Genomic DNA, 144,179 nt, shown 5'->3' on the forward strand with positions numbered 1-144,179 from the left:
GAGCGAGCGAGCGGGGGGCGGGGGGGGAAGAGAGAGAATGTTAAAGAAAGAAAGCAAAGGTGAAAAGAAGAAAAAATATAGAAGTTCTTTTAGAGGAAAAAGAATCAAAGCTTTTCATTTATTAAGCTAAAAAATGGAATAAGGAAAAAGTCAAATACGGTGAGGTTTTAATCTTACATTAACCGAATCGTTTTTATTGGCTCTCTCTCCCACCTATCTCTAAAAGACATAGCCCACAAATGTAATAGAAATAAATCAAACCAATGGATTATCAGCACTAATAGTCCCCACGACCCTCATGAAACCTTAATGAAGACAGATCTTTGTCTTATCGAGGCAATCATGAATGGAACTTATCATAACAGAAATTAAGAGCGAGACCCATTTATTATTCCGCAGAATCCAAGGCTACATTTCCATATAAAGTAATGGCAGAGTGTATTATTCAACTATTGCTGACTTCTATTCGGCTCCTGCATAAAAAAAAAAAACGGGAAGATTTATGGCGTGCTGTATTTTGAGATAGCGTTGACCGGGGTAATATTCATGCCTCCCTTGTTCTTACCTCTTAACACCTCTGCTCACGTAGACAAGCGCATAGCAGCTCTGAAACTGGCAGCTGGATGGGGAAAGATGGAGACAGGCCAAGTAGAAGAACTACCCCTTGTAAAAAGGGGGCAATGGTTGACCACCATTGCTGTTTAGGGTAGTAAACTTTTACGGGATGTACTTTGGGATGGCCCAGATGTGGGGGAAACCTTACGAGGGGTCGGCCACAACAGTATATTTGCATACAGTATATCGTAGTACGTCCGTTTCAGAAAACACACAAACCGTGTCGACAAAGCGTTCGAGTTGGTTGGTAACCGATGCAATCTTTCAGCCTGTTCCTGGTTGTGTCAACATCGTTTGTTTGTCGTTTATAGATCTGTTTGACCTTTGACCTATTTCTTTACCGATGTGACTTCTTCTTCAGATGATGATGATGATGAAGTCACAAAAGAGTGATATGAAACCGCCAAAAAGGCAAGCACTTGGTTGTGTGTGTGGAAATGTCATCACTGTAAATTCTCCCCCAGCCAGGAAATAGGAACAGGGGGGGTAAAAGAAAGAAAGCCAAAAGGCCATTAAAACCCATGATCATTCATTTCCTCACACTGCTCTAATCCATCTATCCCGGGGAACGGTGCTGTTCTCATCCTCCCAAGGCTACCAATCTATTCCCTCACCTGTCCCCGTGCATTAGAATGAACTAAGCTCAGACAGTGGAGACACACTCTCTCTGTGTCTGTTCAAAAAACAGAGTCTCTGCATGAATATCATTTATATTATGTGAGAGAGAGAGAGAGAGAGGAGTATAGCTACGACAAGACTTTGTCGATGGCAATTTGTTTCCGTTGGGTGAGCGAAGGTATACATACCGATGTAGTTTCCAGGAAAGCTTGTCTGATAGAATTTGGATTCGTGTGGATCTGGTGCCGTGCACTTACTCAGGGAAATATTGCTGAGAGAGTCAAACAACTCATTTCTCTCACACTGTAGTGGATTTTTTCCCTCTCTGTGTTTTTTTGTTCCAGCTTTGGGTTGTTCTTCAGAAAAAAAAGCTATTGGAATAATCAGGGGGGATGTGTGTTTCGTCGATGGCTGTGTTCAAAGCTCTGCTCTTCACGAGCAAGTGGAATCTTCTCTCTCTCTCTCTCTCTCTCTCTGTGTTGTGACTTGTGTCCCGGCCCATTATTTCTGGGGGGGGGGGGTTGGAAGGATTAGGGGGACGGGGACGGGGAGGGGGGACGGGGGGGCTTTAAACATGCAGCCTATCATTCTCTGCCTCACCACTCGTGAAAAGCCCAGAGAATAAAAGATCCGCCGCCACAACCAAGGTCTAATTCCCCATCATCTGAGATCTCCCAAGGTTAGCCAAATCGTTGCACTGTTAAACCAAGACATAAAAAAACACTCCCCCCTGGCCAGACAAGGCGAGAATGGTCTTCAACTAATCTCTCGCCACAAAGTAGTCCCACTAAACATCCAAGTGAATATTTATAGGCCGTTAATAACATATATATAAACCTCTTGTGTCACCGACCGGGAGGACGGATGAGTTCTTGGAGGAATTATAGTCGAGGCATTAATATCTGAACTCCGGAACTCTCCGACAGTCAGCTCAGGCCCCTCGTCCTCCCAACGGGTAGACGAATGGGCCGGAAGCGCCTGCGGGAATCATGTGCAGGTAAGGATACCGTTGCCAGGGAGCTGCAGACGGAGGGGTCTGTGATCTGAGGCCCTTCCAAAAAGCCAGGGAACATAATTGGTGTAATCGTGTGATGAATTGGAGCAATTTAGCTCCTTATCTGCAAGCTTCAGCAGTCTTCTTTATAGGTATTGTAAAAAAAGTATCTCAGTTCATGCGCATCTTCATATAATCAAGTGGGGTAGAGAGAGAGGAACCCTGCAAATGTTAAATATGTACAATTGGGCAAGTAATTAGATTAATAAGGTCTAAATGAATGCCGGGGCAGGAGTGAAACCGAAAGAATCCCTCATCCATTGAGAGACCTAAGCGAAACACATTATCTGTTCGGGGGTCTAAATGGGGCCTGAAAAGTTTTTACGCTGCAATTCCTCTGCTCTTGTTCTCGCCCATCACACTTCAAATCCCATGTTCTTTCCACCCCTCCTTCTTCCCTCATCCCTCCTTTTCTCATCTCTCTGGGTGTCTGACTTCTTAAGTGAGAAATGTTCAGCAGCCCACAATTATGAACTTATGAAGTTCTGTGTTAAAAAAAGAAGAAGAAAATCCCTTCGGAATACCCGCACTGACGCACTCATCTTTGTTCTTTTAGTGAAGTAGTTTCATAGGATGTTTTTTTCCTCAATGGTTCTCCGAATTCCTGTGGAAAACCTTTATAAACCTTTATATTATGCATGGGCCAAACACGTTGGACGCTCACAGATGTTGGAGAGTAGATAAAATAGGTCTGGATGCCTGGGATCTCATTTCGTGCGTCAGAGTTCTCCCGGCGTCAACATTTCCAAGGTGGATTTCATTTCAAGTGCTGGGGAGCGTTTGAACAAACACTGAACTTCTTCACTTCAACCTCATGCACATTCATGTTAGCTCCCCTGTGCAGCACTTGTTTAAAAAATGAACAGTGTTCCCCACCCCTCCCCCCTTCTGATCGATCAGATTTGAACTCTCTTTCCCTGTAAATGATTCATGGAGGCAGTCGATGGTCTGGATCCTCCTGACACCTGTAGAGCTGAGAACGGTGGCGAGGCTTCTATAGACACACTGTAGACATGTTAGAAGTTTTTTTTTTACACTAGTGTAAATATACAGTATGCTAGCTCTCCACTGCTAACTTTGTCTCTATCAGCCAAGAAATGTATGTAACACACAAACACAAGGATGAATGTTCCTGGTTTTGGTCTATTATAGGTTATACCTGTAATGTGTTTTAATCAGGGTCTTTGGGAAACACATTTTGATGGTAATAACAGTGACATAGTTGCACCAGAGACAGGGGAATAAGGTGAATCGGTGAATCCGTGGTCTTGTCTTTTGAAGTCCCATTTCCATAAACTAAATCATGGGGTCCATTGTTACAACAACTCCTCACAAGCCTGGTCTCTTTATCCTGTAAGCGTAGAATGTGTACTATTTGGCACGTGAAGCTAGTAGGCATTAGAAACATGAAAGCACTGTAGAAGTGAGGCCCTCAGGGCTCCCAGATTTCCCTGAGAATGCAAAACAATACAGCGGGAGAAAAAAAAGGATTGCATCATCAAAGGCACCTCATACTTCAGCTGGTTTTTTGACCTGACATGGATTAATTACAGCGGCACACAATTTACACCCTGCCGGAGCCCTCGCGGAGAATGAAAAAAAATGCTTGAAATGTGAGCTCGGTGACAGGGCGTTAGAATGCTGAATTGCTTTGTGCTGTGTGTGCCCCATCCCACAGTCCCTTTCTTTATGACTCCACTCGGAGGAGAACTTCCAGGCCTTAAAGTGACAAAAACGGTTCTTACTTACCGCCGACCGGCCACCGATGTTTTATGAACTTCAGGGGAACTTGTTTCCTTTTTGGCGGGGGGATTCAGCTCTATGTTCTATGCTATAGGATGGCTAACTGCCTGATGTCTGCGTGTTTGTAGGATTTCTCTATTGTTCATTTGTTCTGCTATGTATATATATAGTAAATATTAGATGTTCCTGTCTCATGAACCGTGGTCCACTAAATCTAAGACTACAATTCCCTTGATGCCTAGCCACTAGGTGACATTTTTGACACAGTGTGTTGTTGTGCGTCGGCTAAATCAAGTGATGTTGTTTGAACCCTTTATACCACTGCATTCACTTGTCTGCTTTATGCCTGACGAAGGTCTATGACCGAAAGTTTGCAATACTGTAAACGAAGGTTTTTTTTGCACAGTGTTTGAGTGTGAGGATGCTGTTATTTTGCACTCTATGGATTCAGCATGTACAATTCAATGATATTCCCCTAGAAATTACAGCACAGTCTCTTATGTCGCTCAATCGCATTTCAAACACCTTCCTTTGGGATCTTCATGATTCAGACAGAACAGAATCTTCATGACAGAACAGCCTAATTCCACATAACCAGACAGGAGGTTTACTGCAGTAAGTGTTTGAGGTGTGCCCGCACACATTGGGCAGAGCCCCCATCAGTCAGCCAGGCGTTAGCCAGCACCTATGCCCACCTCCCCTTGGGGGGGGGGTCAGCCTGCCACTGCCAAGGTGTCAGGAACAACTGGCACAGCGGGGCACTCGCAGTCCTGCGCCCAGACCCAGAGTGTGTGCGCCTTTGTCTGCTACAGTGAATAGGACAGATGAGGGGGGGGGACGGAGCAATTAACACCCCCTATATTTAGAACTCACGACCCCCCATGCACAAACGGGGCCAGCTGATGTTTCGTCACCATGTTTTGTTGCTTTATTTTGAAGACAGGACAGGAGGACATATTTTTTTAAAAACACAATAAACCTGACGTGGCAGGGCGGGGGGGACGACGACGACGACGACACAAGGCTGTGCTCATCAGGCGTACAGAACACACGTCAGGGGGGCCAACAGGGCCGAGGACAATAGCTGTTGTCGCTCAGCACAACCAAGTTAACTGGATGGTGGTGGGCGGGATGGAGAGAGCGGGGGAGCCATCTTGTGATCTCTAAGTGACCGGCAGATCAATGCTCTCTAAAAAGGCAGAGCCAGAGGTCAGGTGGCTCGGAGGTGGCTCTGGGATTCACTCTGACAGGGACGGTAAGGAGGGCATGGGGACGAGAGACCAGCCACCTTTATGCACCACCGCGTTCAATACAGACTCAATACGCACACAAGCAGACTCAATACACACAAGCAGACTCAATACACACAAGCAGACTCAATACACACAAGCAGACTCAATACACACAAGCAGACTCAATACACACACAAGTAGACTCAATACATACAGCGCAGGGACTTTTAAACTAACTTTTAACTTTTAAAGTTAATAAAGTGCAAAATAACAGCATCCGCACACTCAAACACTGTGCAATTGGTTATTGCGAGCTTTCTTGAAGAAGGTCTATGACCGAAAGCTCGCAGTAAACAAGTTTTTTTTGCACAGTGTTTGAGTGTGCGGATGCTGTTATTTCGCACTCTATTGATACTCTTCAGTTCCAGCACCTCAGCAAAGTCTGATCACAGATGAGTGGTGGTATTTTCACAACCTTTAAAGTTAAGCCAGTTTTTTTTAAAAACTGTTTTCAGAACTGACATGACTAATGTAACATATTTTTTACCACAAGGATTCTACAATATATTTATTTTTTAGTTAACCCTAGTAACTCAGGAAACCTCTGATTAGAGCTATGGTAATGGTGGCCCACTAGGTCATTTTGGCGAGCCAGGTTTGGCAACTACAAACAATTTATCCTAAACAACTCTTGTCTTTCCATTCTCAGTTTCCACCAGGCAGCCACCTCCAGCCTCCAACCTCCTTGAGTGACTTCTGTTGGCCCTACCACTGAGGCGGTGATATATTGGTCTGGACACCTGCTCTGAACTCCACAGGTACTGAGTGGCACACTTGGCAAGCGCCAACGAGCCGACAACTCGAACCCTCTAACCACAGTCCCCACATAGCACCTTCAAATACCCCCTCCATCAATTACAGAAATGTTTAGCATTTAGTCCTACTTATCCTCCTGTTCCTCTTCTTCATCATATACCTCCTTCTTCTCCTCCTCTTCCTCTTCATGGCAGTCTCAATGTCAAACAGCCTCACTCACATGCACACGAACAAATTATAGATTATTGTGAGGGGGGTGTTGTTGCTGGGATGGAGTGATGGGGGCAAAGGAATAAACAAGATCCCCACAAAATTGATGAGTGAGGGAGTTCCCGCTGTGCATTCAAATTGGCGCGCGCGGTTTGACAGGCCAACCGCCAAGCCCATCTGTAGGATTAAGGGGCTCCGAGATTGCTGTTTATTTGCGTCCACATGTTTATAGGATATCTTCTCTCTCCTGTCCTACGTATTTCATCCTCTCATCGACAGATGTAACGCCTCTGTCAGGAAGTATAGACCAAAAAAACTCTATTTTTTTCATCTTTTCCTCATCATTTTGCCCCGGAACAGGGAAAGGGAATTGCGGATTATGCGTGTTTGCCAGAGAGTCGATTGCGAAGTTAGTCAAAGCTAATGGTTGGGAGGAATGTTTTGACCTTTTCCTCCTTTTTCTTTTCTTTTTTTTATCCCAAAATGTTATTCTGATAAATATACACAGGCTGGATTAGCAACATCAGCTTATATACATGGCTTTTGCGACTTTCTCTTTCTCTTTTTCTACTATTTCTACTTCACTATGATGCATTGCTTTTCCTGGTGTAGGCCTAGGTAAATCCAAATTGAATGCCATCACGGTGTATGTATGAGCAGCCATACATGAATCAATATTGTGTCCTGTTTATTATTATCATCAGCTTTTGACCGGCTTTGTGTGTCTTCAGGGATCCGGCTACGGATATGTAATGATTTGTTAGAACGTCGTAGATGGTAGAAGAATGTACGCGGTTGTTTTTTCCGCATCTCGAATACTTTGAGCCCACACCTGGATCTGATTTGTATATCGTTGTTCTCAACAGCTTGTGTGTATATCCTCCAGCTGAAAACGGTGCCGCCACAAAGACTCATTAACACCCCCACGCACATCCCCTATGAATATTGAGAGACACTGAACAGAAAAGAAAAATGACCACAATGCTCTAGCTATTCCCCCAGAGAGATCTGCCTTCCTACACATATGGATGGAGCTATTACTTTTTATCATCAGAAATAGTAATAGCCAAGGATAGAACCCCTTGACTACAGGGGGGGCTAACCTGAGAGAAGTGAGGGAGAATCCATACCCTGCTTAGCCAAGCAGTTTTTACCTCCCTGTAAACCGAGGGCTGCACTAAGACTCAGCTTATAGCCCAGAAATGGGAAGATATGGAAGCTGTTTTTTAACTGTGGTTAGAGGGGACTAAGATAAGACAACAACTTCACATTTGTGTGCAAGACACAACTGTTAGGGAGTGGAAGAGAGAAAAGAGAATACGAATGAGGTAGATATACAGCCTGTATTCCGTATCTGTTGTGTGTGTGTATATAATACATAAGTTATTAGTTCGGTAGGAGGATCTGGACAATTTGTCTGGCTTACAAACTTAAATGACTTGAGAATGAATTACCGACCTGAAGGTCGTGTGTTGGGTCTATTTACATTGGGTCTTAAAGGTTGGAGCGTGTCGTTTTAGGCATCGCTGGCCTCACTGGCCTCACCAAAAATGATCATAGCATTATGCTATGTTTTCTAAAAGCAGCGAGCATGTGCATTATCCTTGTGAACAAACAAAACGCAAAACAGGTATGTAAAGGCCAGCGCTTTGTTTGGACCAACAAACAGCGCACTTCACTGAATGTTCTTCATCATGTGATGTCATTCCATGGTCGCTACCGATTTATTATGGCCGTTTAGCACTATTTGAAAGCTCAAATCGACATACTGGAACTATATGGGAAAGCCATTATGCGGGCCATATGCAGGCCACAAAACAACACCTTGCCCCCCTTAATTTAGACACTTTTGTGGATCTGAATGGATGGTGAGGTGTGAGCAAGATACACCTCTCTCCTGATAGGCTGGGAATTGTTTTCACTTTTGCACACCATCCAATCACCATCCTCTCATTGTTTTTGGACAAGGCTACTTTTTCTCAGCAGCTTCCTAGCATCGGCTTTGCTATATATGGTGCATATGGCAATATAAAACACAGCTCTTGTCAAGCCACGTGTGGAGCAATCGCCTGATACATACATTGAGGGTCACGCGTTGTTCCTTTATAATGGGTCAGCGATTAGAGCACCTGCCATGAAGGCCCAATACATTGATGAATGGTGCTCTGCATTTTTATCTGCTAAAGTTAAGGGTGTAAGTGTACATCCCTTGCTTGCTTTCTTTCTTAGCGAGCGGTCTGTTTTCTTCCTTCTTCTATTTATTATCATTCAGCTGTTTGGTTATGACACAGGGTTCACGACCGCTCCAATTCACCTCTCCATATCAGTCGCTTCCGTCAGTCATATCCCGGTAATGTATTCCGAGGAGAGGGAGAAAATGGGAGCGGGGAACGGGGGAAAAAAGCCTGTATCCCATCTGATTACGAGCCCTTCTCTGACGATTTTCGAGTGCAATAGACGTCTGGAGTGCTTCAAAGGGCATTCTCCATCTCTCCTATGATTAATCAGAATGGGCGATCGCGTGGACGCAAAAAGTCACAGCAGATGCCTGGATGACAACTCTCATAGCCCAGAGTATTTATTCACTCTTGTTTGCATGCAGGGCGACGCTCTAGCCCTTTTCTATGGGCAAGAGAATGGCTGATATATTAATAGGAGAGCATAACTGCCAGAGCTAATTTCTACCAAACTCCAAATGCGGCGAAGGCTTTCCTGGATCACTGCCCTTCCAGGTTTATCTGAGCTGAAATGTTTTTAAGCTTTGCTTGCTGCCTAAAATTACAGGCTGGTACTCATTGTTAAAATTACACTGTAAGAGACGGTGGGGTGAGGAAAATGTATGCAACTCGAGCAAGACAAGGAAAAGTACCATGTCTAACTTTTAAAAGCAGAATCAGGAAGGACGATAGCCGGAAAAACAAAGGCCTGGTAGATTAGCACTGACAGAGAAATGAGCCGCTTTGAGGACAACTTCGTGCTGATTCTCCCAGTATGTGACGTTAGATCCGTAAGGTTCTATCTCCATTTTTGGACAAAATTTAGTTTTTTACATAATCTGATCCATTAGGTGTTTATTAATGCCTGTGTGGTGTTCTTTTTAAAATGTAGACATTGTTTAGTTAGTAATTAATAAAATACAAAGATTTGACGCTCAATATCTCTGAACTACCCTAAACGGAGATGGAACCTTACAATTCTAAGCTCACGAGTAGTCACAAGCAGTAAAGCAACCGGTTCAGGAGAGAGGAGAGATAGAGAGAGAGAGGGATATAGACGGAGGGAAAGAGAGACAGAGACAGAGTGAATGAAAGAAAGAAAGAAGGGGTGGAAAATGAAGTAAATATATATTCAAAAATAGCCTCTCAGCATGGTGGGAAGAGATTTGAAGATATTATCCTCAAAGGCTGCGTGTGCTTTGAGTGAGGCTGGGAGAAGGGAAGGCTGTCTGTGGTGAAATATGAAAGCCCCATACTCGGTGACAGCCCATGGCTTTTCCTGATACTGCTAACACCGGCCGACTGGAGTGATCCATGGCCGCTTTGTGGAGCCTTCTGATATAAATGCTGAGGGCTAGATGTTGAAGATCCCCGGTTCCCCCCTCTGCCTTGCCATCCCTCGCCATCGCCTTGCCTCGCCTGACGCACAGGGGGAATTTGTTATGTTCTCTCTCCTCGCCTCGGAAATATCAGGATAGAGGGGGGGGGGCGACTTGGCTTTAGTCGTCCTTGTGCCTTTTCAATTTGACAAGTCACGCGGCCTTGGGGACATTCGACTCTATTTTCAAATTGACCGTTTTTGTAATCAGTATTCTAAAAGAGAGAGAGAGGGAATCAAATAAAGATGGTCCTCTGCCGTTGTTCTGAAGGTGGGGGGGGGGGTGGAGCTGGGCGATGATAATACAGACAGACATTGTCTGAGGAATACAATGCGGCTACAATGAAGCTAGGAGGGAGGGGAATTGACCTCTATTCTTAAAAAGGAAAAATATAAAAAAGGGAAAGAGAGAGAGAGAGAGAGCATCTACGTATTTTCCCAGCAAATAAAAACACAAAACACACACACACACACACACACACACCCTCCAGTTTGAGAGATGTTGGCCACCTCTCCATGAACCTGAAGCCGGGGGAGAAAGTGAGCTGGCAGCTACAAAAACCTCCCAGGAAAAAAGAGGCATCCTTTGTCCGTTTTTTGACGCAAATGTGGCCGCATACATCACCGGCCCGCAAGGTCAGGCTAGTCGGCGTGGCGGGGCCTGCGAGGGCCCCAGCCTGGGAGGCGTCGCGCTCTGTCACGCTGCCTTGCTTCGGCCTCATCACACGCTGACATTTCCACAAGATGGCTCTCCTGAATTATGCGGCCCGACGGAAGGGCAAAAAAAAAAAAGCTCATTTTCTGGGTGTCTGCCTCACACCTGAAGCCACCACTTGTTTTCATCATCGGCCTTGCGCCGATTATGCAAAACGGCACACAGGGTACAATCAACGTTTTTTCCCGTTGCCCCCTCTCTCTCTCTTCCTCGCTACGGCCCCTCTCTTTGGGGCGGAACGACACTGTGTCACCTCGACGCCTCACCCCCCCCCCCTTTCCTGAATTAATCCCAATTTGCCCATCAATCGAGGAGGAGGCCGAGGGAGGAGGCGAGGAGCGCGGGGTAATTGACATTCTCAGGTGCATGCGTTTTGTGTTTAGGTAATGCTTTGGGGGCGAGCGTGGTGTGTTACGCTCGAGGACGACGCCGGGGTTAGTTTGCATACAGTCGAGGCTTTAGCAGGTGAGGAGAGAGGTTGCTCAGTGGTCTGTAGCCCCCCGTGGCATTTTCACGGAGGACATTTTAGGTAAAGATCGTTTCAGTTGTCAAAGAGCGGCCGGCTTCGTGTGGCGGCAGCTTGAGGTCGTTTGTTCGGAGCATTGATTCCACTGTGACCCCCATCTCTCTCCTTTAGCTATCGAGCCATTCCCAAATGCCCCCTTTAGACTGGCCACATCACACTTTGGGGGTGGGGGGGGGGGGGGGGGTAGGTGGGGGGGGGGCGAATGGCGAATACAATAGGACAATGGGACATCACTATATGAAATAGGCAGTGTGTCGTCGGTTGGTCGTTTACCTTCGAGGTCGTCTCAATGAGAGGAAGTCCATTTTGTATATTGGGATTACAAGAGTGTGGCGTTGTTGGAGTTTATCAACATGAGAGTATGCCTGGGATTGACCCTAAACCGTCTCGGGGGGATATAGGGCTCGCGTACCCACGGAATACCCTTCCCTAAATGCTTCCCTAGGCAGATCTCATCTCCCGTCTTTTAGTATGTCAAGGAAGGGGGGGGGCTATGAATCACGATTACTGCATCTACATGGTACCTACCTACCAGCAGGGCTTTTTTCATTAGAGTAAAAGGGCTCTGAGGTAAGGCAAGCCCACAAGGGGTCACCGAGTGTGGGGTTGGGAGAGTGTGTGTGTGTGTGTGTGTGGGGGGGCGGGGGGGGTGGAGGGAAGGGGGTTGTCAGGGATTTGGGTTGAGGGGGGGGGGGGGTTAATTACAATAACAATGGGGGCAGCCCAAAAAAATCTGCCTGGCCGAGCTTCTCCCATTTGTTTCAATAAGGTAAATTGATTCCGATGTCCTCTGGTGCCATTTGCATCGCATCCATTAAAGTGTGCCTTTCTTCCCCCTCGTTCCCCCCCCCCGCCCCTCCACTCACTCCACGTGCAGAGGGCAGGACAACATCAATGATGACACATTGATCTATTCTTGGGGGGGGGGGGGGGGGGATGCGTGAGAACACACACACGTGCACATTACATACACACACATGATAGTGCATATGCATGCACACAGTGTGCCTGCATGCCTGCACATACATACTAACATACTACACAACACACACAAACACACACGCCTTTGCACTGGTATTATGGAAACACACACACACTACACACACAAACACCTTTGCACTGATATTATGGAAACACACACACACACACTACACACTACTACACACACAAACACCTTTGCACTGATATTATGGAAACACACACACACACACACACACACACACACACACACACACAGCGGCATGAAATGAAGGAACAACATCATTGTTCACACAAGCCCCACCTCACGGTCTTGTGATTTTAATGTGCGTGAGCTCTCATCAGCATTCCAAAGCCCTTGCGATACGATAGGATAGGATAGGAGGACCAACAGTGACAAGTCAGTGAGGTGTGCCCCCATGTGGCCACTAGAGGGCCCTAGGCCGTTTGGGTCCAGGCAGGTGATTAATAAAAACACTGGTCCACTCACTGGCCTCCAGGGGGCTCGGCCTTCAGAGGACGAGAGGAAGTGCTGATACCACAGATGGGACTTCCTGGGGGCGTGGCCATGTTGCTAACCTAACATCCTCACCCTCGGTTTTACCTGTGCTGCTCAACACTGGTCCTAGTCAAGCCTGCGAGCGCTTGTAGTGTGTTGTCTGTCTGATGACGTCATTCTGGTTGTGTTTGATTGTGATATATTGTCTGTCTGATGATGGTGATTCTGGTTGTGTCTGGTTGTCTGGTTGTGTATGAAATGATGATTGTGATGTGTGTCTGTCTGATAACGGTCATTCTGGTTGTGTACTGTATGATTGTACTGTATTGTCTGTTTGATCATGGTCATTCTCTGTCATTTTCGACAATCTTGATAATGGTCATTCTCATTGTGTATTATTGCACCGTCTGATCATTTGGTCCGCATGTCGGCAAAATGTATTCACATTTTTCGAGTCCGATCATTACATCGGATCCCGACATGAGGACCAAAGCATTAGAACGTGTCACATATGTATCGCTGAACATCTGCTCCTACCACCCCATGTCGTCCCACCAACCAAAGACGGCCACACACACCAACCAGGAAACGCTCTGTAGTTTCCACCCTGTTTCCCGCTGACCATGTGACACGACTGATTCATCACCGTCCTTGGGTGACGCGTCCTCATTTCCGCGTTGTTGAAAATCAATGACACGTCACTAGTCAACTAACACAGCTTGTTGTGTTCTAGTTAACTAGGTAGCAGTGGGGATTACTCACCCAATCCATTGCCTTGCAGTATTTTGGTTTGACTAGCAAGTTCCATGTTTCGAAAGAAAAGACCGAACATTTTGATTGGTTGCTGACCAAATGCGGAACCAAATGATCAGACTGTGTCCCGTGTGTGTATGACTGCACAACCCAATACGTCTCACTGAACATCTGTTCGTACCACCCCATGTCGTCGTCCCCCATGTCGTCCCACCAACCAAAGACTGCCACCACATCCACCAACCAGGAAACGCTCCCGTTCCCGCTGACCATGTGACACGACTGATTCATCACGGCGACACACGGCCGTCCTTGGGTGACGCGTCCTCCGCTGCCCTTCTCTCACGGGCCCGCCCGCCCGCCCGCCCTCCGCCGCTTAACCAGCCTCCGACAGAGAGGCCCCCAACCAGGGTGGGCATCCATCTCGTCTTACTCACTGCGGTTAGACCCCCCCCCCCTCGGAATGACACACACACACATTCTCACACACACACTCGCATACACCTGTCATCAGTCACAGTCAGGGGAAGATAGAGGCGGGCCGTCACAGGAATGAGTGACGACTGGGTTTCTTACCTGAGGCTCTGCATGACAATGGCCCGCTTGTCGCGATAGAGAGGCAAACTTCTCCTCCTCTCCTCCTTTCAGCCCCACATAGAAAACTCTCTCCTCCACAATGTCTCTCAATGACAGCCGTACTGGAATATTGTCACTCTCAGCCAATGACAAGGCTCTGCTTGAGGAGAAGTCAATTCTGCAAAACACCGGGCTCACATATGCATTATGCATTTAATTGGGCTAGCTGGAACTACTGTTTCACGCTGCATAGACCCTACCTAAACCTCCTTTTAGTAGATCTGTAAGGGTCAGATAGGCATTTTTACACCTATCCAATCCTCTCAGATCGACAGATCTGCTAAGAAGTTGATTTGGGATTGAGAAAAAAGTATCCGGTAGTCTATTTAGATTTATAGGCTGAAGGCTGAAGATGCGTTCTAGCCATAGTATGGCCATACTTAACACTAGAACAGCTGTGCCTTTTTTACCTACTATAAGAGCCGCCTCGGGTAGTCTTACAATGTAAAGTCTTTACAATGCTAAGCTGCTATTTACACACAACGACCACTAGTTGGCCGCCTTGTAAATTAGCCTTCTACACAGAAAAACTGCAAAATAGCTTTATACTAGCTTATCCTGATGACATTTAGAAAATGTAAGGATACTGGTTGGTAGAACACACTTATCTGGGAAAAGTCATGAAAGGAGGCTCCTGACATTTGATTGAGTGCAAAGATATATAAGAAAATTGCTGTTTTAGTGTTAAACTGCAAGGAAAATGCATTTCAAATCTTTCTTTCTCCCAACATAAGTGCACTGGCGGCATGACATTTTGTGTCAGAATAAAGCGGATGAGGAGGGAATGATGTTTCTGTGCATCACTGTGTAAAAAAAAAAGCTCTTCACTAAACAAAAGGGGGCTGAAATAACAATTGCCTTTCTAATCTGCCCATTATTGATGTTACAGGGTGGGGTGGGCACTCTTACCAGCTCCCATAAGATGACAGTTGTCTCAGAGTGGACCATTGTTCAATTTTAAATGGAAACTGGAAAAACATACGTTCCAGAGCAAATTGGCTACCCAAGGTATAGCCTCTCTGTCTCAATGGTATGACGCTTGCACAAATCCAGTTAAATCCCCTTTAATTGCCACCCTATTCTGTTCAATTCAAAATGCTTGTGTACAATATGAAAACATGGAATGAGTTTGGAGAAGTGGGGGGGCCTTTTGTGTAAGTGACTCCAGGGGGGCGGCGATGTTCTCTTCCTTCTCTACGTCTCCTCTCCCTGTGATGTTGTTTGACGGCCAAGAAACTTTGATTTACCTTCATAGCCCCCCCCTACACACACACACACACATACACACACTCACACAAACACTGACTCACATGCACACACTGCAAACAAACAACCACACACACACACACACACACACACACACACACACACACACACACACACACACAAACACTGACACCCATGCACACACTGTAAACAGTCCAAGAGATTTATAACACTAAAAGAGCCCCAAAAAGCAGCAAACGTATAGACCATTTGTGAGCAGCCTTGAACTTCGTCTGATCTGCTATTTATTACCGGCGGTATCGCTTGGAAAAACAAAAACACCCACACCCAAAACACCTGAAGGGCCTTATCCCTCCTGTTGCTGAGTTCAACGCTGTCTGGCTGGGGAAATCCGACACATTTTCTCTTGCAAAAACAATCTGACAATACCTTCATGCAATTAAAAATGCAGGCTTATTTTCCGGGAGTATGAATGCTTAATTTAGTAAAATCAGAAGGTAATTATTACACTTACCCAGCCCCCCTTTTGAACGTTTGTATTGCATCTGAGAACATTGTTTGCACAACAATCGAGTCGTGGTTACGGGAGCCAAAGGATAACGATTATGTTAATCCAACACAACAGAGCAAAGCCCTTTCTCACGTCGCGGAATTTCGCCCTAAACTTGTGACCTTATTAACCTCCCTAATCCTACACTGTATGCCCACGATAAGGGACTTACACCCACCGACACCCCCCCCGCCCCCACTCCCCCGCTGTCCCCACCACCATCACTTTAATGCACCTGTTCTCTTACCTGGAGGTACAATGGGCCCAAGTCATCAAACACAATTACCCAGGACCCAAAGATCAATAACCAAAAACGGGGGGGGACGGCGGGCGGCATTCGCAAGGGCTCAAAAAAGTGAGAGTAGTGTATGAGCAGGTTCTGATTGGTATTAAGTGGTGAGATTAAAAAGCCATCTCATAGGTCAGGTCAGCGATGTTCATTTGAATGCATTACCAGGCCTGGGCTAGATAATTCTCTCATTAGCGCCACTCAAACCCTGAGTGACAACGTGGGTGAGAAGGAGCATGTCGTACAACACTTAGAGTTAATTAGTCCAAGCACACTGTTGCTCCCCACCCTGGGCGCTCGCTCGCCTGCGAGAGGACCGAGAGCACCTCCATTTATTTAACACGGATCCCATTTTTGGCACGAGGCTACAGAGGAGGGCGGTCGACCACGGTGATGCTTTGGACGCAAGGCTTTTGCAAAAAAAAAGAGGTGTTTAAGAAAAGATCTTCTTTCATGTTGTTAGCCTCGTAGCATAATCGCCTAAGTCGTGCTTCACTTGTTGGTCAGCCGAGCCATCTTTGTATGTAGTGTCAAAAATGTCAAAGAGATGACTTGGGCAGATAGTGATTTAGACATTCTGATAGGCTGATGGCATCATAGGCAATAATGCACAGCAGTGAATCAGCAGTGTTAGGAGAGTAGAGTTAGGCAGATATCTCAATTTGGCTCCAAATATGACGTAGGCAATTATACTATGAGGCTAACGATATGGGTCCTGAAAAGTTATCTTACTCCGGAATACTCCTGCACAAGTTAACCTAATCGTTCCCCCCCCCCAAAATATGTTTTATCATGTTTTTTGGTAAAAAGCAGTCGTGTTTTCTGTTGTCGTGGTTCCGTTGTGGATGTAATAGAACAAGATTCGACGGTGTGTTGCAGATTGCATTCCTCTTCTTCTTTTGTAGACACGTTCGATGTTTGCATACCAACACAGCAGGAGCGTCTATATACACTGTGTCTCTCTCTGCTTGGCGTCAGGCCTAGTATCACCAGGAGATATTCATTTTTAATTTTTAAGCTGGTGCAAGTATTCCTGTGTGACACACACACACACACACACACAGACACACACACATACACACACACACACACACACACACACACACATACACACACACACATACACACACACACACACACACACACACACACACACACAGACACACAGACACACACACACACACATACACACACACACACATACACACACGCACACACACACACACACACTCTTTCTCTCTCCCACTGTTCTCGACATGAGAGATGGCACTTGGCTCATTGGACACCTCACACACACACAGGGGGTCTCTCTGCCACCCCCACTGGGCCTACCACTCCACACACACACACCCCTGAATACCAATCTCAACAGTCCTCGGCCCACTGTGCACACTGCACACACAGAAGTGCTGAATATTCGACAAGTGTTACATTTTTTAAAGGGGGTCTATGAAACCCCCCGATCATGAAGAACCGCCACAAAAACATGGGGGAATATCGGCTTCGACGATAGTCAGCGAGGTCATTTTTTCAGTAACTGGACCAAAAAAAAGAAAAACGTTGAATAGCTCGTTCATTTTTTTCCCTCCGTTTTCTGTGCCTTTGTTCCCTTTGCGGTCCCTCCTAATTCTAGTTCCTGTCTTCAAGGCCCCCGAGCTTCATCCCCTCAATCTGTCTCTTCCTCCGTGTTTGACAGCATAGTATTGAGAGTGTCCAAAGCGCTTTATAAACCCTCATGTCACGCTTCTTACGACACTAACAAAAGTACCGGCGGAAACTCCAACGAGAGCGAGAGTAATGCCACGCCGAAGCATTTATGTTTAATGTGCAGCACACTCGGGCTCAGAATGGGGATGTGCGCAATGGCTTCCAGCTGAAAGAAGATGAGAATATCGGGTTGTGATGATGGGGAGAAGGAGAGAGAGAGAGAAAAAAAGAGAAAACATTTCTTCTACTTCTTCTCCCAGTGTTTCGCATTAATATGAATTCCCACTGAAATGTCTGGCAAAGTAGGTCAATGGGATTTAGAAAGTTTTTTCTCTTTTCTTTTTGCTCTCTTGTCAATGGAGAATAAGCAATGCGATTAGAAGGGGGGGAAAGGAGATGAGCTCTGTAAGGAGAGAGAGACAGAGAGGGAGAGACGGGGTCTTTAGGCCTCTTCTCTATCCTTTTCTAGCTGGGAGAGGAAGAGACAGTCAAAAGTAGAGGAGAGGAAGCAGGAAGACATGGTTAGATACATTAAAACCATCAGCAGGACTACACAAGGACCCGAAAGGGGATCGGTAACTGCTCCCCCTGAGACATCTACTACCCCCCGGCACTGTGTCTCCTGAGACACCTGCTTCCCCCTATACTGTGTGTATACCGTGTCTCCCAAAATGTCTACTTCCCCCCCTCTTGTACTGTTTCTCCAGTGTCAAAAAAAGAAAAGAAAAAAGATATCTTTCTTTCTTCTTCTATCACGACGACTGCCAATGGCCCCTGGCCTGAGCTAGATTACTCTTCCTGCTACGACTGGTGGATTGATGATTCACTTGCTTAGTCAAATGTATCGATTATGAGTCGCTTTGGAATAAGGCGTCTGCTAAATGGCAAAAATGTAAATGTAACATATTTTTATCTTGATATTAAAGAAACTTTTTCATTAGAAGGTTCCTCCCAGTAACATGCATGAGGCTAATCAATAAATAGTAAGGGTAATTATTAGTCAAAAGTCAGGGCCTCTGTACCTATAAGCAGTATGTCAAGACATAAGCTCAGGATTGTTTATAATTTATTATGGCGATAGTTAATTAGCAGCTAAATTATTCCGTTAATTTATATTAAGTAAATGAGTTCCCTGGTCGTTTAATATTTTATCTTTTATTTATAGGGCCTGTAAAATATATAACAAGTTAAGTTTGGTCAAATATGAATGTGCCTCCCTGACTAATTTGCTAAAAAAAATTGGTCTGCACAAATCTCCCATTGGCGAATGTGATTGAATGTTACAATTAAACATACTAATTCATTGTCAGAAGCAACATATTTGCAGCTTAATTGGAAGCCCGTTTAGAAACGGCTTCCTTGTCCACGTCCTCCACCACAGCCTTATCAGAATAAATTCCCCCCAGAATGATTTCAAGTTGAATATTCGTGGTCGGCTATTAAACAGACTGTTACAGTGAATTATTGAAATGTTCATTCATGTTTCTGCATTCCAACCTGATAGGCACACATATATTCCTTGACTCCCACTAAAGGCCAATCTTGCTCTTCACTTGTTAGGCGCAGAGTAATTTCTTCTTTTTTGGGGGGGGGAATAATCATGCAATCTATCTATTCACTGGCTGTTCTTTCAACCATGTTGTTTCAGCTAATCACAGGCAAAGATGAAATCCATCAATAATGAGAGACAGTTTTTGGAATTATTCACCCAGTCTTGAGTGGAATTTCACCCCCCCCCCCCCCCCCCCCCCGCTCCCCATATCTTTGAAACATGAGAAGTAAGTTATGCTCTGAATTTACTCTCAGATCTCCTTGAGATAGAAACATTTGACTTAAGACCTTCAGTATGAAGGCATATTCATAGTCTCAGATCTCCTCTGCCAATCAACTTGTCATCCCTTCTGCCCGCCTAACTACTATGGGGTCTAGAGCCTTCAGCCGCTCTGCTCCCCGCCTCTGGAACTCTCTGCCACCCAACTTACGCGATACTGACTGTTATGAAGGCCCACAGTTTAGAGCCAGTTTAGTTTCCCCAAATCAGCCCCTGTTATTTCCTTTATTATTTTCTATACTATTCCTGTACGTTTCATGAAGGTGTATGTATTGTTACTGTAATGTTTATGTATATGTTTAATGACGTGGTATATCCGGGGTGTGTCCGTGACCCGGATGCTAGGTTCGGTGGTGTATATATAGCGACGGAAGTGCTCTGTGCGTCAGTGTGACGAGAATCAGAGTGATGAGAGGAACGAGAGTGAGAAGAAGCAGAGAAAACCGAGAAGTCGATCTAAGATGGCGGAGTCAGTAAAACGCACACCGTGCTGAAGCTGAAGACCCGAAAAGTGATTATTGAGTTCACAACTGTGATAGCCCGTTTAGCTGTGTCCCCGTTAGCCAGCCTTGCCAGCAGCCGGCTGCTGACGTTGGACCAAGCGAGACCCAAGCTGGACAGAGCCGTCGCCTCCACGAGTGGATTGCGACCGACCGCTGACTCCCCCGGAGCTTACCGTGGACCCCGGACCTGAGCCCTTCACACCTCGTCGTGGACTCCGAAGAAGCCCCTTTCCCTTCGAGTTGCTACGTCACCCCCCCCCCCTTTGTCTGCTGCCTTCCTCGAAGCACATGCGAGCTCCAACCAGGCCTCAACGCGCTCCTTGCAGTCCGGGACTATAAGCCTTTTCCAGGCTAGGTACTGTGAGTGAGTGATTGAGTGTGTGTGTGGCCGGCGGGGAGGGAGTATATATATGGGGATGTATATATCAGTTGTGTAAATAAATGTGTTTGTTCATATGGGATACCGTTGCTGTGTGTTTAGTCGTCTGTTAGCTGATGTTAATGCTAATGCTAATGCTAATGCTAATGCTAATGCTAACGATAGTACTGCTAGTCTAAAGGGTTGCTGGCGCCCCCTGCCTGTATCCTCCTACACTGCCTATTTAGCTCAGAGTTAGTTAGATAACCAGCCCTTCCTAAATTCTACAGTCCTTTTAGCTACTCCCTGGTTACAATTGGTCCTTCGAGCCGGATAGGTTGTGTAGTGATAGCATGGCTGAGCGCAGCCAACCAGACAAGACAGTTACCCCCCCTTCTCCGCCCCCTGAGCCAGAGCCACGACCACAGAGAGTCCCGCGGTTGCCTCCGAGGTTACAGGAGTATGAGCTTGAGCTCGAAAGCTCACTGAGTGGTAGTGAGGAGCGCACTCCACGGGATACAGTGGTCGGAGAGGCCGAGGTGTCCGCCGGCGCGTGGGTGGCTAGCAACGAGACAGCCATCAAAGAGCACCAGCCTGCGGATGAGATGGCAGAACAGCAGGGTTTTGCCGTAGAAACGGAAGAGCAGGAAGGAGAGGCCCGGTCCGACAGCGCCTGCGGGCGGAAGAGGGAGGGCCTCAGCCTTAACGATCTGCCTCCCAGTACGGCGCGCCCGAGACCTAGCTCTTGCCGTTCAGTGGCTTCCTCCCGGTCCAGGGTTTCCGTGGGCAGTTCTGCCTCTGGGGCGGATAGCATGCACTCCAGAGGGAGTAGTGCCGCGCTGTCAGAATGTATGCGCCAACAGGCCGAGATGGCGTTAGAGCGGGAACGCCTCCAGTTCGAGCGTGAACGCCTCCAGCGCCAGGAGGCGCTAGAACGTGAACGCCTCCAGATGGAAGGAGCGGAACGTGCGGCGGAGAGACAGCGCCAGGAGGCGTTAGAGAGGGAACGCATCCAGTTCGAGCGCGAGCGCCTCCAGATGGAGGGGGCGGAACGCGCGGCGGAGAGGCAGATGGAGGGGGCGGAACGCGCGGCGGAGAGGCAGCGCCAGGAGGCGCTAGAACGTGAACGCCTCCAGATGGAGCGCGACCGCCTCCAGATGGCGAGAGAGCAACTGCACGCGGAGAAGATGGAGGAAGTGATGCAGACCATGCGCGACGTGTGCATCAGCAGAGCTCCGTCGGCCCGTAGCTCCAGAGCATCATCCGCACGGCCCTCTCGAGTGCCATCTCCTGAACCCCCCGCCGATGGCTCCATGACCCCCGCCATGACTGTCCAACTACAGGCCCAGCTGACCACCTGGAAGGAAGAGGACCAGGGACCCGACCGCTACGCGGCCCAGAGGGAGCCAGCGTCGCTGCCCGGGAGGGGAGCCATTCCCCAAGAGCGTAGCACACCCCTAGGTCCTCCAGTGAACCAACATGCATGCAGGCCGGACACCCAGACCGTCACTCCAGCCCCGATCATCCACTACAGGATGTTTCCCCAGGTGGAGGGACCCAAGTTCCCCTTCTTCAAGGACGAGGACAGGAGCCAGTATGTGGAACTACGCATCTGCCTAGACACGCTCTTGGACGACTCCTGCTCAGAGTCCTACAAATATGCGATTCTCCTTCAGCATGTGAGGAACCCCAGAGCCCACAACATGGTTCTGGCCCATGCCTCCGCACCGACACCTTACACCCGAGCGCTCGCCGACTTGGATGCCCGCTACGGTCGTCCCTGGAACCACGCCCTTGCTGAACTGCAAGCCCTCGAACAGCAGGCCCCCATCAAGGATGAACGGGCGCTGGATGACTTCGCGCTCCGCGTGCACACCTTGGTTGGAATGCTGAAGACGCAGGGCCCAGCTGGCGCCAGCGAGATCAACAGCACCTCCAACGTAGAGCGGCTGCTCCGCAAGATCCCACGCTTCCGGCAGGAGAGGTTCCGGCGACAGCAGCGCGTTCGTAACCCCGAGAAATTGGGTCTGAGCATGGCTGCCTTCGCGGAGTTCCTACTGGAGGAAGTGCATGACACCAACGTAGACGCCATGGGTTACGCTGAGCCGAAGAAGGAGAGGGAGAAGGGAGACCGCTGGGACAGGCCGAGCTCGAACAGAGGACGCCCAGTAGGAGTGCTGCACACGGAGGGGGAGCCTCGGAGAGAGAGGAAAGCCCGACCTGAGGGAAAGGATTCCTCTCAACCCCCTCAAAAGGGAAGGAGAGGTCCACCGCCATGTCCGTACTGCACCAGCGAGCACTGGTTCAATGAGTGCAGTGACTTCAACAACCTGAGTACCGAGGCCAAGCAGAGGTGGCTCGAGGAGAACAAGAGGTGCTGGAACTGTGGGCGCGACCATCTGGCTAAGAACTGCACCTTGAGGAGAAAGTGCAACCGCTGTGAGGAGGTCCACCTCAACATCCTACACGAGGTCTCCCTCGCCAGGTCCACGGAGGGCACCAGAAGCCCTAGGTCCGGTCGCGCACCGGAAGAGGAAACCCCTGTCTACTACCTAGACCCAACCCAGAGCAGCGGCTCCAAGGTCCTACTGAAGGTGGTGAAGGTCCGACTTCACCACAACAACGCTGTGTACGACACGTACGCCGTTCTAGACGACGGGTCGGAACGGACCATCCTCCTCCAGGAGGCAGTGCGCCAGTTGGGGCTCCACGGGACTGAGGAGAAGCTGACTCTGCGCACGATACGTCGCGACCTTAAAGAGGTCACCGGGGCGAGAATCAACTTCTCTATCTCCCCGGCGGGGCGGCCGTCGGATAGATATCGGCTTCAGAATGTCTTCACCGCAGACCAGCTAGCGCTCTCCCGCTACGACTACCCCCTGGAGAGATTACGCGCAAGATATTCCCACCTACGGCGAGTAGACCTACATCCGATAGAAGGAGCGGAGCCAACCCTTCTCATCGGCTCGGACAACGCTGCACTGATCGTGTCGCTCCGTCCTCCGCTGAGAGGACCACGAGGCTGCCCGATGGCTGTTAAGACTGCGCTTGGGTGGGCCCTCCAAGGCGCTACCGAGTGGAGAGATAGAGACGGGAGAGCTACGTCATCCCTCCATGTCCGCACCGAAGAAGTGCAGACCATCAACTGCCTTCACACCAGTGTGGACTCCATGAATGCGGCGCTACTAGACAACGTCCAGAAGCTGTGGACGCTAGACGTTGCGCCCTACAAGAATGAGAAGCTCTACGTACGGTCCAAGGAGGACGTCTACGCCCTAGACCTCCTTAAAGCAAAGACAGTGCGTATCGAAGTCCAGGGCGTGAAGAGATACGTCACACCACTACTCCGAAGAGAACCCATGCCAGAGTTTCGAGTATCCCCTCGAACCGTCCTACAGTGTCTGACCAGCACTGAGAAGCGTATGAGGAAGGACGAGGTCCTTGCTGCTTCTTACCGAACGGAGATGAAGAAACTGACGGAGTCCGGTCTGGTGAAGAAGCTTGAGCCAGCCGAGGCGAACCAGAGTGCCGAGTCTTGGTACCTCCCGCACCACAATGTTCACCACAACGGGAAGAACCGAGTGGTCTTCAACTGTAGCTACCAGGTGGGGAAGCTCAACCTCAACCACTATCTTCTCCCTGGTCCAACCTTGACCCCAGCCCTCTTGGGAGTTCTGGTGCGCTTCCGTCAGCAGCCGATCGCAGTCAGTGGTGACATTAAGCGAATGTTTCACCAGGTCAGGATGTTGGAGGAAGACAAGCCACTCATGAGGTTTCTCTGGAGAGAGGACCCGAGCGACCCCGACCCCTCTATCTACCAGTGGGAGGTGCTACCATTCGGGACAACCTGCAGCCCCTGTTGCGCTACCTATGCGCTACAGACTCACGCCGCGCAGGAGACGGCACCTCCTGGAGTGTTTGACGCCGTCCATAAGAGCTTTTACGTGGACAACTGCCTCCACAGTTCGAAGACAGCCACGGAAGCCCGTCAGCTAGTCCAGGACCTGCGTGCTCATCTCCAGGAGGGTGGATTTGAGATCTGCCAGTGGGCCAGCAACGACCCGGAGGTCATCAGAGACCTCCCGAAGGAGGCCACCTCGACCAGCAGCGAGGCTTGGGTCTCTCACTCACCAGACGAGGCTCAGGAGATGACGCTCGGACTTATCTGGCAGTTCCAGACCGACACTCTACGCTATCGCAATAAGCCTGCCAAGCCCCAACGCGTCACGATGAGAACGATATACAGCACTCTAGCGAGCCAGTACGACCCACTGGGATATATCGCTCCCTTCACGACGATGGCCAAGGTGCTTGTCCGGGAGCTGTGGGCCCAAGAACGAGGATGGGACGATCCTCTGCCTCGTCACCTAGAAGAGAAGTGGAAGGCCTGGGAGCAGGAACTTCCCACTCTCCAGCACATCAAGCTGCAGCGGAGCTACTTCCCTCCCTCCACGGACCTAGAGAGGAGTGTCATCACGCTACATGTATTCTGCGACGCCTCGGAGATGGCGTACGGGTCCGTGGCATACGTCAGAGCGGCAGAGCTTGGAGGTGAAGTCCACGTCTCGTTTGTCCTGGCACGTTCCCGAGTGGCGCCGAAGAAGCAACAGTCCATCCCAAGACTGGAGCTGTGTGCTGCCCTGAACGGCGCGCAACTGGGAAGGTTCCTGCTCGACGAGCTCCAGCTACCTCTGATGAGCGTCACCATGTGGTCAGACTCCACTACCGTCCTCCAGTGGTTGAAGTCCAGCTCATGTCGGTATAAGGTGTTCGTGGGCACCCGAGTCGCAGAGATTCTGGAGTTGACTGAGGTGAACTGCTGGCGTTATGTAGACACCAAGAGGAACCCTGCTGACGTCATCACGAGAGGGGCAACTCTCCAGGATCTGGCTGAGCCCCACCTGTATCACACGGGACCAGACTTCCTACAGGAGCGGGAGTCAGAGTGGCCAGCCACGCCGGCGTTAGCCGAAGACAGAGAGGACAAAGAGCTGCGTAAGACGTTGTTCTGCGGAGTCACCCAGGTCGTAGACCCTGAGACTACTCCAGGAGAGGAGTGTGAGACGCTCGAAGAGCTGCAGAAGAGGATGTTCTGCTCCAAGGCCGGTCTACCCCTAGATACTACGCTCAGCGCCGAAGATTACACCGCGGCGGAGCTCCTGGTGCTGCAGAGTGCCCAACAGGATGCCTTCTCCCGAGAGCGGGAGTGTCTCGAGAAAGGGAAGCCGATCCCCTCGGACAGTAGACTCCGCGGCTTAGCTCCAGAGCTCGACGGTGTTCTCATTCGCGTGGGTGGCAGACTGCGCCGCGCTCAAGATCTAGACCTAGACACGAAGCATCCCATCGTGCTTCCCACTAAGCATCAGGTCACCAGATTGGTCATCAAGCACCATGATGACAAAGTGCAGCACGCGGGTGGAGAGCGTGTCTTCGCGGAGGTACGACGGAGATTCTGGATACTCCATGGACGGGAGGCGGTACGGAGGTATCAAAGGTCCTGCTCGGACTGCCAGAGGTGGCGAGCCACGCCGCCGCAGCCCATGATGTCCGATCTGCCCGAGGACCGGCTGCGACTGAGACAGGCTCCGTTCCACTCTACTGGGGTCGACTGTTTCGGGCCACTCCTAGTCCGAAACCGGCGAGCCTCCGAAAAGCGGTGGGGCATCATCTACACGTGCCTGACGACGAGAGCAATGCACCTGGAAGTTCTGCACCAGCTCACAAGCGACAGCTTCCTCATGTCCTTCAAGAGGTTCACCTCCAGGCGAGGGACCCCTAAGACCCTCCGGTCGGACAGAGGCACCAACTTCGTCGGTGGTGAGGCCGAGCTGAGGGCGAGCTACGCTGCGATGACTGAGGAGGCCCGTGACAGACTCGCCTCCCAGCAAGTGAAGTTTGAGTTCAACCCCCCAAATGCTCCACACTTCGGGGGAGCCTGGGAGCGGGAGATTCGCTCAGTAAAGAACGTCCTACGTACCATTCTCGGACAGAAGGTGCCTATCGATGAGGTGCTCCAGACTGTACTAGCAGAGATTGAGGGCATCTTGAACTCCCGGCCCCTAGGCTATACCTCCAGTGATGTAGCAGATCTGGATCCCATTACGCCCAACTTCTTGCTGATGGGGCGGCGAGACTCTGCACTGCCTCAGGTAGTCTACGACCCTGCAGAGCTCACCGGAAGAAGATGGTGGAGGCACAGCCAGGTGCTCGCGGACCAGTTTTGGAGGCAGTTCATACTGCACTACCTGCCGACCCTGCAAGTCAGGCAGAAGTGGACGAGGGAGAGAGACAACTTGTCCGAAGGTGCCGTGGTACTGGTGATCGACCAGTCCCTTCCACGCGCCGCCTGGCAGACAGGCAGAGTGACCAAGGTCCTGCCGGGTCCGGATGGAAGGGTGCGGACGGCCATCGTGGACGTTGGTGGTCGCACTTACACCCGACCTGTGGCACGCCTGATTGAGCTCCCTCAAATTACGAAGGACACTATCACCTCCTACCTCACGCTGCTAGAGCAGCCTAGCCAGTGTGCCTTCCCTAGTTAAATGAAACCGAGGGTTTCATGGGGCGGCTGTTATGAAGGCCCACAGTTTAGAGCCAGTTTAGTTTCCCCAAATCAGCCCCTGTTATTTCCTTTATTATTTTCTATACTATTCCTGTACGTTTCATGAAGGTGTATGTATTGTTACTGTAATGTTTATGTATATGTTTAATGACGTGGTATATCCGGGGTGTGTCCGTGACCCGGATGCTAGGTTCGGTGGTGTATATATAGCGACGGAAGTGCTCTGTGCGTCAGTGTGACGAGAATCAGAGTGATGAGAGGAACGAGAGTGAGAAGAAGCAGAGAAAACCGAGAAGTCGATCTAAGATGGCGGAGTCAGTAAAACGCACACCGTGCTGAAGCTGAAGACCCGAAAAGTGATTATTGAGTTCACAACTGTGATAGCCCGTTTAGCTGTGTCCCCGTTAGCCAGCCTTGCCAGCAGCCGGCTGCTGACGTTGGACCAAGCGAGACCCAAGCTGGACAGAGCCGTCGCCTCCACGAGTGGATTGCGACCGACCGCTGACTCCCCCGGAGCTTACCGTGGACCCCGGACCTGAGCCCTTCACACCTCGTCGTGGACTCCGAAGAAGCCCCTTTCCCTTCGAGTTGCTACGTCACCCCCCCCCCCTTTGTCTGCTGCCTTCCTCGAAGCACATGCGAGCTCCAACCAGGCCTCAACGCGCTCCTTGCAGTCCGGGACTATAAGCCTTTTCCAGGCTAGGTACTGTGAGTGAGTGATTGAGTGTGTGTGTGGCCGGCGGGGAGGGAGTATATATATGGGGATGTATATATCAGTTGTGTAAATAAATGTGTTTGTTCATATGGGATACCGTTGCTGTGTGTTTAGTCGTCTGTTAGCTGATGTTAATGCTAATGCTAATGCTAATGCTAATGCTAACGATAGTACTGCTAGTCTAAAGGGTTGCTGGCGCCCCCTGCCTGTATCCTCCTACACTGCCTATTTAGCTCAGAGTTAGTTAGATAACCAGCCCTTCCTAAATTCTACAGTCCTTTTAGCTACTCCCTGGTTACACTGACACTCTCAACACTTTCAAATCCTGTCTTAAAACACACCTTTTCACAATGGCTTACTTGGTTTGATCTCATGTATTTTGTTTGTTGTTATATCTGATTTTGCTGTTTTTATCTCATTTTGCTTTTTGATTTTAAGGTGTCCTTGAGAGCCTTGAAAGGCGCCCATAAATAACATTTATTATTATTATTATTATTATTATTATTATATTGAATTCAATCGAATGTTAGTTTATCAGGGTGTTAAATGGGTGCAATCCCAGTTGTTCATCCAGAAGTGGAACGTGTCTAGTTGTATATAATAATTCCATGGACATCATTGTTTATTCCTGTTATTATAACTGTGTTTGTTTGTAGTTTGGCTGCCATGACTCAAAGCATTCAAGAGGCGTGAGAGGTGTGAGAGGTGTGAGAGGTTGTAAAAACGTGCATGCGTTTAAAACAATCTGTAGAGAAATATTCACACTGCCTGCAGAGACATTATTGATGGTAGGACAATCGGTTGTGATTCATCATAAGACAAAAGAGAGATTCATTCAGCTTGACTTAGATGGAAGAGTGGCTGCAACAGCATTTTTCACATCTGTTGAAAACAATCTGCATAGCCAACTGGATGTGATGACACAAAATGCTTATTAATGCAAACAAAGTCACATCATGTACAATATAAATGATACGTTCTATCGTGTCTGCGCACAAATATTAATTTTAAAAATCCAAGATAGAACACTATGATAAATTAGCATATCAAGTGAGAAGGTTGCATTGTTGTGACGCTACACCTATTATCAATAATATATACAAGCATTATTTTATTTAGCAAAAAGCTGAAGTTCAGTTTAATACCACACGGTGGCAGTGTAGACCTACAAAAGCGGCTACCCAAAACAACAACCCAAGTTTGTCAAACGAAAAAATTCAGATAACTATAACAACACATTCCTTTTTCACAAAATAACTAAACATGAACAACGTTCTTATTGTTCAAGTGTTCAAACTGTCTCCCATACCATTCCCACCGTGATAAAACGTATCCATTCTAGGCATGTCCAATAAACTACCCTCAGCTATGAAGGTTTGACAATTTATTGTTCCAACAGTCCATATACACTAAGCCAACACTAACCACAGTATGGTGGTTTGCACAGTGAGTGCACAGTGAGTGCAAACACAGGGCTTGAGGGAGGTGTTTCACCTTGTTTTCTTGGTCCTTTCTCAAAGTCCAGTTTGCTCAACTGCTATGGCATACAAATGCAATCAGTCTTCTCTGATGACATCGAAATGACATCTGTTGAGCTAGGATTCTACTTGTGGTTGTTGAAGTGTGTTTTTCCATGTTTACAGTCCTGTAATGTGGTTTTTTCATTGAATTACAGAGATATGACAAACGCAGAAGTTTACTACAGGACTACACTTTGGGTATGCTGTTAACCCGTTGTTGTTGATAAAGGTGGATCAGATAGCATTGACAAACACAAAGGATGCTCCAGTGGGGGTCATCCCTATGTTCCCACAGCCTAATTGTCCCACATTTCTAATATTTCATAGGTGGGCTAGGGATAGGGTTAGGGTCAGTGTTAGGGTTAGGACTAGGGTTAGGGTCAGTGTTAGGGTTAGGACTAGGGTTAGGGTCAGTGTTGGGGTTAGGGTCAGTGTTGGGGTTAGGGTCAGTGTTGGGGTTAGGTCTAGGGTCAAGGTTAGGGTTAGTTAGATTACTTAGAAATGTGGGAACATCGGGCTGTTGGAACATCGGGCTGTGGGAACATAGCCACGTCCAGTGCAGACGCAGATTGTCCTCCTGTTTCGCGTTCAGTTGATCACACGACGATGATCAGAAACGGGTGGAGGTTTGGGGTCTCTTGGGTTAATCCTGAGCCATCACTTCCACTTGTATTGATGCTGCCGTCACTCACATAGGAGCCACCATATAACTCACATCAATTATTAGGGCTGCTTTTTCTTCTTCTTCTGGCCCCGTTTCATACAGAGGAAATGACATCATAGATCATACCTCTGGGCGATTTGATCCATTAAGAGTGTCAGACGATACCCATACCTCAGCTCACAAAGGGTGAATCCTTTTACACTAAAGACACGTCTGACTAATGCGTTGCCCTTCTCTCACACAGCTTAACTCGATAGGCCACACAACAGGAGCGTGTGTCAGTGTCGATATTCTGAGCCAAAGTGGAGGGAACCATGACTACATTATCGAGAGACTTCATGATAAGGACTGCAGACTGTAATGTGGGTTGTTGTGGTTTTGTTGTATTGGGAGTGAAAGACAAATGTGCAGCTTAAGATCCTTATTGCCTATGATTCTTCATAATGAAAACTATGAAGGTTTAACAACAGAATATACTAGCATCCCAATTACCCCTGTGTATTATCTCTGTTGGTTAATACCATGCCAGCGTTCCATACTAGACTATATGGCTCCTCTCTCTACTCTATGTAGGATGTATTCTTAGTCTAACATCCTGCTCTCACTCACCCTAAACCCTCCGCAAGCCACAAAGGCCGGCATTGTGGATTCTGTTTCAGCATGAGGGCTGTGGATCTCAATCCCTCATCTGATTCTGATCTGAGCCATATAGGGGCCGTGCTGGTTGAGATATGCACGCGCACACACACACACACACACACACACACACACACACACACACAAAGATACACACACAAAGGTATGCACGCACGCACGCACGCACGCACACACACACACACACACACACACAAAGGAAGACACATACACACGCACACAAAGATACGCACACACACACACATACACACAAAGATACACAAATACACACACACAAAGATACACACACACAAAGATACACATACACACACACAAAGATACACACATACACACACACAGATGAAGACACACACACACAACGATACACACACACACACACACACACACACAAAGATACACAGATACACACACACAAAGGAAGACACACACACACACACACACAAAGGAAGACACATATATACACACACACACCTCTGTGCATTGGCAACAGCAGCTTGGTCTGGATGGCTGACAGCTGGCTTGATACTTGTGTAGGGAATTCTCGGCCTCTCCACAAACTCTTTGTACAGATTGACTGGGAATTGGGCAGGATAGAATGCTAATTTCCATTCAGTTCAATAAACGTCACACTCTCTGGACAGGTCCTTGCCTTCTCTGCCAAACCCAGGGAATAATCAGTGTCTTGTGAGGCAGAATGAGATTAGCTCTGTTTTACAAACCATTTCAGGGTCGAAGAAGAAAAAAATGTCTGTAGGAACATAACTGTATTGAATTTTGAATTGGATTTTACAGCCAATTAGGCCACAACATAACACAAAGAGAGAACAAGTTATTAGCTGATTTGTCTAGATCTTCCCATCGGCTGCTTAGCCATCTGAACCCATCTGGGGTCAGTGTTTAGAGATGATCCTGGCGTATTCCCTTCCAGATCGGTAAGCGGTCCTCGTTCGCTCCGGTCGAGACATGTCCACGTGGAACAGGCCGAACCGCACGCTGAACCCGTCGGCCCACTCAAAGTTGTCCAGGAGGGACCAGGCGAAGTAGCCTCGCACGTCCACCCCGTCCTCCGCGATGGCTAGAAAAGAAACAAGTTAAGCTGTGTTTTTATAACAGACTGTATGTGACCAAGCTGGCTGTGATTCTGTGCACAACGAGAGGGAGGCTGTGGCGCAGGAGGTAGGTTCGAGCCCCGGCTGGCCACATGTCGAAGTGTCCTTGGGCAAGACACCGAACCCCAAATTGCTCCCAGTGAGCAATGCATGGTAGCTTGCCGCCATTGGTGTGTGAATGTGTGAATGGGTGAATGAGAGGCCGTTGCCACAGCTAGATTTGAGAGATGTCATATTGCTCATTAGATAAGATACATGTGATGTGTGTGTGTCATAATTACTGGGCTATATTGTGACTACAATTAATGTTTTGATAGTGATACGTTACTATGGTTTTAATAAACTGAATGAACTAACTGGTCAAATATACACAGTATACTGTAAAAAAAAAACTAGCAACCATAATATCAAGAGATTGTTCTGTCAGTTGTGACATAGTACCAGGGTGATGTGGACGTACCCCGAGCCACTTCCTGAATGGTGTCTTGGTAGAACCCACAGCGCTGGACATCCTCCATGTCCACGGGCCCCACCTGGGAGAAGCCATTCTCTGTGATGTAGACTGCAGGGTTGTTGAACGTGTACTGGGTAGACGGAGGACAGCCCGCTGTTATCAAACATTTACATTTACATTTTTGCCATTTAGCAGACGCCTTATTCCAAAGCGACTTACAATCGATACATTTGACTAAGCAAGTGAATCATCAATTCTCCAGTCGTAGCAGGAAGAGTAATCTAGCTCAGGCCAGGGGCCATTGGCAGTCGTCGTGATAGAATAAAACAAATATATATATAAAGTTTTATTTATATAGCCTAGACACTGGAGAAACAGTACAAGGGAGGCAGTAGAAGTCTTAGGAGACACAGCATAAGGGAAAAGCAGGTGTCTTAGGAAACACAGTGCTGGGGGGTAGTGGATGTCTCAGGAGGAGCAGTTAAGAGATGGGTCTTCAGTCTCCGACGGAAGACAAACAGGACATCATAACCCACTAGTGTCTGTCAAAGCAACGCCCTCGCTTCCTGGCGCCTGTTACTCTAACAGCACGCAACTCAAGTTAATGGGCTGTGACAACTTCCAACAGCGGGAAAATTGCTCTCTCTCAAAACAGTTGTCACCCCCCAAAAAATTGCTTTATTCAATGTGACAACTCTAATGGAACATCTGTCTGTTTACATTGTGGGGGGAAGAAAAAACAGAAGATTAACACAACAAAATCAATTGCAAGCAATTTAACTATTTGAACTGTGTTGTTTTCCTTTTCTCTGTTGAGGTCTATTTGATTTCATGTCAGTGGATTAAAATTCATGAATAGAAAAAAAAAAAGCCAAAATGGACATTCTCTATTCAATAACAACTCATGCTCTGTACTGACTCAAATTCAGTGTCCAACGGTGTCCAACCCAGTCCCCCTATTACATTTATGTATTTTTTTTTATTTATATATTTTTTTTGTGTAATTTGGGGCAGTCCCACTCATATTTTCCTCTTCTTTTTTATTTTTATTTTTTTATTTTATTTTATCCCTTTTTCACCCAATTTGGTATCCAATTGAACCCAACCTAGCATCCAATTATCCCCTGCCTATTGCGTAGGATCCGCCGCACGACCCCGTGGCCGGCAGCCCCAGAGGAGATCGCCAGGCAGACTAGCTGACTGGCTCCTCGAGCCCAGCACCGTTATTCCGGCACCCCGGGGGCGCTGTTGCGCGACGGATCCTTGTCCGGAAATAGTCCTATACCGCCCTCTGGAGCGGCCGCTCAATATGCCGCTCCCTGTGTGCCTCGGCCATATCCGGGTCTGGCGAGACCGGGATTCGATCCCAGTCCCCGGTGGGCAGCTTGCACTAGTGGCTAGTGCTTAGACCGCTACGCCACCGCGGGGCATATTTTTCTTTTTAATGACAGATACAGTAGAGATTATGACAGGAAGGATGGGTGAGAGAGAGAAGGGATGACATGCAGGATGTCCGCGGCTGGAATCGAACCGGGAGCCCTGCGGTACATGGTCAGCGCTTAACCCGCTACGCCACCTAAGCGCCCCTACCTTTATGTATTTCAACAGCTTCCTCAAGCCTTCAGGAACCACGGCCAGCCAGGACACCCCGCACACGGGCCAGGACGGGTCCACCACCCCCTCCGCGTCCTCGTCACTCTTCAAACTCAGCCTCGTCTCTGGGCAGCGGTTCCCCCCTGGCTTGACTCTGCGGGACGTGTAATAGTTGAGCGCGAAGAAGTCCGCCGTGCCCAATACGCTCGGCTCGTCTTCGGAAAACCTGGGTAGCCTCGGGCCCTGTCGGTACCCGAGGTCTTTACTCCGCTCCTCGATATTGGATCTCATGACAGCCGGGTAGTCTCCGGTCACGAACACGGGCCAGGCGAACCACCCTAAGGTAAAGGCGAGGTATCGCTCGGTAGCAGCCGTATCCTCGGAGCTGGCTGGGTCCCACGGTTCGGCCCAATCGCTATTGATCGCCAAAGACACCGCACCTCCCTGTGTCGACCTGTAGAGGTCATCGTAGCTATGCCAGGCCAGGGCGTGGGCGCGCAGCATGTTGTGGCCCACCAGATAGGCGGCCACCCCCGGCTCCTTCAGCCCAGGCGCGTGGACTCCGTCCTCGTGGCCTAGTTTGGCACACACGTACGGCTCGTTCAAGGTGATCCACAACTTGACGCGGTCCCCGAAGGTTAGGAAGCAGAACCGGGCGTAGTCGTCAAAGACGGCAGCCATCTCGGACGATTTCCACCCTCCCTGGTCCTGCAGAGCTTGCGGCAGGTCGAAGTGGTAGAGGGTAACCATGGGAGACACATTACACGCCAGCAGGTCATTGATGACTTGGTTGTAATACTGTACACCTGTGGGGCAGAGGTAAAGGATTGAGTACTGTACTGAGTACTATATAATAATAATAATAATAATAATAATAATAATAATAATAATAATAATAATATGTTTTATTTGTATAGCACTTTTCCTGCAAACGTTGCAGCTCAACGTGCTTTATATTATATAAGGCAATGCACAACACACGGTTCCAACTGGGTCCAGACTGTTTAATAGAGTTTGTGGTTCTTAGAAACTTTAAATACAACAGGGAGGGCCTCTACATTAGCAAGAGTTATGCTTAGCTAGTGTCTCCTTGTGACCTGGCCAGGAAAAAAACAACTCTGGAATGAATACATCCTGTGCCAAGTATAACACACAGCCATCATCATAAAATAATGTGCAGTCCATTGAGTCAGAAAAGGCCATGTATAGTAGTAGATGAGTCCAAATGAGTAGGGCCTATGGAGGATTACCCTTTTGATTTACATGGTCTGTTTTCCCATCAGGCAGAAGGCGAGACCAGGACAGAGAGAGGCGGTAGTGGGTCAGGCCTAGCTGCTGGATACACTTCAGATCCTCCTTCCAAAGCCGGTAGCTGTTACAGGTGATGTCTCCGCTCTGCTCCCCAAACACTCTACTGCTGCCTTTCTCATGACAGAAGGTGTCCCAGATGCTCGGTCCTCTGTCGTCCTCATTCCAGCCCCCTGCAAGAAATGCATGAATGAATGAATGAATGAATGAATGAATGAATGAATGAATGAATGAATGAATGAATGAATGAATGCCATGAAGCTGCATTGATTGTTCTTTCCATGAAGAATAGTAGACATGTCGTGAGCTTAGAATTATAAGGTTATATCTCCGTTTAGAATGATAAGGTTCTATCTCCGTTTAGAATGATAAGGTTCTATCTCCGTTTAGAATGATAAGGTTCTATCTCCGTTTAGGGCAGTTCAGAGATATTGAGCGTCAAAGTTTTTACATTCCATTATGTTCTGTGAGATGGAACCTTTGTATTTTATTAATTACTAACTAAAAAATGTCAACATTTTAAAACTAACACCACACAGGCATTAATAAACACCTAATAGATCAGAGTATGTAAAAAAACTCAATTTAGTTAGAGAGATAGAACCTCATAATTCTAACGTCACGATATGTGCACATTTTAACATACGTTTTGAATAAGTCACATGTATTAGAATACATTGGTATGCAGTAAATAGGCCCATGTAACATTTGTGTTGAGATAAAGCAGCAGTTAAGTTAGTGAGGGAGGGAGGGAGAACACAGGTTTTCCACCTGAAAGAGGTCAATCAAGGCAGAGTACAGCTTATAAGAGTGATGAATTATTGTTGTCCAAAAGTGAATTAAAACACTTTCACATTCATATTTGGTAAATAATAACAGGTTATTTACATACCCTCTATTTGATAAGCGGCACTTGCCGCTCCCCATGCAAAATTATTCGGGAACATTCTTCATTGTCTGTTGTGGCACACAACTAATTTGGAGTATGTATTTAATTGTATTGGCAGTCAAAACATGCACAGAGGTTTTCTATGAAGCACGTTGACACAGCCTGCCTCGCGGGTAGACGCACTTTCCCTGCGCAGCTTGTCATCAGAAGAGCGCATTGAGGAACTTCATCGCGCGCGTCATTATTGGCGCTGCGCAAAATCGTAAATCGTACAATAAATCCCTAGTAGATTGACGGCGATGATATGTTTATGTTTCATACATCTGCGCAGTTATGGAGTTAATCTTGAGCCAAATTAAATCAAAAGCAAAGAAATATTTTGTGAGAAAAAAAATCCACTTTGTAAGCAAAAACATAGATCCGTAAGCAAAAACATAGATTTGCAAAAAAAAAAATATTTTATTTTTTTGTCAACTCCAAAACATTTGTTTACAAAGCTCAACTTTCTTTTGCTAAATTAAAATATTTCTTTGCTTTGCTTTGGCTCAAGATTAACTCCATACGCAGTGGGCTATTTATAACTCAAGAAAATCTTCCAAGTCCCCAGTGAGCAAATAGGACTCACTAATGGTCTCACTAATCAAAAATGCTATCATGAGTTATCATTATAACCAGGGGTGCACATAACTGGTGCGCCAGTGCGCATGCGTCGCCAAAATGCATTCTGCGCGGCAGATCAGCGGCATGAACGCGCTCTTGCGCACCAACAGCTGGAAGCGCTGGGAGAGGAATTTACTTCCTCAAAATCCAACTGCTGACTGCTGCATCACTGCAAGCCCCACTAAGTAACTATTTGCCGTCCCCTCAGCCGAAGGCCCGACGAGTAATGCATCACAACAGTCGACCGACGACGACCACGGCGACTCCCCTCACGAAAACATTCGGAAAGTATCGTAACTCGTACTTTCATTCTGCGTATCGCGTATCGCACGGTTATCACGGTTATCACGCCGCACGTGAAAATTCAGTCCCGAACGACTCGTCGCTAAAAGGAAAAACAACACCACTTCACGTTTCTTTTCTCTGAAGCTTTCAGACGTTTGTTTTACAGCTGTTTTTCATCATCGCACCTCGACCCCTGACCCAGGATATGGTTGGGAATTCTATTAGAAAAAAAAGACTTTGTTGCACAATCAAAATAATGAGCTATTTAAAGTGATAGCCTACAACATCCTCTACCATGGTTGAAATTGAGGACAGTATTAACAGCAGTCAATACAGCAGTGATGATGATGATTACGCTTGTAGCATAAATAAATGCTTAGGCTGTAACTTTTTGTTGAAAAGTTGATTTCAGTGTTTACAGAACAGAGCAGTGCTTAAAGAGATGTCAGTTGATTTCATTGTGTTTAAAGAACAGACATTCAGTTAGTGCTTAAAGAGATGTCAGTTGATTTCATTGTGTTTAAAGAACAGACATTCAGTTAGTGCTTAAAGAGATGTCAGTTGATTTCATTGTGTTTAAAGGAGTCTGACAGACTTTCATGCTTAAAGAGCAGTCATTTGATTTTGCATTTGTTTCTTTTGTTTTGCACACAATCATTTGTTCGTTCATCTTTATTTATGAACAAATGTCGTTTTGCTAATATAAGTTATCCATGTATCCCTTTTTCATCCATCCTGTGGGACGGGTCGTGACTCGCGAGCTCGGGGAGCACCAAGCAGCATCCCTAGGTGCTCCTCTGAGCACTGGCCCCAAAAAGTTATGTGCACCCCTGATTATAACCCATTTTTCACTTTGAAGCAATAACGCATGGCCTAAATGTATGTAATAACTTACCATACCTGTACAAATCTATACATAGTATGCCTACACGTTTTGTAAACAACAATATACCACATTATTATTATTATATAACCACCATCTTATATATACCACCATATTCTTATTTCTTTGCTTATAATCAAGCCACACTTAGTATTGAATACTTATTCTCCTTGTAGGCCTACATAGACATACATAGACTTCTTGTTGAGATACTTTGCTACTTGCAGCACTGGGTTGGCATGAGCATTTCCTAGTTATGTGACTATGCTCTCTCCATACAGATCACAATATTCAAATGACACAATGCAAACTAACAGACATTCTTAGACCAATAGCGAATGACAATATTAATAGTTTATTGGGGCAATATTAATTAACCCTGCATCTGGGGAACATCATCATTCATTTCATATAAAGTCCTTCTTTGTATCCTATTATTTGGCAGCATTATTCATTTGGCCTATGCTATTTTGAACACGCTTCAAAAGAAACGCCAGAGGCCATCCAAAACAACTGCTCTTATCATTAGGCTAACCTTTACTGTGTGCATAAAGCTCCTTGTTTTGACTAGGAGCGGAGGTCCATGACAATGGCTGCCCTATGTCTGCAGAAAGTCCCCTTTCAGTGGATGTCAAAGCTCTTAGAGCCTGAAAACAAATCAAGACTAATGGAAGTAAAAGCTGCCATGGCTCCGAGGGATGAGGTTTCCTGTGATCACAGTGAGGTTAGGGAGTTAGACTCTTAGCCTGGTCTCTCCACAACTGACCTGATCATAAAATATGCAAATCCATGGGCAGCTTTTGGCAACTACCTGATGAAATGTACTTCCTTAAGCCTCTCTAGACAACCTTACAGGAACATTGTACAAGATGTGAGCATATCACCCCCATTCTGGCCCACTTAAACTGGCTTCCTGTACGGTTCATGGTTCAGTTCAAGATCCCCCTCCTGATCACATTTAAAGCCCTCCATGGCATTACTTGTTGGCTATTACTTGCTGTCTTTTATGCTGTATGGCATGCTATCAAATGTACTGTGAAGCACTTTGTGACTGCTGTCTTGAGAAGTGCTATACAAATGAAGTAAAGTAAAGTATGTTGTGCTGCTTGTAGGGTGCAGACCCACCCGACTCCTGCTTTTTATGGCTGTTGCCCATTGCTAGCTAGCCTGAACTTGTATGAGGTAAAAAAATCTAATAATGCTTTGTGTGAAGGCACCCACAAACAGGAGAGACACAAGGCTGAATTGGGGCCTATTGGTGGCCATTGAATGGCATCTTTGTGTTGCATACAAGAACAATATGTATGCTTTGAAGGAAAAAAACGAAGCATTTTTGCCAAGAAAGCTCAATGGACAGTAGGCCTAGGCTATACTGCACACAATCATTTTAGTATATTCCATTATATAGGTATTCATAACTGAATAACTGGTCTACTGTAATGAAGTGCACAATTTAGCTTTATTTTTCTTGTTTTTCAGGTTTCCACCTTATTACAGTCGGGTAAGATGGGGTGAGTTGTCCCCCTACAACTCACCTATAATAGCTTCATATGAATACCAAATTAAAGTAAATGTGTATGTTGGTTTGTTAAGTGTTTGTTAAGTGTGTATGTTTCTATGTAAAGTTGTATGACTGTGTACAATTCAATGTAGGCCTATTGTCTTTAAATGTGTTAGTAGGCTATGTTGAAAGAAAGGTTGGTTTGAAAAAAAGAAAAAAGGGTGTAGGCTATGTTTTTTAAAGTTTTTTTTTTACATACCCAATAACAAGATATACAACAAAATTAAATACCATTTATTGTAGTGGGTTGGACGTCTTTACCCCCATTTTACAGTGCCCTAATATAAATAAACCATGTATAATAAATACTATATATTAATAATAATAATAATAATTATTATTTATTATAATAAATATATATAAACCATGGTGAACCTGGGCAGAAAGGTGGGGGCCTCCAGGAGAGAGGCGGGGGGAGAGGGAGCCATGACGTCAGGGGAGGGAAATGCAACATGGAGCCCGAGGCAGCGAGACTGTGGCAGCAGAGATCTGCTCAATGGAAGAAAAGATCCAGTGAATAGGCGACTTCCCTGGGACAGGAACACTGGCGATTGAACAGGAACAACATGTATGGATATCGGCTATCTGGGAAGCAACTTACTTCATGTCACATCGGGAGGATTTGATCATAAGACAGTTAGTTAGACAGCGAATACTACGTGCTTTCGTTTTTTCCAAAGAGTTTCCAATGCAATGGTTTTCCTTTTTGCATAGTAACATTAACAACAGCAATCGATGGGCTGCTTAAAAAAAGTGCATTTTTTATTTATGCATCAAAAGTTATATTAGCAGGCCCCTGGCCCAAGAAAGACTATAGGCCTTAGCTGTATTGTGTTTTAACCTACGTTGCTCTTATGATCAATAGAGAAGAAAGTTTGCAAGCTTTGAACAGATTTCCTGGAAGTTAGGTGAATGTTCTCTGCGGCTGAGTGCAGCTGTCTGTGTGGTGGAGGATTCTCACTCGGATGCATCGCGCTGTTGGCAACAAAGAAAAATTATACTTTCAATAGTTCCAGTTTCCTACCAGGATCCGTTTGTTACTCTTACACGTGGATAAGTTGTGTGTTTTGAAGATCACAATGAAGGCAATGAAGATCACATGAAAATAAATGGAATAATAACACATCGTGTCGTTGACTCGTTTTGGGGGGAGACAAAGAAGGATGTTCAGACCCACGAACGGAGGATTGATTGACGCCGAATGCATAAAGCGTAAAAACCCGTGCAAGGATATGGAGGGGGAAGGGGGAAAGATACCGGCAACATGACTCAAACTAGGCGGATTTTCTGAGCGACATTTGGGGGGTTTGGGGTCTTTTTGGGGGTCTTTCCATTTTTTCCCCGTTTTATTTTTTTTGCAAAAGGGCATTTATAGATAATAAAATCGCAAAGCCTTGCGCGCTACTTGGTATTATAAGGGCCGTATTATTTTCTTTTGATCCTCATGCTGCAGTACAGTACAGTGATTTTTCTTGACATATTTTTCTTGATATAGAAAAATATGTAATATATATTTTTCTTGATATTTCTTGACACATCTTTTGAAGATGAGGGCGCGCGCGGTGGATTTGTTGCGACTGTTTCTGTTCGTGGTGCCTCTCCGAGCCTCTCAGACCCCCGGGGTCTCGTCCGGTGATGACCGGTGTAAGTCCTATGATGAACGGTCCAAGAGCGCCGGGAAGAGCAGCCTCCCGCCGGGGGCCACGGCCGACAGGAAGGTGGTCTGCAGTAACATGGAGCTCCATCAGGTGTTGCCCCCGGACTCCTTCCCCAACAGGACAGTCACTCTGTGAGTATGAATATGGATATTGGATATTCTTATGCACCAATCGTGACGTTAGAATTATACGGTTCTATTATCTCCATTTTTGTCAAAATTGAGTTTTTTTTACATAATCTGATCCATTAGGTGTTTATTAATGCCTGTGTGGTGTTATTTTTAAAATGTTGACATTTTTGAGTTAGTAATTCATAAAATACAAAGGTTCCATGATCTCACAAAACATAATGGAATGTAAAAACTTTGACGCTCAATATCTCTGAACTGCCCTAAACGGAGATAGAACCTTATCATTCTAAGCTCACGCAATAACGATGTTGAACACACCGTTTATAGCACCCTAAATAGCTGGAGTCAGTGAATAGTGAATACAATGTGTTATTAGTACATATAGGATGGGCCTTTTTGGATGCATACTCATTATTCAGTCCAACATGTATGTCATGTACCTCTGTTTCTACTCCTATGAGTATTGGTCCCACTTGGTGTGGCCCCCTATTATACCTGCCCAACTTGGTAAACTAGCCTACTGTATTACTGCAACTGCTTTGTAATTGCATGTCATTGAACAGTGTTAGGTCTGTTCAGTGGATAGGGCTTATTCCTTATCTTATGTAACCCATAGCCTAACCCCCTATCTCAAATCCATATACCATGCATGCAGTTACCATGACTGTGAAAACATATTGAAATGCCATGTTAGGGAAGAAACCGCAGCAGTATGACACACAGGTGGACAACCTGAAGTCACAACCTTCAGAACTCAACCGATTAGGACTAGTATGATAGTTCAGTAGTTAAGGCCACTGGTTGGGGCGGCTGTGGCTCAGGAGGTAGAGCTGGTGTCTCATGATCGCAAGGTCGGTGGTTCCATCCCCGGCTCCTCCTGTCCGCGTGTCGAGGTGTCCTTGGGCAAGACACTGACTGAATCCCAAATTGCTCCCGACGAGCGGTCCAGCGCCTTGCATGGTAGCTTGCCACCATTGGTGTGTGAGTGAGAGGCCATTGTAAAGCGTGTTGGAATAAGGCGCTATATAAATGCAGTTCATTTACCATGGCATTTACCATAAAGCTGATCAGCTAGAAGTTATTCTGCTGACATCAGCCACCCAACTGTAGGCTACATTACTGATTCAATATTAATATGTATGTTTGTAGCAAATGATTTGCATCAAGCATGAAGAGGTCACTCACTACCCTACTTGTAGTCCTTTACACCCCTCCCATGTCAGCAACGTACCCTATTGGCAGTGTACATGAAACCCCTGTACAACAGATGCCATGTCTTTCTAACTATTATGGTCGTCTATGCATAAGGCATGCAGCTAAAATGTCAGTGACAAAAATACCTGTTCACATTTGTGTGAATAGTCTGTGTGTCAAAGGCTAAGCTATTGTTGAACTCATCTGTGTGGTTGGTTAGTCATTGTTTTTGTGTCTCTGCATTTTCATAACATCTAGTATGCCGTGCCTCCTGTTTATGTAATGCAACCTCATTGTTGCATACCATTAAACCACCACGTTGAACATACAGACCCCCCCCCTTTGTAGAATTCAGAAAGGGCAGTCTAGGACAATTCCTTCCACGGATATGAAGTGTTTGTTTGAATTGAATTATTAGTTTGAAATTGCAGTTTTTTGTGACTATGTTTACTAAAAGGCTGATTTTCTCTTCTTTCTTTCTTTCTTTTTTATGCATTTTCTTCTTTTCCACAACTTTTTCCATGTGATGGTGTGTCTTTCAAGGGGCCATGTCAAGCATGTCTAAAAGGCTTATTGGTGTAGTTGTCTCTCTTCGTGTGGCCCCAGGCCCGAAAAGAGAGATGGGGGGGGGGGGGGGGGGAATACAAGGAATACCGGGTTGAACAGTGGTGGGTGGCCACTGAAAACCTTGACATGGTCTGAATTTAGGTGTTGACACGTCGTTGTGGATAGCTAACGGAATGTTCTCTACCAGTGAACACACAAAACATAGTAGCCTACTATCCATCGACCTTGAAACCCCATAATTCTATTTGCTCATTTGCAATTTCTTGTTCGAATGTTCTATTTTATTACGTTGTTGGTTCCACCAAGCAAGCTGACTGCTTGAAGACGACATAGGAGGCTATTATTGTGTTGTCTGACTGACAGTGATTGATTGGAGAAACATTTTCCTCATGTCTGGAGCGTTAAGCCAACTCAGCCCAACTTCGCCATGATTCACGCAAATGAAAGATGGCCACCACACAAGAACAAGAGGGGTAATTAGACTGCAGTGCACACAAGTACAAAGTTCTCAGGCATTCCTATGCGTTCCCCCGTAAAACCTCCCTGGGGTTTTTCGTCGGTCTTTAGTCAACAGCTTTTAGAATAATGGTGGTAGGGGGGCTACAAGGGTCTCCTTCAACTGGAACTCACCGCAACTATGTCCAGATTTAAGGCGGCAATGAAACAGTGCTCTCCTTTGACTGCTGTGATTGAGAGGTGTTAACTTAAGGCCTTGTAAACTCTACAGCCCTTCCTGGAGGTGCAACGGTTCAGAGGGCTGGTTTTTATGACGATCTCATTGTCCTGCAGAGGGGTTGATCGTCTGGACACAGTTGGCCTGGACTGGCCCGATCCCAGGCGGGGTTCCCGCTGTTCTGCTCAACCTTCCCTGACCCTGAAAATCAATCACTCTCCCCTCCTGCCTGGACACCGTAGATTCCACCCTGACTCTTCCTCTCGCCCCGTGAGGGCAGCAAGTTCACTCTGCTCCCCTGACCCTGGAGCTCAGGTTGGGAGTAGAGAGAAAGTGTTGAGAAGTAGGCACTGTGTTCATAGTGTAAGCCGAGGGAATATGAACTTATCTTTAGAAACATTTGGATAGCGTTTGGTTTCTTAAGAAAAAAAAAGTACCAGGTAAATGGATTGAAATTGAAAAGCAGAAAAAGCCAGGAGATATATGCTGTTTTTAAACTTGTTTACTTGATATATTGTTACTGTAAGGTCACATTCAGGACTTTGACACGCCTGCTTGCAGACTAATTAAAGACCATGCTAAATGCAGTGGTACAAGTTAGGTGTGATTAGAGACCCATTAATCATCATCTTTCTCTCTCTTTGGCCAACACACTTCCTGTTAAATGGAGTGAGCCATACATCAACATTTTCATCAAATTCCTCCTTTGAGCAACACTGAAAGAAGCATAAAGAAGTGTTCTTACTTTTTAAAGGGTTTATGAAGCAGTTTAGTGGCCATGTTATTTATTTAGATATAATAAACAGTTAGAACTCATTGGTTGTGTTTGACAGTAGGGAGTGTGTGGATGCACTGTTGTTAATGCTTTATAAAATGCATTAACAAATGCGCTTAATGCGCACACTGACTTATTAACCCTTTATATAAAGGTATCCTTAATTAATAGTGTTATAATAGCCAAATAACATTTGCTTGAACGCTTGCTTGAATGTTATAACATTTTCTCGAGCCAACATTTGGTTGGTTTGAAAGGCAAGGCTCTAGCACTCAACTTGAGGAAAGTATTTAGTGGCCCTGTCGTGGAATTCCACCAGTTGCCTAGCATGGTTGTTCCTAAGTGAAGGCTGTTGAATGCCTCTCTGTGGAGAAAGGATGAGGGATGCATTCCCAGCATTTGCACTCTCCAACTGATACTGCGGGCCAAAGTAATCCGAGAGGAAATGACACAAATGTGTTTACAACCGACTTGTTCTCTCGTGTTGGTTAGGATTTGTACAAAAATCATGGACTTGCATATGTAGCCTTTGGGCTGATTTCAGGTATGTGTTTGTTGTGTCAATGCTCGTGTGTGTGTGTGTGTGTGTCTGTGTGTGTGTGTGTGTGTCTGTGTGTGTCTGTGTCTGTGTGTGTTTGTGTGTGTGTGTGTGTCTGTGTCTGTGTCTGTGTCTGTGTCTGTGTCTGTGTCTGTGTCTGTGTCTGTGTGTGTCTGTGTCTGTGTGTGTGTGTGTGTGCCTGTTCTTGTCTCTGCCTTTATAAAGACAGCCATTCTGGAGAGCTAGTCATATACTGTCGTTGGCTGCTCTTGGTGTACCCTCACAGAGCTCATATTTCTAAGAGACTTGTTGAGTGTCAATGGGATCCTTTCCCAGAAGCACCTGGGCTGGACTCTGTGGCTGAGCACACCTGGTGCCCACTGCCGCTAAGGAGTGTGGGATTGGAAGTGTCAGGACGAGGCAGGTTTTTCTCCCGCCACAGGAACGGGCATGTCTAGTCTGATGACCCAGTCGAGGGCGGTAAACTGACAGTTCACAGCAGAAGGGAGTCATTGGGGGGAAGGTCAAATCTAGTACTGTACGTGGCTGGTTTCATGATGACCTAAACTAGTGAAAATACCACCGCTCATCCGTGTTCAGACTTTGCTGAGGTGCTGGAACTGAAGAGTATCAGTAGAGTGTAGAATAACAGCATCCTCACACTCAAACACTGTGCAAAAAAAAACATAGTTTATTGCGAGCTTTCGGTCATAGACCTTCTTCAGGCATAAAGCAGACGAGTGAATGCAGTGGTCGAAAGGGTTCAAACAACATCACTTGATTTAGCCAACGCACAACACCTGTGTCAAAGATTTCACCTAGTGGCTAGGCAGGCATCAAGGGAATTGTCGTCTGATGACGTGAACTGCACTGGCTGCCTTTAGAACAGGCCTCTCTCATTTAGAATCTCAGTACCTCTGAAGCTCTGAACCAGACAATCACAGTGATGAGGGTTAAACAGACAGACGAAACAGACTCGTTGATTAGTTCAATTAGGCTATATGCACATTGCACACTACATCCCCTCAGCATCAGCTGTGATGTTTCTGTGCCAATGACTGCGAGCTGAATGTACTCTGTCTTAATAATACAATAATAATTGTTTTATTGTCATGCAATCAACTTGTCAGTCAATTGTTGGAATCTGGTATTTTATGCTCTTGGCAAGGGGTCCGCCGTAGACGGCGACCATGGAGCAATTAGGTGGTTCAGTGCCTTGCTCAAGGACACTTCGACTACGCGGCCAGCCGGGGTCCGAACTGCCGACCTTGCGACCGTTAGACGCCGGCTCTACCTCCTGAGCCACAGCCCCCGCCCCTGTCTTAAACGTGTCAAAAGGTAGAGCCCTCCCCTGCGTGCAGCGTTCGATCGGTTGGGTTCCTCCCGCATGAAAAGGCAAAGTTGGTAGTGCTTGTGTAACTAGTACCCAGGAGTATGCTTTCATGTCCTTGAGCTGGGAAGGGTTTGTTTTTGCTTTTCAGGCAAGCCTTTGGGGGTAAAGCAACGGTCCTGTGTTTTCCTTTGCTGTTGTGTGATGTTTACAGAGAAAACCAAATCCCAAAGGCGAGGCAGTGATGATGGCTGAGCGTTCAGAGCTAGTCTGTTCAGTCGATCGTTACACAGACCTGTTGAGCATTTGCTTTGCCATACTGTACTAGCCTAAGTTAAGTCAAGTTCAATCACAGCTAGGCTGCTCATTTCCTGTGTTTTTTTAATGTATGTTTTATATTCTGGCTAAGGTCATAGGTAAAGTGTTTGTGTTTTTCGATGCTAGGTGGTTTCTATTCATTCGAAGGTCAGCTTTGTGTTTTTTTGTTGCCACAGAGGATCGTTTTACCTCGCACCTAAAGCTATAAGGTGACCGTGCTCTATACGTACTTAAAACCGTAGCTCCCTGGAATTGAAAGAGGATATTGTCAGGTTTTTTTTTACTGTGGGAGAGTGACACAGCACAGTGCTTGTATGTGTTCCTTTGAGCACTGACAAGAGACGACATTTTCTCTTGAAAACGGTCTTGATATGAGCAAGACAAACGAGCAAGACAAACGCTACCAAATCTTAACATGACTGGGAAGGGCCAATGAGCCAACATGTGAAATTCATCAGAGCATATTAATTTGGGTGTCAAATGGAAGTTTAGAGTATATATTCTGGGGGAAATTAAGTAAAAAATTACATTTTCACCATGAAATACATTTATTGAGGGGCCAATATTCCGGGAGCAATGTTGGGGTGGGGACAATAATACCATTTAAAAACATTGTTATTGGGAGGGCATACAACCTAATGCCCCCTGTACTCGGAACCTATGAGCACAATTAAGAAGTAAAGGTAGACCTACCAAATACGTATAGTGTTTTTACTGATATACCGATTTAATTTATTGATTAATAAGTGATTCAAACTAGTCACCCTGTTACCAAATCGGTGGCAGAGTGATAGAATCGGTATAGAATGGAATTACTGAAATTGAAGTGGCTACATTCATTTATTGTACAGGTTGTCCAGGACCTAAAAGAGTTCTTCAGCTGTCCCTGTGGAAGAATCCTTTAAGGAACCGTTTCACAGAGGGTTAACTTCTAGAATGTAACCCAAAATAGTTCTTCTACATGGAACTCAAAAGGGTTCCAAAACGTGGCCTGGGGTGGTCCAGTGGTCTAGCACCGCTGTCTACAGTGCACACACATATGCCCATGTCGGCATGGGTTCGAATCCGGCCCATAACCTTGCTGACATGCCCTCTCTCTCTTCTTCTCCTTACTTTCCTGTCTGTCCTGTCACTCTATCTGTCCAATAAAACGAAGAAAAAATATATGAGTGGGTTGCAAAAGGCTCCTTCCACAGGGACTGCCGAGAGACAGCGGGAAGTCATATGGTAGTAGTTAAACACCACTGCAACATCCTCACCAGCCACCGCGTCAACATCCTCATCTCATACTGCCAATAAGTGTAGACTTCGTTGTTGTCGAGCACACCAGGGAAAACAAAGCAGCAAATCACACAGACATGTAGGCCTAGTGCATGGAACTGCTATTGAGAACGATGACATAGCCTAGCCTACATGTTGCACAGGCAGCATGGGATTTGTCTCTTCATCATTAAAAAGTGCACTGACACTATACAGATTATCTGTGTCCTTCCAACACCGGTTTGCAGAGAATAATGTTAAATAGCTTTTCATTTTGCAGTGGTGATCTCTGAGGCAGGTGACACAGGTGACTGTAGGTGACACAGGCCTACGTGTTTTAATAAATATATATATATATATATACAGTATATATATATAAATAAATTGCTGCCCAAACTGTAGGCCAATGTATGTCGTTATAATGAAGAAAAAGACATTGAAAAAGACATTTTGCACCACAAATTGTCCACGGGATATTTCAAAGAGTATTCTTCTGGTGTTCTCTGTGGTTGCTTTTTATGTAGGCGAGGTTACCATACAGCAGTGTCAGGAAGTGGAGAGGAAATGCACACAAATGAAGTGAATAACCTCCCACTGCAGCGCCATAACCCATAATCATGCAACATCGTAACACTAAGCAACATTTGAACCTTACCTATCCATTTCCCTGGTTTGGATAGGCTATAATTGATGAATGAACAGTCACCCCTCAGCAGTTCATTTTTCTAGCTCCTCTCTGTCATTCACTGCAAACTCACACTGAGGGTCACTTTACCAGGTTTTTATGAGCGCTACTGCAGTCAAAAACCGTGTTATCCCTCTGTTTTTAAAGGGTTACGGCTCCACTCCAGGGCTGTGCTTTGTTTAAACCCTCTGAGCAGAAAGGAAGTGTTGAGAGAGTTCACCAGTTGGCTTTGTTGGCTAGGGCCTTTTAGGGGTTTTGTAGTGGCGGTGCCTTTTTAATCCGTCTCTGGTTAACCTGATTACATCCTGAGGCTTTTATGCTTTTTCACGGGGTGTGGGTTTTTTCTCCAGCGAAAAAGAGTACTACAGCCCTTCCTTCAAGTCTGATATTTATGTCAAAAAAGGAAAGATGGAAAAAATCATTCAAGAAAAAGATGAAATGTAGACCTAATCCAAGTTCTATGTTTTTTATTTGTTTATTTACTAAAGCTATCAGGTGCAAAATAACAGCGCCCGCACACTCCTAGTTTATTGCGAGTTTTCAGTCATAGACCTTCTTCAGGCAGAAGCTATCAGGTCAAAGCATAAGACATCGCTTTTCTCTCAGAGCATGCAAAAAGATAGCCTATATTTCAGGGCCGAAATGACTGAGTGGTACTTAGAGGTCACTTGCTGAAAATGATTGCTGTAGACAGCTTCACTTGTAAGAAATGTCATATAAAAAAGAAAACTGTGATATGTCTACATTCAAGAGTATTGTGCCAGATTTGTGTGGTGGCGGTGGCGGTGGTTGTGGTTATGACAAGAGAGATTTGCACTGGAGTTGACCCGGCTTGAGCTGAAGCGTGTCTTATCTATGCATCAAGATAAGGGTGGCTCCCCTCCTCCAGCTCAGGGCCGAGCCCCAGAGGAATTCTACCGACTGCTGGTCACAGTACTGGGAGCTAGCGCTAGGACATATGCACTGCAGACGTTTAGGAAGCTGACAATCAAAGTGCCAAACGTCCTGAAGGTGGTGTTGTCGATGATTGCAGCGTAGACAGACACCGAGATCCGTCTCAGATTGGACACCGAAACGCAGCCGCTCTTTGTTTCGACATGCATTGAATCAGATGATCGAAGACACCGTTCGTTCACTTCCAAATCTTGAGTTTCTAACATGTTTTAAGACATTTCAGACCAGCTTTCAAGTGGTCCTCTATGGCTCAGTTGGTGGAGCATGGCGCTAACAACGCTTAAGTCGTGGTTTTGATTCCCGCTGGGACCATATATACTGAAAATGTACGCACTCACTGCAATGTAAGTCGCTTTGGGTAAAAGCGTCAGCTAAATGGCGTATATTATTATATTATGAGCTCCTGCACGCAGGCTCTGCTACTTCAATACAGCAGCGTTTCTCCAAATTAAGAGTGAAACAGTACAAGCGCTCCGTAGATCTAGCTACACATACGTTCAATGTTTGTGTTTGATAAAGACTGCTAGCGTCAGCTACGGGAGAATGAATGCTATGTTCTCTGGTCCTGTAACCTAAGCAGCTCCCCTCACACTAAGGTCACACTTCAGTCATGGGAGAGAGGAACAGGGAGGGCCTGAATGAGAAAGATGGGGGCGGGGAGGCGGAGGGGGGGGTAAGCAAGCAAGGGAGGGAGGTAAGCGAGGGAGGGAGGGAGGGAGGTAGAGAGAGCAAGAGCAGGGCTCATGACTCTCAGGAGGAGCCTCTTACACAGATTTATTTTGACAATCAGAGAGTCACAAGGTTGGAAGTGCATATTTATTCAGCTGGACATGAATAATTCCCAAGAGTATGTGTTGTTTGGCTGTGCTGTGTGCAGTTTTTTTTAATTATTTTTTTGAAATTCAGAACCCCACTGTGTAAACCAAATTATGATATTTTTTTTTATGAACATTTTATGAAAACAACATTTTTGTGGATAAACAGAGCTTTAATTGGAGCTGGGTGAGTCTTGAGGTCACTTTGGGTCCTGAGAGACACAGAATTCACATCGGTCTTAGTGAGCCAGTGAGTCTGTGGTTCAAAAGAGGTTGACTCATTTGCTAACCTACATTTAGCCCATCTATAAAGATTTTGGTAGAACATTTTAATTCCCCCTGTAAACGTATCAATAAAACAGTCAATCATCATAGTGATCAATCATGCAAGCTTTTTTATTGTAGCCCATCCTTAGCCTATAGTGTATGATACTGTCATAAGCCGTCGTCTTACTGTATAAATCCAGGTCGGACCAGTTATTCCTCAATGCAAATGAGATTTGTGACTGAGCACTTTGTGAGAGAAGCCCCTGTCTCTGCCTGTGTCATCAGCATGTGGAAGATCAGTAATATATTTCACAGTCGCGTTCTTCAACCAAGCCTCAACATCTGGCGTTTTAGCACGCAAAAGAAGCCTGTCCAAGCCAGCCGTGAAACACAGGAACTGTTTGTGTTCTCTCTCTCTCTCTCTCTCTCTCTCAAGAGGGGCTGGGAGCAGAGCAAGAGAAAATATTGAATAAGTCTCTTACCCAGTCCAACCCTGTAATAATGCTACCCCTCAACACCCCATAATGACTCCAATCTGGCCCCGGGGTTGTGGGTACTGGTTGTTGAGTGTGACTCGCCACATCCCCCCCCAAAAGCCAAAAAATAGGGCAACCGCAAGCCAGCACGGTCTTCCTTTAGGAGTTAACATCGCTATTTAATTACCGGGCCTGTTGGGAGAGGCCTTCGGGGTGAGATGGGCAGCTTAGCGTCGCTGCGGAAGCAAAACAACAGTGTGTGAGCGGTGACCTTGCCATATGTATGTGAAGTAGAGGAGAGAGAAATTGCTGACATTTTGAACTCAAAATAGTTTTGTTTGTCTTAGGAGATATCGGACACTGCTTGCGTTTGATCTCCTGTCATAGGACATTCTTTCCTGACGACGCTATAGGTTTGACTTAGATCCAGTTTAATTGAGTTTTTTTTTCTGAGGATCAGTGTTTTTAAAAAAGATATATCTGGGTTCTTATGATGGCGTTGTAGTGAGTCCACGAATCATCAGTTGTGACGTCAAGCCTATTTTCAATGAGGCCTTTCCCATTCTTGTTTTTCCAAGGCTTCAATTTGCATAATACATGGGATTTTACTGTCATATACAGTATGTTATGGTACATGGACATTTTCGGGTTCATCTTTTTTTTTATTGAATTTCACATAAAGACATGTAAACAATAGGACATCAGAACAGCTAGTGTCTGTGGGGATGGTTATTGTCCCAGATGAGAGTAGAAAACTAGTTTTGCAATTCCCTATATGCAGTAGGCTACATCGTCCATAAACAATAACAGTACATGGACATTTTGGCAAATTGCTCCCAATGATGGAAGTTTTCCATTTTCGTCATTTCAGAAAAACAGCGAGTTTATTTGTGGATCTAACCCCCATGAAATGATAGTCTTAATGTCTGACTGTCAATATATCTACCATCATTTATCTACCAAGTTCCAGATCAGGCAGCTAACCTGCCATGGTCTATGATCAAGCATATAGGGTTGCATGAAATGACGTTCATGTGGCACTTGGAAAACAACATCTTGAGTGAGTCACTGCTGCCTTGGATCAGATTAACATACCTTTAACCATCAAAGCGGAAGAGGGTTTGTGGAAAGTATGCATCTTATCATGCCTTCGTTACCTGGCTGAACTATATCTGGGCACTGGCACATTCTGCCCATTTAGCCTCATGAAAGAGCAGCAGGCAGACTATTAAGTTGTTTTCGTTCTCTCTCTTCTTCCTGGCAGAGAGCGTTCCCTACATGGAGGTTTGAAAGTATTATCTCAGTAAGACAAAATAAATAAATAAACGGGATACAGTGTACTTGGAAATTAGCCTAGAACATCTTGAGGTTAGTTTCTGTTGTTCAAATATTTTGATTTGATTTAACACATAATTTCCTTTGCAAAGGTAGCTTAATGACGACTTGTTGAAAGTTGTGGATGACTTTGTAATGTGTTTTCTTGTTGGTGTCGTCATTGTTACATTTCTGTTGACTCATACTTCTTTTTTTTCTTTGTTTATCTTCACAGGATTTTAAGCAACAACAAAATTCAAGAATTAAGAAATGGCTCGTTTTTTGGACTGTCTACATTGGAAAGATTGTGAGTATTTAATATGATTTATCTTTTCAATTCAATTTCTGAAGTTTTGAACATGAGTCTGAAAATGCAGTTTTGTTTGCATTGTTTTTGTTTTTCAGCTTATGTGTTTTGTTGAAATCATGTCTACACATGCTCGTTGGCAGGCACATGGTATTGCAGCTCTGAAAGGCAAATTGGAATGTAGATTTGGATGTAAAAATGACTCCCATTGTTTCAGGCAGAAATAATAGTAGCCTCGAGCTATTACAAGTTGGTGTTAAGCCATCTTCAACGTCATGTTCGCTTGGCTAGAGGATACAGTAGATTTAGAAAAACAAGTCTTCAGTTTTGACGGTGACCTTGTGGAAAGTTACGTCACATCACCTGCGAATCGGCGGAATGCAATGTGCCACTGTCTGTGCCGAAGTAAAGCAAGTGTATGTTGAACTTGCTAAATGCGCGTTGGCTTTACGCCAATGGAACATCCAGGTGACATACACAACCAGGAGGCAAACAGCACTCTCACACACCTATGGATTTAGAATATTAGTCTCTGCTGGAGGAATGGGGGGGGGGGGGGATGGCACTTGAGAGGGTTAATTATAGACATCGCCTCCGGGGTTGACTATTGTCTGACATTGAGATGCTCTTACCACACACAGCAGTATTTCCTGAGTGGAAAAGCTTAATATAATGCATCAGATTAATGCTGGACTCACCCTGTTATTGTTACTTTAGTCAAGTCAAGTCAGGTTTATTTATATAGCACATTTAACGACAAACAGCCGACCAGAGTGCTTAACAGATACAACACTAATAAAAAGAAAACAACAAATAAAAAACCACAAAAACAAGGTGCAATACAGAATACAACAGGTGCAGAAATAAAAGTGCGGAAAAGTGCAGTTGTCGGGAGGCAACTCCAGGTCAAAGGCCAGGGAGAAGAGGTACGTCTTAGCTAAGGGTTTAAAAGCCTTGACGCTCTTTAACCTGTATACAGTTTAATTAGTTTACATACACCGTAGCCAATTACAGGCAGCTTAGATATGATGCCAGCAACCCTCCAGTCACCAGCTCACATCCGGCTCCCACCTGAGGCGGGGATCGCCCAAGCGACCTTCTGATTGCTAGCCGGCCTCTCTAACCTCTAGGCTACCTTATGTGAAGTGCAGCACCAGTCCCTCCTGCAGCAAAGCACCCTGACAACATGATGCTGCCACCCCCGTGCTTCACGGTTGGGTTGGTGACGGCCTGGAGCCTCCCCCTTTTTTCTTCCAAACATAATGATGGTCATTAGGGCCAAACATTTCCATTTTTGTTTCATCAGACCAGGGGACATTTCTCCAAGAAGTAAGATCTTTGTCCCCATGTGCAGTTGCAAACCATAGTCTGGCTTTTTTATGGCAGTTTTGGAGCTGTGGCTTCTTCCTTGCTTTTCTTTAGATTTTCCCAAGATGTCAAGCAAACAGGCACTGAGTTTAAAGGTAGGCCTTAAAATACATCCACAGGTAGGCTACACCTCCAATTGACTCAAATTATGTCAGTTAGCCTATCAGAAGCTTCTGAAGCCATGACATCATTTTCTGGAATTTCCATGCTGCTTAAAGGCACAGTCAACTTAGTGTATGTAAACTTCTGACCCACTGAAATTGTGATATAGTGAATTATAAGTGGAACAATCTGTCTATAAACAATTGTTGAAAAATGTACTTGTTTCATGCACAAAGTAGATCGTCCTAACCGACTTGCCAAAACTATAGTTTGTTAACATGAAATCTGTGGAGTAGTTAAAAAAGGTGCTTTAATTACTTCAAGCTACGTATGTACATTTCCGACTTCAACTGAATGTTGAAAAGCATTTCTTTGGAAAGTTTTCATGACTCTGTATTGAAGAAACGACAACGTCCATCAGTCGGTTTCAGACACCAGTCGTCGATGTGTTTTATTTCAGACGCCTGTAGAGTCTGCAATTGTTTGGGCAGTTGAAGTCACATTGTTAAGTATTATTTTGGGTGATCTCGCCTGTGTGTCGGACTGAGCAGTAGAAGAGAGGAGGTTTCTCTGTGCCGTGTCAATAGACAGTGAAGACGTTTATTGAGGTGCTGCTGTTTCTGCTATGTCAATATTGAATCCGTGTCGGAACGATTGCGTGAGCCCACAGAAAGAGGTTGTTCCTGCCACGGAGCGAGGAGGCGTCTGGCTTTGCGGTCTGGAATCCCATGGCTTGTGTTTCCCTTGAGATACTCTAAGGAAATGCTCTGGACCCCGAGTGTATGGATGTTGGGGTGATTTATCACCTTGGAATGGCTTCATGCAGATAAAATAACCAGACCATTAATGGGCTAGCTTTTTTTTACCCAAGGCTACAATAACACATGACTGCATCCGTTAGGAATTTTAAGGGCATATTTTCCAAGTCATTTTTCCAGGTCTTGTTAAAAGGAGTCAGGAGTCCTTGGGAGGTATATACAAGGCTTTTTTTGGGGGGGGGGCAGAGTTAACCATCTGGTATTGGTTGGGAAGCCATAGCCCAAGTGGAAGATTGAGTGGAACAAACTGTGGCCCTAATGTTGTAGCACAAACCTCAAACAGCCATTTTATACGTTTTGGCATGTACAACTTGTCATGGTACTGGCTGTGTCCTAAACATAGTTTTCAAGTGTGTTTTTTATTTTTTTATTTTTTTATTTGGGGCATGTGAAAGCTTTTTTGGCCCAATTTTGGACCCCATTTCTCTACAATTGGTTTATTAAACAATAACATGTGTAGGCTACACATTCATCTTGGACCCCATTCCTCTAACAATTGGTTTACTAAACAATGACGTGTGTACACGTTCCTTTTTTTAAACAAAACAAATCATTTTTCTGTTGTTTAAAATTATTGTGAAAGAAAAAATAATAGTTTTTGAAACATTGTGGCTTTTAAACGCTGTTTTAAACCCCTGTTGGTAAACAACATATGCAAAATATGTTAGCAGTTTGATTTAAGGGCATACTATCCTGTTTACAGCTGTGTTTTTGACCTGTACCGTCCCCTGATGCATTACCTCATCTTGACTCACATATTTTACAAGACATTCATTCTCAAAATTATGCTTTTGTGGAGCCCATCTTAAAGTGGATCAGATGTTAGAATATTCAGAGTGGAACCCCCCCTATAAGATAAACTAGAGCCTTTCTCTGACTCCTCAAGTGTAAACAGCTTTGATCTTCCCGCGCAGAGGAAGCCTTTAAGGCACTGCTCAGCCTCGTCTACTCACGGCCAGCCGCCTCTCAGTGTGTGGAAGTGTGTTACCCACTGGCACATCTACCTCAGAAAACAGCTCACATCGGCCCTCCCCTCCCCCCACACTCCCCGTCTCCCAAAGAAGCGCATTTGCTTTTGTCATTCTAATGAAGCCAAGCCAGGGCCAGAGGTGTCGACAGAGTGATTCACTCACACACAATGCCAGCCCGGCTCCACACTGAATCCTTCCCTCTTCTTCACCGACTCCCTCCCCTCCCCTCCCTTCTTTCTCTACTCAAACTACAGTCAACAAAAGCCAAAATCTCCTATCTTGTGGTCTGTCTGCATGCAGTGAGGCCCTGTGTTCTTGCCTCTCCCTCCCTCCATCCTTCCCCTTCCCTCACTCCTTCCCTCCAACCGCAGCCGAACAATAAGAAGGACTCCTCTCTGCCCGGGCCTGTCTGTCTGTGTGCAGTGGTGCGCTCTGGGAATACAGCTGGTTCTGAGTGGCAGGCAGGGGGAGAAATCGATTAGCCTTCCACAGTGCTCGCCGTGAAATCGCAGGGTAACTGTGGAGACTGCTGTGTTTTGTTAGAGCCAAAGGTTTCCTTCGCATTGAAAATGAGGCCCACAGAATCCCCATTATCACCCGGCTCTTCATATAAATGTGAACCCAAGCTAGACCCAGTCAGATAGCAATTTATCTCCCAAAACCTAGCGTCGGTTCAATGTGGAGGTAATGCGTATTATCATGGATGGGAGCAGGGAGAATTGCTTGTTATGCGAAGGTTTCGAGAGGCGTTTGATTGAGTGCAAAAAAACAACTATTTGTTGGTACACTGATACACTGTGGTTTATCGAGACTACATAACATGTAACTTTCGGTCTCGTTTGACCAGTTAGGCCTATGTGAGATTAAATGAAACTTCAATTCTGCGGGAAAAAGCTTAGGCTCTTGAAATCTGCTAACAGGGCTTGATCTAACACCCAAGCGTTCCAGAGTGAAGCCTTGATTGAGTGAGGGCATCAGTGTTTCTCGATTGCAACATGATTTTTTCCACCTGGGAAAGCAGCCACTAGCCAGAGTTGGAGCGATATGCCTGTTGTTGTATATCTGCCAGAGAAGCAACTTGGCTTTAGAATTTAGCTTCATTAGTCTCTGTGGCAGATGAACATTTTAGGAATAACCTGCTCTATGAATGACAAGCCTATGATTGTTTGTTAGAATCATCCGTATTATATTTCCTCTTGATGGTTCCTTGAATAGCCCCTTTGGCTATGTTTGCACACATTTTCAGAACAGTAAAGTAGCAACACCGCTAGTTTTTTTTTTTTAGAGGCAGAGCTCACAGAGAATTCTGGAACCACCTAAAGCACTTGGAGGTAAATTAATTCAGACTTCATTATCCAGTCATTTCCATTTCGGCATGGAAAGCGGGGGCTGGCGTGTTCCTGCAAAGGGAGTGTGAAAGTGCCAGGTCGTTTGTGGTCGACGGTTTTGGAACCCTGAGGGGGAGTTGGGATAGTTTTTCTCAGGGTCTCGCACTACAGCGATTTCCCCCCTCAAGTTATGAAGAGAAATATGCCATTGCTGTATTTCTGTATTGTTTATATCCAAAACCAGGAATGCTACCACCCCTCAATCTCTAACTGACGATGGTGATGACACTGTGTGTGTGTGTGTGTGTGTGTGTGTGTGTGTGTGTGTGTGTGTGTGTGGACAGTGGTGTACTGCAAGATCGCACTCTGCCCGTCAGTCAAAAGAAGATGTAGGTCAACCTTTCCTTTCTCCAGCTCTACAATTTTCAGCCAAGCCAGTAACCTCCCTGCCTCGCATTTCAAAAACCAAAGCTCTTGATTTTCTCTCTCTTTTTTCTTCTTTTTTTTTTCTTACCGATTTTTCCTCTCAGCACCTCTACAGGAAAGCCGATTCTGCCAGAGCACATCAAACGCCATGGCTAGTGGATAGTTTTTCTTTGTCTCTCCAGTCTCCTATGATCCGTACGTAGCCCTGCCCACCCATCCCCTCTCCCCCCAGATGACAGCTCCACATCAAACGGGGCCAGTCAGAGTTACCCAGAGGGCTTTGTGTGCGGGGCTCAGGTGGCGGCCTTACGAGCCCTTTTGAACACAGGCAGTAATGAGTGACTCGGCAGTGCCGGCGCAGGTGAACGCTGCAGGTATCTGTGGGCCGAGGCCTTTGAACCCCCCCGGGAGGGGAGCGTGGCGGGGGGGCTTTGTGTGTGGGGGTCCCCAGGGGCCCCGCCACGGCCCGGGCTGTCAGCATCGGGGGGGGTTGTGGAGTCATGATTGATTGGGGGGGTCTCGTGCCCCAGCTACAGGTGTCTTATATGAGTGAGAGTCCCATGGGATGAAAGGGGAGGGTTGTCGATGTGTTTTTTTTTACTGTGTGGAACGAATGACCGTGGCGCTAGGGGTCAACGGGGTTGGCAGTGGTGTGATCTCATCCGACAGGATAGTCACATTATGAGTGTGTTTCGCTGTAATCTGACCCTCATGTATGTCATTCACAGGGATATGCGGAACAACATCATCAGTCGCATCGAACCGGGGGCGTTTCTCGGACTGCTGTCTCTCAAAAGACTGTAAGTAATAATAGTACCGCTATTAAATGGACTTAAATAGACTGACTTATGTAGCGCCTTCTTCCAAAGCGCTTTACAATGGCCTCTCATTCATCCATTCACACGCACATTCACACACCAATGGCGGCAGTGTGGTTTGAACAATGCGAACAGCCTCTATCTATCTCTCTATCTATCTCTCTATCTCTCTATCTATCTATCTATCTATCTATCTATCTATCTATCTATCTATCTATCTATCTATCTATCTATCTATGTATCTATCTATCTATCTATCTTATCTGTATACCTCCTATATTGGTGCAACGTTTGTGTTGGTCAGCGCAGACACATCTTGAGGTGACACCAAATGACCAAAACGGTCTTTGCATGCGTGCGCACCACTGTTTAGCTTCTATGTGTGAAGAGTGATACGTGTCGTGTAGGTCACGTGACACAGTAGACCTGGCGACAGTTACATTTAAATACTCCCAAAGAAGGTTTTTGTGACATCGTTTCTTTGGGAACATTATTTTCAGTAATTGACACTATATTACTAATTATATAACGGATAGATCCGGTGTCTATTGGTCAGTTTGCGTTCCAGCCGTGCCGATATCCATGATATACGCGCGGCTAAATGGAATGTTGACACACCTTTTCATATTACTCCGCGTTTGTATATATGACCGTTTGTATATATGACCGTTATCGAAGTTACATTCTTACCGTTGCTTAGAAACCGATAAACAACTGTTGTTTAGCGGATGAATACACTTACAATAAAACATAGTTCTATTAAAACACACTCATTAAAAGTTTGTCTTGTTTTTCTTTTGTGAAATATGGATAGATAAATGTGGTAACCGTTGTAAAAAAGCGTTATGGAACTCGAAGCCGTGGTATATATCGTGGATATCGGCACAGCTAGGGGTTGTAACTTAGATATACCACGGCTTCTCGTTCCATAACGTTTCATTCTGGATGTTGTGACGGGTGAAGGCTATGGACAGCCATGTTAGTCTGGTCTATAGGTGTCTATAAGGGCCTGCTGCTGTGAAGTGGCGTTCTGTTCCTACAGTTCAAAAGCCCTCCTGGGCTCCCGCCAGGGACCACTCCAGACATGAGGCCCTCTCCACTTTCATACACGCAAGGAGTGTGTGTGTGTGTGTGTGTGTGTGTGTGTGTGTGTGTGTGTGTGTGTGTGTGTGCGTGTGCGTGTGCGTGTGCGTCTGTCTGTCTGTCTGTGTGGGGGTGTGTGTGTGTCTGTGTGGGGGTGTGTGTGTCTCTCTGTCTGTCTGTGTGGGGGTGTGTGTGTCTCTGTGTGTGTGTGTGTGTCTGTGTCTCTCTGTGTGCGTCTCTCTGTGTGTGTCTCTCTGTGTGTCTCTCTGTGTGTGTCTCTGTGTCTGTGTGTGTGTGTGTCTGCGTCTCTGTGTGTGTGTGTGTGTGTGTGTTTGTGCATTGGAATCATCTAATACTGCCCAGCGCCTGCCAACATAAACTTGGATTTGGCCGCTGGTCCGCAGCCGTGAATGAGACAGGAAGGTTGTCATCCCCTTGGCTTAGACGCAGCTTCATTTTCCCTTGTCATGTCACAGCCATTTCATAACCAACAGTTATGGACTATACACTATCCTATAGATACCGTATGTCACCCAGAAGTCCATTTTATCTGTAGGTCTATTCTTTGGTCAAGGTTAAATTAAATTTTAGTCGATATCTCGTGAGCTTAGAATTATAAGGTTCTATCTCCGTTTAGGGCAGTTCAGAGATATTGAGCGTCAAAGTTTTTACATTCCATTATGTTTTGTGAGATGGAACCTTTGTATTTTATTAATTACTAACTCAAAAATGTCTACATTTTAAAAAATAACACCACACAGGCATTAATAAACACCTAATGGATCAGATTATGTAAAAAACTCAATTCTTACAAAAATGGAGATAGAACCATGTAATTCTAACGTCACAATGTTGATATTGGGGGGTTTTCTGTGTGAAATGAGAAAGCACATCTCACAAAATAGTTTTGGATGCACCAAAATGAAAATTCTTGGCCGAAGCCGAAACCGAACTTAAGGAAACACTTGGCCGAATACCGGCAGTTTTTCTTAAATTCTTTTGTACCATTGCATAAATTAAATAAATGTAGCTTTTTATTCATGCTTGTATGCTTATTCATGTAAAATGATAAATAATGTCTTTGAAATGTTGTATACTTCATGTTACGTAATACCTCCTCGTTTCATGAAAGATGTAAAAATCGTGACAGCGGCTGGTGAAAGGGGGAACAAGTCACCAATCAACGGAAATACATGTCAACATTGTTGAAAATCAATCAAAATCAATGTCAGGATGTGCAACATGTTTGCTGTAATTATACGACTTGGCAGTCAGCAGGCAGTCATCACTCAACGCTCGTCTCTATCACAGAACAGCACGGGTTGCTTCCACTGTTTGATCGCGTCATCAAACAAAACGTCTCGTATCCGGTAAACATTCAGTCTTTTCACACCGAACGGCCGAATAACGAATGTGCTTTTTTTTGCTATTGTCGGCCGAATACATTCGGTGGCCGAGCATTCGGCGCATCCCTAGATACAAGTTGTTTTATCTGCTTCCTGTGTCTCCAGTCACTCTTGAAGCAACAACATGTGTTGCTTTATTCAGCCATTCCAGCGTATTCCTCCCGCAGAAGTGGGAGAGCAGCTGGGTATGAACAGAAGCAACAGCAGTGACTGTTGGCATGAATAACACCCTCTAGTCAGCTTCTGGAAAAGTGTGATGGAGTTAATTGGCACGGAGAACATGAAAATACATGCTCTCTCTCTCTCCCTCTCTCCTAACACAGTCAGTAGCACAGACTCCTAACAAAGACCTTCAGTGTTCTCTCTCTCTCTCTCTCTCTCTCTCTCTCTCTCTCTCTCTCTCTCTCTCTCTGCTCCAGACAATCTTTAATTCCTCCCATCTGTCCTACCAACTCTTCAAAGCACCTAATTTGATTTCTACTCGTTTTGAGACATGCCACTCGCACCGAGACTGATTATTTTTTTACCTATCTTTGTCGAGCAAAGAGAGAGAGAGAGAAAGAGATGTCAAAAAGAGAGGGAAGTAAGACATAGCCTAGAATATTCTAGGAGGAAGAAGGGGTTCGATCTACAGTACACTCTACATGACTTATACACTATTTGAGATGTCAACATTTGGGTTAAATCGTGAGTCTAAATGTCGAAGTACCCTCTCCATAGCGTTGGCCTCGTAGCATAAAAGTCATGCTTCACTTGTGGTCAGCCGAACCATCTTTGTATGTTGTGTCAAAAATGCCTAGATGTCAAAGAGATGACTTGGGCAGATAGTGATTTTGGAATGTAACAAGCATTCTGATGGCATAGAGGCAATAATGCTCTGTGAATCAGCAGTGTTAGGAGAGTAGAGTTAGGCAGATCTCAATTTGGCCAAAATATGACTTTTATTAGGTAATTATGCCCATGAGGCTAACGATGTTCGTTACGGAGTACATAGTAAGTCTGTTTCAAACCAGCGAGTCAGTCGTGTGCATAGACTCCTAACATAGGCTGGCATCTAGAACCATGTCAACATCTCATCATGAGACAAACATCTGATTTGGGTTCAGTCAGTCAGTCAGACGGAGCCTGGTAGTCCCAGACAGCCGTCTGGGTGGGGTGGGATGGGGTGGGGTGATGGGAAGGACTGTAGGTACCCTGGGGGAGAGCTCTAAAGGAGCCTAGTTCTAACCCCCTCCCTCCCTCCCTCCCCACCCATCCACCACCACCACCACCACTCTAGCCTCGACATTCCACAGACAGCTGAATAGTAGTTGGCCCAGCCTTGTTACACACACAGCTATTTTTACATCTGCTCATATCACAACAACTGAGCTCATTCTGTCTTCTGTATCTGTAGGGCTCTGCTGTAACTTTGAATGCTTTCTTATGGTCAATTTACTGGATTTAAATATCTAAATATCTATCTATAAAACACTAACTACAGTTGTCCACGTCTTATCCAAAGCACCGAAAACATACCAAACCGTGACTTCAAAACCGCGGTACATACCGAACCGAATATATTGTGTACCGTTACATCCCTAGTGAATACTAGTCCTGTAGGCCTCTATAGTATAGAAAACATAATGACAAGAAAGGGGATAGATTAGAGACTTTTATTGTTTTTTTTCTTCTGGCTTAAAACCTCAGTCTTCAAGTTTCCTGGAAAAAAATACCGTCGCTATTGTTACCATTGATGATGGTGATCAAATAAAATGTTCTTTGTATAGCGTTAATATATCTCACAGAATATGACCCAATGCGCTTCACAAAGAGCCAAGAAGATAAAGCTAAAACTAAGATGGACGTTTAAAAAGGCGAGATTGAATAAGTAGGTTTTGAGATCTCGTTTAAATGTTTCCAGAGTTTTGGACTCTCAGGCCCAGTGATGTAATGGTGACGTTTGCTAGGGACACCTCTCTCTCTCTCTCTCTCTCTCTCTCTCTCTCTACATGTGGGCTCTTTTGACATCACACAGAATTCTTAACTGCGAGAGCTGAATCATCTAAACCGATACTGCTGGATGAACGTTTATCTCTTTAGCTAAGGAAGTACACCCCCCCCCCCCCCACTAGGTTATCCCTCCTCTGACACGGAATGCCAGCACGACTTGGCAAGCTAGCTAAAGTTTCTTTTTTGGGGGGGGGCAAGTGGAATTAATAACCTCTCACTAAATTCCCCCAGCTGCCACTTAGGCACCCACAACAATAATTAAACAAACACTTGGATGTTTACTTTTGTTCCAGTTATTATTATTTTCTAGCCATTTTTTCCTCAATATGTGTTTGCTAGCTCTGTGATTACCCCTGGCGGCTCCAAGCTCTGGGTGATGGTTGTAGCTACAAGCTATCAGACCTTCCCTGGAATATTGTTGAGACTCACGAGGTATTTTAGTTAATAACATTACTATATGAACAGTTACATGTCGTTAGCCTCATAGCATAATTGCCTAAGTCATGCTTCACTTGTGGTCAGCCGAGCCATCTTTGTATGTAGTGTCAAAAATGCCGATGTCAAAGAGATGACTTGGGCAGATAGTGATTTTGGAATGTAACAAGCATTCTGATAGGCTGATGGCATAGGCAATAATAATGGCACAGTGAATCAGCAGTGTTAGGAGAGTAGAGTTAGGCAGATTTCTCAATTTGGCCCAAATATGACGTAGGCAATTATGCGATTTAAACTTTCAATTTCATACCCCTCGAGACACATTTGAGTCATTTATCTGACGTGTTTATTTAAAGTGACTGTTAGTACTCAGACTGTCAGAACGCTGCCTCAATAAGACTGGTTAGGTCTATTTTGATCCGAGCCTAAAGTCAAATTGTTTTATGTCGTCTTAATTCTCACACAAAAGTCTCTTCACAACAGTCCTCTTAATCATGGATTTCATGACGTTCGCCGTAGACATCATGTCAAGTCCTTGGTGAGAGAAAAAACACACACTTTGACGTGTTTGACATTAATCACAGACAGATTAATCTCCTCGTGTGTTCCTCGAGCTTTCATGTGGAAAACCCCTCCGAGGCGAAAACAGACATCATCCGAAATCACCTTGAAAAGTTGTAAATATTCTTTTTTCTGTCCCTGCCCCAGCCTGTCTCTTTCAAGTACTGAGCTGTAGTTATTAACCTTGTTTACCTCCGTTTGTTGATCTGGGGGGTATTCCATCGACGTCGCTAAAGGAAAATCCAGGCCTATTCTGAGAAGTTATAAAAAAATACGTCTGGATTTTCCTTTAGCGACATTGATGGAATACCCCCCTGAGCTTTACACATTCCCTGCAACTCCCTGAGTCAGTACATGATGTGGTTTGAGCCAAGTCCCACGGTCGTGTCCAATTGATTATACAATGTTATGCAATGCTACATGATGTTGATGAAAACTATGAATCTTCATTTTGATTGTTCTCTATAGAGACTTATCCAACAATCGCATTGGCTGCCTCAACGTGGATATCTTCAAGGGCCTCACAAGTCTGGTCAGACTGTAAGTAATCGTTCTTCTTTTTATTGCTTTGTTGAAGGGTAAAAAGTAAAACGCTCACATCGTATTACTGCTCCCACGGACGCAAGGGTACACAAGTCTACTCTCATAAAGATCACAGACTGAGACGTTGGTATCGATTAAGCGCGGTTACTTTGCGAGATTGCAGCGTTGCATTCCTTTCTCAAATTGTTTGGCTCATTTCCCTCCGAATATAGTTCAGTTATGTAAGTCCTTGATAAGGACATCGGTTTCATAGTAAAACACTTGGCCCGAGCACCTGAGAGTAATTGGCCTGCCTACCTCAGAGCCCCAGGAAGTGGAGGCAGGTGCAGGGAGGTTAACATATTACCCTTGGTCTCCCCCTTAGGGTCTAGTGCAGCAGCTGCACCCGTTAGCGTACGTCCTCTACCCCCATCATAAATTTGAGGATTGAGATATTCTTAATCATCTTAATGGGGTTCGGAATGACAGCTCGTGTCTGGGTTGTGTGATTGTGTGATGTGTGATACTGTATCTGACGATGTATCATCTGATTTATGGATCCTCTATAGATTGATTGATTAACCCTTGTGTTCTTTTTCAGAAACTTGTCAGGAAATATGTTTTCGTCGTTGGCTCAAGGGACCTTTGACAGTTTGGTGTCTTTGAAAACATTGTAAGTACGGTTTACACTTTATTCCAACTAACTATGTACCAGTTAGCATGTTTCTGACATCCACCTTATTGCGGCTGTAGAATTAATCTCACAGTGGAATCTGTACTTGCTGTGGCAAGTTTTCAGTATTTTGAAACAGTTATTCAATCAAAATAGTGAAAATACCACCGCTCGTCCGTCATCAGACTTTGCTGAAGTGCTGGAACTGAAGAGTATCAATAGAGTGTAAAATAACAGCGTCCGCACACTCAAACACTGCAAAAAAAACGTAGTTTATTTCGAGCTTTCGGTCATAGACCTTCGTAACAGTTATTCAAGTAATGGTCAGGCGATCCCATTCAGCAGACTTCCCCCTGACTTCTCTCTGCGTTGCCGTGGTTTCTCAGGGAGTTCCAGACGCCGTACCTGCTGTGTGACTGCAACCTGCTGTGGCTGCTGCGCTGGATCAAGGACCGGAACGTGGTGGTGAAGGACACCAAGTGCTCCTACCCCAGCTCCCTGCAGGACCAGCTCATCACCTCCACCAAGCCTGAGCTGCTCACCTGTGGTAAGAACACACACACGCATGCACACACACACACACACACATACACACACGCATGCACGCACGCACACACACACACACACACACACACACACACACACACACACACACACACACACACTGTTTTTGGTACACAGAAAGTGTCAAACACTTACGTACACATGCACACATACACACACACACACATCTGAGCTCCTCACTTGTGGTAAGAACACACACGCCCACACACACACACACACACACACACACACACACACTGTTTTTGGTACACAGAAACTGTCAAACACTTAACGTACGCACGCACGCACACACACATCTGAACTCCTCACTTGTGGTAAAGAACATACACACACACACACACACACACATACTGTTTTTGGTACACAGAAACCGTCAAACACTTAACGTACGCACGCCACACACACATCTGAACTCCTCACTTGTGGTAAAGAACACACACACACACACACATACTGTTTTTGGTACACAGAAACCATCAAACACTTAACGTACGCACGCCACACACACATCTAAGCTCCTCACTTGAGTGTTAAGAATGTACGTCACGTGCACAACACACACACACACATGTTAGCAGCCTTTGGCACTCTGCCCCCACCCCCCCCCCCGTTCACATTCCTAGACTAAGGCAGATTATGTACATAGACAACTTTTTAATTTCAACCCCCAGTCATACATTGACTGAGGCCTTGTGTTGCAGCGGTCGCCGTGTTTTGGGAAAGGCGGTTGTGTTGTGCAAAGGTTTCACGAGATAAGGGCAGGGCATTGCAGTGTTGGTTTGTACTCGCCTCAAACTCTTATCAGTTTGGCACGTGTCTCGGGGAGGGCTTTACGACATATACGGCACAGCCTCTACAAGTGTTACCACATGACCAGAGTGACTAATAGGATCTAGCCTTCCAGTGATTTTTTATTTCTTTTTTTTGAGAAGGGCAGTCCCACTCATATTTTTCATTTTATTGGACAGATACAGTGAAGACAGACAGGAAAGTGAGGAGAAGAAGGGAGAGAGGGCATGTCAGCAGGGCATGGGCCGGATCTGAACCCATGCCGACATGGGCATGTGTGCACTGTAGACCATGGTGCTAGACCACTGGACCACCCCAGGACACATCCTTCCAGTTAATGGATCTATCGCTAAGCCACGCCCCAAAATAGAAATTGTCCAATCATATCACCGCAAAAGTCACGACAGGCAGAAAACTCGGACAAACAACTCGCTAATATCTGATGGTGAAAAGCTTTTAGACAAAATATTCTTGTCATCTTTAAAAAAAACATTTCTATTACTTGCTGTGGTAAATCAGAAATCAGAAATTTGCCAACTCCCGCCATTGTAAGTCATTGAATGTCATTCAGTCACGGTCGGTCAGTCAGTCACTGTCGGTGAAGCGTTGTTTGTTTGTCTTGAGTTTTCAAAGGGGGTGTGGCTTAGCGATAGGTCCATTGGATTTTGTTCCGTTGCCAGCACCTAGCTTACATTTTCTGCGGGGTGCGCTCTCTTCTTTTCTATTCAATTGACCTCCGACCTGACCATTGACCTCTGGACCTGTTCCTCTCCTCTCCTCTCTCTCTCCCTCCCTCTCCTCTCTCTCTCTCCCTCCCTCTCCTCTCTCTCTCCTTCTCCCCTCCTCTCTCTCCCTCTCCTCTCTCTCCCTCTCCTCTCCTCTCTCTCTCCCTCTCCTCTCCTCTCTCCCTCTCTCACCTCTCTCTCTCCCTCTCCTCTCCCTCACCTCTCTCTCTCCCTCACCTCTCTCTCTCCCTCACCTCTCTCTCTCCCTCACCTCTCTCTCTCCCTCTCCTCCCTCTCTCCCTCTCCTCTCCTCTCCTCTCCTCTCCTCTCTCTCCCTCTCCTCTCCCTCTCCTCTCCTCTCTCTCTCTCTCTCTCTCTCTCTCTCTCTCTCTCTCTCTCTCTCTCTCTCTCTCCCTCTCCTCTCTCTCTCTCTCTCCCTCTCCTCTCCTCTCTCTCCTCCCTCTCGTTCTTTCCCTCCAGACGCGCCCCTGGAGTTGCCCTCCTTCCAGCTGACCCCGTCCCAGCGTCAGATCGTGTTCCAGGGGGACAGCCTGCCCTTCCAGTGCCAGGCCTCCTTCGTGGCGGAGGACATGCAGGTGCTGTGGTACCAGGACGGCCGCATGGTGGAGCCCGACGCCGCCCAGGGCATCTTCATAGAGAAGAGCATGGTGCAGAACTGCTCGCTCATCGCCAGGTTAGAAAAACATGTTTCTATTCCCCCCCCCCTCTTAACAGACTATTGTTCTGCTGTTAACTAAACCCCTCAAAAACAGTTCGGAAACGCTTTTTTTGTTGATTATTCCTCCCCTTTAATAATACCAATTGGTATTTTATTTTATATCATTGGAAGGCCTGATTAGTCACCTTTACAACGAGGTACAACTTGTAAGGATCATGCATTCGTGGAATGAGCAACACAGTTAAACGTGTGGGTAGCGGCCCAAAAATATTTGGAATAATCAACAAAAAAAGCGTTTCCGAACTTTTTTTGAGGGGTTTAGAAGGCTACTGGTTGGAGCCTACCCAGGGACACTCAGCCTTTCATAGACTCTCCCCAGCATCAAATCCTCTCTGGTTTGGCAGGATGGATGGCCTACATTATGTATGTTCATGTTTATTTTAATTGTAAAGAGACCATGCATATTAATGAACATGTAAAATCTAGATTTAGCCAGAGGGCTAATTTTCATCCCTAGTTTCTGGCTAGTTATAAAAAGGCTTCCTTAAAAAGATCAAATAACATCACACAGTAACTGTACATGAAATTAATAAGCCATCAAATACAATACGGGTCATTAAAAAGATAAATGGATGAGCCCATACAATAACAACACAGTACAAGCAAGCAGTAACACACAGAGACACACTACAGACATATAGACAACACAGTAACACACAGAAACACAGTACAGACATATAGACAACACAGTAACACACAGAAACACAGTACAGACATATAGACAACACAGTAACACACAGAGACACAGTACAGACATATAGACAACACAGTAACACACAGAGACACAGTACAGACATATAGACAACACAGTAACACACAGAGACACAGTACAGACATATAGACAACACAGTAACACACAGAGACACAGTACAGACATATAGACAACGCAGTAACACACAGAAACACAGTACAGACATATAGACAACACAGTAACACACAGAGACACAGTACAGACACATAGACAACACAGTAACACACAGAGACACAGTACAGACACATAGACGACACAGTAACACACAGAAACACAGTACAGACATATAGACAACACAGTAACACACAGAAACACAGTACAGACATATAGCGTCCAGCATAGACAACAACGAACAAGCTGACATGACACAGAAACACGTAACATTTCAGTGCTGACAGGTTTGTGTGTTTATATGACCGAATCCATTATGTGCTCAAGACAGTTGTATTTTCACGAAGCAGCGTTTTTTTAATAACTTTTTTCTATAACCGTTCTCCTATCCCGGTCGTGCAGCGCGTTGACGATCTCCAACATCCAGCCCGGTTCTACGGGGAACTGGGAGTGCCGCGTGCGGACGAGCAGAGGGAACAACACCCGTCACGTCCATATCGTAGTTCTAGAGAGTTCCGCCAAGTACTGCCCACCGGACAGGGTGTCTAACAACAAGGGAGAGTTCAGGTGAGTGGGCCACACATGGAAGAATCCATACCAGCACCTTTATGTGGATGAATGCGGAAGTGCCGAGTTTGAGAACTGTCTGTGTGGGGAAAACCTCAGCACTGTGGCGCCCACTAGTGGCTGTTTTGAGAATAGGTCAGATAGAGAAATACAGTGTCCTGCCTCGGTTATGGCAGTGGTTGTCAAACCTCTCCTCGGGGACCCCCAGCCGCTCCACATATCTGATCTGTTCCACCACCACCACCACCAGCACACCTGATTCAACTGATCAAGTTGCTTTGTACTTGATTAGTTGAATCAGGTGTGCTGGTGGTGGAACAGATCAAATATGTGGAGCGGCCGGGGGTCCCCGAGGAGAGATTTGAGAACCACTGGGTTATGGGATATCAAAGCATTTTTTCTTGTTTTGTTGGCTCTATGTTAAGGATGGATTTGGATTTTAAATCAAACAATTAACTATGAGGTGAAAAGTATAGATTCTCACGCTTTTATTTGAAGTTGTTTTGCATTGAACATTGCATTGCGATATTTCGGCTTGACTAGCGAGTGTGTCATTGATTTTCAACAATGTCGAAATCGATTTACTTTATTTGTCAGAATAAAAGTTAGAACATTTGGATCGTTCGCCGACTTGTTCCCCCTTTCATCCAGTTGCCGTCACAAATGTTCAGCGTCAACATGAGCAGACAATGGCTCGACAACTCTTCCTCCACTGACTCTCCTCCTCCTCTCATCATCCCTCTCTCTCTATCTCCCTCTCTCCCTTCAGGTGGCCTCGCACCCTGGCCGGCATCACGGCCTACCTGCCGTGTAACAGGCTGGCCTCGGGCGCGGGCATCTACTCTGGCTCCTCGGGGGACGAGCGGCGGGCGTGGCGGCACTGCGACCGCGGGGGCCTCTGGGCCGACGAGGACTACTCCCGCTGCCAGTACCAGAAGGACGTCACCCGCGTCCTCTACATCATCAACCAGGTAACCACGGCTACCAGTCTCGCTGCTGATCATCCCTCTACGGAGGCGTCGTAATGCCTAGTTCCAATTTAGCGCCTTTAAACTACTTTTTTAGAACGGCTGCTTACTCCTACTTTTTCAAATGACCCACATCTGATACCTGTGCTTACGCTGGTAACACTTGAAACGACCTGCATGCGTACATCGAAAGTGAAAGTACCTAAACAGACAGCCGGGACTTGTGATGGACTCAAACGAGACAGAAATTATAGTCCCTTTTATATACACGTATTATAATATGAAGCCATTGCAAAATATCCCTCGACATCATCAACGAAGTAATGACCCCGACCACCTAACGGCACCACAGACCGTGGATGCTTTTAAACGAGGCCTTAAAACCTACCTTTTTATTTTTAATAGAGCCTTTTGTTGAAAATCTCACCTCATGGCCAGTATTGTTTTTTGTTTTTTGTTTTCTTTGTTTACCTATTTTTGGACCGTATGCTGTTTTTTATTCGTAGCACTTTCTTGTTTTTTAATCTGTAGCACTTTGAGATTTGCAAATGTAAAGTGCATTAGAAATAAGTAACATGTATTATTATTATTATAATAATTATTATTATTATTATTATGACGTCCCAGTATTGCTGCTGAATATCTCTCTATGTCTCTCTCTTTATCTCTGTCTCTGTATCTGTCCTCTGTTTGATTGCGTCTTGTCTCTCATTTCTTGTCTCTCTCTCTCTCTCTACTCATGAGTTCAATTTCTTTCTGTTCATTTCAACCTTTGTCCATCTTTTTTACTCAGTTTACATCTTCCTCTCTTTGGTCGTAGATGCCTCTGAACCTGACCAACGCAGTGACCACTGCCCGCCAGCTGCTGGTCTACACTGTGGACGCTGCCAACTTCTCAGACAAGATGGACGTCATCTTTGTAGCGGAGATGATTGAGAAGTTTGGCAAGTTTGCAGAGAAGTACAAGGAGGTGGGTCCTAACAGACATTATACAACGTATAGATCCGGCCCATTGTGTCTCTTGGTCAGTTTGCGTTCCAGCCGTGCCGATATCCATGATATACGCACGGCTAAATGGAATGTTGACACATCTTTTCATATTACTCCGCGTTTGTATATATGACCGTTATCGAAGTTACATTCTTACCGTTGCTTAGCAACCAATAAACAACTGTTCAGCGGATGAATACACTTACAATAAAACATAGTTCCATTAAAATACATGAATTAAAAGTTTGTCTTGTTTTTCTTTGGTGAAATATTGATAGATAAATGTGGTAACCGTTGTATAAAAGCATTATGGAACTCGAAGCTTCGTGTCGTGCCTAACCACCCCGCTAGCTGTGTCAATATCCACGATATACCACGGCTTCTCATTACCTAACACTTAATTATATAATCAACATATTCAGTACATTCACACGAGCGTGGCCAGCGCCTTGCATGGTAGCTTGCCGCCATTGGTGTGTGAATGTGTGTGTGTAAATGGTTGAATGAGAGGCTGTTGTAAAGCGCTTTGGAATAAGGCGCTATATAAGTGCAGTCCATTCCATTCCAAGTGGAGTCAAGGAATGGCAACCGAGTGTTATTTCAGTGTGATAGACAAAGCAAACCATGTCCATGTTTAAATCTGTTTCCAAAAAAATGTTTAAAAATTCCACAGCAAGGATCAACAATGTCGGCTAGACGTTCAAGCTAGAGCGTGTGAATGTACGCAGCCTCGTGTTAGTGTGTTTTTTATATCCTGACTGTTTGTGTCTCTGTGTTTCAGTTAGGGGACGTGATGGTGGACATCTCCAGTAACCTGATGCTGGCTGATGAGAGGGTGTTGTGGATGGCCCAGCGGGAGGCCAGGGCCTGCTCTCGCATCGTGGAGTGTCTCCAAAGGATCGCCGTACACCGCCTCGCCAGCGCCCAAGCCTACTCCACCGTGAGTCCAAACGACACACCAGATCACTTCAATAGGTCAAATATATCGTTAGCCTCGTTGCATAATTGCCTAAGTCGTGCTTCACTTGTTGGTCAGCCGAGCCATCTTTGTATGTGGTGTCATAAATGCCTCTGTCAAAGAGATGACTTGGGCAGATAGTGATTTTTGGAATGTAACAAGCATTCTGATAGGCTGATGGCAGAGCCAATAACGCACAGTGAATCAGCAGTGTTAGGAGAGTAGAGTTAGGCAGATATCTCAATTTGGCCAAAATATGACGTAGCCAATTATGCTATGAGGCTAACGCTATCAGTTAATGTAAAACACAAATCTGATATTAGACGATCACCACTTGTAGGTTGGACTCAAAACTGTGTTCATTTGACCGAACACAGATTATATGATCGATTGAAAGTGTTCAACTGTTTTTTGGGGGGTTTGGTTTGTTCTAGAACGCCCACAACATCGCCCTGGAGGCCCACGCCGTCAAGGCCGGCAGCTTCAACGGCATGACGTGCACGCTGTTCCAGCGGCCCACCCCGGAGCGCATGGGCCTGCGTGACCTGGGCCCCCGCATCGACCTGGACGTCAACCACGACCTGCAGCTCAGCTTCAAGTGCAACGTCACCAGCACCCTGTCCAGCCTCGCCCTCAAAGTCAGTACCTCTAGAGACCAAAGAGGTCTCAAACCTCTCCTCGGGGAGAGTGGCGCCCACTAGTGGCTGTTTTGAGAATAGGTCAGATAGAGAAATACAGTGTCCTGCCTAGGTTATGGCAGTGGTTCTCAAACCTCTCCTCTGGGACCCCCAGCCGCTCCACATATTTGATCTGTTCCACCACCAGCACACCTGATTCAAATCATAATTGCTTTGTACTTGATTAGTTGAATCGGGTGTGCTGGTGGTGGAACAGATCAAATATGTGGAGCGGCTGGGGGTCTCCGAGGAGAGGTTTGACAACCACTGCTCTATAGTAGATATACTATCTAGGATATAATATCTATGAAGCGCACGGCTTGGGAACAACCGTGTGTTGGTAGACAGAATGAAGCCCCCCTGGTTGACTCTCTCTTTCTCTCTCTCTCTGTCTGTCTCTCTCTCTCTCTCTCTCTCTCTCTCTCTCTCTCTCTCTCTCTCTCTCTCTATCCCTCTCTCTCTCTCTATCCCTCTCTCTCTCTATCCCTCTCTCTCTTTCTCTCTATATCCCTCTCTCTCTCTCTCTCTATCCCTCTCTCTCCCTCTCTCTATCCCTCTCCCTTTCTCTCCCTCTCTCTAAATCTCTCTCTCTCCCCCTCCCTCCTTCCCTCTCTCCAGAACACCATAGTGGAGGCGTCCCTGCAGCTGCCTCCCTCTCTGTTCTCTCAGTACTCTGTCCCGGGCCAGGCCGACGAGGCGGTCTACAAGCTGCACCTGCTGGCCTTCCGCAACGGCAAGCTCTTCCCCTCCACGGGGAACTCCTCCCTGCTGGCCGACGGGGGGAAGAGGAGGAGCGTGGCGACCCCCGTTCTCCTGGCCAAGATAGGTCAGTCCCCAAGTCTACCCGTTGACAGTAACAACCATCACCGTAACGGTCGCGTGTGCATATGCGACACGTTCTGGTGAAAAACCAAGTCGGCGACAAGTTTGATTTTGAAACACTCGGAAATACATTTCGACCTTGTTGAGAATCACAACACTAGTGAGTGAGTAGTCAAGCCAAAATACTGCAACGCAATGGATTGGGTGAGTAATCCCCACTGCTACCTTGTGCTACCCTGCTAACTAGAACTACTACTTAACATTGTTAGCAGGCTCACAACACAAGCTGTGTTAGTTGACTAGCGAGTGTGTCGTTGAAATGTATATACATTTTTCAAAATGAAAAGTCGCAACATTAAATTGGCTGCCGACTTGTTACCCCCTTTCACCAGGCCGTGTCACATGTCGTTAGAAGTCATGCCTCACTTGTGGTCAGCCGAGCCATCTTTGTATGTGGTGTCAAAATGCCTCTGTCAAAGAGATGACTTGGGCAGATAGTGATTTTGGAATGTAACAAGCATCCTGATAGGCTGATGGCATCATAGGCAATGACGCACAGTGAATCAGCAGTGTTCGGAGAGCAGAGTTAGGCAGATATCTCAATTTGGCCAAAATATAATTAAGGCTTGACCTCTTGTTTTATTTGTTTACGTGCGTCAGAGGGTTTCCCGTTACGCGGCCTGCACAGCCCTGTGAACGCCACCCTGCGGCGGTTCGCCCACGGCTCGGACGCGGTGCCCGCCTTCTGGAACTTCAGCCTGCTGGGCGGGCAGGGGGGCTGGCAGACGGAGGGCTGCCGCATCCTGGGTCACCACGACAACTTCACCACCCTGTCCTGCGACTCGCTCAGCAACTACGCCCTGCTCATGGTGAGAACCCGAAGGATGGTCCATTCAGGGTTCCTGCGCTGGTCTTAAAAAGCCTTAAAGTCTAAAATCCAGCAAGCCAGTTTATAAGGCCTAAATTGGTCCCACATTTCAGTTATTCGGTCCTAAAATGAGGTGCTAGGTCTTAAAATGTTGATCCTGCAAGGTAATCAGTCCGACCACATCTATTTAGCATCTCTAAATCAGTCGACCACATCTATTTTAGCATTTGTTTTAACAAGTTCATTTCTGTAGGCATTTAAATAGTACATCCTGGTTTATCTCTGCTTTATCTGTCTTAAGTGCGAGGCTACCGTTGGTTGTTGTCTTCAAGTGAAGATTGTGTTATTGTGCCATTGTGACGTGTCATATATGTGTATTACAGGACCTAAGTGGGGTGGAGTATTTCTCCCCGAGCATCAAGTTCCTCCATCCAGTCATCTACGCCACGGCGTTCGTTCTCGTCCTCTGTCTGCTGGCCATCATCGTCAGCTACATCTACCACCACAGGTACGAGCTCCACTGTCACACGCCTACTATCTATCAACACAACACTCTGGTGCATGTTAGTGGAGATCGTCTCTGTTTGATAATAGCTATTTTAGCCTGGCATGGTAGACTTGATTACCTTGATGCAGTATTGTTGCCTTCATACAAAAAAAAAAAAAAAGCTTATTTAGTATAGTGTTTGTGATTGGGTCTCTTGAGTATGGTGTACCACTGTGTGTAAGGAATCGAGTCCCAGTGAACCAGTGTGGGATGGTAGAGCCGGCGTCTAATGATCGCAAGGTTGGCAGATCGGCGGTTCGAGCCCCGGCTGGCCACATGTCGAGGTGTCCTTGGGAAAGACACTGAACCCCAAATTTCTCCCAGTGAGCGGGCCGGCCAGCGCCTTGCATGGCAGCTTGTCGCCATTGGTGTGTGAATGTGTGTGTGAATGTGTGAATGAGAGGCCGTTGTAAAACGCTTTGGAATAAGGCGACTATATAAGTCAGTCCATCTACCATTCATATGCTAACGCTATGTTCATCTGCAGGACTGTCCGGATCAGCCGTAAGTGCTGGCACATGCTGGTGAACCTGAGCCTCCACATCTTCCTCACCTGCGGGGTCTTCGTGGGGGGGATCAATCAGACGCGCTACGCCAGCGTGTGTCAAGCAGTGAGTCTTCTCCCACCCTACCCCTGGTGTGCCTGCCTGCCTGTCTGCCTGCCTGCCTGTCTGCCTGCCTGCCTGCCTGCCTGCCTGCCTGCCTGCCTGTCTGCCTGCCTGTCTGTCAGCATGCCCTCCTAGCTTAGCGCAGACACCTCTCAATGTTAGAGGGATCTCCGATGTTGCAGAGGCAAATCTCTGTCTGTCTCGGATGTATAGGCTTTTTCTTGCACTGAATGAGGTTGAGACCCGATGCAGAGCTGCACTAATGTTGCTTTATTTATTCATTGGACTTTACACAAAGGGCTTAGTTGGAAGACATTTTTGGAAGGTAGCTGTTTTTCCGTATCGTTAGCCTCGTAGCATAATTGCCAATGTCATATTTTGGCCAAATTGAGATATCTGCCTAACTCTACTCTCCTAACACTGCTGATTCACTGTGCATTATTGCCAATGCCATCAGCCTATCAGAATGCTTGTTACATTCCAAAATCACTATCTGCCCAAGTCATCTCTTTGACATCTAGGCATTTTTGACACTACATACAAAGATGGCTCGGCTGACCACAAGTGAAGCATCACTTTTGTCATGTGAGGCAATTATGCTATGAGGCTAACGACATGGAATTCAGCGAAGAGGACCTACTTTGTTAGTGAATTCTCCACACTGATATTGTGTACGAGACATTTTTGACACAGGTGTTGTGCGTTGGCTAAATCAAGTGATGTCGTTTGAACCCTTTATACCACTGCATTCACTTGTCTGCTTTATGCCTGAAGAAGGTCTATGACCGAAAGCTCGCGATAAAACAGAGGATTTTTTTGGCACAGTGTTTGAGTGTGCGGATGCTGTTATTTTGCACTCAAACTCAGATGCAAATCTGTCTAAAATGATCCAGGAAAGCTCACCCTTGCCCCCAATATACTGTACATCCATTCAGCATCCTAGTGTGTGTTTGATATGAAAGTGACTCAGCGTGCTGATCTCTCTCAGGTGGGCATCGTGCTGCATTACTCCACCCTGGCCACGGCTCTCTGGGTGGGCGTGACGGCCCGCAACATCTACAAGCAGGTGACCCGCAAGGCCAAGCGCTACGAAGAACTGGACGAGCCCCCACCCCCTCCACGGCCGATGCTGAGGTAAAAAAAAAAAAAAAAAAAAAAAACACCACTCCCTTGTTGCTATGTTTGGAGGCTTGCCAGTCGAGTTACTACCTCTGCTGCCCAAATATGTTCTGGAATTTGTGGCATTTTTTACTCTGCTGGCAAGGCGGTTAATTCTTCTGAATTGGAAGGGTCCCTACGTTCCCACTCATTCTCGTTGGATTGGAGACGTGCTGTATTTTATCGCAGCTGGAGAAAATCATATCAAGCATACCCTATGAGGCTCCCTACTAAGTTTCCCTATTAAGTTTCCCCTCCCTATTAAGTTTGACTAAATCTGTCTTTTCACATTATATAGATGCCATTCAAATTACCCCGCCACCTCCCAACTGAAAAACCTCTGTCTTTTTATTTTCCTCTCCTTCTTATGTATTTATTTTAATAATCTATATTGTTGTTTTTCTTTTCTTTTCTTCTTCTTGTTATTGTTATTGTGTTTTTTCGTTGGTATGTTGTTGCTTCCATAGTGTTGCATTGTGATGTCCCTGTGTGTTTGTGATGAGAAAACCTGAAAACTCATAAATAAATCATTAAAAAAAAGACCTCTCCCATGATGCCCTGTGACTAAAAGGACATGTCTGTAGTCTAATATAGTCTGGCACCCCCCCAGACTCAAACTTCATTTAAGTTGCTCAGTATCAGTCTTGTAACCACTTCGGATGTGACTCTTTTTCGTCTCAAGTCATGATGACAGGTTCCCACAGCTCCTTGAAATCCTTGAAAGTTTGTGAATTTGAGAAAAATAAAAATCAAGGTCTTAAAAGTTTTTGAAAATAGACATGGCTCTCTCTCTCTCTCTCTCTCAAAAAATAATAATATATATATTCAAAAATGTTTTACTTAGCTCGTCAACTACTAAATGAGTCTCTGTAATGCTGAACTTTACACATATTTCACAATATATTGTTTTGCTGTGCTGTGGTAGAGAAGGCAAGAGACCATCTAGTGTTCACACATTCAAGCCTCTCTTTTTAATTGTTGTCTGTGAGCGGAGAGTTCCTATTATATGAATTGTCATCTAGATCTGTCTCAAACTATGCCGTGTTGGGTCCCTGAATTTGAGGGAATTGAGTCTTGAAAGTCCTTGAAAGGTGCTTGGATTTGATGTTTCAGAAGGTGTGGGAACCCTGGGAAGAGGTCTATGAACTTACCGTGTGTTGGCGTCAGTTCCACCACATGGTGTCAGTGTCGGGTCCTGTCTGAGTCCCCTAAGCCCCCCCCCCCCCCCCCCTCTGCCGTCAAACGGTTACCAGATCGTGCAGGGAATAATTTCCCATTCCTTTTTCCATAACAGGTTCTACTTAATCGGCGGAGGGATACCCATCATTGTCTGTGGCATCACTGCTGCTGCCAACATCAAGAACTACGGTAGCCGGAGCAACGCACAATAGTAAGTAGTGCCGGGCCTCTGCTGTCACATTGTAACCAATTAGAGCTCCTTATAATCCACAGTTTGCAATTATAAGAATGCTGTCACATTTTATCTCAGCAGCAGCACGGTGTATGTCTTTGTTAAGACCACTCTGCAGCCTTTTTACATTATTTACTCATGAGAAATTGCTTTTGTTATCGACTGGCCACAAAGACATTTTGTGTGTGTGTGGGGGGGGGGGGGGGCGGCGAGGGAAAGTTGAGTCCCTGTGAAGTTCTGAGAGCCTAATTATGGAAGTTTATTTATAGCGCGTCCGTCTACGCACCTCGAGTATTCTGCCAGTTTGCCGCTACTGTCATTCCCACACTGCCATCGAGGGAGGGGGTGAGGGAGGGAGAGGGGGAGAGAGAGAGGGGGGGGGGGAGAAAGAGGGGACTTCATTCAACCAGGGGGAGGGACTCTCTCCCTCTTTACAGTGGCAGCTGTTTGGGTTGCATAACCATGATGAGTAATTTGGAGATCCGGACCTGTATCTGTCTGAAGTCTTTGGAGTTTAATTAACTTTCAGTTACCGAGACAAATTCGTCGAACCCGATTCGCTGAACGTAACAGAACAGATACCCGGAAAATGGGAAGCGAAAGATGGACGTTTCTACTGATAAGATCAATAAGATCCAGATGCTGTTGATTAGATTAGATTCAACTTGTCATTGCAGAGTACAAGTACTAGACAACGATAATTATTATTATTATTATGATGCATTATCTATGGTTGATTAGTGAACGGGTGTGACTTCAATTTGAAGTTCGGTGCAATATTAATTCAGCTCACTTCATCTGCAGCCGACAAGAGTGATTTTTAAGACGGCCAAATTTAAATACTGTTATGTTACTTATCGTTAGCCTCGTAGCATAATTGCCTAAAGGCTCCTGCCCACTGTGCGATGTTATGTCGGTGAACCCCTCACACTGCACGACTGAAAGTTTCAGTCCTACCGTCTCCGACTTGATCAGACCTTACGACGTGCGTGCTCACACTGTACGATTGTGCTCACACTGTACGATTGCTCTCAGCCACGATTGACATCCATGATTGCTTGTGACGCGACTTGTACACTTGTTGAAATTGTTCATTGTGAACTGGCATTAATATGGAGGAGAGAGACACCATCCCGAAAAACCATCCATAGGCACAAGCTCCCAGCGCCGTCCCGGCGACTGTGTTTTACGGCCACCAAAAGAGCTCACATTTATAACACCCCGCACCACATCGGGACACCCTCAACCTTTGTACACCCTCACCAGACAACCTGGCTACCTGGACAACGAGTGCTGGTCCCAATCGTATGCACTTTTAGCCACTTTAGGAGACAAATAGCACAGGAAAGGCTGTGCGCACCGCTCCCTCCGACGGTGGGACTGCGGGGTTTTGAGCGAGTCACAACAAAACACACGAGGTCTTCGCGGCTCACATGACTTTATTCTAAACGGAGGCAAGTCTGCTCGCTGGCCCGTTTGCATTTGGACCTCAACTCGGCACCACCGGTGACTTATAGCCCGTTATTCGCGAGGAGAAAACACAGGCGCCCGGACATTTCGCCAGCTAAGACTGCTGAGCAGAGATGGTTGAGTCTACACGGTTCTCATGCCTCGTATTAAGGACAGCCCCCTGCGCCGGGTTGAGCTTCATTCTCACAGAGCAGTATGTTATCCTACAAGGACCAGCCACACTTCACGAGCCACGACGAACATTTCTGACCTGCCAGAAATTTGTCGGCAGGTCGTAGCCTCGTCTTTAGAACGTAGGAGCAATTAGTTGTTGATCGCTGACTCTCTCACACTGTGCGACTTACGACGTCCCGATTTGGCCTTACGACGCTAGGATGTCTCTACGACTACGCAACGTAGTCTGCGACAACAAATTCGTGGCGAAATCGTGGACAAATCGCACAGTGGGCAGGAGCCTTAAGTCATGCTTCACTTGTGGTCAGCCGAGCCATCTTTGTATGTAGTGTCAAAAATGCCTAAGATGTCAAAGAGATGACTTGGGCAGATAGTGATTTTGGAATGTAACAAGCAGGCTGATGGCATCTTAGGCAATAATGCACAGTGAATCAGCAGTGTTAGGAGAGTAGGCAGATATCTCAATTTGGCCAAAATATGACTAAGGCAATTATGCTATGAGGTTAACGTTATGTAAAGAAAATAAATAGATGCAGTGTATAATCTGTATATGTAAATGTGAATACTGATTACATTTTTCCATCTGTGTGTCCCTCCCTCCCTCCCTCCCCTCCCTCCCCCCCACAGTTGCTGGATGGCGTGGGAGCCCAGCCTGGGGGCGTTCTACGGCCCCGTCAGCTTCATCACCTTCGTGGACTGCATGTACTTCCTGTCCATCCTCCTCCAGCTGCGCCGACACCCCGAGCGCCGCTACGAGCTCAAGGAGCCCGCCGAGGAGCAGCAGCGCCTAGCGACCGGCAGCGAGGCGGGCGGACTAGAGCCAGCCGCCCTCCTCCACCACCACCACCAGCCCCTCCACATCCACCACCTCCAGCAGCCCCCTCACGACGCCGCCTCCTCCTCCTCCGTGTCCAACCACCACCACCACCCCCCCCACCCCGCCGCCGCCGCCGCCATGCCCCTGTCGGCCCTGGAGAACGAGCACACCTTCCCGGTGCAGCTCCTGGGCGTGGCCTCGGCCCTGGGGCTCTACGCCGCCCTCTGGGTGTTCGGGGCGCTGGCCGTGTCCCGGGAGCGGCCCGCCGACCTGGCGTTCTCCTGCCTGTTCGGCGCGGCGGCCCTGGCGCTGGGGGCCTTCATGGTGGCGCACCACGGCGTGAACCGGCAGGACGTGAGGCGCCACTGGGCCCGGGCCTGCTGCCCCCCCGGGAGACGGCGACGGGCCTACTCGGCGGGACGGGAGGACGCCCTGCTCCCGGCCCCGGGGACCGGGACGGCGTCCGCGGCGGGGTCGGTGGCGGGCGGCGGCGGCAGGGCGGGCAACGGGGAGGCGTCGAAAGGCACCCACAGCAGCGGCGCCGAGTCCTCCTGCACCAACAAGAGCGCCCTCAGCCTGCGCAACTCCAACTCCAACTCCGCCACCGCCCAGCAGCAGCAGCAGCAGCAGGGCAGCAAGCTGACCAACCTGCACGCCGAGGCCGCCCAGTGTAAGGCCGTCCCCCTGCCCCTCCCCCTCGCCCTCCCCCTGCCCGCCCCGACCAACGGCCACGCGACGTCGTCGGCCCTCTTAGACAACAGCCTGACGGAGCACTCGGTGGACAACGAGATCAAGATGCACGTGGCGCCCGTGGAGGTGGTGCAGTTCCGCCCCGTGAACAACAACAACAACCCCGCCGCTAACGCCGCCACCGGCGCTAACGGACACGCGGGCGGCGGCGGCCAACGGCACCACAAGAACCGAGCGCGGGCCCACCGGGCGAGTCGGCTCACCGTGCTGAGGGAGTACGCGTACGACGTGCCCACCAGCGTGGACGGCGGCAGCGTGCAGAGCGCCCCCCACAGGCCGCGGTACCACGGCAACCACCACAACCACCACCACCACCACGACAGCCAGCAGGCCCGGAGCAGCCGCCGGGCAGCCTACATGGCGTACAGGGAGCGGCACCAGAGCCAGCAACAACAGGACAGCAGCGACGCTAGCACCAGCCTGCCGCGGCGGTCCTCCCGCTACGGCGACAAGGGAGGGGGGAGCGTGGCGGTTAGCAACGGGTCGGCGGTCGGCGGAGGGGCGGTGGGAGGAGAGACTGTAGTAGGGGAAGGAGAGACTGAGGGAGTGGGAGGAGTGGGGACTGCTGTGTCGAGCACGAGTAAAGACAGCAGTAGCGCGAAGCAGCCCAATAACGTTGAACTGGAGGGCCAGCCCAAGTCGTACGGTCTCAATTTGGCCACACAAAACGGCACGCTAAAGGACAACGGGCAGATCATGCCCTTAATCAACACACAGAGCTCAGCCACCATTAAGACTGGCCTATGGAAACACGAAACTACTGTGTAGCAAAGTGTTTTTCTCACGCCCAAAGAGATATTATTATGTGCTCTCTCTCCCCTCAACTGTGAATTTGTTTCCCCCTCTGTTGTTGTTTGTTCTTCTAGATTGTTCTAGACATTTTTAAAAAGAGTTCTTGAAAAGAATGTATCGGAGAAAAAAATAGTCACATTATTTTTGAGTATGTGAAAAGCTTTCGTTTTGAATGCCACTCGACTGTCTTGTGTAGACATTTTGTAAATGGTCTATTTTTATATCCCTTTGTCTTGATTGGTTACTCTGTTTTGTACGTGAAACTGCATGGTCTGTGCCGTTGCCCTGTGCATACCCGTTGGGGCTGGTCTTTTTTCTTTTTTTTTTCGTTTGTTTCAACGTAATAAACCAAAAGTTTTCACCTAATTGCCAGTATTTAATTTCTCTTATTATGTTCCACCCCGCCTGTGCTATTTGAGAGTAGTGCTAAGGTGAGGCGAAGCTTATTTTTGTTCCAAAAGTTACCCTTCTATCTATGGCTACCTTGACAAGCTAGTTATATGCCGGTTTTCTGTGAACTTTCGTCTGGCCCTTTTTATTTTTACCCCTCTCCTCCTGGAGAGGCCACACTTTAATTGTGATGGAGGTCCTGCTCTGTACCCATTCTGCTCCCAGTGCTGGGTTTGAGTCCAGGGCATCCAGGTCTTTTTACAGGTCTCTTCTTTTGTTTTCAGTGAATCAATCTTAGTCCGTTAAACTAAAACAAGGGATCTGTAACTGTCATCTCGTCGCCATAGTTACAAACGGCACTGCAAAAGAAAGAAAATACATAGCTCTGATTCTCTGCTAATGATGTGTTAAACCGTTTTTTTCCAACAGGCAGAGATATATTGCCCCGGCCATCTTGGATATGACAAACTGTAATAGTGCTTTTGAATTATGTATGGAGTAGTTATTGCTTGATTAGTGATAACCTCCAGTCAAGAAGGAAAATTATTTTGAAATAATTGCTCCGACGATGTTATACATTTCACTTGAGGTCGTCAGAGAGAAGTTGATGACAGGTTTTTTTTGTTAACTTCAGAGCTTATCAAGCTAAATTAATCTGTCTCAAAATGATACGGAACACCTTGGGTGGGAAATGGTTAACCCATTAAGATCAGACATTCGTTTAGCTATTACTCTTATTGTCTTATTTTAAACTCCACCAATGAATAAATGATATCTAGCAAACCATAACAATGCAATATGCAACATTAATGTTTGCAATAATAAATAAATTGCATCTGAAGGTATTTCTGATCTGGTCATGCAGTCAGGAAAGTCTCTTGAGTCAGATTTATTTAAAAATAGTTAAGAAGTTAATGAATGTGAAGAGATTGTGACTATAATGAGGATATAAAATGACGAGTGTTTCATCAGGTAGAATCAATTCCTTCTCCCACCTGTTAGTACACGCTGTAGACCGTATCCAAGCCTCGTCTCGTATAGGAGGCGCAGAACAGCGAGCGTCAGAGAAGTGATGCATCTTTTAACATTTTGCGTCCGCTGCCTACCGCGCCTGAAAGAAGCATCTGGTCTTGTTTTGGAAGCTTGCCACGGAGAATGAAGATTGATATCTTCAACAAAGTCGTACCATCTGTGCTGGATGCAATTAGCAGGGTTTAACTGTCTAGAGGAACATAAATATATTACCTGCCGTATCGTAATTACTCACAACTTAAGAGGCCGAAAAATATAGATTAGAACATACATTAGCAACCGTTGTTTGTAATGATTATGGCAGTCAGGCCATTGTCTTATGAGGGGTGTAGTGAAATGTGTATGACCGTTTCTGAGTGATGTATTTCGTTATGGGAGGGACGATATGGTGTTTGAGCCTCAACAATAAAGCAGTGGAGACAGTTTCTATTTCAGCAGTTACTACCAGACTACTGTATCCGAACCTGATGGAACAGTTTTTAGATTTTCGGTAAGCACTGCTTTTTCAGCAAAGCTATCACACAAATAGAGCTATCTGGTCAACTGACTGCATGGCTCATTGTCTACTAAAGGCAACACGGTCAACATTGTTCAATGTGAACTTGAGTATCTTTATAATGTGGGTAAGGAGCTTAGAGTAGGCCTATTTGTATCCAATAAAAAAGAAAATAAGTCAACAAAAAGATGTATCATGTGAAGGGCAATATGGTCAATGAAGCCTCTCTCTGCCAGTGTTCAGTCAACTTTGACCTTTGACCTTTCACATATGACGGACTGGAAAATCAATCTTGGGCTGGGACGGCTGTATACCTTTATGTGGGGCGGCAACTTCATTGTGTATGTAATCTGGGTAGGAGGTCACCTGTTGTGTTCCAGCAGGAGTAGACTGTCTACGGTAACTCAAGACCCTTCGCTATAGTGGGTCAGCGGCCCATGTTCTCTAATGTGCTTCAATGGTCTCATTTGAGTACATTATCTTTGACATCGTCCAATTTCTCTTCATTGTGTTTTGAATTCAAGAGGTCGTCTGTAGTTATTTTCCTAGTTATTTTACCTCATCCCTATTCAGACTTCAACATAAGAAAATCAGAGAAAAACTGACAGAAATAAACTTGTTTATTTTTGTTACAGTGACGGTGTAGCAGCGTTCAATAGGGTAATAGAATGCAAGGGTAATAGAATGGAGGCGGTGGGATTCCTTTGTCCCTGTTCTATTCAGACCGATCAGCTGTACAGATGGCTGAGAGCAGGGGGCCGTAATACAATGGGAAACGGTCCAAATGCAGCGACATGTCAAATATCAGAGATAAACAGGTATTCAGCTCCCCAGGTCAAACCTGCCACAAAGTCTCTGTGAAAACATACAGGCTACAAATATTGACGTATGTGGTAATGACAATAATAATAACTTGGTTTTATATAGCGCCTTTCTCAAACCCAAGGACGCTTTACAGATTTTACAGACAGAAAGTAGTAAGTAAAAGACTGACAGTGACAAGACTAGACTAGGGGCCAAAGGCCTTGGTGAACAAATTCGTCATCTCTAAATCCTGTGGTCGGCTTTTTGTATGCCGTAATCTACAACATCCTGTGACTTAAGTCTGGAGCTACATAGATCCATCATCACACATAATCACGCCCCATCATGCCCCAGGCCACACTCTCTCCTACTGAGACCTGACGACTGCAACGCGGAGTCAAGAAGTTGCTGTTTACCGCCAGCAATCACACACATTTTGAGGGGGTAGTTGCTATGACAAACTGTGCCACTGGCCTGGTGGATTATCTTGGAAAGCAATGCTAAAATACACAGAAATAGTTGAATAGTATTAACAGTGATATCCTCAACACGTGTTTTATGTGGAACTACAGCTAAACCGACAGGACCTTACAGGATGTTTAAATGTTTAGAAACATGCAGAACAGACGTGATTCTCTTAGTTAGGGAATTTTAGCAAGATTGTCTGACCATCTGTGAAAAAATGTCTTACCAATAGCTTTTTTCACCAATGTGTTCATATAGTTGTCTAGTAACACCTCTCAAAAGATGCAAACTCAAATCCACTGGGAAAATCCAGGAGAACCAATCAAAGTTGGGGTACCTAGTGGGCCTGGGCGAAAAACATGAAAAATGCTAATGTTTCAATATTAGCTTATGAGATGTCAAACTAGGGGTTTATTGAGGTGCTGAATCTATTACAATCACTATTCAGACACAATATGAACACATTGGTGAAAAAAGCTATTGGCAAGACATTTTTTCACAGATGGTCAGACAATCTTGCTAAATATTCCTTAACTATCTGTAGGGTAGAACAATGAATTTAGTCAACTGTGTAAATAACATTTAACATCCTCATTATAGCTCGTTGGATAAACCAAACATGTATTGAGTAAAACTTCCCCATACACAGGGAACTGTAGAGGGAATTTAGCCAGGTCTCATTTGTGTTAATATTCCATGCCTGCATTTCCACTGATGAATGTTCCATTTCATATAACGTCCAACCCCCCTAGGCTCACACAATTATGCAAATCACAGTCGAATTAGATAAAGGATAAGATTAGATAGATATGGACTTCCTTTTGGATGCATATAAACATCCATGCTAGGTGCAACCGGCATGTAAGCATCATGTACTGTATCGTTTGCAGTGTGATTCCTGTTTAAATACATTTTGCAATTAGAGATTCCATTGATGAATGATCCAAGCATGATTATGCATGTTTTGTAAGAAGAATTGAATGCCTTTGATAATGAATATTTGCACAAGAAGTGCCTCCCCACAGTGTTGACACACGTTCTCCTGTGATCGTGTACTGTCATAGGCCTATTTATTGAAAATATAACTAGATCTTAATGTATTTTAATGATGAATTTAATTAAATGCATCATTTTACATAGTGTCAGCAAGTTTTGCTATCGACTGAGTAGATTGCCTTCTGTTACCCTTAAGCTGTCCGTTGTATTTTCTGTAAAACTGACAGTGTGTCTGAACAGAGATAAACATGTCTATTCTCAGTGGTTCTTGGCAGAACTGTTTAATACTCATTTGCCAACTCTTTTTATGTGTCACCCAACTGATAGGCGCTCTGTTTTCTCTGTTGTTAAAATAGCCCTGTGTGTGTGTGTGTGTGTGTGTGTGTGTGTGTGTGTGTGTGTGTGCGTGTGTGTCTTATCTGAGCTAATGTGTGCACTTTCATCTGTACAAACAAGTTTGAGTTTTCTTGGTGTGCTTTTTCTTTTTTTTGATTTGATCCCTTTTTCACCCAATTTGGTATCCAATTGAACCCAACCAATTATCCCCTGCCTATTGCGTAGGATCCGCCGCACGACCCCGTGGCCGGCAGCCCAGAGGAGAGAGCCAGGCAGACTAGCTGACTGGCTCCTCGAGCCCAGCACCGTTATTCCGGCACCCCGGGGGCGCTGTTGCGCGACGGATCCTTGTCCGGAAATTAGCTCAATATGCCGCTCCCTGTGTGCCTCGGCCATATCCGGGTCTGGCGAGACCGGGATTCGATCCCAGTCCCAGTCCCCGGTGGGCAGCTTGCACTAGTGGCTAGTGCTTAGACCGCTACGCCACCGCGGGGCCTCTTGGTGTGCTTTTTAGTGTGTGTGTGTGTGTGTGTGTGTGTGTGTGTGTGTGTGTGTGTGTGTGTGTGTGTGTGTGTGTGTGTGTGTTAGCTAACCTCAGGCATGCCAACAAATTGACTTTGTAGCATACTCCTGCACAGATTCTAGGAATTCTCAATAGGCTAGGTGCACGATCTCACTACTTCCTGAAAGGCAACTGGTATGAACATATCCTGTCTCACTCTATTGGTTTAATTGATTAATCAGCTGTGCGGTAAACCGTTGGAACACACAGTGCACAGCTGATTAATCAATTAAACCAATAGAGTGAGACAGGATATGTTCATACCGGTTGCCTTTCAGGAAGTAGGGAGATCGTGCACCTAGCCTATTGAAGGATGAAACAGTGTATATTTCCTTTGTGAGCCCTGTCTGTCTCGTGTATCAGTGTATTATTGTCCATACAAGCTCTGTACAGAATGACGTCTTGGATAATGAGAAACAACCGGGCAATGATGTTGTTGTAGTTGACCTTGACTAAAGATGCAAGATACAAGACCAGAAAGTGACATGTCAAATGTATGCCTACTAAAAAATATTCCCTTACAAAACTTCTGAACATTACATAAGTCAAAAAGACCAACGTCGATCGACTGATGTGCAACGAATTAATGTCAAACAAGATTTGTTGTTTCCAGTCTAAAAATGTACTCATCCTCTCCTCGCGCTCGCAACTTATGGAAGCATATAGTGGACTAAATTCAAATGCTAATGCAATATGAGATTGCAATTGCATGTTCCACTTTTGCATGCATTCTTTCAGACAATATTCAGGATTCTTAATAGGACTAGATGTTAAAATCCCTAAATAATTAGCACAACAATTGACTGAGTGGAGTTGGAGATGTCCTCTTGGGTGGAGTGGAATTTGGCAATGATCACGTGGTGCCACCAGTACGACACATCTTCAGTTGTGGTCCCCGACCTCATTGGGTGTTTCGGCCATTTATCACAAGACACCCTCTGCCGAGGTTGGCCCACCACAGGCTGATCAGGCCTGGGTGTGTGTCGCACGGTGGCACCACGTGGTCATTTGGGAGCCCATGTTGGGTCCCTACGTTTCAGCCACAGCCAGTGACTGCTCCGTTCTGCTGCAGTGGACAGTTCTTTAATTGCCTTCCGTTGGGCCTGTCCTCTGATCCCTACTGCCCTCAGGAGCCTTGTGGTGGAGCTGGCTACAAAGCCTCTGCAGCCCACCTCCACTGGCCACACCTTCACGTTCCAGCCCCGCCCCTCTGCTTCGACTGCTAAGTTGGCATACCGCAGCCTCTTCCGTTCGAATGCCTCATCGATGGCCTCCTCCCATGGGACCGTCAGTTCTACGATGAAGACACGCCGGCAGGACTTGGACCAGAGGACTAGGTCTGGGCGCAGGTTGGTCGCTGCAATTTCGGGTGGGAAGGTGAGCCTCTGGCTGAGGTCTACCCGCATTTCCCAATCCCGGGCTGCGTTCAGTGGGCCTGAGTCTGGAGGTGATGGCTTGGTCCGCTGTTTCTCCCCTTCCCGGATGAAGATTGTTTTCCGTGGAAAGGTAGTCTGGGCATTTAGAGGCATGGCGTTGGTGGTTACCCTCTTGTGCTCAAGTTCGGCAGCCAAGCACTTTAGCACTTGGTTGTGGCGCCAGGTGTATCTTCCTTGAGTTAGACTGGTCTTGCAACCCACCAAGATGTGTTTGAGGCTTGCTGGGGCTGCACACTGGAGACAGGCTGGGTCCTCTCCATACCAGAGATGTAGGTTGGTAGGAGAGGGCAGGACATCATATGTGGCTCTGATGATGAAACTTAGCCTATTAGACTCCATGCTCCACAGCTCGTTCCATGTGATTTTCCTCCTCTCCACGCTCTCCCACTTCATCCAGCGGCCTTGCTGGGCTTGGGAGACTGCCTTGGCGCACCTGGCTGCTTCCTCCTGGTGGCGCACCTCCTCAACCACCATCTTCCGCCGTTCGGTTGGAGTAGCCTTTTGCCATGTGGGTGTTGTTGTTTCCAAACCAAGGCCCCCTCTGCCATGTTGGACATGCCCCACTATATCCCGGTGTCTGAGGGCGGTCTTTGCCACCGCAACTGCTGCAGATGGCTTCCATTTCCTCCCCGTTGCTAGGATCGGAGCAGCACCTCTGACGAATGGATCCCGGGATTCTGTGAGAGTCATTTCCAGCCTTGATTTGGCACATTTGTACTCCTCCACCAGGCTTGAGATTGGTAGGGAGAGGGCTCCGTTGCCATACATTCATACAGGTACATTCATGTACCTGATGTGCACATTCGCTGTCAATATTAAAATTATAATGCAAAGCCATTTGACATTTAATTTTCAAAGTCATGCACTGCTTTGTAGCTGACAAAATTCAAAAGTTCATTCTAATGTGCAAATGACTATGCAATCCCAAAATAGCATATTCATTTGCCACTTTTGCCTGCGTTATTTGAGTCAATATTCAAATTGTAATGCAATAATGTGATACGCAATTGCATTTACATGTTCTAGGAAACACATCCGCTTTACAGCTGACAAAATTCAAACTCTCTATGCAATTCGGTGATACGCAATTGCATTTACATGTTCTAGGAAACACATCCGCTTTACAGCTGACAAAATTCAAACTCTCTATGCAATTCGGTGATACGCAATTGCATTTACATGTTCTAGGAAACACATCCGCTTTACAGCTGACAAAATTCAAACTCTCTATGCAATTCAAACGCATCCGGGTACTTTGCTCTCCCGTCATGTCCACGCCCCTTTTTGGGTGATAGAAGTGGAGAAGTTTGACTGGCGGTCAATGGGAATTTCTGGTCTTTGCTACTTTAATCCGATAAAATAAGAAAACCGTAGTGCTTTTTAGATATTAGGAGCCCAAATTAGGAGCCCAAATAGCATATTTTGCGATTGCATAGTCATTTGCACATTAGAATGAACTTTTGAATTTTGTCAGCTACAAAGCAGCGCATGACTTTGAAAATTAAATGTTTAATTAAATTAAAAAATTAAATGTAAATATAATTTTAATATTGACAGCGAATGTGCACATCAGGTACATGAAAATGAAAATGCAAATCATTAGAATTGCTTTTGAATTTGAATATTGTCTGAAAGAATGCATGCAAAAGTGGAACATGCAATTGCAATCTCATATTGCATTAGCATTTGAATTAGGTCAGCTATATGCTTCCATTGTTTCCAGTCTAAAAATTTACTCATCCTCTCCTCGCGCTCGCAACTTCTCCCCCCTCCCTCCCGTGTTGTGCAGAATGTCGCCCGCGAGACTCTCACGACTACTGACTCGAGCGCAAATTGGCAAGGGAGCGACAACTAATCCTCCACACTTACATAGTCGGAACACATTTCAGCCGTCTAAAATAATCATAATTCACAAAACAATGGATTCGAAGAGAGTGGAGAGCATCTCTGCCCGGGTGCACGCCGCTGAATCTGCAACTGGTAGGACAGGGGTTGACATGTTTGTTGGGCGGCGCGCGCTGTCACTCGTTTTGGAAGTCAAACAAATGATGCATGGTGCCTTGCCTTGCATGGTGGTGGTCGTTTGAAAAGTTACTTTTTAATCAGTCATGTTTGTACTTTTGCCTTCATTAGAACTATTTGTCTTCATTTAAAAAAAGTCGTGGGTACTGATGACACTAAAAGTCATCCGGTCAATTTTGACAGCTGTCTTGACCGTAGCTATTTAATTGATATTATATTATAAAATTCATGCAAACAGGCACAGACACCATTCATTTTCGCACTGGAAGACTAATTCGTTGTATCAGTGCATACTACACATCTTATAATAATTGTAATCATTGTTAGATGCTTGGAAATACTAAATGGTCATTATTTGGGAAGTATTTAACGATGAATTGAAAATCAAGGACCCCAATTGAAATAAGCCAGTGGCTTTCTTGGGTTTTTATCCTTTTAGTTGACCTTGTATGTAATATGTACTTTCATGTACCTACTTCTGCAAACATTCTAATAAAGTTTTCAATCAATCAATCAATCAATCAATCAATATTCATTGACTGATAGCCTATTGATGCTAGACTTCAAGATGTTTTTTCCACATCATTGTAATTACACTACTTCTTGGTTGTTTGCTGTAGATTTTACCCAAGTTACGTTTTGAAACACAGGCTGCAGTAACGATTAAGCAAAACTGATACACGATCACTTTGGTTTTCCAAGGGATTTCCTTTATTAAACACACTATTTTTTTCTTTTTTTATATAGGAAACATTTACAATTTTCTCTCAATCCCTCAAAGTGCAGTGTGTGTTTGTTTGTTGTGTGTGTGTGTGTGTGTGTGTGTGTGTACTCACAGTGAAGGTGTGTGTGTGTGTGTGTGTGTGTACTCACAGTGAAGGTGTGTGTGTGTGTGTGTGTGTGTACTCACAGTGAAGGTGTGTGTGTGTGTGTGTGTGTGTGTGTGTGTACTCACAGTGAAGGTGTGTGTGTGTGTGTACTCACAGTGAAGGTGTGTGTGTGTGTGTGTGTGTGTGTGTGTACTCACAGTGAAGGTGTGTGTGAATGTGTGTGTGTGTACTCACAGTGAAGGTTAAGTGATGAGCCGGAGACTGAAGGTCGTTAGTTAGTATGGGATTGAGCCCAGGTTGTGGAGCACCTGCATCTCCCGCTCCTGTCTGCCCTGCTGGTCTCATCAGGGGCCTTGGCTGCCTTCCAGACTGATTATCACCCTGCTAGTTGATAGGTTTCCCCTTAAGGCTTCTCATTGCTTCTCTCCAAGGTTGAACAGCAATTAACTGGTCGGCCTAATTATCCTCTGAGTCTATAGGCTACAGGTCAATGTTTGTTTAGGGTGTTTGCATACATGCTTGGGTCTTAATTATCCGTGCAAAAGGAGGAGGATTCTGATGAATCTAACAGTTTGTAGTGTTGGATGATCATAACTTTCCCCTAACCGATCTGCAGACACTTTCTACTTAGAATCGAATTAAACTGTAGCCTACGGTGTTTGCATCGTTCAAGAATCCGTCTGTTTTGGAGGAGAAGTGTGTTGATCATAACTTTCTCTAACCAAATTTTTTTCAGAGATACACTTTGTTCTTTTAATCTAATCAAATGGTATGGTTTATGCATTTCCATTTCAAAGGCCAAAACAAGTAGCCCAATGGATTGTCTCAATTGTCTCATTACCTGTTTTTTGTTTGCTACTCTGAAGCACAGTATATACATATATGAGCACGTTTTTTAAAATCAAAAACATTGTTTTTCAAACAGTAAATGTATTGTTGTTTAATAAATTACCAGGCAACTTTGGTAAAGTTAATTTAAGTAGCCTATCAAATGCTTGTTGCTAGCATTATTTGTCTTAGGGGCTTCTTGACTATACAGTCGTATACAGTCGTGTTGAACTAGGCTATGTGTATGAATGAATGAATGAATGAATGAATGGAATTTATGTGTAGGCTACTCTAGCCCAAATGTCCACTGGAACAAGGGCTGTGGTCAGGTTCTCTACCCTTCTCCCTGAAGCTGAAGCATGTCTTGTCCACTCCCCTGCTCATGGATTCAAGAGTAAAAAGACTGGTGTGAGAAATATGCTTGAAATCCATGCGTAAACCAAGCCAATGTTGATATTAAGTCCATGAGGAGGAGTGAACAAGAGAGACTTTGGGGAGAATGGTAGAGAATCTGTACACTGCCTAGAAGTCTTAAAAGCCAGCACACAGTCTGCCCCCCCCTACACACACACACACCATCATCACCACCACCACTACCACCACCACAACCTCCATATCCTGAGAGATATTGTAGGCCTATATGGCAATAGATGGTGTGAACGCCTTTGGGGGCAGTGCCTGGCAACAGTGCCGTATTCAGCACTCTCCTTGAACACAAACCAAATCGAATCGAACACTTTTACAGAGGAGAGAATTTGAGTTATGGATGTGTGTTTCTTTTCCTTATTTTGCTTTGGTGCTTTTGAATATCAAGGCACCATGAGTAATTAATCGTCTGGTTTATAAAGTGATCTGTAGCATTAAGTGGTTTTCTCATGTAAGCTGGTGAACAATGTTTTTGAAAAAAAAAAAAAAATTGTGTTCAGAACCATGGCTAGCTCCTATCGTAAGCCTGCATGGCTCTGCTTAGAGTCATAGAGTACCGGTAACCTATGCTCATTATCCTGGTTTTCTCTGTGTACCACATGTACAAAAGAAGAGATTTGGTGAGGCTGCATTCTCATTTTATGCACCCAGATTGTGGAATGCACTGCCAGTTTACATTAGGGATGCAACCTCAGCACATTATGTTCAAGTCAAGACTAAAAACCCATCTCTGGGACCCCCAGCCGCTCCACATATTTGATCTGTTCCACCACCAGCACACCTGATTCAACTAATCAACTACAAATCATAATTCCTTTGTACTTGAATAGTTGAATCAGGTGTGCTGGTGGTGGAACGGATCATTATGTGGAGCGGCTGGGGGTCCCCGAGGAGAGGTTTGAGAACCACTGTTCTAGAGAATGGAATCTTTCTAAAAGAAAAAAAAAAGATCCACAGTGTCATGCTGACTGGTACATAAGAACAAAAGTTTACATTTAAAACAGCTGAGTTCAGTAGTGTTAAATATTTAACAGTTTACAAACACGCTGGGTAAGATGAACTGTAAGATGAACAGATGCAGATCGTGGTCCACCACAGATAACAAAACAAGCTAATTCTAATGACACAGTTAGTGTGAGAGTTTTTTTTTTTTTTTTTTAAGTGCAACCATACGGTTAGAGAGTCAGGGGGCCTTGTTGTCATTATATTAGCACATTTCTTTAGAGGTTTCAGAACAAAATCTGTTACATACGCATCACTTTACAAATGGGACTTAAGACAAACAAACTGCTGCATTGGGTAATAATGAAGTGCATTGGTATTCACACTGGGTTTTGCTAATTCAGCCAGTATGTTAGATGCTATGGCTGGTCTCCAAGCAATAGATGTAGCCTATAACAATCTCATTTAGCTCCTTGACTCCCGGTAGTATCAGCCAGCTCTGCACATTTAACTGTTAGCAGCGTGTACTGTCAAGTGTTGAACGATTACTGACAAATGCCATAGAATAGGAATAGATTCATAAAGGTTTCTGATAAAACACATCCGGTGGCAGCAATAAGTCGAGTAGGGACAATATCACACTCCAAACATTGATTTGTAATTCAAATTCCCAACAAATTAGAGCAAATATTATCCGTCTGTTTAATTTAACACATGCAAACACATTTCCAAATTACAAACACCTCAGACAAGGCAAGTTGTACCTTGATCTCATGAACAGTTGACAAGTTGAATTCATTTACATGTACATTTTCAAAGGGAAATGTTTCTCCAGAGTCAAAAGAGTTATTGAACATTAATCTTTCAGCATAACATTTGTTGTGTTGTTGAGTTGGAAAATCTTATATCTTAGGACACTTTGAAGGAAAATGGCAATGCCATTATTTTGAGATACCCTATCTGTTGTGTATTGTCCATTCTAAATAGATGTAGAAGTTCAGAATGGTTCAAAAGACTGTGCACATACAAAAGTCTAGGCTATATTCTGCAAGGCCAGTGGGGAGACATTGTTCAGTGCTGTATTCCATTTCGTCTGGTGCGAGACAGGAGCTTTGAGTTCCGAAAGGAGAAGAGACCACATGAGGAGAGGGCTGAGGACGTCTTTGAAACTTCGAAACAAGTTTGTCACGCTCACAGTGGTAGCTCACAGTGGAAGTAGTTCGAGGGATGAACAGCCTGCCCTCAATCTATCAGGCAGTAGAGCTGTATACTTGTATTTCTAGAAGATTGTTTCGACAGTTTGGAATAGTGGATCAATGGTCTACTCAGTTCTCAGTGTCTTCAGACTGCAAATAATGTTGTGTGTACAAACTAATGTCAAACTCTTAAGAATGGTTAGTATTCCTAGGGTTCTGGTTAATCTGTTTTTAAATCCGCACTCCGATGACAACACCTTTACTAAGAGCTATGCCTTCAAATAGGTTACCTTTCTCCCCTCGGTTAGCAGATTATTGATCTCCGTGTGGTAGAATAAAGGGATGATTTTATACCTCTTGAACTTTCACCAATCAAACCTTCGGCAGATCAGTTCCCTTGAAGCGAGGTCGAGAGGAAGGACGTTCAGGAAATTCAATGTGGTGGGTGCGACTCATTAATGTTACGAAGGTCATTAAGGTTTTTATGTCAAAAAAGTTTCCATGACTCAGAAAGGAGTCAAGAGAGAGACACACTATTGCCTTTTCACGATGCTTTGATAACCTGCATGCTGCCCCCACCATGCCCCCACCATGCCCCCACCAATCCCTTCCCTAAAAAAGCAGGCCTCAGGAAAGTGAGGATTAAATGGTACGAAGGAACTTTCCAATTCGTCTCCCGGGGTCTCTCTCTCTACACCAGGTTTTGTTTGTTTTGGAGCCAGCTTTTGTTTTTCCCGTCTGGACCCAGCGTGGGAAGCATCTGCTAGGACGGCCACCTGCCGTCGGAGTCCGGCCAGAGATGAGCGAAGAGAGTGAAACGGAGGGAGGGAGGGAGATGAGCGAGAGAAATACTATGGATAAAGCTACAGTCAGAGTTCTGTGGGTGGGGGGTAGAAATCACCACGCAGGGAAAAACGCGAACAGAAGGCGTTTGTTTATGATCACTGAAGGCCAAAAAGGAGAAACGGACACCCTTTCGTGTTCACCCCCTAGGCTTGTTTATGTCACAAATTCACTCCGTTTTACTTCCTTAGATGGGTTGCCAACCCGGCGGTGGTCACCGAGTGACAAAAGCTTGTCCTCAGATGGCTACTTCATAAGGGCTGTTTATGTGTTGTACTTGTACCCAGTTTGTATAAGGATTGACCACGTTACCTGAAGCCAAGTTAAACTTGCAGTCATAGAAAAAAGCTCATACTGAAGGTCATCTGACATTGCTTGCCCACCTATTTCTTTTAGGAATGAAATGTCACACCACATTCACAACCAGAAGCCCACCGACTCAGTGAATCTAAGGTCAGGGTTCATGTTTTATATAGGCTATGATGTGGAGTAGGGATGCCGCAATCAGAATCAGAGCCGATAATCAGTAAACATATGAGATTGGGTAAATCCGGTAATGCTTTCTAGTCGCCAATCACGACAACCGATCAATAACGCAAACAACGTGAGCCAATTCATTGTTGCATGCTCATTAACCTACCGTAAACGAGCCACTCTCGCATGCTTGTTAAACTATATGTCGGTGGTGTGTGTGGTGTTATGAGTTAATAACATTAGGACTCCAGTTCCCAGTATGCACTGGGAGAGTTGAGCATGCGCAGCAGTTGCAGATACGCAAATGTTACCTGGGTTGTAGGCTAGCCTAACCGCCAAGTTGGCATTTTGTAAATAAAAAGAAGCCTTTAAACCAAGTTTAGAAGGTGAACACTCAGGTCCAGAAGGGTGGGCAGTGGGCACCACTAGGGATAGAGAGACAAGGTGTTTGGTGTTTGGAAAAGCACTGGAGCATCTTGGTTGGGTTAGTGACAGTGTGCTCTGCGAAGGGGAGCAGCAGGTCTCTGAGAGCAGCCAGTTACTGCCTACTACTCACTCGGCAGGAGACAGTCCCAGCCCCAGCCCGTCCCATCATCAGCCAACTGGGCAAGTGAGTCCCTGAGATCATCCGATATCACGGGGATGTGGAGCAGGAGGTAGAGCCGGGCGTCTAATGATCGCAAGGTCGGCTGGCCACATGTCGAAGTGTCCTTGGGCAAGACACCGAACCCCAAATTGCTCCCAATGAGCGGGCCTGCGCCTTGCATGGTAGCTTGCCGCCATTTGGTGTGAATGTGTGTGTGAATGGGTGAATGAGAGGCCGTTGTAAAGTGCTTTGGAATAAGGCGCTCTATAAGTCAGCCCAGAATGGCTTGCAGGTGTGGGGTGTACTGTACTTATCATCCCCAGTCGTGTTTACTATCTTTATAAATAACACTGGGAAGGACATGCCTACAGCTAAAGTGCATCGTTATGCAGACGACACAATAGTTTACTTAGTTGCCTCTTCCTTGAGCGAGGCTGTTGATGAGCTCCAGACTGCCTTCAAACAGCTGCAGTCTTCACTATTATGCTCTAAATCTGGTTCTCAACGCTAAGAAAACCAAATGTATGATCTTTTTCAGAGCTCGCACCCAGATCTTTGATTCTGTTAACATTCACATCTTAGGAGGAGACTCAATTGAAACGGTGTCATCCTATAAGTACCTGGGTATTTGGGTGGATAGGCTCTCTTTTAAAGTCCATATTATGAACCTATTAAAGAAACTAAAGCTTAGGCTGGGTTTTTATTATCGAAATAAAGCTTGCCTCAACTTAGCAGCTAGGAAAACACTTGTTCAGGCTACATTCTTAAGTGTTCTAGACCAGAGGTTCCCAAAGTGGGTGCCCTGTCCAGGGGTGCCGCCAAATCTGCTCGTAAAAAAAAACAAAAAAAAAACAAAGTATAATATAAAATTATTATAATAATACATGAATAAACGTTTGTTTATTACATGTGCAATGGAGTTCATAAGCAAATAAAAGATATATTTCTCAGATTTGAAAGATATTAATTTACTAACTAGGCCTACTAGTTACTAACTAACTACTCCTCACTGAAGTCTTGGACCAAGCGGTGAAAATTGTTAATTATGTAAAATCACGCCCGCTGAAGTCACGGCTGTTCAGCACATTGTGCAATGAGATGGGGTCCGAGCATGAGGGGCTCTTATTACACACAGAGGTCCGCTGGCTGTCGCGGGGCAAGGTGTTATCCCGTGTCTATGAGCTCCGAGATGAACTGATCACTTTTGTCAGTGAGCACGACTTGCCATACAAAGAACAATTGGAAGATGAATCGTGGTGGATTAAGCTTGCTTATCTGGCAGATATTTTCAGCCACCTTAATGACCTCAACATAAAAATGCAAGGGAAGGCTGAGAATATCTTGACAGCGACAGACAAACTGAACGGATTCCGATCCAAATTGAGACGGTGGCAAGACGGGGTGGCCAAGAAAAACATTGAAATGTTTACGTTGACGGCCAATGACGCAGCACACAAGTCAGCGTCTTTCTTGAATCTGATCGCTGCGCACCTACGTATGCTGGAGGAGAGATTTGAGTCCTATTTCCCTCCAATGAACGAAGACTTCGACTGGCTCCGGGATCCGTTCAACCCCCTCTCATCAGCATCAGCCGCTAGTTTGAGCAGCAAAGCTCAAGATGAACTGGCAGAGCTCATTATGGACCGCACACTGAAGCTCAAACATGGTGAGCTAGGTTTGGATAGGTTTTGACTGCTTGTGGGACATGAATATCCATCTCTCTCAGAGAGCGCCATCAAGGTGCTTTTACCCTTCCCAACCTCCTACTTGTGCGAGCTGGCTTTTTCTTCTCGAGCATACGTCAAGAACAAGACACGCACGCGACTGTCAGTGGAACAGGACCTGCATGTCGCGCTGTCCACTATCTCTCCCCGCATAAAGAGACTCTGCTCCCAAAAGCAGGCGCATGTGTCCCACTAATGCGCACAACATATTTCTTTGTTTTGTATTTCTCTCAATTTTTACAATTCTGTCATGATTATTATTGTTAAATTATTATAGTTGTGAGTTACCCGTTTGGTTCAGAAGATGTGAAATAATAATCTCAGAATGAGCATTGAAATGAGAATTACATTTTAAGGCATTATTTTAAGCCCCCCAAAAAAGCATTGTTCCATTGATTGATTATACAGGCCTTTGATATTTTATTTGTGTGAAGAATTCCCTCTGAGTCTCCTCCCATATTGTACAATCCTTGAGGGCCACAATTTTATTTAATTTAGCGATAGTTTGACTGACCTATGCATTCTTGCCCATCCATTACAGTTCATTTATGACTTTTATTATCTTGTTAAAATTCATTGGGGCAATACTTATGTATTATATATAAACACACATTTTCAAACCAATTCATCGTGTATTGTTTTTAGTTTAAGCTCCGAGGCATTTTTAAAATCTTCGTAGAGTTGGGGTGCCTTGGAGAAGGGGGAAAGCTTCAGGGGTGCCTTGGTTAAAAAAAGTTTGGGAACCTCTGTTCTAGACTATGGGGACATTATATACATGCATGCTGCCTCCTCTACAGTTTGCTGCCTAGACTATATATAGTTCTTTACGTCTCATATCCAATTTATTATCCTGTACACATCACTGTGTGTCGCCTTCATTAAGCCTAAGGAGACAGCATCACTGGTACATCTTTATTTACAAAGCCATACTGGGCAAACTCCCTTCATATCTATGCAATCATGTCACTCAGCTGTTAGGATTTTCATTCCACTAGATCAGGGGTCTTCAACCTTTTTCAGCCCAAGGACCCCTTGGACGCGAGACAAACAGAACAGGGACCCCCATATGTATATCATTTTTTTTTTTATGTGTCACATTTTAAGGCCTATAATAACTTTTATATTTACTTAATTCACCTTTTATTCCACCTTATTATTTATATGCTGGGTTATTAGCCTATATGTGTTTATGATTGATAAAAAAATATATAATTTACCGTTATTGATTAACGTTAATTTCACAACGAAGACCGAACTGCACCATTTTAGCCAACACCTAGCTTGCTAGACAGGTTTTTTTTTTTAGCTAACGTTATGTTAGACTCTGCATCATGGGAATCATTTATTTTGTAAATAGTTTTTGTCAAAAGTAGTGTATTATTGCCTATTAATGCTTGTACTTTACTCATTATAATTTTTGTTATATTTTTTAATTCTCACAAATTATTTTGGTGAACAATTGTCAATTTGGTGAATAATTGTCAATTATTATGACAAACATTGGCGGACCCCCTGCAGTACCTCTGCGGACCCCCTAGGGGTCGCGGACCCCTGGTTGAAGACCACTGCACTAGATGGTTGCTCTACCAGGTACCCAGGTCTCGCTTGGAACTTGGCAACGCAGCTTTTTCTTATTTTGCACCCTGGTCATGAAATAACCTCCAGAATACACTAAAGCTTAATAACCTTGTCTCCCTGAGAGAGTTCAGTTCCGTGTGACAGAAATGTGCAATTGCTACTCCTAAGATGGTTTTTAAATAATATTTATCTTTTTTATCTCTTGTCCCAGCCCCCAGTTTTCAGTCCACAAAGATCTCCTTGGTCTTTGAATCCCTTCCACGGAGCCACTGCCTTAACACAAGAAGAAATGTGCTGTCTCACTTGTAACCAAAAAGGCTAATAAAAAGGCAATTGAAAGTGGAGCGTAAACATGGATTTTGCTGTGAGTGCAAGCAGAAATGAAAGGCACTGCTGGGATTCAAACTTGCAAGGACAAGTTAGGTTAGTTGGATGGAACAACCTCGGCTTCAATGTCAATGATGACTTATTCATTTCATGTACAGTATTAAGTTAGCTATGTACGCTTTTACTGTGTGATGTTATTTGATCTTTTTAGGAAGCCTTTTTATAACAGGCGAGGGACTATGGATGAAAATGTGCCTTCTGGCTAAATATGGCGTATTTACATTTTTGTATGTTCATTAATATGCAACGTCCCTTCACAATAAACATAAACACAATGTAGGCCACCCATCCTGCCAAACCAGAGAGGATTTGATACTGGGGAGAGTCTATTTAACAATAGTCTGTCCGGAAAAAAGGTGAGAAAAGGGAGGAAAAAAGGAGAGAAAAAGGAAGGGAAAAAGAGGAAAGGGGGCAGGTGGAGCAAACGAGTTAGTTAGGAGAGAAATCGCATTGCACTGAAGGTCTGGCGGACAGCGAACACCCGGGTACGGGTGGGGTTGGTGATGGGAGGGACAGTAAAAAAGTGGGCTATTGGTGAACAGTGGATTTGCAGGAAGGACAGAGACACTTGGAATGGCCCAGCAGCAGTGGGGCAGGGAAACGTCTGGGCGATACCAAGAACAGCAGTATCCACGACCATAATAACATTGTGCAAGCTCACAAAGTTTCTTCTGGAACTTTCTAGGTTTAGATGTTATTCGGTTGTTAAGTCTGACGTCAAAAGTGACGTTTAGACATTTCCGGGTCCAAACCAGAAATTCCCTCCACCAGAGTACCAGTGAACTACAGCGGTAGAATGACAGTTTAATCGTTTTTTAGACTCGGATCTATTCATACAACAAGGGACACAATACTTTCCCGGTTTCTCCATATTGTCAGGGTATTTGAGCCTCGGAAAAGCGCTATATAAATATAATTTATTATTATTATTATTATTTCGGCATTTCGAAGACAGCGCCTCAGCCAACGTTGGACCCGGAAATACGTCAAGACTTAACAAGCGGATAGGTACACATTTATTACATGCTCCATTACACATTATTGTAACTCATTAATTCATTGTTAACAGTGTTTCACTGTACATTACAGTGACATTTCATCAGTTATAAATATTGGTAACCCGTTAATAAAGAGACAGACATGGTCAGAGGTTTTCTACTTGATTACAGAGGATAGAACAGCACTCACATGACTTAATTAGCAACGCTGTTTACTCCTTGACTGACCCCAACCAGCTCAGAGCACGAACCACACATCGGTGAACACAGAGAAGGGGTAAGTAGTGGACAGAGATATCAACAAATACAATCTGGGAACCTGACATCTGATTTTATTCATCTTGCTCTCTCACTACTACGTTTGGTACACTCTCCTCTGGGATAACAGAGAAGCTAATATGTATTTACCTAGAAAGGCCTTCAGACGCTGGTGTTGTTATGTGCATGACGTATTAGAACAGTAACAGAAGACGTTTGGCGCAAACCAGACCGCATTTTAGTCTTGTTCACAATTGGGATAGAGGGGCAAAGGCCAATTATTTGTTGTATGCTGAAGAGACAAATTCTGAAAATTTGGCCGACTTTCCTTTCGGCATATAGGACATAGATGTTACAAAGATACTTTATAGAAGGTTGACGTACATTTATGAAGGTGTTATAAGGTGTTAGTGAGATGTTATGTTATGTATACCCATTTCATATGAAGTGTTACTGAAATATCATGGTGTTACTGTGTTCAAGACGACAGTAATGGTTTGCAACACTGACATCCAGTGGCAGTACAGAGTAAACAATTGTGTACTTGTGTTGGTGAATGCATTGTTATACTGTGTGGTTGTAAAACATTTGTTTAAATCTTGTTATGTGAAGTGGTATATCATTCAGAATTCTGAACCTTCTACTGTACTAATAAACTGAAATTGAAAACGATAAGAGAATGCTCTCTTTATCTTGTTGATCTAATGGATTTACGCATTACTTTGTGCAAGTTATTCTTAGACAATCATTAGGGTTAGATTTCAACTTAAAAGGCCATATCGTTAGCCTCGTAGCATAATTGCATAAAGTCATATTTTGGCCAAATTGTGATATCTGCCTAACTCTACTCTCCTAGCACTGCTGATTCACTGTGCATTATTGCCTATGCCATCAGAATGCTTGTTACATTCCAAAATCACTATCTGCCCAAGTCATCTCTTTGACATTGGGCATTTGACACTACATACAAAGATGGCTCGGCTGACCACAAGTGAAGCACGACTTAGGCAATTATGCTATGAGGCTAACGACATGTTTCTGGAATAGAATGTTGATTTGTTCAGATTAATGAGTGAATAAACGTAATTTATTGTATTCCAGAATATTTACTGTAGTCTATATAGATTGTCAGCAAAGCTCTGCAATACTATTTGGTATATCTCACCGTCAGAAAAAGTATTGAAAATGATTTTGAAAGCCATAATGTAATTGGCCAAACTCTAGTGCTGTCAAGTATTAACTCCATTAATTAGTTCCTTGATGTGCATTTGTTCCTGTGTACATTCTGGTTCCAGATGCCGTAGGTTCAGGGGCTGTGGTGAAAAGGGAGAAGAATAGTTGTGACCCCCCCCATTATGTATTATATGTAGGACTACATTGTTTTGCATTCCATTGTCATAATGACATGCGCCCCATAAACACAAGTTGCCCTAAATCCCCCGGCGCCTGTACAGTGTACGCCTGCTTGTACGGGGTCTTTACAACACACTGACCGGCAAAGCGGCACTTGTTATCTTCAGATAGCAGGCAGGGCGGCTGAATAATTTATGGAGGCATTCCAACACATTGAACACAGCACACAGAGAGGGGAGGAGAGCAGGGAAAAAGGGTGTGCGTGTGTGCGTGTGTGTGAGTGTGTGCATGTGTGTGTGTGTGTGTGTGTGTGTGTGTGTGCATGTGTGTGTGTGTGTACTCAGTTTTTAATGCAATGCTCCATTAAACAGGTGAAAAGGGTAGAGGGAATCGGGGCAGACCAGACCATCATGGACTGCACTGCTCCCACTATACACTTTCATTTGGCTGAATCGCCTCCTCCCAAGAGTATTATTGACAATTCCCATTATAAAACGCTGACCTTTCATTTGCAAAATAATTAACATTATAGTGCATAATTGATATTCCACCGTGAAAAATAATTCATTGACACATACAGTAATTGTATTAATTATTAGGTCCCTAACTAAAAGTCACTTTTTCTTTTAGGTTTAATGGTCAATCTCAAACCCCCAGAACGCTAAGAGGTATAAATGGGATCACTCGGCAGTAACCTAGGTTGCATGCTGTTCTTATGGTAACATAGCCTGTGTTTATAACTTGACCCTGACATTGGCTTGTGTTGTGTAAGGATGTTTTTGTGGTTTCCTATGACTGCAGTACAGTAAAGAAGGACAAAGGTCACAAAGGTCACGGTATTACGTTTCTCGTCTCAAGTCTCTATAGCCAAACACGTCAAGCGTATCTTTGCGTCGAACCGATCGTATCGTGAAGTGTTCGTTCTGTCAAAAACGAAAAGACGTAAGTGATTATTCTATTAAGCGTCGAATAACATTTTTTCCCGTGACATTTTCTTCTACTTACTCTGTACTAAATTCAATGCGTGGCTGCCACACCAGAACCAGTCTAGATTGAATACTGCAGGTGATTTATTTTCAGGAGACTATTTTGCTATTCCCCCTCCTGTGTCCTGCTAATTTTAGCTGCTGTTTTTGATGGAGGACAAGGTCACTGCTCTGGTACAGTATGTACGTGTGTGTGAGTTTGTGAGGAGTGTCGGTGAGAGAGAGAGACGCAATGTGCTCAGCCTAGATACACGCCTTGATGCTTCTTCTGTCTGGCCCTGCTGGGGCCTCCCACTGACCGGCTTACATACAGCCACAGGGCTTCTAAACCACATTGACATTGTGGAGCAGGGCAAGATGACACGTGTACACGCACGCCTGCACACATAGAAATAGAGAGAATAATTAGAGATAATTACATTTTTTTAACGTCGCAGACAATGTTTGCAGACAAAGCTGATTTGAGTCTGTTCCTAGAATGCTCTTGGGGATTTTCAATGTCTTTCTGCCGTCTATCTTGTTTCGTTGAGGAGCTGAGCTCAGTGTAATGTTGGTAATGGCTTACTTAATGTCTCGCAGCATTATCCTCACAATACCTTATGGCGATTCAGAGCCGGGAGCGGAGATGAGCATAATTGTGTCGGATGTGCGGGTTCCGTTCTAGCACAGTTTGAATTTGAAGAGTGGGGTATTAAATATCACTTCAGTCCCGTCCCCCCCCTCCCCGCCCACACAAGAAACGTATTATTCAAAAGCATTGTTAAGTGTTGTTTATGCATTGCTTGAGGCCTTACAAGGGTGTTGGTGTGGTTTGCTGGTGTACACAGGTACCATGTGATTACAGGGCTCCAAAATAGTAGTTTGCACCAGGTGCAAGCTGCGAAAACTATAATTTGCTCATCAGCATTTGCTCATTAGCCTACATAATGTTTTCGTAACAGAACGTTTACATTTCACAACGTTGATATTCATCGAGCCCTCTCGTCGTTATCGATGCTATAATTACAGCTCGGTGCTATTGCTAAACTATTCTCTGGTTTTCGTAGTTTTCGCCTGCTGTGAAGTGAAAGACACAGGCGTGCGTGAAAACAACTATTATCTTCTGATATTTGCGATATTGACGTTGGGAAAGAAAAAAACAACCGATCTTGTGTGTGGATAGTTAAATCTGTGTGTGGATAGTTTAATCTGTGTGTGTATAGTTACATCTGTGTGTGGATAGTTTAATCTGTGTGTGGATACGGATAGTTTAATCTGTGTGTGGATAGTTGTTAGTAGTTGTAAAAGCCAAATTTAACATTAACAGTATTCTCTCCATTCAATATCCATATGATTTGTCTTGGCCTATACTGTCAGTCTTATGCATGCTGCCTGGAATTGCCTTCTCCTGCATACGATCGATCATTGTCATGATCAAATAATGCGTGCAAGACAACCACAGATTCAGCTAATTACAGCTACTGCTACAAGAGAGCTACAACGATTACAGCAGTGCTCACAGAGGGACTCCTCTCCTTCTACACAACGTGGCAGAGGACCAGACGTCCACATATGAGACCAGGTCACGTCTCTCTCGGGCTCATCACATCACTGAAGCAGCTCATCCAACGCTGCTCACCCTAGAGCAGAAACCGGTTAAGCACGATACTCCTACTGCTGAAAAGGAAAGACAAATTGAAAGTGGATCAGGCTCACTTAGAAGTAGAGAAAGCACCATGGAAGCACAGAGAGCATGCGTTTATACAGTTAGGTCCATATATTTGGACTCTTAGCTCATTTGAGCTGTTTTAACATTCAAGTTACAGTTATATAATGTTGGCTTAAAGTGAAAACTCTCAGCTTTAATTTGAGGGTATTCACATCCAAATCGGAGGAAGGGTTTAGGAATTACAGCTCTTTAACATGTTAGCTCCCCTTATTTTCAAGGGACCAAAAGTAATTGGACAGTTGACTCTGGGAATACATACGTCACATGATGGTCAACAGGCTATGCCAGGAGTAGAGCCAGTGTCATCATCAGATCATGGGCTGCAGCCTACAGAACACATCCCACCCCTGCCTCAAACAAGATAACTGCTCTTATCCCATTGATAACCCCGACACAGAACAGCTCTGCTCTATCAAACCAGACACCGTACCAGCTTGCAACAACATCCCACAACCATCCTCCCCATCCTACGGGTGAGAGATGGGATGGCAGCTTGACTGCTACCGTCCTCCTGCTATCCCAGCAAAACAGGACAGGGAAGTCTTATCCAGATGAGAACCAAAGCATGACTGGATGTGTAAGGTTTTTCAATCGCAGATAGCTTGTTACTACAGGACTTTTTTACAATTCAACAATCTTTCAAAGAGCTACAGAGCCGAGAGCGGTGCTCTTTTCGAAATGCAGTCAGTGTGAAAAAGGATCTGTTAGTCAAGTGAATAGGGAACGATAGACATGGATGGACCTGTCAACATAAATCACCCAGAGAAAGGACTGAGAATGGTTTGGGGCAAGGCTTGAAGAGTGTTATGGCTCACAAGAGGTCATAGAGAGTGCACTTTTCAAGAGAGTGGATGGTTCTCTCTGATCGCTAAACAAAGACTACACAAACCCAAACATACCGATGGAGCTCCAGTCAGCTAAGGCAGAGGGTCTACCTTACTATTCTTGACACAAGTTGCGTGTGTTAACCCCATCATTCAAAATTAAAAAACTATTATTTTTTTTGTAAACTTTGTCCATTAGCAGGCTAGAATTAGGAATGACCGGAGTTCTAACCTCTCTTCTTCACTCAACAACTCTCTTCCTAAATCAGAGAAGACTTAACCTCAAAGCAAGGCAACTACCAAACTCAAACTACAGCAAAGTAAAAGTTTCAGTAGGAAGTAATCATTGTGCATCAAGTTGTATGGTTTGTTAAACTTTCCTGCAAAAAGTGTGGTTTAATAGGACAACGGTTTCGGCCGTAGCCTTTGTCAAGTCTTAAATACTTAAGGCTAGTATTTAAGACTAGTATTTAAGACTTGACAAAGGCTACGGCCGAAACCGTATTCCTAATAAAACACACTTTTTTTGCATCTGGAACCTGAGTGTGCGGCTTCTATTTCTTTCAATTGGAATTTGCTCCGTTGCCAGCACCTCACCGAGATTTTCTGCGATGTGCGTTCTCTTCTTTTCAATTTTGTTAAACTTTGCTATCAATGGTTTTTGTCTACATACATTTGAATGTAAGTCCGAGCATCCACCATCCATACCATGGAATTGGCCCTTTAGGCAGTGTTGGGAGCCCATAGTGTAATCTATTAAAGTGAACTGAAGCATGAATTTATAATATTTTAATATATTTTGTTTATGTATAATGCCATTGACTTCTAACTATATGGATCTGTAATTAAAGAATAATTAGGTTCGTTTTTTATTTTTATTTTTTTATGGACGTCTACAAGTCATCCACAAGCTCAATAGTATTTCACATAAACCCCAGTCAACACAGCGTAGCTTGGTGCTTATTCAGCAGTAAAAGTACAATAGGCATCTCTGATGTCATGGTCAGCAGAGTAAGCTGATGCAGAGTGAGTATTCAGTTTCTAAAGTGGAGGCCAAAGTGTCTAATATGTCCTCTTTTAGTGGTTGGGCTATTAGAGCGGCCCGTCCTGATTGGTTGCTAATACTTCCGAGACGCTTCTGATTGTATGATATGACACAATGAAGATCTATTAGACAAACTGACACTGCTACTTAGCTCGATTAGACACAGCGGAAACTGTGTTGGAGATGGACGTGAGTGTGTAATATAAACATACATGTAAAAATGCCATTGTTGTAGTTTTATATCATTTTCATACTGAGAAATTGAAGTCTCTCTATAGTTTGGCGAATCTAGCACTCAAGGAAGGCCCATTTCAAACAGACAACATTCAACATTTAAACAAAAAAAACAAACAGAACACCAAAACCAAGACAGCTAACGGCATTTTTGAAGAGAATATATTCTTCTTCTTATCGTCGTAAGTCGCTTTGGACAAAGGCGTTTGCTAAATGCCCTAAATGTAAATGTTCTTCAATAACATAATTGCAGATACAGTTGAGGACTATACTGTGGGATCTGTTCACCAACGCGAAGCGCTCAGCAAAGTGATCTCTCTGACTGCGTTCCGTGGCAGTCTGCTGTCCCTGCTGCAGGTATTTTGTCTGCTTTGATCCGCTGGGATAAGATGGACGTATTCCCAGCTCTCTTAGTCATACACTCGCTTTTGTCTTCATAGTTACATAATGTGCTTTGCCCCTCTCATGGGAGGCAATTAGACCCACAGTCTTAGCTATGCCATAGTTAGGCCTATATTATATATTACTATCACTGCTCAGTATTGAATGCTTCAGTATGCACATTGCACATAGATGACAGCAAAACAGATTCACGAGGAGGTTCAGAGGCATAATCTGCATGTATTATGCTTTAGGTTTATGGTGGTACTTTCATAGTCCTGGGTTCCCTGGAAATACTATATACAACATCTTATATGAAAGCGGGCAGAAATTGGCCAGCTTCTTCTACGGGAATTTGTGAGATCGACAAATTCATTTGTCGTCATTTTTTTCTTTGTTAACTCTAGAACATTTATACTCTTGTCTTCTAAGATGGTATCAAGAGCTAGAAAAGGGATAAGGGGTTGGCGTCGGTTTCACAAGCTGAGAAATATAGCATCGGCTTCGGTTTCGGCTTTTAAAGCACACAGAGTACAGTCGTCATCAATTAGATAATGATTGTGAGCAAGTATGACTCCGAACTTTGATCTGGTGTTTGATCTGTTGGACTTAATGTCGCCGGTTATCAGATGTCATGTTTATTTTAAGCATCTTGCTTCTCTGCATGTTAGGCCAGTTGTTACCCAGCCTGGTGATGGAGAAAGATTCTTGGAGGGTTTCAGATATTTCTAATAGTAGCATATAATTAACAGGGGAGTCTCTCTGGGCCAGGAGTGTGTGTGTGTGTGTGTGTGTGTGTGTGTGTGGCGGTCATTGAGATGAAAGGACAAGGCAGAGCTGTCATTGGCTCATCGGAGATTGACTGTGGGGAGCCAATCATGATGTAAAGACGGCATACTAACTGACCCACACACACACACACACACACACACACACACACACACACACACACACACACACACTCCTCCGCAGTGAGGCATACGTGTGTGGTTCAGCCAAAAGATAGTCTGGTCCAAGGAAGTCACACACACTCTCACTCACACAGCACACACACCTATACACACACACACACACACACACACACACACACACACACCTACACACACACGCACACACACACACACACACACACACACAAGATCTACTTGCTACCTCGAGCGCTCCCTGCTCTCCTCCTCCCCTCCTCCCGCCCTCTTTCACACTCTGTTGATCGCTTAGGAGAGGGAAAGTGCTTGTGTGAAACCTGAGGACAGCTCACAGGCTTCAGAGGGACAGCGTACGCATCGTGTCTTAACTGAGAAGGTAAGGCAATGCCTGGACGGGGCAAGTGATAAGAATTAGCCTTTTTTATAACTTAACTTAAGTCAATCATAGAATACATTCTATAAATAGATGTGTCAGAACATGTGGAAACATCAGGGTTGATGTGTCAACTGTTGATGTCTCAAACTTGAAAAGGAGGGACCCACAGGGGATTTGAAACCAAAATGATAGAGCTGGGCAGGATATCAGTTAAGCAGTGCATGTTTAATTCATAGCGCAATCGAATGTACTGTAGTTAATTATAGCCTACTAATTAGTTGTTTTAGATGTATAGATGAACACTGTTGTGTAGTCAGGGACATTGTTTTTTGTGTGTCCTATTATTGCTCTGTGATGTCTATCAAGCTAATTGACTGTTACTCACAGTGTGTTGGATAGAGTAACTTCTAGGTTATCTTTATGTTTGTTCCCAGCTGTTTGAAAAGCAGAGACATGCTTGGATGATAGTGACATAGTTTGTTGATTGGCAGGCACAAAGATCACACTGGAAATGAGTTAGATGAATCCTGTCTATTTAACATTGCAGTTTAGGCTCAAGGGACTTCGTGACTTTATCCATTTCTATAACCATGTTTCAGAGGTTGTAGTTGGTATGTGTCAATGTCACCCTCTTTTTGAGGACGAATCGAAGCCCATTTATCTATTTAATTTTAGTTAACCTTCATTGAACCATGTGAGTCAGTCGAGAATGTTTATTTTTTTGTGGTACCATGGAGGTTGTACAACGACCATTCTCTCAGCACTACATTAAAGAATTTCCAGCTATTCACACGCTACGTACACAAGCATCACACACTGTGCGTAGGGCACCAAAAGAGCCTAACGATCGTCCTAATAAGTCCTAAAAACTACAATAGACACCCCACGTTGCCTCTCCTCTCCGCTCCGCTACTTCTCTGCTAATTTTCTCCAAGCTGACATCACAAAGCAATTACGCTTAGGGCACCCCAATGCCACAGAACTTTTTTTCTTTCGTGCTTTATATAAGAGACACATTTGATAATGACCAGTACACAAAAACTAGTTATGTCTGTACCTCATATAGTGGGGGAAATAAGTATTGAACACATCAAAAAATGTTCTATTCCCATTTTGCAGCTATTCACATGAAATTTATTTTGACATTGGTATTAACTCAATAAAACTGTACAGCTAAAGAAATTGTAACACTCCAATCCATAAAAAAATAGTTATGTGCAATAAAGGGGAATGACACCGGAAAGAAGTATTGAACACGCTAACTGAAATGTATTTAATACTTGGTGAAGAAGTCTTTCCTTCCAATGACAGCTTCAAGACACTTCCTGTACGAAAAAACTCATCTCTCCCAGTGATCAGGTGGGATTTTGGCCCATTCTTCAACACAGACAGTCTTTTTCCAGGGGGTCCGCTGGTGAATCTTGATTTTCACTTCCTTCCACAAATGTTCTATTGGATTTGTATTGGTTTATTGGTGATTGACTAGGTCAGTCCAACACCCTTATTTTCTTGGACCAATTGAGAGTCCACCAGTAGCCTACCATGTGAAGAGAAACAGCCCCATACCATGATGCGTCCACCTCTGAACATCACTGTAGGTATGGTGTTTTTAGGATCATATTCAGAGCCATTTCTCCTCCAAACACGGCGTGTCGTATTATTTCAGAAAAGTCCGATTTTTGTCTTGTCTGACCAGACTAGATTCTCCTAGTAATCTACAGGCTTCTCCAAATGTTCTGTAGCAAACTTCAAATGAGCTTCAACATGCCTTTTCTTCAGTAATGGAGTCTTCAGGGTGATGGTGAATGGAGACCATGGAAGGGTGAGTGCGTTGCCTATTGTTGTCTTTGTGACAACTGTACCTGCTGCTTCCAGGTCTTTCTGGAGCTCTGCTCGAGGGGTCCTTGGTTCTTGGGCTCCTCTTCTGACTAACTTTCTGACTGGCCGGTCAGACATCTTGCGAGGAGCTCCTGTACCTGGCCGGTTGATGGTCGGGTGATGTTCCTTCCACTTGCGGATAATGGCCCCAATGGTGCTTATAGGGACATTTAGGAGTTGAGATATCCGTCTCTAACCAGTGTCATTGCTATGCTGCTCAACAGTCTTGTTGAGAGCTCTTTGCCTCGACCCGTCATGAGACGTTTCTTGCAGGAAAGCTTCGTGACAAGTGATTTGTTTATTTGCATTCAGAGGTGGGAAACCATTTTTCAAAGAGTGGAAGTAGGCTACTTACTCACCAATATGCACTAATAACCCAGTTGATTCTAAATAGCACAGGTAGGAGAACTCATTAGTGGCGTGAGCTGCTTTAGTGTTTTTTCTTACTGTATACTTTTTTCCCTGTGTCATTCCACTTCATTGGACATTATCTTTTTTTAGGGATTGGAATGTTCCCATTTCTTTAGCTGTGTAGTTTTATTAGCCTAAGTTAAGACCAATGGTTCTAAATGTGTTAGTGTGTTGAATACCTATTTCCCCCACTGTAAGTATGCTGTGTTCTGCTACAGTGAGCGAGGAGGACCATGTCGGCGCCGGTCAAGAGGACCCAGTGGAGAGAGGACTTGCAGCATTTCCGTCGGGACCACGGCATCTCCAAGAAAGTCCTGCTCAACTGCTGTCTGGTCCGACGCGTCGTTGCCTGGGCCTCTCCTAAGACCAAAGGTACAGGGGACCTGCGCTCGAGGTTGTCACTAAAATAGCTGGTTGGATAAATAGCTGGTTGGTGGTTCCTGATCCAATGGCGTCATCTCGCCGGAGACCTGAAGACTGTGGTCAGTCATTTAGCCTAGTCGTGGATAGTGCAGTCAACTGTTTATTTTGTTTGTCCTTACCCGTCTTGCTGTGCTATGTTTTTTTTCCCTCTGTTGTTTAGAGTCCGCGCCTAGGGCACCGTAAACCCGGTGTAGTTTGGTGCGTGTTTAAATAAATTGACTATAAAAATGACTATGACTTAACTCTGCAGTATCGTGCCAGAGAACACTATCAGATCAGGGTAGGCAGGGAATTCATTTCCAGTGGTGGTGTTACGGTGCTGTAGAACAACATATTTACTTCACACGGAACCTTGAATAACAAACCATGTCCGTGAGATGCTGAAATGTTTGTACGAGAATGTCTAATTAACTCGTCGACTCTTTGAGTAAACATCTTACAAAGTAGTGTCTTGACAAAGTCCTAAGGGTCTTTTGCGTCCAGTGATGCAGTATCTGTACTTCTGCAGCAATTAACCAACTGTGCAGACACCCCCACTCTATACCACAGCTTTGTTGAATACTCCATTGTGTAATGAGCGTATGGTTTTGTGGTGGGTGGTTTGATGACATCCCATGTTACACATGGATGGAATTTTCGGAAAAAGAAAGAGCTTGCAAAAAACCATCTACCCTTCCTCCACTTCGTTCCCTAGACTGGGAAAGTTCAATTCTGGTTTGTAGACTTTGATTCAAACCCCCCATGGAGGAGCTCAACATAATTAAGACCTATGGGAATCAAATTAACTTAACACATTTTTTATTTTTTTTCATCTAGCAATGTTGCACGACTTTGAACTGGAATGAAGTGTAGGAATTTATGGAGCAAAAGCGTCGGCTCCGGCTGTCAAGACTATTTAAACACTGTGTGATATCGATTAGCCCTGCTCTCACCTTATAGGATGATTTATAGTCTGCTCAGAATGAAAAAAATGATCACCACTCATGGCACCATATGCTGCAGCTGACAGCATGGTTAATTGATTCACATTGTAGCCAGTGAGTTATTGATTACATCACAGGCTGTATATATACTTTGGTCATATGGCCTTGTGGAATAGCATTCACCTACCTCAGCAGAGGTTCCTAAAATGGGATCAGGGGAATTATGGGCCATAAACTGATATATGGTGATGATTATTAGCATCAGCTAAGGGGTGATACAGTATATATCAGACCTTACCTTACTTTACTGCCAGTGAATTAAGACTAATTTCCTTTGTTTTATGTGTTATGCCTTATGGTCAGATCAATGTCATTTAATTTAGTTCAGTGTAGAAGGACCCATGAGGACACCCGCATGTGAAATTCATCAGAGCATATCAGATTGGGGTGTCAAATGAAAGGTAAGAGTCTATATTTTTGGGGAAATAAGTCTTTCATAAATGAATGAATGAATGGTCTTTATTGTCATTGCTATAGTACAGGTACCAAACAACGAAATTTGGGAGGGGGGGCTCCCTTGGTGCTAGGAAAAAAAAACTAAAAACAAGAAGGGAAAAGAGCTGGTTTACATAAATAAAGGCTATGTACACTATCCACTATACTATGCTATACAAATAAAACACTGTGCTGTACTCTATGCTATGCTATACCTATTCTAACATTTCCTATCTCTGAACCTTATGTACCCGAGGGTTGTCATATTGCACATAGTGTTATTGCACATTCATTTAAAGTGTCGCAGTTTGCAGGTTTGAAATGTTCACAGTTGTGTTTCAGTGTTGCACTTGATTTCATCATAACGATAGGGATAAGCAAACCCTTTGACTTCTGGTCAAACATGTGGAAAAGCATCTCAGGAAGAGATGGAAATCTACCAGGATACAAAATGTGTCACTTAGCATTTGACTGATATACTTTTATATATATTGAAGTATATATCTGCCATATAGTGAATAACATTTGGAAGGCCTATTCATGAGTTTAATGAGTGTTTAATAATGGGCAACCTTAATCTAAGCCACAAGTCTATGCAAAGACAGTGTTTGCAATATTATTGGACCCATATGATGACACTGTCTTTGCATAGACTTTGCATAGACCATATTATGGGAAAGACCATTCTAAGAAGAGACAGTGGGTACAGTTAGTAGCAAAGAGTAAACATTTTCTTTTAAAATAATTGCTATCGGTTCACCAGTTCAAATTGAAGGGTTCTCTTACGATGATAGAATGTACTGTCGGTTCTCTTACTGTTGACAAAATGTACTCATTAAAGTCGCTTTGGATAAAAGCGTGCGCGAAATAACAAAAATGTAAATGTGATGTAAAAAGTCTTTAAAGGTGTTAAGAAAAACACCAAGCCTCATTAATGTTAAAACATAGACCCCGTTCAACTAATATCAACACTCATAGTGGTCCTCTGTGGCTCAGTTGGTAGAGCATGGCGCTAACAACGCTTAGGTTGTGGGTTCGATTCCCGCTGGGACCATATATACTGAAAATGTACGCACTCGGTGCAATGTAAGTCGCTTTGGATAAAAGCATCAGCTAAATGGCATATATTATTAGATTTTGTTTTGCAGAGTGAACATACTCAGCAAAAAATGTGGAAAAGTTAAAGATCGAGACAAAACTATTGAATCCTTTAGAAAGGGATGCTGTACAGCACTGCACTGAAGTAAACTCTCCTACTGCAGTTAACTGAGGTCAGCGTGGCTCTGCGTAGTGGGCGGCTGTTTCTCAGGAGGTAGAGGCAGCATCTAATGATCGCCAGGTTGGCAGATCGGCGGTTCAAGCCCCAGCTGGCCACATGTCGAGGTGTCCTTGGGCAAGACACTGAACCTCAAATTGCTCCCAATGAGAGGGGCCGGCGCCTTGCATGGTAGCTTGCCGCCATTGGTGTGTGAATGGGTGTGTGAATGGGTGAATGAGAGGCCGTTTTAAAGCGCTTTGGAAGAAGGCACTATGTAAGACAGTCCATTTAGTATTTGAAAATGTTTTTCTTGGAATCACGCACCCTCCGTTCTACTGCCACCAACCTCCTCAAGACCCCCAGGACCAAGCTCCGCACCATGGGAGATCGGGCCTTCTGCTCTCCTGCTCCCAGGCCGTGGAATGCTCTCCCTGACCACCTAAGGGCACCACAGTCTGTGGATGCTTTTAAATGAGGCCTTAAAAACCTACCTTTTTAATAGAGCCTTTTATTAGCCTTTTTTTTGTTGAAAATGTTTAATGTTTTATTTGTTTATCTTTCTTCTTATTTTTAAATCTGTAGCACTTTGAGATTTCTTTATGTAAAGTGCATTACAAATAAAATGTATTATTAGTATTATTATCTGCTTTTTAGTTTGCCTTGAGATGCTCTTCTATAATATACACTCATAATGACAGAGTCGGCCGCTTTGGCCCAGAGGAGAATGAGAACCGCCTCGTTTTGAATTCTGCTTCAGTTCAGTCTTGTGTTGTTGCTGTCTGCTGTTTAGCAGTCTTCCTCGCTGTTGAGGAATCGCAGATCCATCTGTTTTATGGCACATCGATGTCTTGCTTTTGCATACGTAGGCAATGTCACCCTTTTAAAACACAACCTTTTTTCCTGCAAGTGTCGTGCCACCGCCACCACATTGCCGTATATTGTCAGTCGTTATGACAAAAATGACATTTGCTTGGAGAATGATTTATGACACTATTAGACTATATCATTATTCTTTAGGGGTTCATGACATTACTTTGCATTATAATGATATTTCTGTCAGGCCAGAGGAAAAGGATGACACAATGTTGGACTGCTGTTTGCTATTGCCTGAAGTGCCCCACACACTTTCCTTCTGTCTCACCTGCGTCTATCGTGTAACACATAGACGACTCCATCTGTGGGATCTCGGTGTCTTGTTGTAGCGAATGGATATTTGATGTGTGTGTATTTGAAAGAGGTGTGCGTGTGCGTGTGTGTGTGTGTGTGTGAGTGTGTGAGTGTGTGAGTGTGTGAGTGTGTGAGTGTGTGAGTGTGTGAGTGTGTGAGTGTGTGAGTGTGTGTGTGTGTGTGTCATTATTTGGACCTCTCCGTCTTGTAATCAAAGAGCCTCAAAGGCCCAGCTGGGCCCACGTTACAGCGGCAGGTGTTTCTGTCAGGAGCCTCGCCCGTTTGAAGAAGACTGAGCATTTGTTTATGCTCCCCAGTTTCCCCTCCTCCTCCTCCTCCTCCTCCTCCTTCTACTATGTTGGTTCAGAGCATATTAGCCTTCTTCTCAGCACAGGCTGTTGCTCCAGTACACAAATAATCACCGTGGCCTAGCCTGCCACGTGCCAACAGGCCCCTCAGGACGGAGGTGCAGTTACTGGGAAATGAGCGACAGCGCTAAAGCCTCCGTTTATAGACGCTCGTGCCCTGTCACGTCTAGGTGACAGACGTGACAGACTCGACCCTCCCTTAACATTTTCGCCAGGCTTGCCTCGGTCAGGTGTGCTCTCAAAACAATTTTGAGTTGTATCAAGCTGTGCCTGGCACACGGGAAGTGTATCAAGTCAAGCACTGGCCCCCCATTGATCATCTGTCATTTCCTCTCCAAGGTCTTTCTCCCAGAGTCTCCTAACATCTTGCAGTGAGTATGGGGTGATATATCGCATATATTGTTATGGATAACATAAATTAGACCTTTGCTACTTGGGGGATAGTGAGAGAATCTACCGCTTTGTTTGTCTGGAAGTCTGGGAACGAGGCATTACTTTTCTGGACAAAATGATTTTGAGGTATCTGAAAAAGTGAGACTTCCGTGAATAGAATAATTGAGAGAGTTGTGCAAACGATCCAAACTTGCCATTGACATATAGATTAGACATGGATTTAATAGCCTTTGAGGACTTAGTCCCGAAGGTAGAATCGGAGGGGGTGGAAAGTTATGGTTATTCTTGATGGGAGAGTGCGTTGATGTTGTTTTCAAATTAAAATGCCCACTAAATTGTGATCAGATTCTGATCTGTGTCATGAATAACATGCATTTGTTCATGTGTTTATTATGCTGCATAATCTTAATGAAATTTGATATTCCTGGAGTGCAAAATAACAGCATCCGCACACTCAAACACTGTGCAAAAACGTTTTATTGCGAGCTTTTGGTCATAGACCTTCAGGCATAAAGCAGACAAGAGAATGCAGTGGTATAAAGGGTTCAAACAACATCACTTGATTTCCCCGACGCACAACACTTGTGTGAAAAATGTCACCTAGTGGCTAGGCATCAAGGGAATTGTAGTCTTAGATTTAGTGGACTACAAAAACATACACAAGTGTTCATGAGACAGGAAACACCAAAATCTAATATTTACAATACATACAGAACAAAAAACTATAGAGAAATGCTACAAACATGCAGACATTAGGCAGTAGCCATCATATAGCATAGGACATATGAATCTTAAGTAATTTATTCATAGCACAACACTCATGTCGAAATCCTCAATTAGACCGAGGGTATGGATCCCAAAAAAGCTCTCTCTGGCATAACCTCCTGTCAGCATCACCCTCTCTCTGAAGGGTAATGCATTTAGATATTCCTGTAAGAACAGACTTGAGTGTTGTTGTGGATTAATTATGAGACTCAAGATAGGAACTTGCTTTAAATCTAGGTATAATATTTATTAAAGAAAATGATCTTTCACAACTCGAGTTGGGCCAGTCAAATCGACTTCACAACGGGAAGCTTTCAAAGACTGCCACACAACTTTCACATTGTACATTTGATATATTGTCAACATCTTTGTCACAACATTGATGACAAGTCTGCACTCCATCACTGTCCATGAACACAAGGCCCTCAATCAAGGGCTATGTGTTCATAAACAGGACAGCCAGACTCTCAACAATCCCACAGGAATTACTCCATGGAAATCTACTGTTACACTCTGTGGATATCCACATGGATAGACCATGCATATGTTACGGTACGTGTGGGAAGACGGTACATGTGGGAAAACTAGGGTTAGGGTTAGGTGCTAGGGTTAAGGTTAGGGTTAGGGTTAGGGTTAGGGTTAGGGGTAGGGTTAGGGTTAGGGATAGGATTAGGGTTAGGGTTAGACATGCCAGCATGTACCAAGTCGACGTAGCACCTAACCCTAACCCTAGTTTTCCCACATGTACCGTATTCCCACATGTACCGTAACACATACCGGTACATACAATACATACATGTTAAAAATCCTTTACAAGATGCAGTATAGAGCATTATGAACTGCCATACATGTGAAAAATCCATGACAGTGTTCACAAGGCTGCCTATACATTGTGTTCCTCAGCTTCTCCTTCATCACCAGGAGATGGCAGCAAGCTCCTGACCGACACAGCATCTAGACACTAGAAATGTTCCATAGTCCAGAATGAACATGGACATACAGTCAGTACTCAAGTTGTAAAAGAACATCAGGGGGGATGGTGGATTTGATCATATGGGGACAATTTTAGCATCCCCACAGCGTCAGTGACTTCAGTGTCAGTGACTTGGTAAAAATGTCATTGCATGTGTGCGTGCCCCCTCCTCGCCCACAGTATTTTACTCAATAGGCACAAAACTAAATGTTGAAATAGCAGTAATACCACGTTCATTGATAAAATTACATAAGGGATGGAAAGGGGGGATGGCAGTTTTAGAAGGGGGGTAATTTTTGACTGTTTTTATTTCAGCGGGGATGCCATCCCCCCTCATCCCCCCTCAACTCAAGTGCTGAGTATACAGTATTTACTTAATGGTTGTACAGTGCATGTATATTAGACATTTGAAGATGATGGTAAAACGAATATTACTAATTCGCATATAGAAGCACACTGAATATATTCAGTGTAAATCAATCCACACATACTCCTAGCAATGAAATGCCTAACCCTATCCAATTCCATCGTTTTCTGTCAACCATATTGATTGATTTATTTCGATCCAGGTTTGATTCTTCGACGGGTATTTCAATGTGATTGTTTTACTTAGGGTGAGCTGACTGATTGTAATATCCAAATGGTTTTCCACAATGATATATGATATATACCGTACATGTCCATCTTGGCTTCTGGTTTGCCATTAGCTGATTATCGATGACTGATGAATGATGATGTTGTAAGGTGTTAGGGGTTTTCAACGATGCCATCTCACGATGCTTAAATCGACGTGCCCATTGACCTCATTGTAAATTGGCACTAATGGCTATGGCGATGGTTGCTTATGTTAGTCTCTTTCCACTGTTTGGTTCCCGGTTGCCCTCGATGCAGACAAAATATGGATGTTTGCTGATAAAGTCGGGCACGATATTAATAAATGATGATTGTGGCAGATAAATATGGATATGGGTGACATATCACTTTGTCATTAAGCTCTCTAGAGACTCGAAATAGAGCAAATTAGTATTCATCAGAAGACACTTGACTCAAGTGTTCTTCAGCATTTGCAAATCATAAATGCTTTCAGCTTCAGAGAGATGCCCTCCACTCCTTCAACGTTGTCATCAACGTGGAGTTTACTCACAGTTACACTCCAGGTTAAGACATGAAGACCACTTGATCGTTATCCTATATTGGCTCTCAGGTCAAACAATCATTCAAAATACCCAAAGGCAACATAATGAAAACATCCAAAGAAGGTCAAATCAATTCTGGGTGTTACTAATGAATGAATATTTTATTTCGAACATGATTTAAAATAATAAAAGAACAAAATAACTAATATGAAGAGTACAGGCCTATCACTGTTGGAAAGGGAGTAGGATGAAGCCTAAGCTTATCATGTCCTGCCCCTATCCGTCACTATCCGTCACTCTCAAGTAAGTAATTATACTTAAATTTTATAATCCAATTCATTCAATCATTCAACACAAAATAAATACATAACAAACAATCAGTATCCACAATGTAATACAAAAGAAAAAGACAAAGACCACCAAACCACAGTTTAGTATCCAGAAGATTAACAACCTTCCCTTTCCTCATTTTGGTAGTTAACAAAAAATCATCGTTACTAACTTTTCAGATGCCACAAAAGAATAGAAATCACACGGGAAAAAAAAAAAAAAAAAAAAAAACTAGCAGCAATCACCGATGCAATCTCTCCCAACATCTTCTACATGAACCCTTCTTCACTGGCAGGTCAGCGCACACATTTACATTCAATTCATAGGGGTTCAAGTGTTCTCCACTGGTCTGCCCATCCATCAGATGCAGAATCCCCCACCATGAGATTACATTTCAGGGTCATGTCCTCAAACCCCCCGGGTAGAAACACATTGGATAACTTGAAGTACTTTGTTTATTTTTTATTTAGGTCATTTTTGTCAAGCTTGTTCCCCTCTGACATCTCCTCTTACAATCTCATAATGGCTTCATTGCTAATTTAATTGCCAGAGGAAAAAGTGCAACCGCAAGCACGACACAGTATCCGCCGTCTCCCAAAACAAAGAGACACAGATTAATTATTGTCTGTCACCCCTCGTGTTCCGTTTCTGAAAAAACAAGTCGAAAGAGGAGGGAAAGTTCGCAAATAACTCATCCTGTCATGCAAGCGATTCACGATGGACATGGTTCTGTTGAACCTGAATGAGAGACATTCTCAAATGCATCAAACAACCCGTCAGTCATTCAGGTCACTGACTTTATTAGATCTTATCACAAGACTTAAGCATTATGGCTTAATGTAGCAATGTAGCATAGTCTATGTGTTGGCTTTAAGTGAAGTGGTACAGAAAACTTAGCTTTCTTCCAGATCAGTTTTCCCACTCGGGCCAGAGAGTTAGGCCTCTGTGGATTCAAGGTGAAAGTCGGATAAGGCAATGATGGATTAAAGGGAAACTTACTGCAGCAGTGTCGTTTGGTCATCTTGTTGAATCGCCTGTAGCGGTGTGTTTTCGCTCGAGACCTGGGAAGCACACGCATGCAGTGTTGTTGCCTCTGTGTGTCGTTCATAGTGACCCAGGTTGACCCATTGTCATGACTAGTGAGTGGCAGACATAGATGAATACATTTTGAAAACGGTATACAGCAAATTGGCAAAGAGACGTACAATTGCTAGATATACAATAACACACAACAATGTGTGTAATATTGTTCTTATGGTTGTTTTTTCCTGACCCCATACCTGACTTGGAACATTCTGGTCCCATAGGCAGTATAGTCAGTCATTTGAGGTTGTGTGTTCCCAAACCTGACTAGACAATCAACAGGATCACTGCCGCTGTTACCATCAACAGGATTAGTGAGTAAACATAGCTGAGGCTTAGCTTCAGAATCGGCGACCCCAGTAATGGAGCCATCTGCAAAGCGGCTCAAAGTGGCTCAAAGTAGTTGATTGTCAGGCATTAGGACGCGTCCCCTGTCACTGTCGAGAAACTGATACATGTGGTGAAACTTAGACAGCGTGCTGCTAACGCCATAGTGTCCTTGCCACGCGTGTGGGGGACACACGCGGCTCGTCAGCCCATGCTGTAGGTTCATTCTATAGTTTCAAGTTCAAGTTTCAAGTTCAAGTTTCAAGTTTTCTTGTTACGTTTTATTGTCGAAGAAGGTCTATGACCGAAAGCTCGCAATAAACTAAGTCTTTTTTGCACAGTGTTTGAGTGTGCGGATGCTGTTATTTTGCACTCTATTGATACTCTTCAGTTCCAGCAACCTCAGCAAAGTCTGATCACGGATGAGCGGTGGTATTTTCACTACTTTCACTATTTTCACTGCCAACCTCGTCCCCCTCCACACCCCCTCCCGTTGCCTCAGGTTTAACGACCAAACCACCCTCAAGATCACCAGGACCAAGCTTCCTGACATTGCAGCACAAGACAATGAGGCAAACGGCAAGATAAGTCGAGATAAAAAAAAGTGACAATGGTACAAGACCTAAGTGACAAATAAAACAGGATACAATTAGCTGTACAACAGTTAGAATAAATAAATAGCACTAAAAGAGTCGTTAATATTGCACTCGCTGGCAGTGGGTGTGAGAGGTTAGTATTGAGTAAAGTGACTGTGAGCTTAAGGTTTAGGTAGTCCGTATACATGGGGTGTGCTTGGGGATGATAGTCAATAGTCTACAGTACCGGTAGGCTTGTTTATTAGCCTGCTTGCCTGGGGCAGGTAGCTGTTGGTTAGCTTCTTGTTCTTGAGTTTTGGCCCTGAGGCTCAATATCGGCCTCCTATAGCTATAGGCCACATAGCTCTATAGGCCTGCATACATTTAAGCTGTGTCGTAACCACAGGTTGTTGTTTTTTTCCGTTCCACTAGGCAGTGTGTGTTTCACGTCTGTTTTTCCAGGGGGAACAGATGTGGATTTCATATCACTTCAGCGTTTCAGGTTGTTGAAAGGTGCACTACTTGAATATCTTTTGCCGGAAACCGATACCAGACTACATAGTTAATAACATATCGCGTCCTGTTATTAACTGTGTTGCATAAAAAAAATCAGCTGTTTCAAAGATGTCTGTTTTTTTTATCTCTACATCCCTCTTTCATGATCTCCTTTTACATCAGAGGCTTCTATCTCTCTCTCTCTGTCTCCCTCTCTGTCTCTCTCTCTCTCTCTCTCTCTCTGTCTCTCTCTCTCTCTGTCTCTCTCTCTCTGTCTCTCTGTCTCTCTCTCTCTCTCCCTATCTCTCTCTCCCTCTCTCTCTCTCTCTTCCTCTCTCTCTCTCTCCCTCTCTCTCCCTCTCTCTTTCTCTCTCTCTGTCTCTCTCTCTCTGTCTCTCTCTCTCCTTCTCCCTCTCTCTCTCTCTCTCTCTCTCTCTCTGTCTCTCTCTGTCTCTCTCTCTCTCCTTCTCCTTCTCCCTCTCTCTCTACTGACTGTTGGGGTAACCTACTTCAGTCCCATCTTTTTATTCCAGAGGTGGCCTGGCGGTGTATAAATAGCCCTGGTGATTGATACCGGGTACAGTGATCCTCTACGTCTGGGCGCCAGCAGACATAAATGACTTTCATGCGTCTGTGTCGTACTGCTTTTACTCACCTGTCCATGTCACAGATTCAATTCGTCGCCTCGGCCGTCGGTGTCAAACAGCATCTGACCCCATCCAGAACCCATGATGTAAACTTGTTGTAAACAAATCACTTGTTGTAATGGCTTCAAAACGATGTTAAAATGATCATTTTGTTATCTAACGGACAGTCGGTCCTTGCATCTATAGGCCTACAGCTCCGTCTATGAATTTGAGAGTGGTTTCCGTTTCTCCAGCCTCATCCCTTAGTCAGGGAACGCTAAAGAATACAAGTGGGTTTTGAGTTTTAAGCTATGTTTAATAGATACAACGTCAGGCGGGTCAGTGACATGTAATGTAATGCGTTGCCATGTTTATCTCTTACCATATGACCTGTCTGATCTGAGGGGTGACTGCTCTGGCAGGTGGCCAACATGTCACCATTGAAAGAGGCAGGGCATCAACGCATTGACCCGGACTGGGAGCAGCGCAACAATGCTGTAATCTGACAACGATATGATATATGAGCCCAGATTTGTTTAAATTGTCAGTGAGCCAATTCAGTTCACAGTATGGTGAATGAGCTACTGTACAAGACAATTTGTCTCTGGATATTTTTTTTAAAAATTGTTTTGAAAAAAAATAATAATATTTTTTTTATCCCTTTTTCACCCAATTTGGTAGCCAATTGAACCCAACCTAGCATCCAATTATCCCCTGCCTATTGCGAAGGATCCGCCGCACGACCCCGTGGCCGGCAGTCCCAGAGGAGGCCGCCAGGCAGACTAGGTGACTGGCTCCTCGAGCCCAGCACCTGTTATTCCGGCACCCCGGGGGCGCTGTTGCGCGACGGATCCTTGTCCGGAACTACTCCTATACCGCCCTCGGGAGTGGCCGCCCAATATGCCGCTCCCCGTGTGTGCCCCAGCCATATCCGGATCTGGCGAGCTGGGATACGATCCCAGTCCCCGGTGGGCAGCTTGCACTAGTGGCCAGTGCTTAGACCGCTACACCACCGTCTGGATATTTTCATGTGAAAACAAGATTTTTTTTTTTTTTTGAGCTTGGTGTAGATAACATTGTTGTGTAAATGCAAGCAAGATGGAGGGCAGTTTTGATGTTTGAATTGGTTAAGAAATAGGGATGCACCGATTTGGGTACGATTTGGGTACTTGCCGATACTGAGTACCGAGACCGTTACAGTTCTAACAATGACTTTGAAAACTTGTTTTATTTTCATCAGCTGTACCTCACTTTCTGACTGCAACAAATGAAATATATATACAGTACAGGCCAAAAGTTTGGACACACCTTCTCATTCAATGTGTTTCCTTTATTTTCATGACTATTTACATTGTAGATTCTCACTGAAGGCATCAAAACTATGAATGAACACATGTGGAATGATGTACTTCACAAAAAAGTGTGAAATAACTCTAAATAGGTCTTAGATTTTAGATTCCTCAAAGTAGCCACCCTTTGCTTTTTTGTTGTTAATCAGATCATTAGAACGAAGCCTTTCACTTTCCACACTACTGCATGGTGCTGAGCGGTATCTGCGTGACATTTGGGCCAGAAACAATGTTCTGCACTTTGTTAACCCCGCACTTTGTACTGCAGTGGTTCTGTCTTCCCGAGAAGTTGTAGAAGTCTCACCAAGGTACAGTATGTCCTGTACCTGAAAGGCAGGCAGCACCGACTGCTGCACTACTCAGTAATGCTGATGCCTGCTCATCTGCTATCTCATGGAACACACTGTCCAGAGTTGCTGCTATCCTGGACCTTAGCGTAGCTTTCTGGCAGGTGCTTCCTCCTCCTCCTCCTGTTTATCTGCCTCTCCTCCAGACACCTTCTGCAGCTCCACCATCACCATCTCTCGGGCCTCTGTAGCAGTGTTGATGTTTGTCAATCGATCAATCATTGATTGATGTTTGAGAAAAAAATATCTTTATACTTAAAATAGAGAAAATCATATTTTAGATACAGACAAGCTAGTCTAAAAGATCCATCATCACCATCTCTTGGGCCTCTGTAGCAGTGTTGATGTTTCAACTTCCTTCAACTTCAGACTTGCTTGTCTGTTACAAGCTAAAATATAATTTTCTCTGTTTTAGGTAGAAAGATAGTTTTCAATGATTGATTGATTGATTGATTGAGAAAAAACTATCTTTATACCTAAAACAGAGACAATTATATTTTAGCTGGTGATGGACAAGCTAGTCTGAAGTTGAATGAATGAATGTCAATATATTGCCTTCAAATCACTTAATAAAGTAAATTGATTATGTAAAAAGTGAAATAGTAAAAGGTTTTAGGTCATAAACATGAGAAAGTTTTGTTTCCATCATTCTCTCTATTTTTCTCCCATGCTCAGCAAACACTCACAAACACACACACACACACACAAACACACACTCACTCTCTACCTCGGATGGAGTGCAGTTGCAGTGCAGTAGTGTGGTGTCAGTGAAGGGTCTCTTGACGGCTAGAGCCAAGGTTCCCTTTGTTGTTTCGATGCCGTGGTCCTTGTCTGTTTCTCAGAAGTCTCTGAAGTACAGAGGTCACAGCAGGAATCACATCTGATGCTCAAAGGAGCTCACTTTTCCAGGTTAACTCAGAGTCTTTTCCAGAAGTGTCCACTTGTGAGTGGCAAGATTGTCGGGGAGCTCATTATTCGGACCCAAATATTCCAAAAGCCCGATTCTGCTCGATGAGAGACTGTAACGTGTAGTACTTCCTGTTCCAGCAGGTCTGCACGTCTTGCTGGAGTCTTCTTATAGGCATTCTATGAGAAAATTTCTTCGGTCGTTTCTTTAGATGTTTTATCAAATTGCTCGAGTCAAAGGAGCTAGTTTTCACATCCCCCTCTTGACAATGTAGCAGAGCTTAGTTTTGCAGTATGCTCTACTTTTGTCATCATCGTTTATGCTAAAATAACCGCTGACGTTGCTCTTCCTCTGCCTACGTGCTACGAGACGTTACGTTGCCGTAAAGTGGTATCGGGGCGGATGTATCGGGGTAGTTTTATGAGTACGAGTACATGAGCGCAGTATCGGGTGCGAGTACGAGTACTGGTATGGGTGCATCCCTGTTTATCCCTCATCTGTTTAGTCAGGCCGGCAGTCACCTATAGCCATTTTATTGTTCCTGTTTATGCTCTGTTTACGTTGTCCCCTGTGAGGTGTTCCTCTGTTTGTGTTTTGGTTTTTAATCCTTGTATGTTTCAATTGAACTTTTCTTATTTTGATGTAAAGCACCCTGTGCGTCCGTGCTGCGAAGGGCACTATAGAAATAAAGTTTGACTTACTTACTATTACTTATTAAGAAATGCAAGGAAGGAGTAATGACATGCCTCCATATGTTCCACCTATCTATTGTAAGGAAAGACAAAAGTACTGTACATTTGCTGAAAGAACATTTGAACAAGTGACACATTTATAATGGAAACGAGTGTCCTGAATTAAATATGTTTACGTGACATTGCTAATGCTGGTGGTCCCAGACGTCCAGGCTGACATTTTCAAGCTGATACGTGCCTCTCCTCATGTCATACTTTTAGCACAAGGCAACAATTTAAGTATGTTAAGATGACAACTGGCCCATTTACATTTCTCTTCATTATCACAATGTTATTCCCTACGTAAAGGTCACTTTCTGACTTTGTTAAAGTCCCTCGAAAGCTGCTCTGATTGCAAATCGCCTTAACGTCTGTGTGATATTGAAAGCATTCGTATTTGTTTTTTCCACGCCATGAATCATTTAAATAATTGAGCGATGGCACCTCTGTTTACATTTCGATTATGAGACTCATCAACACGTCTGCTAATGAAAAGATAAGGCTGCCCCCCCCCGCCCCCCCTCCTCCATCTGAATGGAAATGTCATATTAATGGAAGGGAAGGTCTGAGAGGGGCCTGGGATAGAGGGATGGATGAGACTGACTGGCTCAGCCACAGCTGACAACATGATCCTGGCTCTAAGGCCTGTCAGACGCCTCCAGCCAAGAAGGACATCTGTGAGGTGGGAGGGATGGGAGCTATAGGGAGGGAGGGATGGGAGGTATAGCGAGCGAGGGAGGGAGGTATAGGGATGGGAGGGAGGGATCGGAGGTATAGGGAGGGAGAGAGGGATGGGAGGTATAGGGATGGGAGGGAGGGAGGGATGGGAGGTATAGGGAGGGAGGAAGGGAGGGATGGGAGGTATAGGGAGGGAGGGAGGGAGGGAGGGATGGGAGGTATAGGGAGGGAGGGAGGGATTGGAGTTATAGGGAGGGAGGGATGGGAGATATACTGTAGGAGCTATAGAGAGGGAGGGATGGGAGGGATGGGAGGTATAGGGAGGAAGGGAGGGATGGGAGGTATAGGGAGGGAGGGGGGGATGGGAGGTATAGGGAGGGAGGGAGGGATGGGAGGGAGGGGGGGATGGGAGGTATAGGGAGGGAGGGAGGGATGGGAGGTATAGTGGGGTGGCTGTGGCGCAGGAGGTAGAGCCGCCGTCTAATGATCGCAAGGTTGGCAGATTGGCGGTTCGCGCCCCGGGGGGCCACATGTCGAAGTGTCCTTGGGCAAGACACTGAACCCCAAATTGCTCCCAGTGAGCGGGCCGGCGCCTTGCATGGTAGCTTGCCGCCATTGGTGTGTGAATGTGTGTGTGAATGGGTGAATGAGAGGATGATGTAAAGCGCTTTGGATAAAGGCGCTATATAAGTCAGTCCATTTACCATTTATAGGGAGGGAGGGATGGGAGGTATAGGGAGAGAGGGAGGGGTGGAGTAAGAGGTAATGGCAGAGAGGGGTTGGCAGAGATACAGAGTAGGGAGAGGGGGAGGCTAAGATGGGGAGAGAGGGGGGGGGTTGATAAAAGGGTGTGAGAGGGAAGGAGAGAGATTACAGAGATAGAACGTAAGGGATAGAGATAAAGGAAAAGCAAGTGGGAGGAGGAGGAAAGAAATGAATGGTGAGATGGATCCAGTAGATCGATTGTGGTTAGATAGGGATAGGGGGAACGGAGGGATAGAGAGAGAGGTAGATGAGATGATCGATGGGGGAGAGGATGGAGAGAATGAAAGGCGGCTCTCCGAGGGCCATCTTGCTCTGGACAAAGTTTCTATCCGGAATATTCCAAGTTGTTGCCTTAGTTTCTTCAAACTATGCCGATTTCAATACCCAGCAACTGGGTTATCTATACTGGGTCTCTCTCCAAAGGAGATAGTTTTGCCCATTCTGTCATAAGATAAGACTACAAAAAAACACCTCATTCCCCATCATAACAGCGTTATAACAAAGGTCTCCTGGAAAGGGGTACATACTGTAAGAAAGCTGGGAGGCTTATTAATCTCCTGGGGCGCCAGGCTCCTGATCCTGTCTGCAACATTCTTCTATAACTAGCACTGTTCAGTTGTCACATCTTTACACCAAAGTAGATGAGAACTGCTCCCCCAAGCTGCTCCACACATTAAGGCCAGCCTATATGTGTTATAGTACAAAAAGGATCTAATTTGTGTTCACTCGAAGACAAATGTGAGTGTTATAGGCCTCCCTGAGGTCCGTTTCTCTCTCTCTCTCCCCTCCTGAGTAACTGGGGCTTGTGTGTGTGTGTGTGTGTGTGTGTGTGTGTGTGTGTGTGTGTGTGTGTGTGTGTGTGTGTGTGTGTGTGTGTGTGTGTGTGTGTGTGTGTGTGTGTGTGTGTGTGTGTGTGTGTGTGTGTGTGTGTGTGTGTGTGTGTGTGTGTGTGTGTGTGTGTGTGTGTGTGTGTGTGTGTGTGTGTGTGTGTGTGTGTGTGTGTGTGTGTGTGTGTGTGTGTGTGTGTGTGTGTGTGTGTGTGTGTGTGTGTGTGTGTGTGTGTGTGTGTGTGTGTGTGTGTGTGTGTGTGTGTGTGTGTGTGTGTGTGTGTGTGTGTGTGTGTGTGTGTGTGTGTGTGTGTGTGTGTGTGTGTGTGTGTGTGTGTGTGTGTGTGTGTGTGTGTGTGTGTGTGTGTGTGTGTGTGTGTGTGTGTGTGTGTGTGTGTGTGTGTGTGTGTGTGTGTGTGTGTGTGTGTGTGTGTGTGTGTGTGTGTGTGTGTGTGTGTGTGTGTGTGTGTGTGTGTGTGTGTGTGTGTGTGTGTGTGTGTGTGTGTGTGTGTGTGTGTGTGTGTGTGTGTGTGTGTGTGTGTGTGTGTGTGTGTGTGTGTGTGTGTGTGTGTGTGTGTGTGTGTGTGTGTGTGTGTGTGTGTGTGTGTGTGTGTGTGTGTGTGTGTGTGTGTGTGTGTGTGTGTGGGGTTCGTCTAGTAAAGGCGACTCAGCAAATGTAGGTCAAGAAACTGTACCAGTCCCCCTGCAGAGTTCAACTAAACAAATGAGGTCATGGAAAAGAAAAGCATCTCAGCTGGCCTGCAGAGCTTTTTAGTGTGCCACAATATACGCTTTGTTATGACAGATAACTCCATCTCAACACTAACACAACCCCTTGCCAAAATAGATTGTTTTCTTAAGTTTTCGCGCTGGTCTTGTTCGACTCGACCCCTTGAAAACAGCTCAAATGATGATAACCCTTTATTTTTTTATAGAGAGCTGCAGTAGCACAAATGCTGAAACATTCTTTTTGGAGAGAGGCCAGGAACAAAAAAAGTGAAATGTCACCAAACACTTTGTTAGTAGAATAGTTTTTTTCCCCCCAATTGATTATGTCCAGTAGCCTATATATCATGAATACAAACAGATCCCAGCGTTGGCCAAACATTGGATTGGAAACACTGGATCCAGGCTTCTGTGTGTAGTACATGACGTTTGGATTGTTTTTTTCCAGGAATAGTGGGTGGGAACAGCTCCGGTAGTGCTTACTGGCAATTCACTTCCACTGATACGTTTCAGACACAATGGATCTCTCAGTTATTACGTTGCTAATGATCATCTGCACTATGAGGTGGTGGGAGACCTCTGTCAGATCTTATGGGATGGTAAAATGTTACTCTCTTCCTCCTGCTCATTACATGCTCTGTCGTTGCTTTCAGAACTGAGATGACCAGTCTACTCACCTGGAAAGAGTAGTTTTTAATTCAAATACACTAAAAACTGAAGAGATTCGGCAACGTCATGGTGAGTGATGGTGTGTGTCAAAATTGTGTCGAAATTCTAAATGAATTTCGCTATCTTCAGTGAATTGGCTTTACGGTAGATTTGAAGTACCATTGGTAAGTACCATTGGTAAGTACATGTTCTATAATGCTTACTGTTATTGCATAATAATAATAATAATAATAATAATAATAATAACAACAACAACACATCAGACTTATATAGTGCTATATTTCTAGAGACTCAAAGACGCTTTACAAAGTGAAAAGACCTAGGGTAGAATCCTGTAGTAAGAACTAATATAAATGAATAAAGATAAAAAATAAATAAAAGAAAAGAAATAAAAGAAAATAGAATGAAGGTATTGCAGTGTGATTCTCTCACCTGGCAGGAGAGCCGTCCTCCAGGACCAGGTTGACAGGGTCGTTATGTGAGGTGGATCACCACTCAGGGCTGGTTAACAACGTACTTGACAGAACACTGAAATTGACGGCTCCTGGCCACCAGAACAGGTCTAACAAAGGGACCGCTCAGGTGATTGAATTGCCCAAACTGTCAAGAATGCAGTGAAGAGCAGTTTCAAGCCGTGTGTACACAAGAAATATCTCTTAACACTAGAACAGCCGTGCATTTTTTACCTACTAAAAGAGCCGCCGGCCCTCTTCTTCAATGCTAAGCTGCTATTTACACCCAACGGCCACTAGTTGGCCGGCTTGTAAATTAGCCTGCTTCCTACACAGAAAAACTGCAAAATAGCTTTATACTAGCTTATCCTGATGTGATTTTGGAAATGTAAGGATACTGGGTGGTAGAACGCACATATCTAGGAAAATTCATGAAAGGAGGGTCCTGAAATGTGATCGAGTGCAAAGAGTCTGGAGCAGTCTGGAGCAGAAGCCCTCATGCGAGAAAGGTCGACGTGGCTATCAATACCTCCCTCCGAATAATAACTGGATGCTTGAAGCCTACCCCTGTGTCCCTCTTGCCAGTCCTCGCGGGAATAGCACCGGCCGGCCTCCGACGGGAGGCTGCCACCCTCGCCCTGGCCAGGAAGGCACAAAAGCATGATTGGCACATCCTGCACAACACCACCATAACACCAGCACCTCCAAGCCGACTCAAGACCCGCCACCCTTACAACAAGGCAGCACAAGCCATGCTCAACTCCACCTCTGAGGACATCTCCAGAGATGCATGGCTGGCAGCAGCTTGGAAGCAGGAGTGGGAGTCAACCGGGCCCTCCCGAATCCACCGCTACATCTGGGACCCAGGAGATGGCACCATTGGAGGAGACGACCTACCACGCCGGCAATGGACCACACTGAACCGTCTACGAACTGGTGTCGGTCGCTTTAAAACATCAATGAAGGCGTGGGGCCTGGCGGACAGTGCGGCATGCGAGTGCGGTGACCCAGAGCAGACCGCCGACCACATAATCACCATCTGCCCCTTATATAGACCACCCTCAGAAGCCAGCCTCTTCGACCTAGAACCAGAGATGCGGGCATGGCTACGCGACACCGAGTTGGACCTCTGACGTTACACGAAAGAAGAAGAAGAAGAGTGCAAAGATATAAACATTTATTTCACTCACAAATGACCCCTCACGGCTGATTAAGTGTTAAGGACCAAATACAATCAAGATGTGGAATATAATTTGGTATGATACATGCTCATAATTCATTATTTCACTCATGTCCAGTTAGGTTCTGTATTTCACATTTTCCAGTAATTTACAAAAAGACCTCAGAAAACATTCCTGACATAATTAACATATTTAATTCGATTGGCACATCCAAAGGTACTTAACATTAGAACTTCTAGCGACCTCTCTGCCACTAAATGTCACCATCTCTAAATTGGTTTTACTAATTGAATATTCCACAGTATTAACCTTTCCCCCCTGTCATGGACCTCCAATTAAACATGTCTCATAAGAGACGAACATAGCCTTCTGAGATTAGGTAAATTATTAGCTCACCATCTTTATCCTAATTGATTGTTCAGAAAGGTTGAAACCCTAGGGCTTGAGCTTCAACTGTGTGGTTGTTTCACAACCTACCTTACGTCAAAGCGCTGTGTGGAGAACCGTCGGAGACTGAAGACCCATCTCTTCAGGCTACACCTTAACTGCTCCTCCTCTCTACTCCCCCCGGCACTGCGTCTACTGAGACACCTGCTATTCCCCTTTACGGTGTCCCCCAAGACTTCTACTACCCCCCTTGTACTGTTTCTCTGTTTCTCCAGTGTCTATATAAAAGAAAAAAGTTTTTCCCTCGATCCCTTTTGCCTGAGCTAGATTACTCTTCCTGCTATGACTGGTGGATTGATGATTCACTTGTTTAGTCAAATGTATCGATTGTAAGTTGCTTTGGAATAAGGCGTCTGCTAAATGCCAAAAATGTTAATGTAAATGGCCTGGCAGCCATAGAGTTTGATAACATTTGATTTGATTTGATTCGAAGTGGAAAATAATGTCTGCTACAATTTGTCATTTCATGACAAAGATTGATGTGAAATCGTCACAGGATATGAAAACTGAGGAGATCTGGGCTAGGATCAGGGGTTCTGCATACAGTAGAGTATATTCTCATTCTCAATGTGCTTCTTATTCAACGAGCATGCAACAAAGTATAATCTTAGTGGTGTTCAAAGTCATTATGCTGCCCTTAGACAGTCTTCAATTTGTTCTCCATCTTGCCAATATAAGGAAATACATTGTTTTACAGTAAACACACACCTCTTGGCTCTGCAGAACCATCTCCTATCTCTGATTTATCTCCCATATACCCCTCCTCCCTGTAGGCACAGCAAGTTATAATTACATAACCCAAGCTCAGGGTTAATCTCACGTCTGGGATTATTTGTGAGGAAACCAAAAGTGACCTTGGTAAGTAGCCTTAACGCTGCACCATTACTCCTGACCAAGATTACAGCAGGAGTCTGTCTCTAAAAACTCTGCCTCTGTACTCTGACTGTATACCCTACCTACTGGTCAGGTAACAGACTACCTCCTAAAATGGACGGATAGAAACGGCTGTGGCACAGGAGGTAAAGCTGGTCTTGTCTAATGATCGCAAGGTTGGCAGATCGGCGGTTCGAACCCCAGCTGGCCACATGTCGAGGTGTCCTCGGGCGAGACACTGAACCCCAAATTGGTCCTAATGAGCGGGCCGGCGCCTTTCATGGTAGCTCGCCGCCATCGGTGTGTGAACGGGTGAACGAGAGGCCGTCGTAAAGCGCTTTGGAATAAGGCGCTATATAAGTCAGCCCGTTTACCATTTAGAAACAAAATCAAGAAGATCATTGTGATGTCTGCAGAGGGGGTCGTATTTAAAGAGCGTGCCGGCCCCGAGGGACGGAGGACGTCGGTGTTCTCAGGCAGGAGGTTTATTCCTGTTTCTCCTCAGCAGAAATGAAGACTGAGCCCTCACTCCATCACAGAGAATGATAGATAGAAGAAGGGAGGGGGGGGATGATTGTCATTATGTTCTCCTGCCCTTAGGTCTTCATTACCCTCTCTCTCTCTCTCTCTCTCTCTCTCTCTCTCTCTCTCTCTCTCTCTCTCTCTCTCTCTCTCTCTCTCTCTCTCTCTCTTAATCCCTCCATGCATCTGTCTTGCTCTCCCCTGGACTCACTCTGTCTGCCACCTAATTCATTTGTCAGTCGGCCCCTCAGCCTAGACAAAGAGACTGTCTTTTTTTTTTGTGACGTCTTCATTACATTTTACAACTAACTCTCTATTATATGAGAGACTTCAAAGATCCGTTCTCCTCTTTGAAGCTTTGGAGGATAGCTCTCTGCCCGGGGGGAAAAGACGTGGCGTATAAGTAAGACTGAGTTTATACTCACACATATGGAATGAATCGATCAATTCTGATGTAAAAGAATCATGCTTCTGGTGGTACTTTTATCCCCATCTTTTTTGTTTTGTTACGGCTGCACGGTTTATTATCTTTGGCCACTCCTTTTCCGATCCTGGGTGTAGTTCGGCAGGCTGACTGCTCAGTGGCCAGTGACTAAACAGAGATCTGGCCTTTAGGAAGTTACCCAGCTGTATCTAGGCATGTAGAGCGCATATATGACATCTGTGTTGACATTCACCCTTCTCTACGATGCTCTAGAAAGCAAGAGGACGGTTCACATTGGTCTCGGCATTCTACCCTAAAGCTACAAGAGAAACTATCCGATGCATCATGTTGTGTATGTAACTGTCTAAGTTGTCGTAGATATTGAAAGGAAGAGGGAAGAAGTAGAGCATTTCTGTGTCTCTGTAGGGGGGCGGGGGGGGGGGGGGGCATGCAAAGCTGCTCTTGTTTTTATCTCATTCTGAGCCAGAGAACTTTTCACTAAAAGCTAAAGTTTCACACAAGATAAGAGTCCATTACCGGCAGCTATTGAGATGGACAAGTAAGACAGTAAACCAGTCAGGCTTATCTGTGTTTTGTTCCAAACCCTTCACCCTACAGAACCGCCTCTGCAGACACCGCAGAGGAGATAAAACATTGAACGTTGACACTACATCCGAGGTGACACTGATATACTATACCGTGTTCCCACGAGGAGGAAGAGGATTCGTCGACTCCTTCACTTCTTTGTGAGATTAAGTACCTCATCAGCAAGTTGTTTTTTTTAGGAGGATTATATACATTTTCCTGTATTGAGATGAATAACCTTTTGCAAATGAGCAAGCCTGGATGCTGAGGCATGGAGGGGACTGCCAATGAACTCAAAGTGACTGCAGTGGTTCTCTAGATATGAGAAGCATTACTAATACAGGAGTGTCAAAAAACGTCATGACAGCTGCCATATGTTCAGAGTTAATGCGACTCACTCGCTGGTTGAAACTCGACTCTACGCATACTAAAATCAGGAGAAGTACAAGTACAGTATAAAGCAGATGATCATTCATATACAGTAGTTCAGTGGCGGACTCAGGCTGTTTGAAGGGCAGGGGCGAAAAGAAAAAAAGGGCACCTACTGGACAACATGGGACCCCATCAGTGGACATGGTCAAGTTTAGACCATTGGAAGGGCAGCCAATAGGGCACATCCTCTACGTTTGCCACTCAAAAGGGCACTTTAGTGGGACGTTTTTCAACTGTGGGGGCACACGGTCAAGTTTAGACCATTGGAGGGGCACTAATAGGGCACGTCCTCTCATTTTCGCCACTCAAAAGAGAGACGTTTTTCAACCATGGGGGCACCAGGATGGGCGGTCGCCCCCCCTGCCCCCCCTGAGTCCGCCAGTGCAGTAGTTCATTATTTTAAATGTGGTCCTGTGGTGAACACACTATACCAAAGTGTTAATAATAACTGGGTTACGCTTTTTCATTGTGTTACGACCTGTCTCTGGGCCATAACAACAATGGAGACACACACCATATAAACGAATATAATCAAGAATTTAATATAAATAACCTAGCAAAGCTATTCGATAATCCAATGGGGTATGATAATCAGTGATGTCAGTAGTGTAAGTGAGTGAATGCAGTGGAAAGTGTGGTGTGGAGGGTGTTGTATGGTGTGAAATAGTGTAAAATAAACAAAAGAATAATGTTGCTGGTGGAGAGAGAGAGCTAACGGCCTCTTAAACTCTAATCAGGAGACCCAGACACAGGGCTCTCACGGGTCCTTGAAATCCTTGAAAGTTTGTGAATTTGAGAAAAGAAAATCAAGGTCTTAAAAGTTTATGAAAATAGACATGGGTCATTGAAAGTGCTTGAATTCCTCTCTCTCTCTCTCTCTCTCTCTCTCTCTCTCTCTCTCTCTCTAAAAAAAAACGATATATATATATATATTCAAAAATGTTTTACTTAGCTCGTCAACTAGTAAATAAGTCTCTGCATTGCTTAACTTTACACACATTTCACAATATATTGTTTTGCTGTGCTGTGGTAGAGAAGGCAAGAGACCATCTAGTGTTCACACATTCAAGCCTCTCTTTTTAATTGTTGTCTGTGAGCGGATAGTTCCTATTATATAAATTCTCACCTAGGTCTGTCTCAAACTATGCCGTGTTGGGTCCTTGCATTTGAGGGAACTGAGTCTTGAAAGTCCTTGAAAGGTGCTTGGATTTGATGTTTCAGAAGGTGTGGGAACCGTGCAGACAGCAGTTCTGAATCCCCCTGATTGGGCTCCAGCCCTGCCCCAATTAAGTTGCACCTATACTTGTGTTGTAACACTGTAATCACCATAGTAACAACATTGTATTAACATGCAACAATGTACAGTAACTGCTTTTTAACGGTATAGTAATCTGTATCTGAAAAACTGCAGTTCAGTTCAGAGAGCTCAACACAATTGTTACAGTATGCAATTGAATAGCGATTGAAACATGTTAATTGACTAAAGTAATAACAATTCTACACAAGTATTGGGGAAACTTGATGTGTCATGTTACCCATAATTATAATTATAAGTATATATAAGTGCAGTTCATGTAGCATTCCATTTATATAATTAGACAAAAAAACTAATACAACCCCAAAAAACCTAGCTCTAACCCTAATTAACATAAGGGAACACATTATATACCTTTTCTACTTAGGGAAGCATACAGCTAACATTACAGGATATTTACCTGGCTTATTTCTGAAAGAGTTTCCCCGCATTAACACTTAATCAGCCGTGCGGGGTCATTGACCCCTGTGAGTGAAATCAATGTTTATATCTTTGCTCTCAATCAAGTTTCAGGACCCTCCTTTCATGACTTTTCCTAGATAGGTGCGTTCTACCACCCAGTATCCTTACATTTTCCATACATCACATCAGGATAAGCTAGTATAAAGCTATTTTGCCATTTTTTGTGTGTGTAGGAGGCAGGCTAATTTATAAGCGGCCAACTAGTGGTCGTTGTGTGTAAATAGCAGCTCGAGCATTGTAAAGAGGGGGTCGTTATGAGGCGGCTCTTTTAGTAGGTAAAAAAGGCACGGCTGTTCTAGTGTTAACTCAGTTAGTCCCTCTAACAACACTCCAGCTCTGGTGGAAGTGCTCAGTTTCTCCTTGTTTTTTTGTTGTTGTTTTTTTATTTTTTCTGAGTGGGGCAGTCCCACTCATATTTTCCATTTTATTGACAGATACAGTGAAGATTTAGACAGGAAGGATGGGTGAGAGAGAGAGGAGGGATGACATGCAGGATATGTCCCCGGCCGGAATCGAACCGGCGACCCTACGGTTACATGGTCAGCGCTTAACCCGCTACGTCACCTAAGCGCCCCCAGTTTCTCCTTGTTGCCTCCAGAGCCTCCCCCAGCTAACGGCTCCACCAAGGTTGCTTGATGGACAGAGTCTTTATCACCTTTCCTGGAAACGCTTCCTTTTAATTGGGGAGAGCGGTTTTCACATACCCATAAAGCACTGGTGAAACACGCCCTAGGGGTTGTAGAGGTGTCAGGGTTAAAGCCACGCTGATATGACCCACCCTGTCACGTGAGGGTGAATGATCTGCTGTGAGGGTGCCGGTGTCCCCCGCAACATTGACCTTTGATATAATCTGGTATTAACCATTATCCAAGAGAACTGTCATGTTCATTACTTGAGTCGACACGATCGAGCGTTTAACACAGTAGGTAGTGTAGGAAAGGAATGTGGATAGATGTATTCAAGTCTTACAGTGTTTCTTTCTCGAAGCACTTTGAGCTGCAACGTTTGCAGGAAAAGTGCTATACAAATCAATTTTATTATTATTATTATTATTATTATTATTATTATTATTTACTGGCACCAGTATAGAACATGCACATGTATAGAATTGTTTAAGCAATATTAGCTTCTTCCCACAATATCCTCAGACACATCATTTAACTGAAAAGGCGTTGCCCTCTTTAATGGCCCATCAGTATTCAATGACGAATGTTTGCACTTAATATCGTAACACTATAGTGGATTAAGAATTAGAAGAATAGAAGACAGATCTACCCCCTTTTCCTCAGGAGAGATATCATTTCAGGCGGAAGGGAAGCTGTATATGTTTTATTTTCCAGTCCATCCTTACCCCCCCTCGTCAACATTGGGTACGGTTCTCTGGGTTATCTTTCATTAATGGGGTTGTATCTTTTGAGCTGACCTACTGTAAACCTGATCGTTGAGCCCCACTTTACATTGACTGGAGCTCAATCACCTCACTAATTCCCAGAATGCTAACTCGACCCGCTGAGCTAAGAGCAGAAACCCCATTATTCCCATGATTCATGAGGTAGTTAGGCATTGATTGGCCACACTACTGTCGTAAGCGTTCGTCTCCGTTCTTTTTCAGAGTCTTCTTTTTCTATACACTCAGAAAAAGAAAAAAGAAAAAAAGATATAGTTGAAGTTACAGAGTTCTAGAGTTTTGAGACAGGAACATTGGACAGGGGGTGGCTGGGGCGCAGGAGGTAGAGCCGCCGCCTAATGATCGCAAGGTTGGCAGATCGGTGGTTCGAGCCCTGGCTGGCCGCATGTGTCCTTGGGCAAGACACTGAACCCCAAATTGCTCCCAATGAGCGGGCCGGCGCCTTGCATGGTAGCTTGCCGCCATTGATGTGTGAATGTGTGTGTGAATGAGAGGCCGTTGTAAAGCGCTTGGGAATAAGGCGCTTTATAAGTCAGCCTATATAAGTCAGTCTATATAAGTCCATTTACCATTGCTAAGGTGTAACCATTCCTCTCAGGCTGACACTGAGGGACTAATGCATGCTTTTATTACTAGCAGGCTTGATTACTCTAACACTCTCCTGTCTGGTCTCCTGAAAAGCTATTGGTCAAAGAAAGCTGCAAATGATACAAAACTCAGCAGCACGAGTCTTGGCCAAAATCAGACACATCACACCAGTTTTAAAGTCTCTGCGCTGGTTACCTGTTTAAGAATTGATTATTACGATGACTCGTTTTGTTTTTAAACCACTCCATGGTCGTCATGCACCCCCACTTCATGTCAGACGTGCTTTTAAAGTATGTACCCAGTTGATCCCTGGGTTCCTCTGGCGCTGGCCTTCTGATTATTGTGAAGCCTAGGATGAAGAGGCATGGAGAGGCAGCTTTAGTCTTTAGGCCCCAGGAAGAAAAAAAAACTAGGTTTAGAAGAAGGTGATAGGAGAAGGTTTCTCCTTCTATCAATGGCCCCGGGCCTGAGCTAGATTACTCTTCCTGCTACGACTGGTGGATTGATGATTCACTTGCTTAGTATTCAAATGTATTGATTGTAAGTCGACTTTGGAATAAGGCGTCTGCTAAATGCCAAAAATGTAAATGTAACAACCTGCCAGAGAACCTGAGGCCGGCAGAAACAGAAACCTTTCTAAAAGACATCTTAAAACATACCTTGTTAGCCTTGCTTCTAATTAGGGTGTTTTTAGTTCTTTTAGCTAATCATTTTTTAGTGCATTTGAACCTATTTACCATGCATAAGTCTCTACTGTGCTCACTTATTCTCTGCTTTTACACTCCTTTTAAACTCCCATGATGTCATACTTATTATCCTCTTATGTTTTGTTGTGTTATCTTTTAAGTGTTTTCTTTATTAGTATTACACTGTTGATTTTCAGTTGTAAATTAAAAAATTCAGCTCAGTTAATTGATGACAACACAACAGGACACAAGATTTATTTCAATAGTTGTCACTGTGAAATACTGTATGTCTCAAATGATGTCTGTGAAGGCTCTCATGAGAATCATCTCATCCACTTTTAAGGGGCAACTTTCGCTTGTCACTGTCTTTCTTTTTAATGTCACTGTGAACAGTTGGCGATGATGACAGTAACGACATTACCTCTCCCTCTGAGGCTGGAGTTGTGCATTTTTCTGGCCTGGAGCTGTCACTCCAGATAGTGTCCGGGTGCCACAATGTGTACGATGTATAAGCCTACTATTTCAAAATGAATACATCATCCAGAGTCAGTTATAATAATAATAATAATAATAATAACTTGGATTTATATAGCGCCTTTCATAAAGCCCAAGGACGCAATATTGTTTTTACATTTTGGCCTTATTCCAAAGTCGACTTACAATCGCTACATTTGACTAAGCAAGTGAATCATCAATTCACCACTTGTAGCAGGAAGAGTAATCTAGCTCAGGCCAGGGGCCATTGGCAGTCGTCGTGATAGAATTATTCTTATTCTTATTATTTTTTTAAATATTTTTTTTATATATAGACACTGGAGAAACAGTACAAGGGGGGCAGTAGAAGTCTTAGGAGACACAGTATAGGGGGAAGCAGGTGTCTCAGGAGACGCAGTGCTGGTGGGTAGTAGATGTCTCAGGAGACACAGTGCTGGTGGGTAGTAGATGTCTCAGGAGGAGCAGTTAAGGTGTAGCCTGAAGAGATGGGTCTTCAGTCTCCGACGGAAGATGGGTAGTGACCCCTGATAATAATTTATTGTCAGTTACTGAATTGTTTTCTTTCATTTTGATGTCTTTTTTTCTCTTTGTTGCTGAGCTATTCTATTTGGTTCTCTAGATGACAGCTATCAAAGTGTGAAAACAAAACACTGCTTTAGTGGTGAGTCTTTTCCCCCAGGACTGCCTTTCTTTTTTTCTCTCCAGAAGAATCAATGAATAGGTCAAGATATCACAGAGTGGGGACCACTTCAAATTGTCCCTGTCAGCAGAAGGGAAAGTAGAAAGTTTCCTATTTCACCTTAAGAAACGTTTTCTGCCAGGGAACTGGCCACTTCGATGTGTCACGGTCAATTCAGTCAGAAGCCATTACTGAGAAAAAGCACAGTAAAGTACAATTCAGTCCCGGTCTGAATTTCGAAAGCAAAACACCTCCAAACTGCTCTGGGTAGGTGACTGTTTTCAAGTTGTCCTAGGGAAGCATATAGCATACTTTATACTTCTATATTTGCTGGACCTTGAAATCACTCTGTCTAACCATCCGTCAGTGGATTCTTTATATTCATTGCGACTTTTTCTTTTTGTTTCTACAGTAGCCTCTAGTTCACTCTTTCCTTTCCCTTCATATCCAACCCTGACTCCTCTCCCTCTCTCCCACGCACTCTCTTCACCTCCCCCCTGGCTTCTTCCTTTCTTATAGCAGTCAGACTCTTTGGTAATATTCCCTCGGCCTTGTCAGTGCGGGAGGGTACAAGGCCGAGGTCATATTGTTAATATTTCAGTGGTGCACCGTGTCCACGGCCCTGCAGGTTCTGGTTTCCTCTCTACAGGAGGAGGGTTAAAACCAGGCCGTGCTTGAGAAACCAATCCCGTCTGAGTCAAGGGAGCCCGGTAGGGGAGTGTCGTCATCATAGCTGGCTATCCCCAACAGCACAACCAAGGGGCTTAAGAGCTAGAAAATAGCTTTGATGTAGGGCAATGCTGTAAGGTAGGCCTATGCATGCAGTGCACATACATTTAACTGAGGATTTGCTACGATAAGGTTGAAAGGTTAACATTTGGAACAATTTCAACGAAACAATAGTTGCGTATCGTTCATTTATGCACAGGACAAGATGTTACTATCCCTTCTGCCATAATCCAAGGTCAAAGACATTTAAACCTGCTTGGCCATCCTTGTGCGGGGCCTTTGTGGTCTGTGCTTGCTTGGCTGGGCTGGGTGTGCTGGTGGTGGGGCGGGCTGGGTGTGTGGGGCAGGGGGCTCCCCGGGGGGGGGGGGGGGTGTGGGGGTCCACCGCTGGGTGCTGGTAGGCAAACTGGCTAGTAGTCGCTCTATGTGTAGAGGGCTGCAAGGGAATTTTCCTGGCTACATAGTGTACAGGTTTTTACTTTTGCCTGCTCGCGGCTCTGTCAGTATTGATTGATTGATTGATTGATTGACTGAAAATGTTCATTGTGTGAAGCGCATTGAGTTGCATCTTGTAAGAAATGCGCTATACAAATAAAATTTGATTTGATTTGATTTGATTTGATTTAAAAGCCCAATCCAGATTAAAACAAGCTAACAAACAAGCTAAAAGCAAGCTAACAAGCTAGCAAACAAATAAACAAATGACCAGTTACCTACCCTAGCCAACAGCTGTATGCAGCATGTCATTGGGGTTTTCAAGTGGGCACCTTCCTTCACCGACGTTTCGTTAAGTTAGGCCCACGACACCTCGAGAGTTCAAATGTAACGCACCCTCTCGGTCGTGTAAACGATCAACGATGTCGGCAGTACTTCCGATAAGTTCCGAAAATACTCTTTCAACACCCGCACCTGTAACGATGCACCGCTATCAGAGGTGTTAGCATTTCTGTGAAGGTAAACACGTCTCGTCTTCAAGCCCGGTCTTACTGTATATGGGCTCGGAATGTGATCATGTGTTGCATACATCACATGTGTCACAAGATACAGAAGAATTCAGCGCCGTGATCTATGAAAACAGTTACTAGTTCGCTCGGGGTCAACGAGTCGTTACCGGTCATAACGTCAACTGAGGACAACAGACGCTAGAATGGATACGTCGGGGTTTACTGTTGAGTAATTGTAGTCGAGTTATTTCTGCTAATGGCTCAGACCGGTGTGAAGAGATGTCGACCACCTGCTCGTACCGGCGGGTATTGTCAGTGTAACAAGCCGCGTTGCACTCATTTGACTTGAAGTACTCAAGAAAAACACAACACAATGGACTGACCTCAGAATCCCCCCGCTGTAACTGCAGTGAATCATAGCTGCGAGATGGAATTCACATATACTTTTAATGGGCCCTGGACCCCTTTTGTTTATTGGAAACATGGATGGAATTGGAAACCAGAGGCTGGGTGAGAGGTGACAGAGTCGCACAGATGCTCAGCCCAATTCTTCCTGGGGGGATTGCAAAATAATAGACAACTCCTCCTCTTACACACACACACACACACACACACACACACACACACACACACACACACCCACACACACACATCTATGCACGCACACACACATGTACACACACACACACACACACACGAGCAGCAGCTATAGGGCTACAGGGAGATGCTATTTCTACCTGATACAATTAAAGACTGACTGTAGTAGGGGTATGTACTGCATATGTGATTCTGTAACCAAGTATATCCATGATTTGAATCCTTGAATCTAAGTAGTATGTCTTAATTCCCCCCCCCCCCCCCCCTCCCAAACACTCTTTTTTCTTTCTTTGGAAACAATCCCACTGCTCCTCATCTCTGTCCAGGAACCTTGTTCGTTTCCAGCGTCATTGCACTGGAACAAGCGTCAAGGTCGGAATCTTCAGAGACAACGACACTTATGGAGAAAAAAAAGCTCCACTCAGAGTGAGTGTGTCCCAAAATAGGCCCTGCCTGTACATGAATGACCTATGGAACACTAGCCTCATTTCACACTAGATTCCAACCCATCTTATTTCATACCTGAACACACATTCACATAATGAATGTACATATTGTACATACCGCCCAACATTTAAACAGGCCCTCATAACCCACCTCTTCAAACTCGCCTTCATCAGTTAACCCTCTCCCCCTCCCCTTCCCATGTGTCCCCAGCACTACCTTAATTAGGCCCCTATACATTCTTTTATTTACCTTTTTAGTTTTTTTTTATTATTACTACTTGATCTTTTCAGTTTATAAAGCGTATTTGAGTGTCTAGAAAAGCGCTATATAAGTCTAATGTATTATTATTATTATTATTATTATTATTATTATTAATGAAGTTCCCATGGCAGTCTTTTATGGTACCCTCCCTGTCCATGTGCCTTGATTGAAATAATACCAGGGGGAAAAAAAACGTTTAGTTTTTAAAATTGATGGTGAAGCATCACAAATGATATACTGAGGAGTTGATGGT

The 144,179-nt window shown here is 44.9% G+C and overlaps 3 protein-coding genes across 4 annotated transcripts in view; 2 read left to right on the forward strand and 1 right to left on the reverse strand.

Moving 5' to 3' along the window:
• Positions 1–31,318: 31,318 nt before the first annotated feature.
• On the reverse strand, positions 31,319–36,073 carry gba3 (glucosidase, beta, acid 3). Of its 2 annotated transcripts, none has more exons than XM_080547631.1 (5): positions 35,926–36,073; positions 34,976–35,206; positions 33,723–34,531; positions 32,178–32,262; positions 31,319–31,644 (listed from the first exon to the last, which is right to left on the reverse strand). In XM_080547631.1, the coding sequence occupies exons 1-5, from the start codon at positions 35,978–35,980 to the stop codon at positions 31,460–31,462; spliced, it is 1,365 nt and encodes a 454-aa protein (XP_080403757.1). In that variant the 5' UTR covers positions 35,981–36,073; the 3' UTR covers positions 31,319–31,459. The 2 variants fall into 2 exon arrangements, with proteins under 2 accessions (XP_080403757.1, XP_080403756.1); XM_080547630.1 differs by having other exon boundaries at positions 32,139–32,262.
• Positions 36,074–40,828: 4,755 nt separating this feature from the next.
• adgra3 (adhesion G protein-coupled receptor A3) lies at positions 40,829–82,624 on the forward strand. The gene is made up of 19 exons (XM_080547632.1): positions 40,829–41,100; positions 52,502–52,573; positions 58,315–58,386; positions 64,350–64,421; positions 65,005–65,076; positions 65,463–65,623; positions 67,635–67,848; positions 69,158–69,322; positions 70,092–70,293; positions 71,111–71,260; positions 72,062–72,220; positions 72,673–72,876; positions 73,534–73,741; positions 74,398–74,606; positions 74,989–75,113; positions 75,640–75,763; positions 76,749–76,894; positions 78,213–78,308; positions 80,601–82,624. The coding sequence occupies exons 1-19, from the start codon at positions 40,859–40,861 to the stop codon at positions 82,306–82,308; spliced, it is 4,401 nt and encodes a 1,466-aa protein (XP_080403758.1). The 5' UTR covers positions 40,829–40,858; the 3' UTR covers positions 82,309–82,624.
• A 29,672-nt stretch (positions 82,625–112,296) lies between these two features.
• Positions 112,297–144,179, forward strand: part of kcnip4a (potassium voltage-gated channel interacting protein 4a) — a gene marked incomplete at both ends in the record, with an annotated part of 155,122 nt that continues 123,239 nt past the window's right edge. Inside the window, one exon of the mRNA XM_080547233.1 lies at positions 112,297–112,435. Coding sequence (XP_080403359.1) covers positions 112,297–112,435 — 139 coding nt within the window. The remainder of the gene's footprint in view (positions 112,436–144,179) is intronic.

Source organism: Nansenia antarctica, assembly GCF_963989245.1.
Source record: "Nansenia antarctica genome assembly, chromosome: 17".
NCBI lineage: Eukaryota > Metazoa > Chordata > Actinopteri > Argentiniformes > Microstomatidae > Nansenia > Nansenia antarctica.

Excerpts from the sequence above, each read along its gene's own strand:
- adgra3 (XM_080547632.1), top strand. The coding sequence starts at position 40,859 with ATGAGGGCGCGCGCGGTGGATTTGTTGCGACTGTTTCTGTTCGTGGTG. Across the intron at positions 58,387-64,349 it reads CTGCTGTCTCTCAAAAGACT|AGACTTATCCAACAATCGCA; the intron begins GTAAGTAATAAT and ends TGTTCTCTATAG. Across the intron at positions 76,895-78,212 it reads CCTCCACGGCCGATGCTGAG|GTTCTACTTAATCGGCGGAG; the intron begins GTAAAAAAAAAA and ends TTTCCATAACAG.
- gba3 (XM_080547630.1), bottom strand. The coding sequence starts at position 35,980 with ATGTTCCCGAATAATTTTGCATGGGGAGCGGCAAGTGCCGCTTATCAA. Across the intron at positions 34,532-34,975 it reads AGACCATGTAAATCAAAAGG|GTGTACAGTATTACAACCAA; the intron begins GTAATCCTCCAT and ends TCTGCCCCACAG. Across the intron at positions 32,263-33,722 it reads AGCTGTTGAAATACATAAAG|TACACGTTCAACAACCCTGC; the intron begins GTAGGGGCGCTT and ends CCGTCTACCCAG.